Source organism: Anomaloglossus baeobatrachus, chromosome 5 (genome assembly GCF_048569485.1).
Source record: "Anomaloglossus baeobatrachus isolate aAnoBae1 chromosome 5, aAnoBae1.hap1, whole genome shotgun sequence".
In the NCBI taxonomy this organism is placed as follows: Eukaryota; Metazoa; Chordata; class Amphibia; order Anura; family Aromobatidae; genus Anomaloglossus; species Anomaloglossus baeobatrachus.
In genome coordinates, this window is record NC_134357.1 from 237,507,273 (window position 1) to 237,651,451 (window position 144,179).

Consider the following 144,179-nt stretch of genomic DNA (forward strand, 5'->3'; position numbering starts at 1 on the left):
GTAGGTGAATTTGTCAGGATGGAGGGGGAGGTGGGGCGGGAGGTTCCAGACACTGGCAGTGCAGAATCAACCAGTCTCCAACAGTGAAATGTAATCATCAGATCCCTTTAAACTCTGTCCAGTTATGCGAAGTTCTAACAAAGCGGTCTTGACAGTTGTGAATTATAGAAGTGAGGTCTTCGCGCAACATCGTCTCGTTTATCCTGGCGAACCACATTGCCATCGTAGGAGGGTTATCTTTTTTCCACAAGCGAGGTATGCAAGCTCTGGCTGCCGTGATTAAGTGTCGTAGTAAGGAATTCTTGTACTTTTTCCTTGAGATGTCACTGTCATAACCTGATGTGGAATCAGTTTCTACCGACCCGCTGCGTCCGCTCACCCGAGCACCGAACTCTCCCATCCGAGTTCCTGGGGCCAGCCCTGCTCACAGAGGGCCATACCATTTCACTGCACTCACCATCAGCCCCAGCAGCTCTCAAACCGTGCAGCGGCGGCTTCTCCTAACCAGGGCCCAACATCGAGTACCCTACAGCCCCTGGGGTGCCACAATATGTCATCATGTATTAAATCATAAAGTATTATGAAGCATAACTAAATCTCACCATTTCTTCCTCCTTAGTTAGCACAAATGTCGCTACTTGCTGTGTAGCGGTCTTATGTAATTTTACACCGATAACAACAAAGTCTTCCCCATCCTTATTTCTGGCCAATCCTCTCCTTCCACTCAGACACCTAAGGATGAAGACACCGAAAGTTAGACATAAAGATAGTAAAGCAAACCAAAAATAAGGATGGCTGCTGAAAAAAAAAATAGATGAGAGGGACGTACTGTCATGTGCTGTAATACCCCAGGTCGCTGCAAATGCTTCAGCACAAGTAGGGCTTGTAGATAGTACAGAATTTCCAGCTGTGTGCTTTGAAGCAGACATCCATGTTTGGCAGCTTGAACGCACTTTAAAAATGGTTGTTTTGCCACATCCAGGATCTTCCGGCACTCCTGGGGTGTACGTTGCGATGTTGTCAGTGCCAGGTACCTAAAAATAAAATTAAAGGGAACCTGTCATCAGAAATTTTGCTTTAAACCTAAATGTTTCCCCTTCTGCAGCTCCTGGGCTGCATTCTAGCAAGGTTCCTGTTGGTTTTTTGCTCCCTTTTAGACCAAATATAATACTTTATAAAGGTGTACCTTTTGGGATGCAAATTTGCTAAATCGTCCATGGGGGCGGGCTCTCTGGTGTCAGTTATGTCCCTCCTGCCGATTTACGCCGTCCCCCAACACAGCATTTCATACTTCCAGGATGCCGCCCAGTGAGCCCGTGGTCCGCGCATGCGCAGTGCCACTGTAGCGGGACTGTGCACTGCGTGCACAGTGTGACCGCTGGTGACGTTTGCGCAGGCACGAGAATGGGCGGCGCTGTGTTGTCATCGCAAGTGCCCGCGCTTTCCCCTCTGCCTCCAGCGTTCTGCGCAAGCGCTGGCCAGATGACCGCACGTCCCCTCTTTCCCATCTTTCCCTGTAGCAGGAAATAGATGGGAGGATCGGAGCAGGACACCACCGGTTACGGCCAGCGCTTGCGCAGAACGCTGGAGGCAGAGAGGAAAGCGCGTGCACTAGATTATGGGTGGGCACTTGCAATGATAATCACAGCGCCGCCCATAATCTCGTTGGGGGACGTCATAAATCGGCAGGATAGACATAACGGACACCAGAGAGCCCGCCCCCATGGACGATTTAGAAAATTTGCATCCCTAAAGGTACACCTTTATAAAGTATTATATTTGGTCTAAAAGGGAGCAAAAAACCAACAGGAACCTTGCTAGAATGCAGCCCACGAGCTGCAGAGGGGGAAACATTTAGGTTTAAAGCAAAATTTCTGATGACAGGTTCCCTTTAATAATGGAATATTATGGTATAATATGTCGTATAAAATAAATGTAAGGTAATAAAGGGGACCAAAAACAAGGGGTGCTACTCACTATGCAAAAAATGAATTGCAAAAGGCTGCCTAGTATAATAAAGTGCACACAACAAAATAGGAAATCAGATATAGGTTTTCTTACAAATATGCACAAAACCAGAGGTGTATCTAGGCTTTCAGTCACCCGGGGCAAGAATTCTTTTTGGCGTCCTACGTCATACACGCTGGCATTGAGGTCCTGCGCAGACGCACTTTGATCTGCCCTGAGCAGGGCAGATGAAAGTATTGTAGTACGCATGAGCGGGACCTCAATGCCGGCTACTGTGGATGACGTAGGACACGTCGTACACACAGGCGTCAGAAGAAGGAGGACAAAGATGGCCGAAAGAGGAGGCATCGGGTATCAGAGAACAGAGACACCCATCCGACCAGTCTGCACTGCACTGCCCCATAGGTGAGTATTATAAAGTGATTTTTACATTCTACACAGCGGCCTGGGCTCTTATATACAGTATGTTACAATGCTGTATATAAGAGCCCACTCGTTCAATGGGGAGTTGAAAGCCCTTTTGGAGGAGGGATTATACAATGGGGCTGTTACACAGAAATTATTTAATTATATGTATGTGACATGTCCGGTGGTCCCCATTTACCGTTCTCTCCCAAAGATCCATAAAGGTATTTTTCCACCTCCACTGCGACCCATAGTGGCAGGTATTGGATCTTTGGGAGAGAAACTGAGTGAATGGGTGGATCACTATTTACAACCCCTTGTTACAAGGATCCCTACTTACATAAGGGACACTAAAGCATTAGTAGCTATGATGGAGGATTTTACCTGGAATAATCAATACTCATGGTTTATATGCGATGTACAGTAATCGCATTATATACCTCGATACCACATGGGATTGCAATAGATACCTTTATTTACCACCTTGAAGTTTTCAGTGACTATACTACAGAGATAAGAGATTTTTTGATAGATGCCGTGCGTTTTCTCTAACCACAATTATTTTTCTTTTAATGGCAGATACATGAATAATAGCAGAAACGTGTCTTGTCATGTGTTTCCGGCAGGACTAATTTTCATCTCTGCCTGTATATATATGGTAGAAGATGAATGAAGGATGGGTAATTTAATTACCGCGCCAACGACCACTCATGCAGGAGATGAATTTAACGTAACTTTATTCCATGCTTAGGTCTACGCGTTTCAGGAGGCTCTGCTCCCTTCCTCAGGACAATACAAGCACAAGAAACATCAAAATCTACAGACACAGAATGGATCGGACACGTATACCTTCAGGTGTGACGTCATTGATCCGCCCACTTTAGAAAGAAAAAAATCGGCGGGAAATCCATACATTCACTATATGACGTAGTAACATGATTTGAATACAAAACAAAATAATCTTCATTAGAGGTATACCTGTAAAAATAAAGATCCACGATCTAGTGCAATAAAAATAAAAAAATGGGAGACGTATATTTATTACTAGTGGTAAAATATATAGAAAAAACCAAGGATAATCAATATGTGGAAAGGCAAGATGGGTCAGAATCGAACCCACAGAAACATAGAGTCAATCTATAAGGCAAGTGTTTTAGAGGTTGAGACCCTTTAGCCAACAGTGCAGACAGAAGTGAACAAAAGAGAAATTGTTTTATTTCCTCAGAAGAACATCTTCGTATAATGAGGAAAACTCTAGTACTAAATGTGAACACAATGTGAGAAGCCCAGAACAAAGGAACTACAAGTATTGAAAGTGCTAGGGTCACACAGTTCAAAGACCGTGGAAAAAACTACTACTGCGCATGCGGTAAAACAAGATAAGAAGCCGAAGTGATGTGTGGGGTCGAACAAGTTCAAGAGCGTGGGAAAAAATGCTATTGCGCATGCGGTGAAAAGAAAAAGTATCCAGCGTGTGCTTCAAAAAGAATGCCATGAAATATAACAACAAAATATAACAATTTCTTCTGAGGAAATAAAACAATTTCTCTTTTGTTCACTTCTGTCTGCACTGTTGGCTAAAGGGTCTCAACCTCTAAAACACTTGTCTTATAGATTGACTCTATGTTTCTGTGGGTTCGATTCTGACCCATCTTGCCTTTCCACATATTGATTATCCTTGGTTTTTTCTATATATTTTACCACTAGTAATAAATATACGTCTCCCATTTTTTTATTTTTTTATTTTTATTGCACTAGATCGTGGATCTTTATTTTTACAGGTATACCTCTAATGAAGATTATTTTGTTTTGTATTCAAATCATGTTACTACGTCATATAGTGAATGTATGGATTTCCCGCCGATTTTTTTCTTTCTAAAGTGGGCGGATCAATGACGTCATACCTGAAGGTATATGTGTCCGATCCATTCTGTGTCTGTAGATTTTGATGTTTCTTGTGCTTGTATTGTCCTGAGGAAGGGAGCAGAGCCTCCTGAAACGCGTAGACCTAAGCATGGAATAAAGTTACGTTAAATTCATCTCCTGCATGAGTGGTCGTTGGCGCGGTAATTAAATTACCCATCCTTCATTCATCTTCTACTTCAACCGAGGGGTAACCGCTGCCGCTGACCGATTGTCTATGCCTTTATAGTGGTTGTGACTGTCACAACTTCACTTGGTGAGTAGCCCACGTGCTTTTCACCCCAGTTGTTGTTGGGGTAAGACCCTATTGCGCTCTCTTTCCACAGTGTTTTCCGTGTATATATATGGTAACATGCTGTTTCTAAAGATTTTCTATTTTATGGAATAAAACATACCCATATTTTTGCACTGATTTTTGAGCTTGCTGGATTTCTTTCCCTCTTCTATAACCAACTTATGCCTCCTAACGTAATCACATGGTGTAAGATACACTTAGGGTAAGTTCACACAGTGCGTCTTTCACGGCTTTTTCGCGCGTTTTTCGGGTGCGTTTTTGCTCAGAAAACTGCATGACTTTGCTTCCCAAGCAAAGTCTATGAGTTTTCATTTTTTGCTGTCTGCACACAGCGTTTTTTTTAGCTGCGTTTTTGTGCTGCCCACAAAAACGCAGCATGTCAATTATTTTTGCGTTTTTCACTGCGTTTTCCACCCATTGAGTTCAATGAGATGTTCAAAAACGCAATTAAAAACGCAAATTGCAAATATAGCTGCAGTTCGCAGCAGGAGTGCCCAGAAAGCTTGGGCACTCTGAACTGCGGATTCCAATCCACAGCTGCCTAGTTGTACCTGGCTAGACTCAAAAATTGGGCGAAGCCCACGTCATTTTTTTTTAATTATTTCATGAAATTCATGAAATTTAAAAAAAAAAAAAAAAAAAAAAGGGCTTCCCTATATGTTTGGTTCCCAGCCGGGTACAAATAGGCAGCTGGGGGTTGGGAGCAGCCCGTACCTGCCTGCTGTACCTGGATAGCATACAAAAATATGGCGAAGCCCACGTCATTTTTTGGAGGGGCAAAAAACTCCTACATACAGTCCTAGATGGAGGATGCTGAGCCTTGTAGTTCTGCAGCTGCTGTCTGCTCTCCTGCATACACTATTGGATGGAGTATGCTGAGCCTTGTAGTTCTGCTCCCCCTGCCTCTCCCTCCTGCATACAGTCCTGGATGGAGCATGCTGAGCCTTGTAGTTCTGCAGCTGTCTGCTCTCCTGCATACACTAGTGGTGAATGAAGAACATATTGAAGAAGGAAATGACATCAGAACTTTTTTTTATTTTTTCAACAATCTGTAATGGCATTGTTCACTGATAAAAAACGCATAAAATCGCAGTGAGCAAAAACGCAGCAAAAAACGCACCAAATCGCGGTAAAAACATGCGTTTTCACCGCGTTTTTTTGCCGCGGTGCGTTTGTGCATTTTTTGCATCAAAATCCGCACAAAAACGCAGTGTCAAAAAAACGCAGTGTGTGAACCTAGCCATACATTAACCAGCACCAAGAGTCAAGCTAAGCAAATCACAGAGCCACCTATGGTAGCATCAACAAATAAATCATGAGCGTCTAGACACTAATATGCATTCTACCCAATACAGACTTTCAAATGCTAATTTTGACAGGGTCATTCAAGGTGTGAAAGCTTTGCAAAGGCCATTCTTAGGTGTCAGAATGCCACCAAGGGTCATGTCACACACAGCGACAGCGACGACGATGTCGCTGCTAAGTCACCATTTTCTGTCCTGGACCATTTTTTGGACGTTGCTCTCCCGCTGTGAAGCACACATCGCTGTGTGTGACAGCGAGAGAGCGACAAACTGAATGTGCAGGGAACCGGCTTCTGGCAGCCTGCGGTAAGCTGTAACCAAGGTAAACATCGGCTAACCAAGCGAAGTGCTTTGCTTGGTTACCCAATATTTACCTTAGTTACTAGCGTCAGCCGCTCTCAGGCTGCCAGTGCCGGCTCACTCCTCCCTGCACGCGTAGCCAGAGTACACATCGGGTAAAGAAGCAAAGGTTTGCTTATTAACTTGATGCTACGAGTGTAGGGAGCCAGCGCTAAGCAGTGTTCACTGGTAGCCAAGGTAAATATCGGTTAACCAGCGAAACATTTTGCTTGGTTACCCGATATTTACCTTAGTTACTAAGCGCAGCATCGCTTCCACGCGTCGCTGCTGGCTGGGGGCTGGTCACTGGTCGCTGGTGAGCTGTCAAACAGGCAGATCTCACCAGCGACCAGTGACCAGCCGCCAGCCAGCAGCGACGCGTGGAAGCGATGCTGCGCTTGGTAACTAAGGTAAATATCGCTTAACCAAGCGAAATGCTTCGCTGGTTACCCGATATTTTCCTTGGTTACCAGCGAACACCGCTTAGCGCTAGCTCCCTGCACTTGTAGCCAGAGTACACATCGGTTTAATAAGCATGCAATGACGCAGCAGCGATTCTGATAAGGTCAGATCGTCGTCGTGATCGCTGCTGCGTCGCTACGTGTGACCCTAGCTTAAGGTTTACATTGGATAAGTTAAAATAGGGTAATTGCATTACCAGGCTGCAGGTGTTAATATTGCATTTCTTGGGAATTTCCAAGCAAGGCTTTTGGGTGGAGGACATTTCATGGGAGAAAATATATGAAATTCTGGATAATATAAAATCAAAATGTATATATTAGTTCAATATTAATATTCGCACATAGCCCACCTTTTGCCGACAACTTCTCTTGAGATTCCCTTCGACAACCTCTTTTGTATATCCTCCGTCACTTTCATAAAAAACTCACACGACTTAAAAAGTGTGCAGTTTCTTTCAAAGAGGTTGGTGGCTCTCACGCTGTAAGTCATGAACCTGTGCACATGTTTTAGGTAGTTAAATATGGTCTGACTTGCCAGATTCAGGTCCCGCAGCTTTGTAAAGAAAAAGTTGACTTTTTCTAGATCTTTTACAAAGGGACATACTAAAAAGAATGATGAAAAGGAATAAATAAAAAGAATGAAGATAACTTATTAGGTGTATATTATGTAGATGTATAAAAGGTTTCTTGGGCAAGTTAGACATGGAATGAACATTATATATGAGCATTATAGGTGTGGAATGATCATGAAATATCTGAAGATAATAGGAAAATAAACGTATATAGCATATAACCAGGTGTATATTAGGTTACCTGAGCATTATAGGTGTGGAATGATCATGAAATATCTGTAGATAATACGAAAATGAATGCATATGCCATATAACCAGGTGTATATTATGTTACCTGAGCATTTTAGGTGTGGAATGATCATGAAATATCTGTAGATTACAGGAGAATTAACGCATATGGCATATAACCAGGTGTATATTATGTTACCTGAGCATTATAGGTGTGGAATGATCATAAAATATCTGTAGATAATAGGAGAATGAATGCATATGCCATATAACCAGGTGTATATTCTGTTACCTGAGCATTATAGGTGTGGAATGATCATAAAATATATGTAGATAATAAGAGAATGAACACATATCCCATATAACCAGGTGTATATTATGTTACCTGAGCATTATAGGTGTAGAATGATCATAAAATATCTGTAGATAATAGGAGAATGAATGCATATGCCATATATCCAGGTGTATATTATGTTAACTGAGCATTATAGGTGCGGAATGATCATGAAATATCTGTAGATTACAGGAGAATGAACGTATATAGCATATAACCAGGTGTATATTATGTTACCTGAGCATTTTAGGTGTGGAATGATCATGAAATATATGTACATTACAGGAAAATGAACGCATATGCCATATAACCAGGTGTATATTATGTTTCAATATATAAAGTGAAACACATATATTATATAGAGTAATTACACACAGAGGGATCTATTTCATGTACTTATTTCTGTCAATGTTGACGACAATGGCTTACAGCCAATGAAAATCCAATGGTCATTATCTCAGAAAATTAAAGTAGGGAGGATGAAGGGTCTGAGAGATAAAATATGACCTAAATAGGTATCAGAGGCTTCACCTTGCATGGTTGTGAGAGTCACAACTACTATAAAAGCAGATCATGGCTGCTGGAGTCCCCAGTGTGGTGCATATAGAGTAGGGAGGATGAAGGGTTAAACACCGCGCTGCTGTATTCCATGAAACATCAGAGGGTGGATATTGGTTTATTAGTCAACGCGTTTCAGGGCTCCCAGAAACATGGCAATAAGATATTGATCCTGACCAAGGGTCCAGGAACCTCTGAAACGCATTGACTAATAAATCAATATTATGCACACACTTTGATGTTTGACTACAGCAGCGCAATTTTTAACCCTTCATCCTCCCTACTTTAATTTTCTGAGATAATAGGAATTACTACCTACCGGTAATGATGTTTCCAGGATCCATCATGACAGCACCACAGGAGTTGCTTCCTCCGCCCTCTACAGGGACAGGAACACAAGAGGTTAAAAACCCCTCCCCCTCCCAACCTCTCCAGTGGCTTTTCAAGTACCACACCAGGATGGGTATAACACAAAGTTTATTTATGCTTGAGCTACATACAATATAAATGCACACGCAGTAGAAACAAAGGGAGGGAAATAAGGGTGCTGTCATGATGGATCCTGGAAACATCATTACCGGTAGGTAGTAATTCCTATTTTCCAGGACCACATGACAGCACCACAGGAGAATACCAAATTAATTTATCCTTAGGGGGGGGGACTACTGCCTGGAGCACCTTCCTACCGAACGAGGTCTGGTGGGAGGACAGAATATCCAACTTGTAGTGTCTACAAAAAGTGTTGGGACCTGACCAAGTGGCAGTTTTGCAAATCTGGTCTAAAGAAGCTCCCACCCTTTCTGCCCATGTGGTAGATAGTGATCTAGTGGAGTGGGCTCTAAGGTGATCTGGCGGGGTCTTACCCGCCAATTGATAGGTTGAGGATATTGTGGCCCGAACCTATCGAGACAAGACAGCCTTAGATGCCGATTTGTCTCGATATTTTCCCCTAAACTGAAGGAATAAGGTGGAGTCCAATATCCAGTTCCGGGTGGCCTCCAAATAGCTCAGTACTGTCCGCCTGACATCCATGGAATGTAGCCGCTGTTCCTTTTGGTTCGTGTAGTTGTGGCAAAAGGATGGCAAAACAACTTCTTGTTCTAGGGTAGCAGAGGAGACCACCTTGGGGCAAAACGTCGGATCAAGTTTCAGCACAATCCTGTCATCCAGGACCTGAAGATACAGCTCCCTGATAGACAAAGCCTGTAATTCACCAATCCGCTTAGCCGTGGTGATGGCCACTAAAAACACCGTCTTGAACAGACCTGGGCAAGGGGCGGCCCGCGGGCCACATCCGGCCTGCCTACTCTCTGTGACCGGCCCGCCCGTCTTCAGCCGGTGCAGTGGAGCCGGGCTGCAGCGTGCCGAGCAGGGAGAGATCCTGCAGGTCCGCACAGTAAGTGCAGGCAGTGGAACGCAGGAGTCTCTCTGTTCCCTGCCGGCACTAATTGTCAGTGACACGCGCGCGCTCTGACGTTGTCAGTACTGCGCTGCGTGCGTGTGTGATTTCAAAAGTTCCCGCCCGGCAGGAGAAGGAGCAGCACAGCAGACGGAATAAGCCATCCTGCAGGACCTGCGATGACGTCACACCCATGTTACTGTGTGGGAGGAGACACAGGATGCCGGGCAGAAAGCAAAGATACTGAATCCTGAAGGAGATGTGGACACATGATGACTGGTAATGAGAAAAGAGGGGACATGAGGGGGTGGGGGGCTGCAGGGTGAGTGGCATATGAGGGCTGCAGACTGACAGAAGGATGTGAAGGGGTGCAGAGTGTTTGAGAGGGGTAAGTTGGGGTACAGGCAGGGTGAGATATGTGGGCAGGGTGTGTGACATATCGGGGTGTAGTGTGTGTGATCTGGGGGGTGCAGGCTGTATGGGGAGCAGGGTGTGTGAGATATGGGGGTGCAGGTTGTATGGGGAGCAGGGTGTGTGACATATGGGGGTGTAGTGTGTGATATGGGGGTGCAGGCTGTATGGGGAGTAGGGTGTGTGACATATGGGGGTGTAGTGTGTGTGATATAGGGGTGCAGTCTGTATGGGGAGCAGGGTGTGTAACATATGGGGGTGTGTGTGATATGGGGGTGCAGGCTGTATGGGGAGTAGGGTGTGTGACATATGGGGGTGTAGTGTGTGTGATATAGGGGTGCAGGCTGTATGGGGAGCAGGGTGTGTGACATATGGGGGTGTAGTATATTACAGGTGTGCTATATGGAGGTGTAGTATATTACAGGTGTACTATATGGAGGTGTAGTATATTACAGGTGTGCTATATGGAGGTGTAGTATATTACAGGTGTACTATATGGAGGTGTAGTATATTACAGGTGTGCTATATGGAGGTGTAGTATATTACAGGTGTGCTATATGGAGGTGTAGTATATTACAGGTGTGCTATATGGAGGTGTAGTATATTACAGGTGTGCTATATGGAGGTGTAGTATATTACAGGTGTGCTATATGGAGGTGTAGTATATTACAGGTGTGCTATATGGAGGTGTAGTATATTACAGGTGTGCTATATGGAGTTGTAGTATATTACAGGTGTGCTATATGGAGGTGTAGTATATTACAGGTGTGCTATATGGAGGTGTAGTATATTACAGGTGTACTATATGGGGGTGTACTATATTACAGGTGTAGTATATGGGGTGTAGTGATGTAGTATATTACAGGTGTAGTATATAGGGGTGTAGTGATGTAGTATATTACAGGTGTGCTATATGGAGGTGTAGTATATTACAGGTGTGCTATATAGGGGTGTAGTGATGTAGTATATTACAGGTGTACTATATGGAGGTGTAGTATATTACAGGTGTGCTATATGGAGGTGTAGTATATTACAGGTGTACTATATGGGGGTGTACTATATTACAGGTGTAGTATATGGGGTGTAGTGATGTAGTATATTACAGGTGTACTATATAGGGGTGTACTATATTACAGGTGTAGTATATGGGGTGTAGTGATGTAGTATATTACAGGTGTACTATATGGAGGTGTAGTATATGAGGGGTGTAGTGATGTACTATATTACAGGTGTAGTATATGGAGGTTTAGTATATTACAGGTGTGCTATATGGAGGTGTAGTATATTACAGGTGTACTATATGGAGGTGTACTATATTACAGGTGTAGTATATGGGGTGTAGTGATGTAGTATATTACAGGTGTACTATATGGGGGTGTACTATATTACAGGTGTAGTATATGGGGTGTAGTGATGTAGTACATTACAGGTGTACTATATGGAGGTGTAGTATATTACAGGTGTGCTATATGGAGGTGTAGTATATTACAGTTGTACTATATTACAGGTGTAGTATATGGGGTGTAGTGATGTAGTATATTACAGGTGTAGTATATAGGGGTGTAATGATGTAGTATATTGCAGGTGTATTATATAGTGGTGTAGTATAATACAGGTGTATATGGGGGTGTAGTATATTACAGGTATATGGAGGGTATGTAGTATAATACAGGTGTATATGGGGGTGTAGTGGTGTAGTATATTACAGGTGTAGTATATGGAGGGGGTGTAGTGATGTAGTATATTGGGTAGAACTGAGTTAATTATATTAGTCCGGCCCTCTAAACCAATCCCAATTTCTCATGCGGCCCCATGGGAAAATTAATTGCCCACCCCTGGTCTTGAAGGACAAATGTTCCATCGAAATGGTAGATAACGGCTCAAAGGGGGAAATCACAAAGGCCATTGAGCACCAAGGTCAGATCCCAGGGAGGCACTGTGGGCCGAATTGTAGGGCGAAGGCGCTGAATCCCCTTCACGAATCTGGCAATCCAGGGATTGGACGCCAGTGGCATGTCAAAGAAGACACTGAGCACTGATATTTGGACCTTTAAAGTGCTAGGCGTAAGACCCTTGCGGAATCCGAGTTGCAGGAAATCCAAGATTTTCGGAACATTAGGCCAAGAACTGTCAGCAGGTTCTTCACCCAGAAAGGAGCAGAATTTCTTCCAGATTTTCCCGTAGATGGTCCGGGTAATCTGCTTACGACTTGCCTGGAGTGTAGAGATGACATCAAGCGACAAACCTTTCCGTCTCAGAAACCACCCTTCAAGATCCAGGCCGACAGCTGAAGGTGAGCCAGGCCCGGGTGAAGCACTGGACTCTGGCTGAGGAGATCGTCCGTCAGGGGAAGGAGAACCGGATCTGCAACTGACAGGTTTCTGAGCAAAGAGAACCAGCTCTGTTTGGGCCAAAACGGGGCTATGAGAATCACATGGGCGCCGTCCTGTTGAATCTTCCGGAGTACCCTGGGGAGCAACGGCAGGGGTGGAAAGGCGTACACCAGTCCCATGGACCAAGGCTGGGCCATGGCGTCGATCGCAGCCGGAGCATCCCGGGGATTCAGAGAGAAGAAGATTTGTAGTTTGGCATTGGTCCTGGACGCGAACAAATCTACCTGGGGTGTACCCCATCTTTTGACCAGATCCTGAAAGACACTGTCCTTCAGCTCCGATTCCGATGGGTCGATCGTGCGCCTGCTCAGGAAGTCCGCGAGATGGTTGTCCGAGCCCCTGAGATGGATAGCCAAGAGAGAGAACCGTGCGTTCCCCCCACTGAAAGATCCGTGATGCCAGAGCCTGCAGGGGCGGGTGGCGAGAGCCCCCCTGATGACGAAGGAATGCCACCGCCGTAACATTGTCCGAGAGGACCCGAACATGGCGACCGTGGAATAAGGGAGGAGCCGCCTGTAGAGCTTGCCAGACCGCTTGCAGCTCCCTGAAATTGGACTACTGGGATGACACCTCCAGGGGCCACCTGCCTTGAAAGTAAAGGGAGTTCACATGGGCGCCCCAGCCTGTCTGACTGGCATCTCTTGTGAGCGTGACGGAGGGCGAACAGTCCCACAGGACGCCCAATTGAAGATTTTTCCAGCACATCCATCATCTGAGACCTTGAATGACCTGAGGGGTCAGGGAAATCTTGCAATGGAGGGACCAGCGGGACCCCACAGTGTAAGACAGGATCAGCTATTGGAGTGGCCTGGAGTGAAATTGACTCCAGCGAACACATTGGATGCAGGAAGTCATCATGCCCAGGATGCTCATGGCCTCTCTGACGGAGCACTGGTTCTTTTGGCCGAAGGTCCGGATTTTTGACCTGATGTTGACTACTTTTTGAGATGGCAAAAAGGATGTTCGCGCATCAGAGTCCAGAAGAATGCCCAGAAACACCTTTCTCGTCTCCGCCCGGAGATTGGACTTCTGATCTTTTATGATCCAGCCGAGGGACGTCAGCAGAGTCAAGGTGGTGGCGATCGTCCGGGAGAGCTCCTCCGGGGAATCCGCCAACAGCAGAAGGTCGTCCAAGTAAGGGACGATGGACACGTTGGATCTTCGCAGGTGCGTCACAACTTCCGTCATTATCTTCGTGAACACCCTGGGAGCAGAAGAGAGACGGAATGGAAGGCACCGGAACTGGAAATGATACATTACTCCGTCCCTCCCCAACGCAAACCTCAGGTATTTCTGTTAGTGTGGGTAAATGGCTATGTGGTAGTATGCATTTTTCAGATCTACCGTGGCCATGACAGAATGGGTGTTGAGAAGAGGGATGGTGGATTTTATTGATTCCATCCGGAATCTTTTGTACCGGACCCACCGATTGAGGGCCTTTAAATTTATGATAGTCCGGAATTCTCCAGAGGGTTTGGGAACAGAGAATAGGGAAGAATAGTGGCCCTGGAACTGTTCTGAGATCAGAACCGGGAGGACTGCTCCGGTGTGTAGTAAGGTATCCACATCCGACCATAGGCGGTTGGCAAGGGACTGCGACTGCGGTTTCGTCAGGAGGAATCTGGTTGGGGGGGGGTCCCTGAAAATTCTAGCCGTAGACCTTCCCCCACCACTTGAAGGACCCATGGATTGGAAGTTATCTGTTGCCAGGTGCCCAAAAACTGGCTGAGCCTCCCCCTGATAATGGCGTCAGGATCTATCCTGTTTCCTGCGGGGTTCGAAGTGGGGTTGCCTATCTGGACCGCCCTTATGGAAACCCCACCTGCCCGTCTTACCCCTACCCTTATAGTCCTGCCTAGCTGGCCGAAACCTCCGGGAGGGAAGGGAATGTGGGGGTCCAACCTCTGGGAAACCGCCCTTTTTATCGGAAGCCTTTTCTAGAAGTTCATCTAGAGCAGGACCGAACACCCGAGCACCTGAAAAGGGGAGGGAGCACAGCTTATTTTTGGACGCTCCGTCACCAGACCAGGTCTTCAACCATATGGCCCTGCGGGCATAATTAGTAAGGGCCTCATTCCTGGCAGAAAACCGCACAGATTCAGCGGAAGCATCTGCCATGAATCCTGTTGCCAGCTTCAGCATAGGAAGGGATTCCAAGATGGCGTCTCTAGGGACGTTATCCCGAACCTGAGTTTCCTGGTCCGATAACCAACGGGACATAGACCGAGCCACGGAAGTAGCGGCAATGTTGGCCTTAATGGTGGCTGCAGAAGCCTCCCAGGCTTTTTTAAAAAGGCCATCAGCCTTCCTATCCATGGGGTCCCGGAGACCCGAGGAGTCCTCAAACGGAATTGACGTCTTCCGTGCGACTTTTACCACGGGAACATCAATTTTGGGAACATCCTCCCATTCCTTGATGTCGTCGGGTTCAAACGGCAGCCTGGCTTTAAAGTCCCTGGGAACAAGCAATCTTTTCTCCGCCTCCTCCCACTCGGCCAGGATCATTGCACGCACATGGTGATTTACTGGAAAGACCCTGTGGCGCTGAGACCGGAGCCCCCCAAACATTTCATCCTGTATGGTCCGTGGCTGTTCCGTATCCTCCACCATCATAGTCCTCCATACGGCACGGAGTAACTCATCCGTGTCGCCTGCGGAAAACAAGTAACGCCGTTCTTCCTCAGGCAAGGGACCCAGGACCTCATCTTCCCCTGGGGAGTCGGAGTTCCTGGACAGCTCATCTTCCTCTGAGGACTCTAACAGATGGCGTGGACGCTTTTGTGAAGGAGGCGCCGGGGGCTCTGGTGGGGGGACGTGACTTGCAACGACAGCCTGAACCTCCTCCCGTATCATGGACCTCATGTCCGACAGGAGGGTAGTCTGCTCTTCAGAGATCAGTTTTGTAATACAGGTCTCGCAGAGCTTCTTAACACAGGTGTCAGGGAGTTTAACATCACACACTGCACAACGTTTAGCTTTAGCGGTACATTTCTTTTTGGGGATGGTGCCAGAACCCAACAACATCTATATATATATATATATATATATATATGTATATATATATATATATATATATAACAAAAATCATACATTAACTACACAATACGTAAATTCTAGAATACCCGATGCGTAGAATCGGGCCACCTTCTAGTAAAATATAAAGAACTATTGGAAATGCATTATAATACATGGAGGACGGGCGTGGCCTGGCCATGGAGGGATAGAGACGTGTGTTTGAGCAGCTCCTCAGCCGGCGCGGGGAAACATCACATCAGAGACACATCACAGGAGCCCCATAACGCGAATGGGCAACAGGAGAAAGAGGGAAGACTCCCAGCCCGACCAAATACCGCAGCGCAGAGTATACGGCGGTATATGGTACAGACAGCGCCGGCAGGATCCGCTCCTAAGATGGCCGATGCATCCATGGTCACTAGGAGCAGCCGCGCGCTCTGCAGGGAGATGGCGGCTGCACCAGAGACAGGAGAAGTGGTGGAGGCAGCGGAGGTCGCGGTGAGCGTGGAGGCGGCCCAGGGAGCGGTGAGTGCTGACCGATCGGGTGTAAAAGGGACGCCTGGTATATCAGCGCTGGATGCGCAAGATGGCGCTGAGACGCCAAAGCACAGCAACCAGGAAGGCAGCGGGGGAGGGAGCAGAGTAATGCCTGAGGAGAGGCGACTGGAGAGCGCATGTAAAGATGGGGCTGATAAAGAGCTCAGCTCAGAGAAAGAAGGAGGCAGGCAAGCCCAGATAAATACAACAATGCATCCCACAAGGATAATAGATACAACTTTGGTTAATGGAAGAATTCCAAACATGGACAGTTCTCAAATGAATAGCCAGGAGGGGGCGCAGGCTGGCCAAGATATCAGCCAGCTATGGCGGAATATTGGAGAGCTGAGTGCACACATTAAAAATATCCCCACAAAAAATGACATGGAGCAGTATATCTCCAGGCTAGAGAACTCATATAAGGCTGAACTCTCTGGACTCAAAGATGAAGTACAACAGCTAGGAGAAAGAGTCACAACAGCATAATCCTCAGTGCAGTCACTGTCCTCTAAAGTAACAGAACAAGAAGCTGGATACGCATCTCATACTATACAGCTTCAGTATTTAGCAGATATGCTAGATGATGTCGAAAATAGAAACCGGCGAAATAATATCAGAGTACGTGGCCTCTCTGAGTCGGTGGAACATACAGCACTTAACGAGACTTTATGCCATATTTTCAATGATATACTGCAAGTGCCTATTGATTCTCCACTGGAGCTAGACAGGGCACACAGAGCGTTGGGCTCCAAGGCCATGGATCCAGAGCACCCTAGAGACGTTATATGTAAAGTACACAAGTACAAAATTAAAGATAATATAATGGCTCAAGCACAGAAGGCTGGAAATATATTTTATCAGGGACAAAGGATCCTAATTCTATCTGACTTGTCAAGATGGACGCTCGAGAAGAGGAAGGCTCTGAAACCTTTACTGGACATATTACGTCAGCGCAACATACCATATACCTGGGGCTTTCCATTTCGCTTAAGAGTCCGGAGGGCGGGAAGGATGCACGTTCTCAGTCACCCAGGTGGCATACCAGCATTCACCGCAGCCCTTCAAATTCCATCAGTGACGATCCGGGACTGGCCATTCCTACCTCCGGGGGCTCCTGGGGTAGAGCCACATGCCGTAGTTCCCCAGAGGAGGAGAAGAGGAGCTCCTATGGACCTTGGCTGAGTCTGGAGTCTTACCAGTTGGAGAAGGGGTTCTTGAGCTTCTCTGGCGACAGGGGAGGGACCCCGATTGTTGCAGACAAGAAAGACTTAATAGTTGATGTTTGGAGAAATGTCCATTGTTAAAGTTAAGCGATAACAGGGCCGGATTTATAGAGGGGATATTTTCAGGATATTGCTCGCTGTTCAAGCAGAGGGGAGGTATATGGGGTAGTGATATAGTAAGATAAGCTGGGATAGGTCTCAACCCGTTATTTGGTTTAATGCAGTTGGAAGTATATTTGTTTTAGTTAGGTGGTGCAGAACCGCGCCGGTGGGGAGTGACTCTCCCTGGAAAGACCACCTCACTTTGAGGGGCGCTATACCGTGCTGGACAAGGTATAGCTAGACACAGTTTCCCCCAACAATAAAGGTGGACTGAGTTCCTTGGGCATCGTCGTTGGTGCTCTCTCTCTGTACTACGGTACTATATAAATCTTCTTCTCTGTTCTGATCTTTTCTTTTCCTAAATCTTCATCTATACTCTTTTTTGAAGTAACCCTTCTTGATTTCTATTCTTTACCCCCTTGTGTCCTCCCCTTGTATGTCAGGTAGCCAGGAAAACAAAACAAATATGGCGGAATTGAAATTTGGATCCTTAAACACAAAAGGTTTTAACACACCACAAAAACGGGCCCAAATTCTAACTGAAACGCACAAACAGAGAGTCCATATACTGCTTCTTCAGGAAACACATTTTAAGGTGGGACATATCCCAACTTTGAGGGACCGTAACTATGTGACATGGTTCCACAGCGCCAACACCGAATCTCGGTCTAGGGGTGTGTCGCTGGCCATTCATAGAAGCCTGCCACACTCCATCCTTGATATGAAACAGGATGCAGAGGGTAGATATGTCATAATTAAGCTTCGGATATCTGATACAGTATACACGGTTGCAGGATGGTATGCTCCAAATGTGGAGCAGACACAGACTTGTAAGGCCTTTTTGCAGGTTTTATCTGAGTTCGCGGAGGGAATAATGATAGTGGGGGGTGATTTTAATTTGTCTTTGAATCCCTTAGTAGACACATCGGCCGGAAGGAGCAACATCCCCCTGAAGCGACTGGCGTCCCTGAAGCGGGACATATATCAGATGCAACTAAATGACGTGTGGCGTAGCATACACCCTACGGGTAGGGACTATACCTTTTATTCCATTCCACATGACTCATACAGTCGCATAGATTTATTTTTGGTCAGCCATTGTGTGCTGGCCTGGAGACCGGATCCCACGATTGGAAGCTTTGTGTGGTCTGATCATGCCCCCATCTTTTTGGCTTTTTCTCCCCCAGATGGTCGGAGACGGGAGTGGACGTGGAGACTCAATGATAACCTGCTTAAAGATGCAATTTGCATGTCTGATATCAGAGATACGGTTGGGGTCTTCATGTCCACTCACGAATCGGACCCCACTTCGCTGCCTTTGCAGTGGGAGGCATTTAAGTGTATAATTAGAGGGGTGCTGGTAAAGCATGGGCACGTATCAAGAAGATGAGAAATACCCGAATAAAAGAGTTATTGGACAAGATTCAGGAGTTGGAAACAGCACATAAGGGTAGACAGTTGAGGGAGACACTGACGGAACTTACAAAATGTAGGGAGGAACTTCGGACTTCTTTGAATGAAAGATATCTCCGGTATCGCAATCATTATAAACGTTTCCTTTATCAGCACGCCAACAAATGCGGCAGATCTTTATCAAACCTGTTACATCCCCGTAATCTCACAACATTCATTCCTAGAGTGAGGCGGCGAGGGGGAGGGGAGACGAGCAATCCGACAGAGGTCTTGGAGGAATTGAGGGGGTTTTACTCGGATCTGTATAATATCCGAGGGAAGTTCTCTGATATGGAGCCACAGGCATTGACTGAGCGCATTGAGGGATATATGGCGAACACAGCTTTACCGACTCTGAAAACTGAGGAGGTACTAAAATTAGAAAGCAGGTTCTCGGAAGAGGAAGTGGGAGAAGCTATTACAAATACTCCAAATGGGAAGAGTCCAGGCCCAGATGGATTTTCTCCTACATTTTATAAAACATTTTGAGAAATGCTTACTCCATTCCTAACAAAGGTATTTAACGCAATTTCAGGGGAAACCCCCTTTGCAGCTCAGTCACTGGAGGCACATATTACGGTTCTTCCAAAACCTGGTAAAGATCCCACCTTGGTGGCTAATTATAGACCAATATCATTACTTAATGTAGACATAAAACTATACTCCAAGATTCTGGCTAATAGGCTTGCTCCCCTTCTCCCCTCCATCATTGATACGGATCAAGTAGGATTTATACAGGGGAGGGAAGCGCGGGATAATGTTAATAAGACTCTGCTGCTCATAGCTCATGCCAAAAATTCGTCTCAGCCACTGGGTATACTATCGGTGGACGCAGAAAAAGCATTTGACTGTGTACATTGGGACTTCCTGAGGGAGGCTTTAAAGCAAATAGGGCTGGGTACATGCTTCTTAAATAAGGTAATGGCCTTATATACCTGTCCTTCGGCCCGTATAAAAGGCAAATGGTTTCTTATCACAACCTATTATAATTAAAAATGGAACAAGACAGGGGTGTCCTCTTTCCCCGCTGTTGTATGTACGTACAATGGAACACCTCGCTAATGCGATCAGGAAAATTCCCAGTGTACACGGTATGCGAATAGGAGGAGAGACATATAAGGCAGCGCTGTATGCGGACGATTTGTTAATATAGGTTTCCCAGCCACACATTAAGCTGGTGTCACACTAAACGACAGCGACAACGACGTCGCTGTTACGTCACCATTTTCGGTGACGTAACAGCGACCTTGTAAGTCGCTGTTATGATCGCTGCTTAGCTGTCAAACACAGCAGAAGCAGCGATCATAAGGTCGCTGTGCTACATGTTCAGAGAGCAGGGAGCCGCGCTTAGCGCTGGCTCCTTGCTCTCCTGCAGCACACATCGGGTTAATTAACCCGATGTGTGCTGCAGCTACATGTCACAGTGCAGAGAGCAGGGAGCCGCGCGCACTGCTTAGCGCTGGCTCCTTGCTCTCCTTGCTACAGTATACATCGGGTTAATTACCCGATGCGTACTGCAGCCACATGTCACAGTGCAGGAGCCGGCGCTGGCAGCAAGAGCGGAGGCTGGTAACCAGCGTAAACATCGGGTAACCAGGGAAAGGTCTTCCCTTGGTTACCCGATGTTTACGCTGGTTACAGCTTACCGCAGCTGCCAGTGCCGGCTCCTGATCGCTTCATTTCGTCGCTCTCTCGCTGTCACACACAGCGATGTGTGTGTCACAGCGGGAGAGTGACGACCAAAAAATGAAGCTGGACATTCAGCAACGACCGGCGACCTCACAGCAGGGGCCAGGTCGTTGCTGGATGTCACACAGCGACAGCGACGGGACGTCGCTGCAACGTCACAGAAAATGGTGACGTAGCAGCGACGTCGTTGTCGTCATCGTTATGTGTGACACCAGCTTTACTTTCCCTTCTTTGTTGGCAGAGTTCGAGAGATTTGGGGATCTAAGTAATTTCAAGGTCAATTATGTGAAATTGGAGGCCTTAAATGTCACGCTGCAGCCACAGGAAGTGTTATTGGCTAAAAGTAACTTCCCATTTAAGTGGCAATTCCAGGCTATCAAATATTTGGGCATAAGTGTCCCCGCAGATCTGGGATCCTTGTACTCTATGAATTACTTAGCATTACTAACACAAACAGTCAAAGAGCTTCGGACATATCATAGAAAACCCATATCTTGGTTTGGCCGTATCAATACGTTTAAGATGGATATACTACCCCGGTTTCTATATATATATTTCAGGCAGTGCTGATTCTCCCTCCCGCTAGTTTTTTTCGGACCCTCAGGTCTGCTCTAACGCACTTTATATGGGGACACTCTAGAGAGCCAGAATAAAATATCATACACTTACACGGCATATTACTACTGGGGGCGCTGGACTTCCAGACCTGCGCGGATATCATAAGGCAGCCCTGTTAGTTCAACTGTTTGACTGGCATTTTAACGAAAAGGTTAAGAAATGGGTCACACTTGAACAGGAAAGCTCTTCAACTCCCTTAAAATATCTTCCATGGCTTGAGTCCAGAGAGGGGGTGAGATTATCTTCGGCGGATTTTTTGATTAGAGCCACGTTGAGGGTATGGGACCAGGTAAAACAGAGAGGTGGGTTGGTGGGGTGCCCCTTCCTTCTAGCACCTATCATTTCCAACCCAGAATTTCCCCCGGGAGTTGGCCGGACTAACTTTTTAAGATGGAATGTACAACAGGATGGTAGGATTTATCACACCCTCGCAGGGTCCAGCATGAGATCTTTCTCGGATATGCAAAATATGGAACCCCCTCGGATATTGTCCTGGATTGAATACAGACAACTCTATTCGTTTGTCAACTCTAGGTCACGGGGAATAGGAGGTCTGTCAGACACATTGGTTTTGCCCTTTGAAAAATTGTTTATGCAGGATTCAACACCACTATATCTGATGTCCCTCATATATAAGTTGATAGGTCAGGCAGTTCCCTCCGCGGACTCAGATCCCAAATATATGACAAAGTGGGAAGAAGAACTGGAGACGACTTTCACAGACACAGAAAAACAGAGAGCCTATATATTTACACATAAACTGTCAACGGCAGGGTACACAAAAGAGAAAAACTATAAGATTTTGACAAGATGGTATCAGTGTCCGGTACAGCTGCACAGGATCTTCCCTTCTGTCGCTGAGGAGTGTTGGCGCTGTGAGACAGTCCGGGGACGATGACGCATATATGGTGGGACTGCCCCAAAATTAAACCATTTTGGGAGGCAATTTTTCAAACATATACAAAAATAACTGGGACAGTAGTGCCACAGACCCCTCAAATAGCACTGTTGTCAATGCTCCCAGGTTCTATTAAAGCCCAAAAAGGAGATATACTACGGTTCTGTCTGGCAGCGGCTAGGGCAGTGATACCCAGACACTGGAGATCAAAAGAGGTCCCGGCTTTGAGGGAGTGGACGCAGGAATTTGAGTATATTTACCATATGGAAGAATTAATGGCAGAAGCAGAGGGACGCAACGAGAGGTTTGTGAAAATTTGGATGTCTTGGATACTTTTCTTTTTTTTTCCAAACAGTTTTTATTGATTTTACAAATTCTACACAATATCGTATCATACGAAGTATTATCAGGTTACAATGACATAAAATAAGTCAAAATTATTGAATCCAAACATAACTTACATGAAACAAACCCTTAAGTCCCTGTGCCACTCTTTAATATTTCTACTATTGATGCCGTGCCTTGATCATGTCATACCATCTTACCCTTATCCTTCACCTTAGTCCCCGCTAAGTAATCCTCAATTTTCCCAAGCTGCCCTGGATTTCACTCAGAAGGTACCACTCCGTATGCCTAAAAGGTGCCACTAAATGATCTATTTCTTCCTGTTTAAAATAAACTTAAATAAAAGCTTTCCACCTACTAAAAAACTTGGTAGTCCTATTTTCTTTGTCCCTTTCTGCTTCTAGTTTCTCCATCCTCAAAAGATTATGTAATTCCCCGATGACTTCCCCTGTGGATGGAGCCTCCTCCTGTATCCAGTGCTTTAGGATGCACCTTTTAGCTATCATAGCTATGTCATGTATGATTGCAAATGTCTTTTTGTCCCGAGAATTCAGTCCCCCTCTCACTCCGCCCTCAAAGAAGTGAAAAATCCACACCATTAGCTCTGGTTTGCAGGAAATTTTCCATGTTGTCTGGGCTAGTGTTCCGACTTGATTCCAGAACCTCTTTATCACCCTGCATTCCCACAGGCCATGTAACATGTCTGTTTTTTCTTTATGGCACTTAGGACACCGTGCCTCCCTGCCCGGTATGTTGAAACCCAAAACTGCCCTGTGTAATATCCTAAATTGGGTGTCTCTCCAGCTCTCATTGGTGACTTGTTTCCGCATCTGAACCCATCCTTTCAATATGACCTCCACCACTTCTTGCCCTTTCAGTTGTTTTTTCCATGCTAAAAGTGTACGACTATCTTCCCGTGATATTAGCACACCTCTAAATGTTCGGTATATTCGAGAGACATTCAGGTTTGTTACATTGCCTTCCATAAGCTCGTCAATCATACTCTTGTTCAGTTCCCTTCCAATCTCACCCAGCTCTCTCATTATTCCATGTTTCAATTGTTCGTACTGAATAATGTGGAAGCCATTGAGGTTGTATTTATCAAGCACTTCCCGACCTGTCATCCACCTTCTCTCTTCCACATTCATTACATCTATCATTCTCCTAACGCCCTTCTCTTTCCATTTGAGGAATAGTCTATTCTCTCTCCCCTGGGGGAAGTTTGGTGATGCCCAAGGATTTAGGTATTTTGATACCTTCCATGAAAGTCCCAATTTCCGTCTTACCGATCTCCAGGCCAACATGGTGTCTCGGAATATAACGGAGTTTCTTATGTGACCTTCAACCTTGGACAATGGGGAGTGAAGAATAGACGTCAGATCCCATGGCTCAACGTACTTGAGTTCCATACCATAATCCGAGTGCCTACTCGTTCCTCTCAGCCAATCGATCACGTGTCTCATGATGCACACTACGTTATACCCTCTGATGTCCGGAAAATTTATCCCTCCCTCCTCCACAGACTTCATCAGCGTGCGCAGCTTTATTCTGGGTTTCCTTCCCCTCCAAATAAAATCTGCATACGCTGAGTTGAGTCTGTTGACATCCCTTAGTGTTAACAATAATGGAATCGTTTGGAAGGGGTACAGCAGCCTAGGGAAGCTCATCATTTTTATGAGGTGACATCTTGCCAATAATGGCAGGGGTAGTCCCTTCCAGCCCTTCAATTGATTTATGATTTTTCTGATCAGTGGGCCATAGTTCATTTTATAAATTGATTGCACCGTCCTTCCTACATGCACTCCCAGGTATTTGACTGATGTTTGTGCTACCGGAATTCCATTCACATGCCCTTCGCTTAAGATACCCCCAGCTGGCCCTTGATCCCCGCTCAGGAATAGCAGCTCACATTTCTTTTTATTTAATTTAAAACCTGAAAAGGTGCCAAATTTTTCTATCATGCTAAGTGTCCGGGGCAGGTCCGCACCAGGATCCCCCATAAATAGAATCACATCATCAGCAAAAAGCGCTATCTTCATTTCTGTACCCCTTATGTTGATCCCTTTAAAACTATTATGACCCTGCAGCACTCTTGATAAGGGTTCAATTGCCAGGTTAAATAACAATGGGGATAGCGGGCATCCTTGTCTCGTCCCTTTCTTCAGGGGGAACACGTCGGACAAAAAACCCGGGGTGTGGATCCTTGCTCCTGAGTTGGCATATAGGCTGTTAATATAAAGTCTCATCTTACCCAATATCCCCGCGGCCTCCATCACCTTGTCTAACCAGTTCCAGTTAACATTGTCGAACGCTTTCTCGGCGTCGAGTGTGACTAATGCAGGACTTGCCCCCCCCTTCGTGCGCCCCAATCTCACTGCGTCTACCACTAGAATCGTCTTCCTAATGTTGGTCACCGCATTTCTCCCTTTTATGAACCCTACCTGATGTTCTGAAATTAACCTAGGTAAGACCGTGGCCAATCTGTCCGCCATGATTTTAGACATTATTTTTAAGTCCTGGTTGATGAGCGAGATGGGCCGATAACTCGAAGGGTCGTCCAGGTCCTTGGTTCCCTTGGGTATTAATTTAATGTATGCTAGATTGGCATTTTTAGGGATTTCTGTTCCCCCCAGAATTGCGTTAAAGACTGAAGTTAGGTCCGGAGAAATCAGATCCTTGAGGACTTTATAAAATTCGCTGTTGAAACCATCGGGCCCTGGAGCCTTATCAGTACAAAGTTCCCCAATTGTTTTTGAAACCTCCTCCTCTGTGATATCTGCGTTTAAGACTTCCAGTTCCTCCTCCATTAAGCTAGGTAGTTGGGCTTGCCTTAGCCACTCCGCCTCCTCAGTCATGTCGTTATGTCCTGGCCCGTACAACTTTCTGTAATATTCTCCCAGGACCTTATTAGTTTCCTTGGGATCCGATGTCACCCCTCCACCCTTTGTTTTCATTTTAGTGATTACCGTCATCTTTCTGTTGCCCCTTGCTAAATTTGCCAACATCCTCCCCGCCTTATTCCCAAATCTATGAAGATCCGCCTCTTTATATGACCAGAATAGTTGTTCCTTTTTTTTTGCCCACTCGTCAAAGTCTCTCTTGGCCGCCATCCACCTATCTTTTGCCGTGATAGACCTGTCTGTCAGATAATTAGTATACGCTATCCGCACTGCCTCGCTGTGAAAATTGTATTTCACGTTCGTCTTACGTTTAACCATAGCCGCATACCCCACCAAGCGTCCTCTCAAGACCGCTTTCGCCGTTTCCCAGAATAATACTGGCGTCGCCCTATGTTCCTTATTATTTTCTGAGAACTCTTCCCACCATTCCTTTATTATCTTGTGAAAATTGTCCTGTCTTAGGAGAAACGTCGGGAATCTCCATATAATGTCTGATCCCCTCTTGAATTTCTCTCTAAGACCCACTCTCACCGGACTGTGGTCTGAGATCACCATACTCTCAATCATGCAGTTCTGCACACCGTTTGCCAGTTCCAAAGACAACCAAATCTGATCTATACGAGACCAACTGTTATGTGGATGAGAGAAGTGCGTATACTCTGTCATGTGGGTGAGTTAATCTCCAAATGTCTTTTAGTCCTACATCCTCCAAAGAAACCTCACTGTGGGCTGAGCCCTTGTCCCCGTGTCCCACCACACCCCCTCCCTTGCTTCTGTTCTCCGCTGAGTCTGGCACTGCATTAAAGTCCCCCGCCACTATGATGTTAGGTTCCCTATCTGAGAGAATTATGGATTTTATGGTGTCATGGAACTGATTCTGTTTCGAGTTTGGGCCATACACATTATATATACTGAGTGTTCCCACTGGACTGGTAATTGTTAAATGCTGCCAACTTCCTTGATCATCCTCCTCCTGAGCCACCACTTCATGGCTAAGCTGTTTGTTTATCAAAATCATTGTGCCCGCCTTCCTTCCCTGTGCCGCTGCCCCATATACTGAACCCACCCAGTATTTTTTTATGCGGAAAAAATCTTCCCTCCCTAAGTGGGTTTCTTGTAGAAGTGCAATATCAGTTTTTAGTCTTTTCAAGTGTCTTAGTATCATTGCTCGCTTGTTAGGTGATCTAAGGCCCTTAACATTCCACGTTATTAGTTGCACCATGTTTGTCTGAACGGTTTGCTCTTGGTGATACTGCCCTTCAAGACCTCGACTGTAAGAGAGACACGACTGTCAACAATGCACTCACAAGTGGTTCCTACAGAATGGCATTTCTTTTCCCCAACTCGTAAATAAACCCCTATACAACATATGAAAAATATAACTCCTATAACGACCAAACAGGTTTTCCCTTTAAAGGGACTTTCGGCTCTTTTTGCCATGTTAGTGACTTCCCTTCTTCCTGGCCAAAATATGAGTCTCCCTAATCACCCCCCTGATAAACAAATTCTATGTTTTTTCCCCCGAGTAACACACAACAACCTTAAGTATTATGCAAAGATTTAAACAATATGTCGTATATAGTAGAACCTTAGCGAGAGTTCTTCTGCTGGCTTAGTCCTGATTTTGTGGGACCTTCCTTTCAACCCGTTCGGATCCACTGTATTGAGATCTGAGAGAGAAGCAGAGCATAGAAAAGAGAGAGTGGCGAGGAAAAAGAGAGTGGCGAGGAAAAAGAGAGTGGCGAGGAAAAAGAGAGTGGCGAGGAAAAAGAGAGTGGCGAGGAAAAAGAGAGTGGAGAAGAAGAAGAAGAAGAAGAAGAAGAAGAAGAAGAAGAGAAAGAGCAGAAGAAGGGCAAAAGAGGGGAAAGAGCAGAAGAAAAAGAGAGGAGAAAGAGCAGAAGAAAAAGAGAGGAGAAAAGGGAGGAGAGAGAGAAAAGAGGAAGAGGGGAGAAAAAGAAGGAGAAAGAGAAGAAGAAGAAGAAGAGAGAGGAGAAGAAGAAGAGGAGAGAAGAGAAGAAGAAGAAAGAGAGGGGAGAAGAAGCAGAGAAAGGAGAAGAAGAAGAAGAAGAGAGAAGGGAAGAAAAAGAGAGAGAGGAGAAGAAGAGAGAGAAAAAGAGGAAGAGAAAGGGGAGGAAAAAGAGAGACGAGGAGGAAAAAAAGGGGGGGAGGAGAAGAAGTAGAAGGAGAAAGAAAGGCAGAAGGAGAGGAAGAAGGTAAAAGAAGAAGGAAAAGAAAAAGAAGGAGGAGAGGAAGGAGAAGAGAGAGAGGAAGCAGAGAAAGGACCTCTCATCTTCTCCTCTCCCCTGCCACCGAAGGTAGGAAAAACGATTGGTTCCCTCTCCGTCCCCCTCACACCGACCCCCCCCTCTCGGCCCGCTCCCCCTCTTTGGTCAAGGGGATCAGAGAAAAACCAGTAAAAGTCAGTTCAAGAGTCATCACGTGTCTTGGTGGCTCTCAAGAGTGCTGCTCCCTGAAGTCCGGTCTGGGGCTGGGTTGCTGATCTGGACTCCGATTCCCCTCTCCGTTGGTCTCAGGTTGTGTTTGCCTGCTGTGTTGTCCGTCCCCTCTTCCTGAACCTGTAGAGGAGCCTTTTCTGTAATTTCCTCCTTCATTAGATCTCCTCTCCAGAGCCTCTGCCCGACTTCTGTCGTGATCTGACAGAAGGATGTTTTCCGCTTCCTTGTGGTCTTTATAATATGAGAATGTTCCATTGGAGTTCCTGACCTTTAGTATGGCTGGGTAAAGTAGTTGGCATTTTACTCTTTTGTTGTACAGAAATGTGCACAGCTTGCTGAAATCCTTCCTCCGCTTGGATACATCAACCGAATAGTCCCCAAAGATCAGCAGTCTATTTCCTTGGTATTGTAGGGGCCGTTTACGTTCTCTAAAGGCCTTCAATATTTCTTCTTTGTGCGTGTAGTCGAGGTATTTGACTATCACTTGTCTGGCTCTTGGCGGGGATTTACTGCTTGGGCTTTGTCCTTCTCCTTTGTTCATCTCTTGTTGCCTCAATGGTCCCACTCTGTGGGCCCTTTCCACTCTGAATTTCGCTTTTATACCCAACGCCTGTGGTAGTTCCCTTGGATACTTTTCAAAGACACAGAGGGTTACCAAACACTATTTTGAGCCTTAGTGGAACGTCAATAGTTAGTGGACGGATCAGGATAGGCTTCATAAGTGGCTACCTCCCTCCCCCCTCCCAAATCCTTAGATGTTTCTCTTTATCTTCTTAAAGCTTACTTTTCTGGTCTATGTATGTTTATTCTTTTCTCTCGATACTTTTTTCTTTTTTATCTCGGTACAGGTGAAATTGGAAGGAGTTGGTTATTTTTAAGGATCATACTAGATTTTGAGTACAATAAGTTCTCATTAAAAAGAATGAGCCAGGTGGTGGAGGTGATCATAAAGTAAAATAAGTGAGGACTGGCATTTTTTCTTTTTTTATTTTTACTCCTTAAATATGCAAATATCAGTTTTGAGTAGCGATACAGGAAGACAGAATGAAGTGGATAGCTCTAATATTATGCAGGATGTAGTGTATCAGTTGAAAAAAGTTTATAGTACTGTTATTCATATAATAATGATACTTGTGAAGCCATTTCTGTATCCTTGGTTATTTGTATGTTATTTTCTTTCTCTTCTATTCAATAAAGAAAGATTATACATAATACATGGAGGACTATGGAGGTGCATTCTAATATATGAAGGGTTATGTGGTTATGTAAGGCTATGTGGGGGCCATTATAGTATTTGGAGAAATATATACAAAGGGGGACAAAGATACAAGCATGGGAGGGAACGTTTTGTGCTGAGGGAAAAGGCTCTTTCCCTCAGCATCCAGCTTTCCCATGCTCTGCTATATATCTCTCAGCACCCAGCTTTCCCATGCTCTGATATGGGAAAGCTGGGTGCTGAGGGAAAGATGTATGACAGAGCGTGGGAAAGCTGGGTGCCGAGGACAAAATGGATATCAGATCATGGGAAAGCTGGGTGCTGATAGAGGGTTTTTAGCTCATGGGAAACCTGGGTGCTGTGGGTAAAAGCCAAGTGTCAGTGTCATTATCCTGTACCCCGAGTGTCAGCATCATTATCCTGTACCCCAAGTGTCAGTGTCATTATCCCGTACCCTAAGTGTCAGTGTACATGGAGGGGGCCCCGGTCCAAATTTTGCACCATGGCCCATCAAACTCTAGTTACGCCACTGTTTCCAGAGATATGGATCTTTTTATTTAGTGCTATATTTTATGGTCTTTACAGGGAGACATTACTCACAGAGTAATAATGGAAAGCAGCCTAAAGACAGACCCCCAGGGTATCCTGCATGAAATTCCCTCTTGGTAAAGACCATAAAAAGTAGAACTAAAAAAGGCACAAATCTCTGAAACAGTTGGATTTAAAAAAAAAAAACAAAATACAGAATACTAAGAGGAGCAGTGATAATAAAATAAAGCTGTGTGTAAAAACTGGTGATTTTTAACCTGGTGAAAGGTTCCCTTTTTTATGAAGGACACTGAATTGCTTATGTTAGCGCCCCTGAGTCACTCAGGAAACTGCATCCTCACAGGGTTGCAGGACCTACCCCCTGGGACCTGGAACACCAGTGCCAGCAACAGCAACACAACCAAAACCCCAGTTGCCACTCACATCAGGGCTCATTGGTAGTCAGAAACAAAGGGGACTAGAGCACCTGGTGGGAGGGGACGGAGAGACCTGAAGTAGTGAAAGAGAAAGGACGGTGCCAGGAGCTGGGTCCGTGTAAATGATATGGTGGCTGTATACTACATGAAGGTGCCTAATGCTATCTGGGTCTGTGTGGCGCCCTGGACAAGCCAGGTTGTCACAGGTACTGCAACAACACACCCCACACCCCGGTTAGGCACACCAGTCACACACACAAATCCTTGTTGCCTCCCTCCAGGGGCTGATGTCCACACCAGGTGGGGTGGAGCCAGGCAGTTGGCCCCACCCACCGAGGAATTCACAGTCCTGGAGGCGGGAAAGGAAGTTAGTTAAGTGAAGTGAGGGAAAGTGGAAGGAGGGAAGTAGTAGTGGAGGAGAAAGAGCAAACTGACAGTGTCCGGGTACGTGGCACCTAAGAGCAAGGTTGGCAGACGGTGGTGACCGTCTGCAGGAGAGGCCGATTGACGCACAACCGTAAGGACCGGGGTTGGGCGGTGGCCCGCCGGTACCGGACCGGAGAGCGAAGAGAAGCCAGCACCATTCGGCAGGGCCTACGGACCCCGACCAAGCTTGGAGTCGCCGTTTAACCGGTCAAATCCATCAGCGACGGGAACCTCCGGGGTTTCCCAGCAGCAAAGACCCGACTGAAGGCAACCGCTCAACCGTGAAGGGAAATACAGCTACCGCCACAGCTAGAGTTCCCAGGGCCAGAGCCTGTGGGCAAAAGGGGCTCCTCTGGCAAATACACCGCTGGGGAGCGGGTTACCGGTGGGAAGCCATCGGGGCTGAAAACACACCACAGGTGCAGGGAGAGACAGTCACCGCCAACCTACCGGGAGTGACCACCGCAGCCGCCTGTGGGACCCGTCCATCCAGCCGTTTGTTTTACCAGAGACTCCGTCTACATTACTGGCTGAGTGAGTACCACCGTGCCGTCTGGCACCGCGCCGCCCCCGCGACCCTGCACCTCGCCAAGCCCCGCAATCCACCTCCCAGCCGCCATCACTGGGCCCCGGGACCACCAAAATCCCCCTACCCACGGAGGGGAGAGAAACATCTCGGCTGCTCCCTGTCATCGCTCCCGGGATCCCCGTCCAGAGCAGCGGTGGTATTCCCAACCTCACCACACACCGTGGGTGGCATCACGGACCACATCCCCAACTCAAACCACCCCTTTCACTCACGGGCGAAGAGCGCCGCTCGAGTCCCCAGATCCGGCCCACCGCTCGAGGCACCGAGCAGCAGCAGCAGCGCAGGACCCAAGCGTGGTGAGCGCAGCGCCCCCTCCCCACCCGCGACATCTGCACTGTGCTATATACGAGCTGTATACTTCATGAAAAGACATGAATCCAGCGCAGTCCCATATTAGATTAAAAGAATTCTTCTTTATTCATATAGTTTCAATAAAATCCAGGAACATGCAGCAAAACGTATAGTTTTGCCAAGGTCAGAGCAACGCGTTTCAACAAACTGTCTTAATCTAATCTAATATGGGACGGGGCTGGATTAATGTCTTTTCATATATCTAGTAACTTCAAACCATCCGTGCGCCTGACTCTCCACTATGGCATACCTCCCAACATTTAAAGATGAGAAAGAGGGACAAAGTATGCAGCGCGCGTAGTGCGCCGCGGCAATTTTAAGCCACGCCCCTAACCACACCCATTTTGCAATCTGTCACGCCCACATCCAATCCTTTTCAGCACTGCTGATCACATTATTTAAGGCTGCGTGCCAACGATCAGTGTTTGCAGCATTTTGGATGTAGCGTGTTTTTGCTGTGTCTAAAACGCTGCATTGTACTGCACTATTCTAAGTCCTGTTGTGTATAAATACGTGACTCTTCAGATTTTGTGTTATACCATGCCTGATGAAGAGACCTGAGTAGTCTCGAAAGCTTGCAATTATTACCATCTTTTCAGTTAGCCATTAAAAGGTATCAACCACTGAGGACTCTCTGTTCTTTTAAACAATTTTTTTTAAGCACAGTGGAGTGATTTCTAGACTGACCTGCGGAGCGTCTTTCCAGACTGCAGCATATTAATTGTTTGCTGCAGTTACATGCATCCTCCGTAGGGAGAACACAGCAGGAGACCGCAGCGCAATGAACCCTGATCGTGGGCACAGGCAGCTGCGTTCTCCTGCGGAGGAAACGTGCAGCCCCACAAGTCAGGACCCGCTGCCTCCAGGAAACAGTGAGTCCTGATCATGGGCACAGGCAGCTGTGGTCTCCTGCGGAGGAGACGTGCAGCCCCGCAGGTCAGGACTCGCTGCCTCCAGGACACAGTGAGTCCTGATCGTGGGCATAGGCAGCTGTGGTCTCCTGCGGAGGAGACATGCAGCCCCGCAGGTCAGGACCCGCTGCCTCCAGGACACAGCGAGTCCTGATCGTGGGCATAGGCAGCTGTGGTCTCCTGCGGAGGAGACGTGCAGCCCCGCAGGTCAGGACCCGCTGCCTCCAGGACACAGTGAGTCCTGATCGTGGGCACAGGCATACGCACATATACGGTACATATTTGAAGACAAATTCCCTAAAATACATATAAACAGACAAATCTATACACTTTCATCTGCACTGACATACATAGATATATACATCATACATATACACACATTGGAGGTAATAATATGGGGAAGCCGGCAGCAGCCGCACTCACCTACCCCGCTTGTCTCTATCCAGCTCCTCCTCGGCATGTGATCACTTGGCAACACTTTAACAGACCTAGCCACGCACAGTGCACACTGACACCGCTGTGTATGTATCACAAGGGAGAATGGGGGTTTTATATCATAATATATATATATATTATATATACACACACATACAGTATATACACAGCACAGGAGGAGGGGCTGGGGGCATAGACAGTACTTGAGGGGCATCCATATTAGGCCTGTTTCAGATGTCAGTGATTCTGGTATGTATGTGCTAGCTTTTAGGCCCCTTTCACACGTCAGTGATTCTGGTACGTTTGTGCTTTTTTTTTTTTAAACGTACCAGAATCCCTGACATACGCAGACTCATTATAATCAATGGGTCTGCTCACACGTCAGTGATTTTTCACTGCACGTGTCTCCGTGCGGCGTACCCGCGTGTGCGTGATTGCCGCACGGAGACATGTCCATTTTTTTCTGGCATCACTGATGTTCCACGGACCACGCAGTGGTGTGGTCCGTGAAACACGTGCCAGAAAAAAAACGTGCTTTTAAAATAAAAATCATTTTTACTCACCCGGCGTCCAGCGATGTCCTCTGCAGCCCGTGCAGCTTGCTGCTTCGGAGCCGGCTCATTATTGTTGCGCATATTCATGACGCGCGACACAGCCGACCCGGAAGCAGCTGCTGCGGGGGTCACCGCCGGCCGGATGCTGCACCGCGGGAGCGATCAGCACCATGGACAGCGGGAGCACGCACAGGTGAGTTGTTTTCTAAGTGTAATCACGGGCCACGGAGAACGGAGCCCGGATTGCACTTAGACAACCCACGTGTGCCGAGATTCACGGCACACGCAGGGACATGTGCGTGTTTTACACGCCAGTGAAAAACGTCACTGTTTTTCACTGACGTGTGAAACGGGCCTTATACGTAGCAGAATCACTGACCTATGCAGACCCATCATAATCAATGGGTCTGCACACACATCAGTGATTTTTCACTGACCGTGTCTCCGTGCGGCGTACATGCGTATCCGTGATTGCCGCACAGAAACATGTCTGTTTTTTTCTGGCATCACTGATGTCCCACAGACCACACTATGGTGTGATCCATGAAACACGTACCAGAAAAACACGGACATTTAAAATAAAAAGCTTTTTCAACTCACCTTCTCCAGCGATGCTGAGTTCGGCAGCTGCTCTCTGCTTCTTCCTGACCGGCACATTATGGCATGCATATTCATTTATGCAGCCAGAGCCGACCCGGAAGTAGCTGCAGAGGTGAGAGAGCGGTGGCTGAATGCGGGACTCTTCAGCACCATGAAGAGCAGGAGCGGGGGCAGGCGAGTATATGTCCACATGTGCAATCATCACGGAGTACGGATCACGTATCATGGATTGCACATGGACAACCACTGTGTGCTGTGAATCACGGAGTATGAAGGGACATATGCATGTATAACACGTCAGTGAAGAACGTCTGTGTTTTTCACTGAGGGGCATACACGTTACTAAGGGTATACACATTACTGGGGGAAATACACTTTAGGCGGGCTTTGCACACTACGACATCGCAGGTGCGATGTCGGTGGGGTCAAATTGAAAGTGACGCACATCCGGCATCGCATGCGACATCGTAGTGTGTAAAGACTAGATGATACGATTAACGAGCGCAAAATCGTCGTAATCGTATCATCGGTGCAGCGTTGGCGTAATCCATAATTACGCTGACGGGACGGTCCAATGTTGTTCCTCGCTCCTGCGGCAGCACACATCGCTGTGTGTGAAGCCGCAGGAGCGAGGAACATCTTCTACCGGCGTCACTGCGGCTTCCGTAGAATATGCGGAAGGAAGGAGGTGGGCGGGATGTTTACATCCCGCTCATCTCCGCCCCTATTGGCCGCCTGCCGTGTGACGTCGCTATGACGCCGCACGTCCCGCCCCCTTATGAAGGAGGCGGGTCGCTGGCCAGAGCGACGGTCGCAGGGCAGGTGAGTGCATGTGAAGCTGGCGTTGCGATAATTTTCGCTACGCCAGCTATCACAAGATATCGTACCTGCGACGGGGGCGGGGACTATCACGTGCAACATCGCAGCATCGGCTTGCGATGTCGCAACGTGCAAAGCCGCCCTTACTGTGGGGCATACAAAATACTGGTAGCATAGATATTACTAAGGGCCATATAGCTCTGGTGTTGGGGCTTATACAGCTCTGGGGGCACATACAGCTCCGATGGGGGGGGGGCTGGGGGCATACAAATCTGGTGTGGGGGCTGGAGGGCACACAGATCTGGTGAGGGGGGGTGGCTGGAGGCATATAGCTCTGGTGAGGAGAGGGCTGGAGCATACAGATCTGGTGAGGGGGGCTGGGATACATATCTGGTGGGAGGGGGCTGGAGGCATACAGAGCTGGGGGGCATATAGATCTAGTGGGGGGGCATACAAATCTGGTGTGGGGGCTGGGGGTATACAAATCTGGTGTGGGGGTTGGGGGCATGCAAATCTGGTGAGGGGGGGTGGCTGGAGGCATATAGCTCTGGTGAGGAAAGGGCTGAGGCATACAGATCTGGTGAGGAGAGGGCTGGGGGATACAGATCTGGTGGGAGGCGGCTGGAGGCATACAGAGCTGGGGGGTGCTGGGGGGCATACAAATCTGGTGAGGGGGATGGCTGGAGGCATATAGCTCTGGTGAGGAGATGGCTGCTGGGGCATACTGATCTCGTGAGGGGGGCTGGGGTTTACATATCTGGTGGGAGGGGGCTGGAGGCATACAGAGCTGGGGGGGCATATAGATCTGGTGGGGGGGCATACAAATTTGGTGAGGGGGCCATACAGATGTGCTGAGGAGGGTGACTGGAGGCATATAGCTCTGGTAAGGAGGGGGTTGGGGCATACAGCATTCCTTGGTGTTCAGCCCCTCTTCCTGCAGTCTCTATCTGTGGACAGAGCTCAGCATGTTGTTCGGTAGTTCCGCCCACAGATGCACTTCCGTACACAAACAGCCCAGCAATGAGCAGTGAGTGCACGCTGAGCTGCAGGTGCCGATTTAAAGTGCCGACAGCCAGAGTGCTGCTGCCGCCCACCCATAACAGCGGCAGCACATAGCCAGAGCAGTGAAGCAGCGCTCGGCTCTGCTCTGCTCATGTGCATTAGGAGGGGGGAGAAAGTCAGACGGGGAGAGAGGGGATGGGCGGAGCCACAGGACAAAAGCCTCACGATCGGGACACCCGCTGAAATCCGGTACAGTCCCGCTGTATCCGGGACGGTTGGGAGGTATGACTACGGGACTGCAGCAATTGTTGAGCTGATATGCCTATTTTCTTGCTTTATACTACATGAAGGTGCCTAATGCTATTGCCACGGCCGGGGGACGGATCACAATCGGGGGGCCGCTCGAGGCACTCGGATCCGGGCAGTGGCTGTGGCTCGAGTGGCAGCAGGATCCGGGGCTCGCACAGCCGTCCGTTGCCCACGAGTGAAAAGGGGATATTTACAGGGGAGATTGTCTGTGACGCCACCCTTGGGTTGCGGTGATGGATGGTGACACCACTGCTGCCTAGATATGGGGGTGCCCGGGGCTGATGGAGCAGGGCAGCAAGGTGGGATCACCTCCACGAGTAGGGGAGGTGTAGTCCCGGGGCCCAGGGTAATGTGAGAGGTTGCAGGGAGCAGTCTTTAGAAGGCAGAAAGTAGAGCACTTACAGTTGGTTGTCGTGGTGCTGGATGAGGCTGTACTGATGTGGAGGGTCAGTAAAAACAGAGTCCTTTTGTAAACCGAACTGCCGGTGACCGGGAGCCGTAGGCGAGTAGTGTCCGGGTTCCACACACGGTTCAATGAGCATGGGCCCTCTGTGTTGTACTGCACGTCGTCGTCTGCTTAGCTTCTCTGGTTGGAACGGAGAGTCCACTCCCCTGCACTAGTCTGGGTTCCTGTTCACGATGCCGGGAGGCCACTACCCTGCCCGGGTCCCCTCCTAATGCCAGACTTATTCCCACAGTCCAGGGGCTCCAACCCCTGACCGCTCTGCTCCTTTCTCTGCAGACTCCTCCGCCACACAGCTTGCTCTTTATCTTTCTCTCCAGCAGCCCAGGAGACACACTCCTCACTGCTCTGCCTCTCTCCTACAACTGACCTCAACTCCTCCCCTCCTGATCTCTTCACTTCCTACCATGGGGGGGGGAGGGGCGGCGGCTCATATGCACCATGTGGGGGTATGTGTGGAATTACCAAGGAGGATGCACTCTTCTGTGACTACCTGGCTAGGCCAGGGCGTCACACTATCTGGATCTGTACTGTGCTATATATGGGCTGTATACTACATGAAGGTGCCTAATGCTGAGTCTGCACTGTGCTGTATACTACATGAAAATACCTAATGCAACTGGGTCTGCATTGTGCTATATGCGGGCTGTATACTACATGAATGTGCCTAATGCTCTCTGGGTCTGCACTGTGCTCTATACGGGCTGTATACTACATGAAGGTGCCTAATGCTATCCGGGTCTGCACTGTGCTATATTTGGGCTGTATACTACATTAAGGTGCCTAATGCTATTTGGGTATGCATTGTGCTACAGTATATGTGGGCTGTATACTACATGAGGGTGTTTATTGCTATCTGGGTCTGCATTGTGCTATATATGAGCTGTATACTACATGAAGGTGCCTAATGCTATCTGGGTCTGCACTGTGCTGTATACAATTCACTCAAACAACCATCATTATATAAAACAATGGAGACAAGAGATTCATGCAAAAAGATTTTTAATAAAGATATTTGTGAAAAAAAATATACAAATAAACAAACATCAGACACATTCCTATGAGGGACGAAAATGCATACAAATAATGTATTTGATCAGTGCTGCTGTGTTGCACAATTAAAACTAACAGATCAGAATGAATATACCAAAGTGCATAATAAGTAATATACAATGAATGCATAAATTGCATATGTATATATAAACATTTAATTTTGTGTTGGTAATTCATTAATAACCCTCGTTTTAAAAAAGGTATTAATGCTAAATAAATGTGCTTATAAGTGAAATGATCTATTTTAGAAAACTGGCATATACAACTCTAGCACATAATTATCAGAGATCAATAATTCCAGTGCTGATAATCTTCCCTGGCGATGAAGCGACAAGAACCCATTGTCCCAAATTCCTGATCAGTATACTGCCGATGGTCAGCCCATCTGTCGCCGTTGTGGAAAAGCGGGACATTTTCCAAGAGGGTGTCCTATGACTGTTCAAAACCAGGGGGCTGGGACCGGTTCCCTGGTACAGCCATCTCCACCAGCAGCAGACAAGAAAGAGTGAAAGAAAATGTTTTCTTGCATAAGAAAAAGTTAAAGTTAATGTTGATTTTCTATGCTGCACTTTGAAAATGCCTTGATGACTTGCTGACCTGTTTGAAATGTTTATTTGCTGTGGTTCCCATAAAGGGAAGACATAATGTTTTGGTTTAATGCATAACAAAAATGCAGTAATCTTTGTAAAATGTTGCAGCCCGGGAGTGCTGCCATTTGCCACCAGGTAATGTGACACCCTTGGGCTTCAGGCGCCATAGGGTATTGCATCAATTTTATGTGTAAGATCTATCCCGGGTCAGGAGGGGGTTTACCTGCCGGTGCCTTCACAAAACACACACAAACAAAAGCAGGTGCTAACTCACCGGGGGTGGGACTAGGGCAGACAGCCATCATGAAGTATGGGACTTCCCAGTCGCTAGGACAACCACTGGGGGCAGGCACCACATGGGGTAGAAGTAGGAGCCATCAACACACTTTAGACAGAACCTTCCTGGGCACAGCTTAGGATAACACCTAGCACTGACAACTGGAGTTATTGTTCTTCTCTATTCATGGGCCCGTAGCTTGGAGCAGGAGGCTTGGCCCGGGTTCCTCACAGCAACCGAGGGACACGTCACTAACAAACTTTCATGGGCACCGGCGGTGACCGCCGACTATCCAGGATCGGCTGGAGCCCATCGTGGCAAAGAACAGTACCTCGGGCAGCGCTTGAAGGACTTGTGAGCAAAAACACTTGGAATCGCAGCCCCTGTCTCTCCATTAACCTGCGCCGACGTCCAGTGCTGCGGCACCAACGGTGACTACCACCAACCCCCCGCCATCCTCCCGGGGTAATCCCGCTCCACCTGTGGGGAGCGACACCATCCCAGCTGCATTTAACATCTGCCCCAATAAGAGACCCTGCAGCGGCAGCCCCCATCCCTGGCCGCATACCGCAGGTGGCGTCACGATCCTAATAGACTTTATTAAAACCCCCGACTACTACCTCCATCCTACCTGACACTCTCCAATCCTCCTTCCTGTACAACTCGGGGCAACGGAACCAGGCCAGGCCACCCTGTGATGACACAGGAGGATCTGCACCCCGGCCCGACAACGAGTAGGTTAAAACACCTGCCCCATGGGGCGCTACACGAGCACCCTAAAGTATCCCCAGCCTATGGCTCTAAGTCACTATGTATTAGAGGCTCCTTCCTCCTGCTCCATCTGGGGAGCTTCCTCTGGCCATTGTCTCCATGAGGCTCACTACCCTGTCTGCTCTAGTCCAACCCGCCTGTGGCAAAGTACCTGATTGTTGTATGTGTGTGTTTTGTGAAGGCAGTAGTTGACCCCCTCCTAACCCAGGATAGATATTACCCCTTAAAATCGGTGCAATAGCCTGTGGGGCCTATGGCCTGTGCACATCATGCAAGTCTCCCAGCAGTATTATTAGGAAACATGATCGTGCTCCTCACCTTTTAAAAGGGACAGCGCGAGCGCTCTAAAGTGTCCCCAGCCTAGGGCTCTAAGTCAGTATGTATTGAGGCTCCTTCATCATTGCGCAGGTGCCTGTTAAATTAGGTTCCTTGTGTGTCTAGCTTATGCTAGTATACTAGTCTTCTGCTACTTTCCAGTACCATTTTAAACCTTCAGTCTTGCTAGCCTCCAATACCTGCTCCTGCTTGCTGTTATAACTTCCTGCTGTCTCATCTCCCATACCCACGTACCTGACCCTCCGGTCAGCTGCTGCAGTATCAGGGACTGAAGTGGTACCTGGTGTCTACCAGCAGCTCAGTCCAACCTCACCCTCAGAGGCCCTGGTGAAGACCCTGTAAACACTTAGTCATGCCCCTTCAGGGTAAACCCAGTCCATGCACAGTGGGTCCACACTTGCCAGCGTGACATTTTTTAGTGATAGAAAGATTGCGAACACACGGAAATTAGAAAAAAATAAGGTGCTAGCAAAGAGGGTTCTTATTAGGCCGTTAAAATACTAAAGTCCAAAAAAGATTGCAGCACACTTGTATTGCGGATGCAGACAAAAAAGTTCATTTAGGCTGGTTTCAGATGTCCGTGTTTAATCAGGTACAAGTCACACGCATGGTTATGGTCATACATATGTCACACGTGTGACATCTGTGTCTGCATACATGTGACATGTACCGGAGAAAACACGTGTCTGTGAAATAAAAAGATTTTCTATATTCACCTGTATCCAGCGATGCTGTCTTCGGCTCTGCTGCCTTCCGCTCCTGACCCCCGCTCATTATATTCATCGATTATTCACTGCCTGAGGATCTGGAAGCCGGAGCGTCGCGGTGACAGCTCTGGAGACAGCAACACTGAGGACAGCATCGTGGAGACAGGTGAGTATATGTAGCGCCCCACGTCAGGTGTTTTAACCTACTCGTTGCCGGGCCGGGGACACAGATCCTCTGCGATGTCACGGAGTGGCCTGGCCCGTTTCCGTTGCCCAGAGGCGTACAGAAAGGAGGGTGGAGGGTAGTAGGAAGGATGGTGGTGGTAGTTGGGAGTGGAGGATGGGGGTGACGGGGAGGACAGTCGATAGATGATCGTGACACCACCTGTGATATTCGGCCAGGTATGGGTCACCGCTGCGGGTGCTGCTCTCCGGGGCTGATAGTGAAGGTGGCAGCCGGGATGGTGTCGCTCCCCACAGGCGGGCCAGGATTGCCCCGGGAGGATGATGGAGGCTAGAGACGGGGGTGGTGGTTGTTCCTGTTGGCGCCGCAGCGCTAGGTGTTACTCACAGCAAGTTGGGCTGTAGTGTGTACATCGCCCAGGCCAAAAGCTAATGCTCTACCAGGATACAGCTAAACCCCCACTAATGTGGAAGCGTCACAGGTGCAGGAGAAGCAGATCACACACACACCTCCATGGAATGGAGGGGAGGCGAATGCTAGATGATAAAACTGCACACAAGTGGCTTGCATAGAGCGCTGTTCACATGCAGATGGCACAGTCACAAACCCGCAGCCTATTAGGTGACACCCTTCTATTAGATCAGGCGGGCTGCCAAGCCGTACCCCACTGTGTATCATGCACGGACAGACACTCTACAATGCAAGGCCCAACAGAAAGGGGCCTGGCTGTATCCTGTACAAACAAAAAAATATGAGGTTTTTGGTTTGTTGGTAGGCTGCGGGTTTGTGACTGTGCCATCTGCATGTGAACAGCGCTCTATGCAAGCCACTTGTGTGCAGTTTTATCATCTAGCATTCGCCTCCCCTCCATTCCATGGAGGTGTGTGTGTGATCTGCTTCTCCTGCACCTGTGATGCTTCCACATTAGTGGGGGTTTAGCTGTATCCTGGTAGAGCATTAGCTTTTGGCCTGGGCGATGTACACACTACAGCCCAACTTGCTGTGAGTAATACTTAATTTTTGGAGGACATTGTCCTCTTTTTGTTGCTATTTTTATTCGCAGCGCTAGGTGCCAGCAAATGAGAGGCAGGGGCTGCAGTTCCAGATCTTTTACTCACTGTCGGTTCAAGCGCTGCCCCAGAGTACCGGTCTTTGCCATGATGGGCTCCAGACAATCCTGGATAGTAGGCGGTCACCGCCGGTGCCGGTAAAAAAGTCTTTCTAGTGACGTGTCCCCCGGTTGCTATCCAACCCGGGGTAAGCCTCCTGCTCCAAGCCACGAAGGAAGGGAAACACTATCCTCCTAGTGTTCGTGTCAGATGTTGTCCCAAGCTGTGCCGGGGAAAGTCTTCTTACACCAAGTAGTGCCCATCCCCAGTGTTTGTCCTAGCGATCGGAAAGTTCCATGCTTCATGATAGCTCACTACCCTGTTTGCCCTAGTCCAACCCCCTGGGGGAAAGTACCTTATTGTTGTATGTGTGTTTTGTGAAGGCACCAACAGTTAACCCCCTCCTAACCTGAGATAGATATTACCCCCTAAAATAGGTGCAATACCCTGTGGCGCCTGAAACCTCAGGGGTGCCACATATATAGCTAGCAGTGTTTGTGCAGTGTCGTCCAGGAGGTCATTGGATTTCCCAATGAACTCTGATGACATCCTGATGACACCCCCGCGACATCTGCGCTATAGCAAGTGTCAGGACGGTGACTTCATGGGTTCATTAGAGTTCATTGGGAACTTTGATGACTCCCCGATGCTGTCGCCGCCATGATCCAGCTTCCAGGTCCTCACTGCACACACACATCAGCACATATACACACACACATAGCAGACACATGGATACACCGAGCACATACACAGCGCACATGCATGTATACACTGAACACGAACACACACACACACACACACACACTCTCTGTGAGACAGGGAATATAGCTCAGCTGGGATCTTTGCTTTGGTCCAAGTGAGTGGCTATGGATTCACAGATGACAGCGGCAGACTGGCAGGTTCCACACAGATACGGCCACTGCCGTGTTTATTGTGTACACTTATCTCTCAGTGTTACACATTCAAAAACACAAAAATAAATGTCTAAGGCTGTCTGGCCACTTAACTAACAACAGAATGCTAACTACAAAATAAACCTATGTAACAAACAAAACAGTATTCTCTTACGGTGTCAATTCCTCAGCACGGCAAGCGGAGGTATCGAGTCTCAGCACCAGCAGCCATGAGCTTGTACTGCTCTCCTCAGCAGTCTCCTTGTACTGAATGCCTCCTGATTATTTCAGCTGATCCAGTGAGGAATCAAAACCTGGATTGGATGTGGAGAAGGGAGCAACCAGTCCCACTGCCATTCCTACTGATTGCTCCAGGAAAAACCGAGCCCAAAATTACGCTGAAATAAACAGGCTTCAGTGACTAACTTATTGTTGAGCCAGATATAACCTTCCCAGCTTTTCCCAGTCCATTTGCATGGGCTGACTGCTCCACAGTCAGTACATGGAGGCATATGAAATGAACCGAGGGGAAACATACCTGTTCTCTAGTACTTCTCCCCTCGGCATCTCACAACACACACACACACCTGTCCCCAGTGATGCGGTCCCCGACACTGAAGTCTCCAGCGCTGCTCCTGCTTCCAGCTCCTCAGTGCAGTGAATATTCAATGAATATAATGAACGGGGGTCAGGAGCAGGTAACAGCAGAGCCGAAGACAGCACACCGCTGCATACAGGTAAATATAGAACATCTTTTTATTTAAAAGACCTGTGCGATCTGTGTGACACCTGTGCTGCCAGAAAAAACGGACATGTCTGCGTGCGGGGCCACGAGGGGTCACACGGACCATGAGAAAATACGGCCGTGTGAGTACAGCATAGAATAACATGGCTACGTGCGGCATCTGTGTTAAAAACGGATGTCACACCTGATACACAGACATCTGAAACCAGCCTTACAGTGATTGGCAACACAGATGTGGAAAAAACAGTGTGTGTGTGTCATGGGCGACAATTTCTGACATTTCGACCTACAGTAGTTGGTCTTAATCAAATGGCCGCACTATAGGTAGACAATATGACGTAAGCGCATCTAGATACAACTCACTATGGACAAGAATTTCAGGCCAAGGTTGAAGGCAGTCACAAAATGACAAGCTGTGTCTGCTGTAAGGTGCATATAAGGCAAGATGTAGCCATCCAGGTGGGTAGCGAAGATCAAAAAATATCAAACAGCACCTGTGTATGTTGACACATGGTGTGTCAAAGCACACAATATACCTTTAAGAAAAGTTTTTGATGGGGTTGAAAGATATTGTAGTATGCACAATAATCCACTGAGGAGCAGCAGGGGATTGTAAATCCCAATGGGCTATCTGGTGACTTGTGCTTTATACTCTGCAGAGGGTTTGGAGCTCTGTATCAGGGCATAACTAGGGTCTATGAATAACCCTACAATCCAGTGACTGGTCCCTTATACTCTGCAGAGGGTTTGGAGCTCTGTATCAGGACATAACTAGGGTCTATGATTAACCCTACAATCCAGTGACTGGTCCCTTATACTCTGCAGAGGGTTTGGAGCTCTGTATCAGGACATTACTAGGGTCTATGATTAACCCTACAATCTGGTGACTGGTCCCTTATACTCTGCAGAGGGTTTGGAGCTCTGTATCAGGACATTACTAGGGTCTATGATTAACCCTACAATCTGGTGACTGGTCCCTTATACTCTGCAGAGGGTTTGGAGCTCTGTATCAGGGCATAACTAGGGTCTATGAATAACCTTACAATCTGGTGACTGGTCCTTTATACTCTGAAGAGGGTTTGGAGCTCTGTATCAGGACATTATTAGGTTATAAGAATAACCCTACAATCCGGTGACTGGTCGTTATACTCTGCAGAGGGTTTGGAACTCTGTATCAGGGCATAACTAGGGTCTATGAATAACCCTACAATCTGGTGACTGGTCCCTTATACTCTGCAGAGGGTTTGGAGCTCTGTATCAGGGCATAACTAGGGTCTATGAATAACCTTACAATCTGGTGACTGGTCCTTATACTCTGCAGAGGGTTTGGAGCTCTGTATCAGGGCATAACTAGGGTCTATGAATAACCTTACAATCTGGTGACTGGTCCTTTATACTCAGAAGAGGGTTTGGAGCTCTGTATCAGGGCATAACTAGGGTCTATGATTAACCTTACAATCTAGTGACTGGTCCATTAAACTCTGCAGAGGGTTTGGAGCTCTGTATCAGGACATTACTAGGATCTATCAATAACTTTACAATCTGGTGACTGGTCCTTTATCATCTACAGAGGGTTTGGATCTCTGTATCAGGACATAACTAGGATCTATGAATAACCCTACAATCCAGTGACTGGTCCCTTATACTCTGCAGAGGGTTTGGAGCTCTGTATCAGGGCATAACTAGGGTCTATGAATAACCCTACAATCTGGTGACTGGTCCTTTATACTCTGCAGAGGGTTTGGAGCTCTGTATCAGGACATAACTAGGATGTATGAATAACCTTACAATCTGGTAGTCCTTATACTCTGCAGAAGGTTTGGAGCTCTGTATCAGGGCATAACTAGGGTCTATGAATAACCTTACAATCTGGTGACTGGTCCCTTATACTCTGAAGAGGGTTTGGAGCTCTGTATCAGGACATAACTAGGGTCTATGATTAACCCTACAATCTAGTGACTGGTCCATTAAACTCTGCAGAGGGTTTGGAGCTCTGTATCAGGACATTACTAGGATCTATCAATAACTTTACAATCTGGTGACTGATCCTTTATCATCTACAGAGGGTTTGGATCTCTGTATCAGGACATAACTAGGATCTATGAATAACCCTACAATCCAGTGACTGGTCCCTTATACTCTGCAGAGGGTTTGGAGCTCTGTATCAGGACATTACTAGGGTCTATGATTAACCCTACAATCTGGTGACTGGTCCCTTATACTCTGCAGAGGGTTTGGAGCTCTGTATCAGGGCATAACTAGGGTCTATGAATAACCTTACAATCTGGTGACTGGTCCTTTATACTCTGAAGAGGGTTTGGAGCTCTGTATCAGGACATTATTAGGTTATAAGAATAACCCTACAATCCGGTGACTGGTCGTTATACTCTGCAGAGGGTTTGGAACTCTGTATCAGGGCATAACTAGGGTCTATGAATAACCCTACAATCTGGTGACTGGTCCCTTATACTCTGCAGAGGGTTTGGAGCTCTGTATCAGGGCATAACTAGGGTCTATGAATAACCTTACAATCTGGTGACTGGTCCTTATACTCTGCAGAGGGTTTGGAGCTCTGTATCAGGGCATAACTAGGGTCTATGAATAACCTTACAATCTGGTGACTGGTCCTTTATACTCAGAAGAGGGTTTGGAGCTCTGTATCAGGGCATAACTAGGGTCTATGATTAACCTTACAATCTAGTGACTGGTCCATTAAACTCTGCAGAGGGTTTGGAGCTCTGTATCAGGACATTACTAGGATCTATCAATAACTTTACAATCTGGTGACTGGTCCTTTATCATCTACAGAGGGTTTGGATCTCTGTATCAGGACATAACTAGGATCTATGAATAACCCTACAATCCAGTGACTGGTCCCTTATACTCTGCAGAGGGTTTGGAGCTCTGTATCAGGACATAACTAGGGTCTATGAATAACCCTACAATCTGGTGACTGGTCCTTTATACTCTGCAGAGGGTTTGGAGCTCTGTATCAGGACATAACTAGGATGTATGAATAACCTTACAATCTGGTAGTCCTTATACTCTGCAGAAGGTTTGGAGCTCTGTATCAGGGCATAACTAGGGTCTATGAATAACCTTACAATCTGGTGACTGGTCCCTTATACTCTGAAGAGGGTTTGGAGCTCTGTATCAGGACATAACTAGGGTCTATGATTAACCTTACAATCTGGTGACTGGTCCTTTATACTCTGCAGAGGGTTTGGAGCTCTGTATCAGGACATTACTAGGATATAAGAATAACCCTACAATTTGGTGACTGGTCCCTTATACTCTGAAGAGGGTTTGGAGCTCTGTATCAGGACATAACTAGGGTCTATGAATAACCTTACAATCTGGTGACTGGTCCTTTATACTCTGAAGAGGGTTTGGAGCTCTATATCAGGGCATAACTAGGGTCTATGAATAACCTTACAATCTGGTGACTGGTCCTTATACTTTGCAGAGGGTTTGGAGCTCTGTATCAGGGCATAACTAGGGTCTAAGAATAACCTTACAATCTGGTGACTGGTCCTTATACTCTGCAGAGGGTTTGGAGCTTTGTATCAGGGCATAACTAGGGTCTATGAATAACCTTACAATCTGGTGACTGGTCCTTATACTCTGCAGAGGGTTTGGAGCTCTGTATCAGGGCATAACTAGGGTCTATGAATAACCCTACAATCTGGTGAGTGGTCGTTTATACTCTGCAGAGGGTTTGGAGCTCTGTATCAGGACATAACTAGGATGTATGAATAACCTTACAATCTGGTAGTCCTTATACTCTGCAGAAGGTTTGGAGCTCTGTATCAGGGCATAACTAGGGTCTATGAATAACCCTACAATCCGGTGACTGGTCCTTTATACTGTGCAGAGGGTTTGGAGCTCTGTATCAGGGCATAACTAGGGTCTATGAATAACCTTACAATCTGGTGACTGGTCCTTATACTCTGCAGAAGATTTGGAGCTCTGCATCAGGACAATACTAGGATCTTTGAATAACCCTACAATCCGGTGACTGGTCCTTATACTCTGCAGAGGGTTTGGAGCTCTGTATCAGGGCATAACTAGGGTCTATGAATAACCCTACAATCTGGTGAGTGGTCGTTTATACTCTGCAGAGGGTTTGGAGCTCTGTATCAGGACATAACTAGGATGTATGAATAACCTTACAATCTGGTAGTCCTTATACTCTGCAGAAGGTTTGGAGCTCTGTATCAGGGCATAACTAGGGTCTATGAATAACCCTACAATCCGGTGACTGGTCCTTTATACTGTGCAGAGGGTTTGGAGCTCTGTATCAGGGCATAACTAGGGTCTATGAATAACCTTACAATCTGGTGACTGGTCCTTATACTCTGCAGAAGATTTGGAGCTCTGCATCAGGACAATACTAGGATCTTTGAATAACCCTACAATCCGGTGACTGGTCCTTATACTCTGCAGAGGGTTTGGAGCTCTGTTTTAGGACGTAACTAGGGTCTATGAATAACCCTACAATCTAGTGACTGGTCCTTATACTCTGCAGAGGGTTTGGAGCTCTGTATCAGGACATAACGAGGATCTATGAATAACCTTCCAGTCTGGTGACTGGTCCTTTATACTCTGTAGAAGGTTTGGAGTTCTGTATTAGGACATAACTAGGGTCTATGAATAACCCTACAATCTGCTGACTGGTCCCTTATACTCTGCAGGGGGTTTGGAGCTCTGTATCAGGACATAACTAGGGTCTATGAATAACCTTACAATCTGGCGACTGGTCCCTTAAACTCTGGAGAGGGTTTGGAGCTCTGTATAAGGACATAACTAGGATGTATGAATAACCTTACAATCTGGTGACTGGTGCTTATACTCTGCAGAGGGTTTGGAGCTCTGTATTAGGACATAACTAGGATCTATGAATAACCTTACAATCTGGTGACTGGTCCTTTATACTCTGCAGAGGGTTTGGAGCTCTGTATCAGGACATAACTAGGATCTTTGAATAACCTTACAATAAGGTGACTAGTCCTTTATACTCTACAGAGGGTTTGGAGCTCTGTATCAGGACATAACTAGGATCTATGAATAACCCTACAATCCGGTGACTGGTCCTTATACTCTGCAGAGGGTTTGGAGCTCTGTTTTAGGACATAACTAGGGTCTATGAATAACCCTACAATCTAGTGACTGGTCCTTATACTCTGCAGAGGGTTTGGAGCTCTGTATCAGGACATAACGAGGATCTATGAATAACCTTCCAGTCTGGTGACTAGTCCTTTATACTCTGTAGAAGGTTTGGCGTTCTGTATTAGGACATAACTAGGGTCTATGAATAACCCTACAATCTGCTGACTGGTCCCTTATACTCTGCAGGGGGTTTGGAGCTCTGTATCAGGACATAACTAGGGTCTATGAATAACCTTACAATCTGGCGACTTGTCCTTACACTCTATAAATAACCCATCACTAAATTTGGGCTTGATGACAGTTGTGCGCTGTTATTAACCCCCTCATTACTCCGATTGCCAGTGAAATCGGGAAGAGCCAGCTAAAGCGCCTAGCTTGCCTCATCTAATGGATGGGACAATCTCGAGGGAATGCAGGTTGCTATTTTTAGGCTGGGGGGGTGGCCTAATAACCATAGGTCTCCCTCCCAATGACAGCCAGGACACACCAGTGGGCGGGACCAGGCGGATGGGAACGCCCACCTAGGGGTCTTGAGGTGACAAGGGGAGGGAAGTAAGAGTTGAAGTTAGTGAGTCGAAGTTAGTCTGAGAAGAGTAGTCGGTGAGAGGAGCTGAAGTGCCGTGTGGTCAGGGTTGGAGCCGTTGGACCATGGGAGGACCGACTAGGTGGCAGATGGCATTGTAGGGCCACAGGCGATGGAGATCCGGTCGCGGGAGATCTGAAGTGGACCGGGGCAGGGTTGTAGCCAGGGTACTTCGACCCTAGGACGAGGCAAGCTTCAAGCCCCTTGTTAATTGACCAGCGGGAGCCAACCAAGCCTTGTTCCCGAAGAGAGAAGCCCAGATAGAGCAGACCGGCAGCCCAACGCAGGGGATAGGGTGTCCGCCAAGAATCCATTAAGATCCCATGGGTCAGAGTCTGCGGGCAACTGCTCCCTCTGCGTATAAAGCTGCAGGGGAGCGGATTTCTCCCATTCCAAGCGGGTTTAATCAACACACAGCAAGACACAAGTGCAGGAGGAAGGGTCCCTACCTTGCCAACCAGTGTGCGGGACCAGCACACCCCTCCAGAGGCAACCGGCATCCGGCTTTGGTTTACAATACAGACTCTGTATAAATCATTCCAAATTGTGAGTACACCGGTGTCATCCGGTCCAACTTGTCGACGGCACCTCAGCACTTCTCCCTACCTACACCTGGGCCCCACCTTGCTGCCCCCACACCATTGGTCCCGGACGCCAGCCCCGATAGGCAGCGGTGGTGCCACCATCCCATCACGGCAACCCATGGGTGGCGTCACAAACAATCTCCCCTGTAAATACCTCCCTTTTCACTGTTGCAAGGACGGGCGGTTGCACAATCCCCGGGTCCGGTCACCACTCGAGCCCCAGACACAATCCCGGATCCGAGCGCCACTCGAGCAGCTCCGTTGCCACAGCGGAGGCGGCACCCATCCGCGACAATTGCACCTGGCAAGAGAGCAAAACCATGTAAGTTTAATATATCACCTTCATTTACCTTGCATTCATTAAGACTAATCCTCTTTATTAAATATATAGCTGACTGGACAACCATGGATTACTTTTAAACTCCAACTTCCAGAAGTATAAAGATCCAAATTGTAAAAAAAGAATTTACCCAATAGTGTTTTCTTCATGGCTGCAATAGCCATATAACGTCTTCCTGATCCATATATAACGCCGGACTCCCTATTCCTGATTATGCCACCTTTCCGATGACCTTACTTTCTTCATTCCCCCCTATCCTGCAGGGACACTGACACAGTTATCTCCTTGCCGTCCGCTTGTCCTTGTGGCCGTGCTTGTGCCGCAGGGTCTTCTTGGTTTGGTCCCTGGCTCTCCTGCATTGCTGCCCATGTGTAGTGCGGTCCCTGGCTCTACTCTGGGGATGCCAATGTCGCGGGCGGCGGGGCGCTGCGCTCACCACGCTCGGGTCCGGCGCTGCTGCTGCTCGGTGGCTAGAGCAGTGGGCCGGATCCGGGGACTCGAGTGGCGCTCCTCGCCCGTGAGTGAAAGGGGTGGTTTGTTGGTGTTTGGGATGTCGGTTTGTGATGCCACCCACGGTGTGTGGTGAGGTTGGGACACCACCACTGCTCTGTACGGGGATCCCGGGAGCGATGACAGGGAGCAGCTGAGATGTTTCTCTCCCCTCCGTGGGTAGGGGGGATTTTGGTGGTCCCGGGGCCCGGAGTTGTTGTCCGGTTGGTGGACTGCGGGGCTTGGCCAGGTGCAGGGTCGCGGGGCAGCGCAGTGCCTGACAGCACGGTGGTACTTACTCAGCCAGTAACGCACACGGAGTCTCTGGTAAAACAAACGGCTGGATGGACGAGTCCCACAGACGGCTGCGACGGTCACTCCCGGTAGGTTGGCGGTAACTGTCTCTCCCTGCACCGGTGTTATGTTCTCGGCCCCGATGGCTTCCCACTGGTAACCCGCTCCCCAGTGGTATGTTGGCTAAGGGAGCCCTTTTGTTGCCCACAGGCTCTGGCCCTGGGAGCTCTAGCTCTGGCGGTAGCTCTATCTCCCTCACGGTTTGGACGGTTGCCTTCAGTCGGGTCTTTATTGCTGGGAAACCCCGGAGGTTCCCGTCGCTGACAGATTTGACCGGTTTAACGGCGACTCCTAGCCTGGTCGGAGTTCGTAGGCCCTGCTGGATGGTGCTGGCTTCTCTTCACTCCCCGATCCGGTACCGGCGGGCCACCGCCCGTCCCCGGTTCTTACGGTCTGCGTCAATCTGCCTCTCCTGCAGACGGTCACCACCGTCTGCCAACCTTGCTGTAGGTGCCCGGGCCACGTACCCGGACACGGTCAGTATGCTTCTCCAAACTCTCTCTCTCCTCTCGTCACTATCTCACTTGTTTCCCGCCTCCAGGACTGTGAACTCCATGGTGGGAGGAGCCAACCGCCTGGCTCCGCCCTACCTGGTGTGGACATCAGCCCCTGGAGGGAGGCAACAAGGATTTGTGTGTGCGGCTGATGTGCCTAACCGGGGTGTGGGGTGTGTTGTTGCAGTACCTGTGACGTCCTGGCTTGTCCAGGGCGCCAAACCAACATGTGTTTCAAGCCCTGGCTCCTGTTGTGGTCCCTAGGTCCCTGGGCCTGGGCAGGCATGTTTGCCTGAGCACTAGCCTAGTTTGTGCTCTCCCCGTCTCTTTAAGGTGCAGCACGCACCTTGAAAAGGTATCCCCAGCCTATCGTTGGGAGGCAACTGGTATTTAAGGCTCCCTCCCCAGTTGGGAGGCGCCTGAGTAACTCATTAGGTTTATAGCCTAGTCCTGTCATTTTAGTCTAGGCTGTTGCTTCAGTGTGTCTGTATCCAGCACCAGTCCTGCCTTTATTCAGTCCTGTGCCTGCTCAGTTCCTGAACCTGTTCTTCTGTGTTCCTGTACCTGACCTGTCCGTGGTCCTGCAATCAATAATCCTGTGCTCCTGTAGCTGACCTGCCTGTGTTCCTGAACCCGTCCATCCAGTGTTCTTGTACTTAACCTGTCCATGTTCCTGTACCCATACAGCCTGTGTTCCTGTACCTGACCGGTCTGTGTTCCTGTACCCATCCAAACTGTGTTCCTGTACCTGACCGGTCCGTGTTCCTGTACCCATCCAGCCTGTGTTCCTGTACCTGACCACTCCGTGTCCCTGTACCCATCCAGCCTGTATTCCCGTACCTGACCAGTCCATGTCCCTGTACCCATCCAGCCTGTGTTCCTATACCTGACCGGTCCGTGTTCTTGTACCCATCCAGCCTGTGTTCCTGTACCTGACCGGTCTGTGTTCCTGTACCTGTGACGCCCTGGACTAGCCAAGTAGTCACAGACACAACACCACACACACCCCTTCCCCGGACAGGTGACAACAGTCAAACAAGAATCCTTGTTGCCACTCTCCAGGGTCTGATGTCCACACCAGGTGGGGCGGAGCCAGGCGGTTGACTCCACTCACCGAGGAGTTCACAGGCCTCGAGGTGGGAAAACAAAGACAGTTCAGTCAAACAGTTCAGTCATCACCAGCCTGTCCAGGGAGAACACCGCAGCCGGCTGTGGGCCCCGTCCAATCTACCATTTGGTTTACCAGAGACTCCGTTATCTTGTGTCAGAGTGAGTACACCAGTACCGTCAGGCACCACACCGCGCTGCACCGCAACACTGCGCCCTGCACCCCGGCCCTCACCTTCCCGCGGGCCCCCGGGACCATCGCCTCTGCCCACGGAGGGGTTAACACCAAGCTACATAACACCGTCCCCGGGAGGCCTAGTCAACGGCAGCGGTGGTGTCCACCACACAATCACCACAACCCGTGGGTGGCGTCACGAACTTTACCAAACAACCACCCCCAAAACCCCTGCGTGCACCGCCACTACATCCTTCCAGAGCAACGTGACCTCCGGGTCCAGAGGCGCTCGAGCCACCGACACACGAGCCCGGATCCGAGCGGCTCGGCGGCCGCAGCCAAGGCCGCGGGGTGGTACATACCCATTCAGACTGTCTTCTTGTACCCATCCAGCTTGTGTTCCTGTACCTGACCGGTCTGTGTTCCTGGACTTGTCTAGCCTGTGTTCCTAACCTGTGTACCTAACCTGTTTGGTTCTCTGGTCCCATTCAGGCTTTGTGCCAGAGTCCAATATCCTGCCTAAGGCCCTGTGCGCAATAGAAAATGGAATTTCTTAAGAAAATTCCGCACCCTCTTAAAGATTACCGCACCTGCGGTAAAAAAACGCAGCAAAACATAGCCGAAAACCGCATGTGCTTTTATCACGGTTTGGCCGAGGTATTGCCGCAAATTTTCAGCAGATTGTTCCCTGCGTTTTTTTACCATTATCTATAGCAAAAAATGCAGGTCCCTGTGGAAAAGAAATGACATGCAAATTCTTTTTGCTGCAGAAATTCTGCAGCAAAACCTGAAGGGGAAAAAAATGCAGTGTGCGCACAGCATTTTATTTTTAACATAGGTTTTGCTAGGGAAGGACTGCAGAAAGGTTATGAACATTTTCTGCAGGAATTCATGCAGCAAAACTGCGGCAAAAACCGCAGCGTGCGCACAGGGCCTTAGTCTGATGTCCTGTCTGAGTCCAGCATGTTCTGCCTCTGGCATATCCAGAGTATCCAGGGTCCGATGCCTCCCTTGTCCTGCCTGTGTACCTGTACCAGTCCTGCTTGTGCTCCTGAAGTCTGTTATTATGTCCCGCCAGAACAGGTCCAATATCCTGGTTGATTCCAGTATCCTGCCTAAAGGCCGCTTTACACGCTGCGATATCGGTACCGAAATCGATAGTGTGCGTTCCCGCCCCCATCTGTTGTGCGACACGGGCAAATCGCACAACATCGCCCGGACCCGTCACACTACTTACCTGCCTAGCGACGTCACTGTGACCGGCGAACCGCCTCCTTTCTGAGGGGGCAGTCCGTGCAGCGTCACAGCGATGTCGCTAAGCGGCCGCCCAATAGAAGCAGAGGGGCGGAGATGAGCGGGACGTAACATCCCGCTGACCTCCTTCCTTTTGCATTGCGGCCGGCGGCGGGTAAGGAGAGGTTCCTCGTTCCTGCGGCGTCACACGTAGCGATGTGTGCTGCCGCAGGACTGACGAACTACTTCGTACCTGAAGCTCCAACGATATTCGAGAATGGACCCCCATGTCACAATGAGCGATTTTGCATGTTTTTGCGACGATGCAAAATCGCTCATAGGTGTCACACGCAACGGCATCGCTAATGCGACTGGATGTGCGTCACAAATTCCGTGACCCCAACGACTTCGCATTAGCGATGTCGCAGCATGTAAAGCCTGCTTTAGTCTGGCGTGTCCTTTGTACGGCATATCAGAAGACCAGTGTATCCAGTGTCCGGTACAAAATATAAGAAGGAAACTGCACTCGTCCGCTGTGCTGGATGTCAGTTTTATTCAATCATGTGCAGGTTAAAAGACAGGAGACCAGAATGCAAGCTCCTAGCAGGGGACGACGGCCGTTTCGCCTGGAAATCAGGCTTCCACGGGTCCACATGTGGTAACGACACACCACCCCTTTTGTAGGAGTGCATTCAGGATACATCACTGACCACATAAAACAATATTACATTCGAGGAATGCTTATAAAAACTGTGTCATATATTTTCTTTTTTTTTTAAAAAAACACAATTGCATGTGAAAAATTCCACAACAACAAATATACATATAAATATACAAAAAAAAGGGGGGAGAACACGAGGACCGAGCAAAAAATGAATCAAATCACAAAAATACGGTTAGATCAAGACGGTCATTAAGACCTAAGTTTCCTTGCATTCCATAATTAATTATTAATTTTGCTTCCTCCTGCAATAGCAATTTATGCAAGTCACCTCCTTTGGAAGGGAGAGTGACTTTTTTCAATCCTGCAAAGCGCAACACGCCAGGGACACCCCCATGCTGCTCGCGGATATGGGCGATCAGCCTTGGGGAACCCCTGCCGGATGAAATAGAACTGAAATGTTCTCTAAATCTTATATAAACACATCTTATGGTCTTGCCTATGTAAAATCTCCCGCACGGGCAGAAGATCGCATAGACCACGAACTTCGTCTTACAAGAGATGAATTGCTGCACCCTGTGTAGATGTGAACCTATCTGAAAAGAGTTGCCCGTGAGGTGTAAATTACAAAATTTACAATTGCCGCAACGGAAATTCCAGGAGGGGCAACATTTGTCCAACCATGTTACGGGACTTGAAATTCTATTTTTCACGAGCAAATCCCTCAGATTATTACATCTTCTGAACGTGACTAATGGATTGTTTTTTGTCATCTCTGCTAAATCCATATCTCTCTCAAGGATATGCCAATTTTTACATAAGGTTTTTCTAATAACGTCCTCCAAAGGTCCAAATTTAAAACTGAAAATAAATCTCTTCGGTGTGTCTTTATTTCTTTTTTTGCGCACTGTCTAAACAATCTGCGAATCCCCAGAAATAACTTTTAACCAAACTAGCCGGATACCCCCTTTCCTGTAATCTCATTTTTAAATCTGATGCCTGTTGGAAAAACGTGTCATCATTATTATTGATTCTCCGTAATCTCAAAAATTGGCTGTACGGTAAAGCTGATTTTGTATAATTAGGGTGGGCGCTTTGGAAATGTAGGAGTGCATTAGAAGCTGTGGGTTTTCTGAATACTTTGGTGTGGATAGCACCATAACAATTGACACCTCCACGTCTAAAAAACTGATGTTATCGCCACCAAAAGAGGAAGTGAAGGACATGTTCATTGTATTAATGGTGTTAAGGTGGGCCACAAAACTGGAAAACAATTCCTCTGTGCCATCCCATACAATGAACACATCATCCACGTACCTCAAATAATGGCGAATATGCCTCAAGAACGGATTGTTATCAGAAAAAATGTATTTGCATTAAAAAAAAACCAGAAAAATGTTGGCCATAGCACATGATACGGGGGTACCCATCGCGGTACCCCCGCATTGTAAATACCAACGATCTACAAACATAAAGGCATTCCTTGATAACACAAATTCCAGAGCCTCTCCCACAAAATCGCAGAAAAGACTGCTTTTTCCACTGTGTGCGACTATTTCTCTAAAAGCCTGTACCCCCAGCTTTTGAGGAATACGGGAATAAAGATTTTCGACATCGATTGACACCAACTGAAAGCCCTCCTGCCAAGTAATCCCCTTTAATAATGCCAGAAAAATCGCCACTATCCTTTACGTACGAAGGGATATGGCACAGGATAGGTCTTAAAAGCCAGTCCAAATAATGGGACAGGGGTTCAGTAAGTGAACTTATCCCTGCCACAATTGGATGTCCGGGTGGTTTTTCCCTATTCTTGTGTATTTTGGGGATACAGTACCAGTATGGCTTAGTTGGATAAGGGGGAATCAATTTTTCAGCCTGTCCCTGAGAGAGGAATTCTAAGTTCACGTACTTGTTCAGAAACCGCACTAACTGTTTCTTATATTCATACAAAGGGTTGGAAGGTAAGGGGGTATATGTTGTTCGATCCTCCAGTTGTTTTAAACACTCATGTATATAATCATCACGAGTGAGGAAAACAACATTACCCCCCCTTATCTGCCTGACGGAATACTGTGTCCTTCCAGCTGCGCATGGTATGAACAACAGCTAATTCGTCCTGACTGAGATTCTGGGTAGGACTAGTATATATTAACGACTCAATGTCCTTTAGGACTGCATCTTAAAATAGATCTATCAAATTGCCTTGGGCAGTGGGGGGAAAAAAATTAGAACTGACTCCCTTAGTGAACCTGGTCGGTTCATCGCGGGTCACATATGCGTCACTAGTATGGATAAAATCAGGTTTATTTAAACTCAGCAGTAATCTGGCATCCTGCGCCACTGCTGAGTCAAATGCCCCCGTCACATCATACATCCCTTCTTCCACTGTACAAGGCACATGTCCTTCGGGAACCGTACTGGCTACGCCGGTACCAGACCGAAAATGCTTAAACAGGTGAATCTTCCTGGTCGCCTTAAACAAGTCCACCCTAAAGTCAGCAAAATTGAATTCTTCAGGGATGCAGAACTTCAAACCCTTTGATAATACTGAGATCATTTCAGGTGATAACTCATGAGAGGATAAATTGATAACGGTATTGTCTGGACATTGAGAGTCAGGCAACACGCCTAACTCCTCCATGAAACAGATTTCCTTTTTCGGCCCTTTCCTCCTGCGCCTTTTCCCACCCCCCCTCCGTATGCGTTTTCTAAAGGGGCCGTAGTTTTTAATATGGTGGACGAAATACCAGAGGGTCCAGGAACCGCGTCCTCAGAGCCACTAGACTCGGAGTCCGTGGTCCAGTACCCTCTGTTATTTCCACCTGTATTTTTCTTTTTTATATAGGATTTCTGTTTATAATTTTTCAACTTATCCTTAGACCAACAAAAAATCTGTTTTGAATCATAGTCCCTCTTATCCCTCATGAATTTCTCTCTTTTTTTGTTCTTAATGTCTGTTTGGACCACAATTAATTTTTTATCCAGTTTTTGAATAAAAGAGGACCAATAATCAGCAGACACCCGTGCCCGGGTTTCCTCTTTGAGAGTGTCCAGTTCAGTCACCAGAGCGGCATAATCATCTTCATTCTTTTTCAAAACCAACTTTAACAATTTCATTGAACATTCCAGTTGTATATGTACAGACCTGGAGTCCTGGGGTTAATTTCACTGCTAGTTTAGACACGTGCAGTACTTGTAAGCAAATGAAGACAGTTGCCCAGCGCGCTGGGGAGCGGACGGCTGGTGCGTGGACAATGGCATGAAAGCCACTAATATTGCAGTGGGGTGGGAGACCCTCAAATTTCCCCAATCTGCATGCAGTAGGGTCTGATATATAGTCAGTATGCCCTACTGTCTGAAGAGATGCACAATGTCAGGAAAGGAAGCCTTCAGCATATTGGCTGTAAAAATCAGTAAATGGTGAAATTAGGCCTCGGGCCTAGCAGGAGTCTTGTGGTGAAGAGATTCTCCACATAATGTCTTCCCTCAGAGGAGACTCAGCCAGAACCAGCTCATTCCAGTTCTTTCCAGACGGAGGCTGGAGAATTGCTCCACCTATTGAGCCATGTGACCAAGAACTAGCCAATAGGATAACACCCAATGAACACTTCAGATTCTTACAGTTTTCACCAGTAGATTGTGCTAGAACACAACAAATGAAAAATGCTTTACTTATAACATATAGCATAATATTACATATAAGTAAATGTACTTAAAGAAACAGACACAATCTGGACCGGGACACTACATACTCCCCCTCTGAAGGTGAGCCGTCCTCGGCGATTGTGCGAGTGGAGGACTGCTAAGAAAGGAAGGAAATATATATTTAAGGCACAGTAACAATAAGGCAATGAACAAATGCAAAACATGAATGTGGTAGTGCCAATATGAGATAGTCTCTTTCCGCAATATACTATCGTCCATATGAAAGGCTCTGGAAAGGCACTTTAGTGGTCCAGTCCATAAGTCCATGGCTGTATACAGAAAATTGTGCAAATAATAAACAAGGTGCTTGGTATTACCCAGGTGCGGAGGCTTAAACATTACTAAACTGACCATCCAGCTAAATAAATAAACACGAGATTATATACTCATGGAAAAGGATATGACCTTTTAGTCTCTGTAGCGGGCTGGAAGTGTTCCTTTTGTGCTTCGCTCTGAACGCCTCAACACTTGATCTTCCTCTTGAGCAGGAAAGATATTGTTTGCTGGCTCAGGTGAAGTTGGCAGAGGAGCAGCAACTGGAGCAGGAACCGAGACGGGGACATATTGATAGCATGGAAGGATAAATTGAGTGTTGTAGAGGGACTCTTCCACAGTAGGTTGTCTGGCTGGTGTTTCCATTTTAGGAATTAGTGTGTAGACCGGCAAGACTTGTGGAGGAGGTGATGACATCACCAGTAGATCCTCTTTGGTGCATAGCTTCATGCGGTTCCTGTGCACTGTCTGTGGGGCCATTCCAGGTTTATTCACTTCACAGACATCTGACTCAGGATATGGGATAGCTGTAACTGTGTATGGCTCTGTTTCCCAGATCGAGTCGAGTTTTCCTGTACGGTGGTACTTCTTCAGCCAGACCTTGTCTCCAACTTGAAGTGGGGAAGCATTAGCTCTTTGATTGTAGCTCTCTTCTTGTTAATGGTGAGCTTCACCCATGCGGTAATCAACAATCTGTTGGGCTTCGTGTATTCTTCGCTGATGCTCTGAGACCCAATCAGTTTTTGGCAGGGGATTGATCACATCAGGGACTTGGATTCTAAGAGAACGATCTTTTGGGAGCTGACCTTGTCTTCCAAACATCAGATAATATGGCGAGTAGCCTGTAGAACAGTGGACAGTATTGAGTAGATTTCCACTAACTCGTCAAGCAATTGAGGCCATTCAGCTTGTTTGGTAACAGATGCTGTTCGCAGCATATTGATGAAGGTCTGGTAGACTTTCTCACAGAGGCCATTCCCTTGGGGATGAGAGGCGGTTGTTCTCAGCTTTTTGCACTCATGGAATTGGCAGAGTTTTTGAAATAATTGTGACTCAAATGCAGATCCACGATCTGTGAGGACTGCTTCAGGGCAACCGTAATGTCTCACATATTCACGGTAGAAGGTGATAGCTGTAGTCCGAGCTGTAAGGTCTTTTACTGGCACAACAGCAACCCACTTAGTATAGTGATCCACCATGGTTAAGGCATACGTGTAGCCTATACGAGTTGGTGCTAGCTTCACATGATCAAGAGCGACTAGCTCGTTTGGTTTCTGAGAATGAATTGGATGAAGAGGAGCTCTGGCATCTTTCTTACCGACTTTGGTGAGGTTGCAAGCTGGACATTCACTACACCAATTTTCTATGTCTGACCGCATCCCAATCCAATAGAAGCGTTGGCGTATGGTGGCTTCAGTTTTGTGCACACCAAAGTGCCCAGACTGGTCGTGGTAGGCATCAAGAACAATTCTGGCATCTCGCCGTGGGATTAGAATCTGATGTAGCCTTTCACCTGAAACAGGGTCTAAGGTATTGCGCAGGATCAAGCCCCTTTGAATGAAGAGTCTTTTGCGCTATCTCCAGAGACGATTAAGCTCAACATCAGGACATCTTCTGTGTCGTCTGAAAGGTATTCTCCCAGTAGTCAGGTAATCATAGATCTCACCTAGGACACGAGACTCATTTTGAAGAGTTTTCCATCTTGATGGATCTTGGAATAGGTCAGGCTTCTGTGGAGAAACATCATCAGTATGTGTAGCAGCAACAGCATTTTGTGTAGCAAACCTTTGATAGAAGGGAGGCATCTCAACATCTTCCCACAGATCTTCCTCAGGAGGCTCTTCTCCTTCGGGCAAACGGGATAACATATCAGCATTGATGTTGATCTTGCCACTGCGATACTTAATATCAAAGCAGAAATTCGCTAATCTTGAAGCCCATCTCTGTTCAAGAGCACCTAGCCGTGCAGTATTGAGATGAGCGAGAGGATTATTGATGTGTAAACTGTGAAGGGTGTAGCAGCGAGGTAATCTTTGAACTTCTCTGTGACTGCCCACACAAGAGCTAGCAGCTCTAACTTGAACGAACTGTAATTGCTATCGTTTTTCTCTGCACCTCTCAAGCTTCGGCTGGCATATGCAATGACTCTCTCTTTGTCACCCTGGACTTGTGATAGTACCGCTCCGAGGCCTTGGTGGCTAGCATCCGTGTAGACACGGAAAGGATGATGGTAGTCAGGGTACGCCAGAATTGGAGGTGAAGTTAATAGACTTTTCAACATCTGAAAGGCAGTTTCTTGTCGCTCAGACCAATTAATTGGAAGTCTTCTGTCGTAGTTTTCTCTAGGGCAACCTCGTAGGAGCTCTGTAAGGGGTTCTGCTATTTGCGCAAAATGAGGTATGAAGCGGCGGTAGTAGCCCGCAAAACCTAGGAAACTTCTGATTTCTTTGACGGTTCTTGGGGTGTTCCAGTTGTTCACAGCTGAGATCTTTTCAGGGTCAGGCTGGATACCTTCGGCACTTACAACATGACCCAGGTAGTTGACTTTCGGCTTGAGCAGATGACACTTTGACGGTTTTAGTTTCAGGCCATGTTCAAAAAGTACCTGGAATACTTCTGCAAGGTGGCATAGGTGGTCTTCATAAGTGCGAGAGTATACGACAACATCATCAAGATATAACAGAACGCTCTGGAAGTTGAGGTGACCAAGACATCTTTCCATGAGTCGCTGAAATGTAGCAGGGGCATTGCATAACCCAAACGGCATACCATTAAACTCAAAGAGTCCCATTGGGGTGATGAAAGCTGTCTTCTCCCTATCCTCAGGAGCCATGGGTACTTGCCAGTACCCGCTGGTTAAATCAAGAGTGGAGAAGTATGCAGCTGAGCCAAGAGCAGTGATGGATTCTTCAATCCGTGGAAGAGGATAGGCATCTTTGTGTGTAACATTATTCAACTTTCGGTAGTCGACACAAAATCTGATGTTACCATCCTTTTTCTTCACCAGGACGATGGGTGCAGCCCATGGGCTTTGACTTTCTCGGATGACTTCAGAATCTTTCATCTCTTTTAACAGCTTCTTTACTTGTTGATAGTTAGCAGGAGGTACTAGACGGTGTCTTTCTTTGATAGGAGGATGATCACCTGTGTTGATCTTGTGCTGGATCAGAGTAGTCTTGCCGAAGTCAAGGGGGTGTTTGCTGAAAGCTTGGCTGTGTCGCTTAGCAAGTTTAGTTACACCATTGATGTATTCGGTAGGAGTGTTAGCATCTCCAACATTAAGTTCATTCCACCAGAAGGTAGTGGGTGTATTAGAGCCTTTGGGAGTGGCTTTTAATGACTTTTGATGAGCAAGTGTCTCTTCATCTATGATGTCTTCTGGATCAAGACTATACAGTTGAGCAACTGAATTAAACTTGTATAGCTCGATAGGAATATCACTTAGGTTGACTAGCCGTACTGGTACTCTACCGTTTGAGATGGTGACAATACGTCTGGCAGCTTTTACCAGGGGCTGTCCTTCAATCTGGATGGAGTCAAGAAGAGCTACATAGTCCTCATTGTCAATTCCTGGTCGAGCTCGACACCAGACTAGAGTCTCGCTGTTGGCTGAGAGGGTAACTGGTCGTGCGTCAGTGATTCGAACACGGCAGATCTCACCTTTACTGTTGGCAAACTTCTGTTGGGCACAGAGCACTTTGATAGTCCGCTGAACAGCTTGCCTGTAAGGGGAAGAAGCAGAAGGGAGAGAAGCATGCAAGGCAGCGAGCAATTCAGTAAACACATGGCGAATGACATTCATGCCTAACACTACTGCTGTTGTATCTCCCTCAGCCTCAGTAACAATTACACCTTGACCTGGTAACTTGCGATCACCAATTTGGATTGTGGGTTCCCAGTTGCCTAGCTGGGAAATAGGTTGACCATTACTTGCAATTAAGTCTAACTTTGCTTTACCCACTAGATTCAGGAGATCAAAGTCCCAATTCTTTTCAAAGGCTCGTCGCTTAATTGTGGTGACTTGTGAACCAGTGTCCACTAAAGCTTCTAGAGGTACACCATCGATCCATATGGTTATATACGGGCATTTGGAGATGAACCGGGAAATCCATTGTGATTGTCCCTTTGGGCCCTTGTATTCACCTCCCGAGGGATGGCCCTTGGCCTCGGGGGTGTTCCGTTTAACTTATAACATTGATACTTGTAGTGTCCAAGACGCTCACAATAAGTACAGTACACACAATCACCAGATGGAGGCCTTCCAGGAGGGGGCCTATCAGGACTTGACCTACTAGAATGTGGTTCTTGGGACAAAGTCCGATTTACAGATGATTCACATGATGCAGGGGGTTGGCCTTTTAGCTCCTTTAAGGCTTGGCATACAGATTCAAGGACTTGGACAAGTGCATCTGTGGTAGGAGGTGCATGATTGAGAGTAGGGGCTTGCACAGACTGTGTGGCCTGCATAGGGGAAACAGGTGAAAGAGGAGATACAGTAGAAGTTCCAGCAGCAAGTTTGAGGAACGAGGCGCAAGAGCATAGCTGGTACAAGGTGAGTCAGTACCCACTACTCGCAGGGCTAGAGCTTTAAAGTCTAAGAAAGTCATGTTTGGATTTTGTGCTGCTAGCATGTGGAGTTGACTTTGTACTAGCCTGGAGTCCACACCTTCTATGAATCTGTCGGTGATTATGTTTTCTGCAGCAGCAGGATCTATAGTGTCTATTTGCTGTAAGGCCCTGTATGCAGACTGAAGGGCTAGTGCGTAGTCCCTAAGAGTCTCACCTGGTCCCTGACGTCTGTTGTAAAATTTGAGACGAACCTCGGTGGGTGATTCGCGTTCAAATTCTTTTCTCAGGCGGGTAAGGATCTGTTCTACATTGGTTTTCTCAGTAGATGGCCAGGAACGGACTTCCTCAGCAGCTGGTCCATCAAGCTGTCCCAGGAGAAGTTGTACCTGCTGATGGGGAGAAAGTGAGAAAAGCTCAAGAGTATGCATCATCTTTTCTTTGAACCCAGCAAGTGTATGAGGATCTCCTCTGTAGTTTGGGAGACTAGAGGTTCCAATGAAATATGGCATGCCGGTAGCCATGACAGGGGCTGAAACTGGGTTGGCGGCATTAGCCCATTCCACTGGAGCACTAGCTGATGAGGATCATGATACAGAGTTAACAGACTCGGCCTGGCCATTATGGAGAGGTTCAGACATTTTGGTGATGATGCAAGTACTGTCTCTTTAAGCATAATGATGACCCTGTAGCTTTAAGGGATGCACTGTTATGCACCAACACAGTCTCTGAGATGGAAGGCTCCCCCTCTTGAAAATAGCACTGCGGTGAATGAGGATTTGCACTTATTTGAGTAACTTGAATGGCAGCAGAGTAGAAGAGCTGGTGCAGGTGCTGTTAACCCCAGCATGAAACAGGTAACAGTCTTTGGCAGTATTCACTGGCAAGATAGAGGTTAATAAGCAATGCTGAGACTTGTAGTGCAGTAAGAGAAGATAGACACAGAGGAATGATCCTGTTCGTGACGCCAAATTCGACCTTTGTAAGGGCCCAGATGTTCCCTGCTATCCACCCCCACACAGTATCCACAGCTGATGGACAGTCCACAGACACGGTCTTGGGGATAACAGTTGCTTTAATATAGCAGGAACAAAGCAAATCAATACGGAATATATGTTTCACAGTCTCTCGTGGGTAGGCCACGGCAAATACAGCTTGGAGTTGAATGCTGAAGTGCAATTAGGGTACTGGAGCTTTAAGTACACGATTTGTTTCAGAATTAATACTGGTATGCTTTAGGTTCAGAGTCTCTTGAGTTTAGAGGGTAGATATGATAAGATTGTACAGACCTGGAGTCCTGGGGTTAATTTCACTGCTAGTTTAGACACGTGCAGTACTTGTAAGCAAATGAAGACAGTTGCCCAGCGCGCTACGGGGAGCGGACGGCTGGTGCGTGGACAATGGCATGAAAGCCACTAATATTGCAGTGGGGCGGGAGACCCTCAAATTTCCCCAATCTGCATGCAGTAGGGTCTTGTATATAGTCAGTATGCCCTACTGTCTGAAGAGATGCACAATGTCAAGATAGGAAGCCTTTAGCATATTGGCTGTAAAAATCAGTAAATGGTGAAATTCTAGGCCTCGGGCCTAGCAGGAGTCTTGTGGTGAAGAGATTCTCCACATAATGTCTTCCCTCAGAGGAGACTCAGCCAGAACCAGAACATTCCAGTTCTTTCCAGACAGAAGCTGGAGAATAGCTCCACCTATTGAGCCATGTGACCAAGAACTAGCCAATAGGATAACACCCAATGAACACTTCAGATTCTTACAGTGTTCACCAGTAGATGGTGCTAGAACACAACAAATGAAAAATGCTTTACTTCTAACATATAGCATAATATTACATATAAGTAAATGTACTTAAAGAAACAGACACAATCTGGACCGGGCCACTATATATATCCTCCCATTGCTGGTTAAACAAGCTGTCATCTTGAAAGTGAGAAAGAGTCTTTATAATGTGGAGTCCTCTAGGGACTCGATTACATTCTACGTAAAGGCCCAGTCACACTAAACAACTTACCAGCGATCCCAACAACGATCCAACCTGATAGGGATCGCTGGTAAGTTGCTAGGAGGTTGCTGGTGAGATGTCACACTGCGACGCTCCAGCGATCCCACCAGCAACCTGACTTGGCAGGGATCGCTGGAGCGTGGCTACACGAGTTGCTGGTGAGCTCACCAGCAACCAGTGACCAGCCCCCAGCCAGCAGCGCCGCGTGGAAGATGCTGCGCTTGGTAACTAAGGTAAATATCGGGTAACCAACCCGATATTTACCTTGGTTACCAGCGCACGCAGCTACACGTGCAGAGAGCAGGGAGCAGCGCACACCGCTTAGCGCTGGCTCCCTGCTCTCTTAGCTACAGTACACATCGGGTTAATTACCCGATGTGTGCTGCAGCAACATGTGCACAGAGCAGGGAGCCGCGCACACTGCTTAGTGCTGTCTCCCTGCTCTCCTAGTTACAGCACACATCGGGTTAATTACCCGATGTGTACTGCAGCTACATGTGCACAGAGCAGGGAGCAGCGCACACCGCTTAGCGCTGGCTCCCTGCTCTCCTAGTTACAGCACACATTGGGTTAATTACCCGATGTGTGCTGTAGCTACATGTGCAGAGAGCAGGGAGCCGCGCACACTGCTTAGTGCTGGCTCCCTGCTCTCCTAGCTACAGTACACGTGCAAGGAGCAGGAGCCGGCACTGACAGTGAGAGCGGCGGAGGCTGGTAACGAAGGTAAATATCGGGTAACCAAGGACAGGGCTTCTTGGTTACCCGATGTTTACCGTGGTTATCAGTGTCCGCAGAAGCCGGCTCCTGCTGCCTGCACATTTAGTTGTTGCTGTCTCGCTGTCACACACAGCAATGTGTGCTTCACAGCGGGACAGCAACAACTAAAAAATGGCCCAGGACATTCAGCAAAAACCAACGACCTCACAGCAGGGGCCAGGTTGTTGCTGGATGTCACACACAGCAACATCACTAGCAACATCGCTGCTACGTCACAAAAGTTGTTCGCTAGCAGCGATGTTGCTAGCGATGTTGCTTAGTGTGACGGGGCCTTAAGACTGTAGTGACTGAATAGTCCAAAATAACCTTATCTCCTTTTCCGACAGCGTGTGTATATTGTATTCAAGTGATTTGACTAAAAGGACCTCCGTTTCCTTCTTGAGATTGCATTCCTCAAAAAAGGATCCTGCATTGGCCCGTCCTGCCTGCACACCTGAAGCATTAGGTGGTGGATCATTTGAGCTATCCGTAACCTCCATACCGCCGTATCAAAGCGTGGTTATTACCAACAAAAACAGACCACACATAAGTAACAGACTAAATAGTGTGCAAAAAAGACCAACGAAGATCCAGTTCAGCATATAACGTGTAGGAAATTGTCCTGCACCACTATGTGTTACCTGCGGTATCGCATGTGCGGTTGGAGTCTTTAGCCCAAAGTAGTAGAAAACATCCTGAGCGGGGTGCTCGTTGACAGAAAGTCCATATGGTACAAAATATAAGAAAGAAACTGCACTCGTCCGCTGTGCTGGATGTCAGTTTCATTCGATCATGTGCAGGTTAAAAGGCAGGAGACCAGAATGCAAGCTCCTAGCAGGGGACGACGGCCGTTTCGCCTGGCAATCAGGCTTCCACGGGTCCACATGTGGTAACGACACACCACCCCTTTTGTAGGAGTGCATTCAGGATACGTCACTGACCACATAAAACAATATTACATTCAAGGAATGCTTATAAAAACTGGAAAGGATCACATAGTTTCTTGGTCCATTTCCACCGTAAAGTCCCTTTAATGAATAGTTTATTTACCCTATAATTTTACATGAACTAGATACCCAGGGAAACAAGTGAGCAGTTATTTTCTTTGTATAGCTCGGTGGAAACTATGTGATCCTTTCCACTGTGGAGCCTTTGATGTGCGTCCCCCCCCTCCCGTCCCCTTCTCTGATGGGTTGCCTCAGCCGTGGATGGGAGATGAGGCGGTATAGATTCTCAACTCTTTTGATATACCAGGTCCCTGTGGAATTGGAGGGAAGGCAGAATGGGGCCTCCCATGTTTTGAATGAGGATCGTGCCGACCTCTTGATGTGACAGTCCCCTGGCTTCTGCGGGGATATCCCGCCGAAACCGGAAGTAAACAGTGCCCATGTAGTATACGGTGATTGGTCGGGAGCATGGGGGAGTGAGCTGACATTGCGCTTCCCCGAGAGATATGGCCGCTGGGAACGGAAATGACGTATCGCAACTGAGCGCCAGTGAGACCGGAAGTGACTAAGTATCTACGTGGCATATTATGACTGGTTGAGAGGAGCATAGCATCTCCCCTATGATGCGGGCCGAAGAGGCTTGTGGGACCGGAAATGACGCATCTATCTGGAAAGCATATCGGCTCACTATAGAAACCGAATGTGAGCTGAGATGACGCGTCGGTGAGGATATATGTAAGCTGATAATCTAAGGGAGGAGGGAGGGTCAATCTGAGATCTCTCTGTCAGAGAAACCGGAAATGAGGTAAGATGACGTACTAGAACGGGGGCCTTTTTAAACCCCCTGGGATTCCATGTGGAATAGGCGTCACCATCCACCGCACTGTCAGCAGATGCCCTGCGTATACACACATAATGGAATATTCTGAGTGAGTACTAGTTCTTTAAGGTGTCTATCCGTGCCCAGGGAAAAAGATAAAGGAGACTTTTATATATATATATATATATTTGTTGCAGTTTTTGGAAAGTGCCTTATTGGAGGTCAGAATTAAATATTGATGATATGAACACCATGTGAGTAATGATTTATGGAGATGGTGATATACAACATGCAACTAGGTGGGAATGTTGACCAGTTCACTAATAGAGACTTATTGTTGTTTCAGCCTGTTTGCCATATGATCTACCTTATTGGAGGTTGGAATGAAATATTGATATGAACATCCTGTTGTCCGTATGATTTAACTTTGGACAGCCCCTGATGAACCTCCGATCTAATAAAGTTCCAGGAGGAGAAACGCGTCGGGAAGAAAGCCATAATATTTGGCGGATTTTTGGGACAGAGAGCCACAGCATAGGGCAGAGTGTTGGCTATTAAATCGCTTCACATGTTAATTTTTTTGAATGGGCAGAGAGCCAAAGAATATGGCGGAGTAGTGGCTATGAGGCCACCTTACCTATTTGAGTATTCTGAAGTCTACTGCATAGTAAAAATAGACTGTACCCTGTAAAAAATTCATCAGTGGATAAATACAATATTATACCTGAACTCACGAGATAATGGAGGAGATACATATCATATTTTGAGGGATAATAATTTCTATTTGTGATACCCTCCTGACAGTACTCTGATATGCATGTGAATCACGGTGTATTCTTTAAGGCCCTACATGAGATGAGCAGCACTGAGAAGTGATCAGTATAGGGTCTGTAAGCGCCAGTCTACGGTTGAGTGGGGGCGCCACGACGCAAATTGAATAGGGTGCCAACCCCCACAGTCAGGAAGGGGGAGATTAGGGAATCTACCCAGAGTCCCCTCTGTGAATATAAATCTATGCATGTGTTTTAATGTGCACTTTTTGTATGGTTAATGAAATAAAGTTTTTGAATTTTAAGGGTTTGTTTCTTTATGATTTAATTGGCTGATATATACCCTTATAACAATTTTTTGGAGGTTTTGAATTGAATTGGTTATGCTGGATTCCTGTCTGGACCCATCCGTGATAGCATTTGGCTAGATGATGCCAAGGAAGCCTTTTCTGAACTGCTTATTGAGGAAGTCCCCGCACAAACTCAATATTTGAAATCAATTTTTTCAGAATTATTAATAGGATATAAAGAAAACATCAAATCCTGGTGGGAGGTACAGTCCCTCGACAACTACATCAAGAGTCGTATAGTCCCTAGCCTAGAGGCTTGAGAATATCTATCTCACCCGCCCAAAGATCCAGGTCAGCTGATCTCCTAATAAAGTGGGAGGAAGAATCAATCTCCTCCTCTATAAGATTTATGGGGATTTTGCTTGAGGAGGAGAAAAAGACGTTACAAAAAACAACTGTGAGATTACAGGAGTTGATAGATATAGCCCTCAAACATAAAAGAGAGGCTGACTTTGCCAACAGGAAAGCGGCTTTAAAAACATCTGTCGAGCGGTACAGGCTCAGCATTAAGGATAGAAAACATAAGAGATTCTCTAGGGACCTTAAAGATTTTAGAGAAAAACAGGCATATAATTTTGTGGATAACAGTAGGAAAGTCCCTCCTAGTGACATTTCATCAACTGAGGTAGAGTCCTCAGACTCAGAAGTCAGGAGCAACAGGAATCCTTGGATCCCAAGAGGACCAACAAAGAAAAAATGGAAGGGAGGGATGGGAAGAGGGGGAAGGGGAGGACGATATACTCAAGGCACCCATCAGGGGGGTGCGAATGGCTTTGGTACATCTGCATCTGTGCAGCCTTCCAACTCTTCTGCCCCATCGCTCCTCCCAGTTGCTCCGACTTCCTCTTTTTTAGAGAGGAAAGATATGAGACCTTACGATCTGAGAGACCGGGTACCTGCAGGAATAAACAAAACCTAGGAGGGGCTGGAGTTATGACGGGGACCAAATCACAGGTTATCAATCTATCGGACTATAGGTTATCAGACAGTGAAATATCAGTCTTGAGAGCGGGTTTGGGATTTGTACCCACGGTGAGGTACGATGCCTATACATGGGTCAAAGACCTGCACCTGTTCATTCGCAAACTTAAATGGAAGACGTTTTTTGCGACGAATAGTCGAGCAAGGAGTCAAAAACTTGATATTCCGATGGATATGATGAATGATTTGGACAATCTTTTGGCCTTAGAGGAAGAGGGCAGTAGGAGATTGGGTGAAGGCCCTTTCTCCTCACTGAAGAATAAAAGTACGAAGATGCCCCCTCAGGGTGATCATGATAGCACAGAGATATTCTGTAAATTAATCACAAAAGAATTAATAAAACTTGACCTGAAACATAACCCAGCCCCAGTTAACCTCAATAAACAAGAAAGAGAGGCCTTGAAAGATCTGGAGAAAAACCTGGAAATTATCATAAAGCCGTCTGACAAAGGAGGAAATACAGTACTCATGAACAGAGGCAAATATGTGCATATGTGTCTGACACTGTTAAATGATAAGGATACCTACGAGGTTTTGAGACAGGACCCAACTGACACTTAAGGTCCAGTCACATTAAGCAACTTACTAGCGATCCCAACAACGATAGGGATCGCTGGTAAGTTGCTAGGAGGTTGCTGGTGAGATGTCACACTGCGACGCTCCAGCGATCCCACCAGCAACCTGACCTGGCAGGGATCGCTGGAGCGTCGCTACACGAGTTGCTGGTGAGCTCACCAACAACCAGTGACCAGCCCCCAGCGCCGCGTGGAAGATGCTGCGCTTGGTAACTAAGGTAAATATCGGGTAACCAACCCGATATTTACCTTGGTTACCAGCGCACGGAGCTACACGTGCAGAGAGCAGGGAGCAGCGCACACTGAGCGCTGGCTCCCTGCTCTCCTAGTTACAGCACACATCTGGTTAATTACCCGATGTGTGCTGCAGCTACATGTGCACAGAGCAGGGAGCAGCGCACACTGCTTAGCGCTGGCTCCCTGCTCTCCTAGCTACAGCACACATCGGGTTAATTAACCCGATGTGTCCTGCAGCTACATGTGCACAGAGCAGGAGCCGGCACTGACAGTGAGAGCGGCGGAGGCTGGTAACAAAGGTAAATATCGGGTAACCAAGGACAGGGTTTCTTGGTTACCCGATGTTTACTGTGGTTACCAGCCTCCGCAGAAGCCGGCTCCTGCTGCCTGCACATTTTAGTTGTTGCTGTCTTGCTGTCACATACAGCGATCTGTGCTTCACAGCGGGACAGCAACAACTAAAAAATGGCCCAGGACATTCAGCAACAACCAACAACCTCACAGCAGGGGCCAGGTTGTTGCTGGATGTCACACACAGCAACATCGCTAGCAACGTCACAAAAGTTGTTCGTTAGCAGCGATGTTGCTAGCGATGTTGCTTAGTGTGATGGGGCCTTTACAGTAAAGAACTAAAGTCACTACTGATAACAGCATGGGACAACAAACTTATCTCAAAGGAGGAGTTTGAATTTCTCCTACCTAAACACCCTAAGGTGCACAAGGGACTCGACCCCCTGAAGGGAAGACCGATCGTCTCAGGAATCGATGCCCTATGTCAGAACAGCAGTACATATGTGGACCACATCCTACGACCTTTCGTCTCAGCCCTTCCGTCGCACATCAAGGACACTATGGATCTGCTGAGACGCTTGGAGGGAATGACAGTGGAGAAAGAGGCCATCCTAGTGTCAATTGATGTTGAATCACTATATAGTCGAATACCCCATATTTGCGGTCTCAGAGCCATTGAGTATTTCTTATCATCCCAAGGGATACAGTACAGTCCCCACAATGATTTTGTACGAAAACTTATGGAACTACTTCACCAGGAACTAACTTAACCAGGAACTACTTAACCAGGAACTACTTCATATTTGATTCAAAATTTTTCCACCAGCTCAGGGGCACAGCGATGGGGAGCCCGTGTGCCCCCACATATGCAAATCTGTTCCTAGGCTGGTGGGAGGATACGGTAGTTTTTGGCGAGGAAGACACAATATGGAGCCCCCAGATAGCTTTTTGGGGGCGATATATTGATGACATTATTATTGTGTGGACTGGAACTAATGAAACCTTTATTTCGTTTGTAGAACATCTGAATGTCAATAATTTTGGCCTAAAACTAACATACGAAATTGGGGGAGACAGCATCCCATTTCTGGATATTTTCTTTCAAAAGGATGAAAACGGCCGTTTGAGGACAGATATTTATAGAAAGCCCAACAGTACCAACAGTTTATTGCACTGGAGGAGCTTTCATCCGGCCCCCCTAAAAAGAGGCATCCCCAAGGGGCAGTTCCTGAGATTACGCAGGAACTGCTCCTTGGTTGGAGATTTTGATAGACAGTCGAAACATCTGAAAAATCGATTCCTCCAGAGAGGATATCCAATCGACACTATCAATGCGGCGTATGATCACGCGTGGCTCAGTGAAAGGGATAGACTACTGGTCCCAAAGAATAGGGATGAGAGCGACTTGAAAACATGCCTAATAGGCACATTTGATGACCAAAATGGAAAAGTAATGGGGATTTTGAGAAGATATTGGGGGATCTTGTTAAGTGACCCTGATATTAGAGATTCAATCACTAGTGGACCATCAGTTACATATAGGAGAGGCCAGACGATCAAAGATTATGTGGTACATAGTCTATATTCTCCCCCACCAAAAGCGGGAACATGGTTGGAGCAGAGAGAGGTGGGCACCTTTTAGATGCGGAAGGTGCTCGTTTTGCAAATTTATTACTTCCTCCAAGGAATTTTCAAGTGTCAGTACATCACAGAGAGTAAAGGAGAGAGGTGTTCACTTGCTGCGCCAAAGAGATCACTCCAGCGGATGTTCAGATTAATGCCACTTTATTAATCATATAGGTCAACGCGTTTCCGGAGCATCTGCCCCCTTCATCAGGACCATCAAGAACAAGAAACATCAAATCTTTCCCAGTCGGACAGAGACATACATTATATAGTATATATGACGTCATCAAAGCAAAAAAACAGGCGGGAAGCACAGCCACGCTGTCAAAACGTGACGTACTTCAGCTAGCCTACTCAATTAAAAAAAGAAATAACATGTGTCGCCCATCAGAAGGCAGTACCAATGTGATAACACCACCACCATCTGAACCAATTGAAATTGAGAAAAATATATAGATAGGTGAAAACTTAAGCAAAATATAATAGTGAACACACCATTCACTAAGTGTGCAATTTGAGATTTAGTGTGCAAAAGCCGTATATATCACAATTTTAACATATCCAAACTCGAAGTGGAGAGGTACACGAACTCTGGAAGCACTCAGTCTGCAGATCCCATTAGGACAGGGATATACGACTGAGCTCATGCTGCCACCCGAGCGTGTGTATTCCTCCCATTGAAAAAATGTATCTCACGTAACAAGTAAAGTGTATTTGTGAATGGATATGCAGGAGCATGAAACCTGCTACAGATCAGCAAACCAAGCAGGGTTCACGGAAGGACAGAAGCGTGGGAAAAAATCAAAGGACGCATGCGTCAGTGATATGGAGCCAGATCTAGGGTTCACTGGAGGACAAGAGCGTGGGAAAAAACTAGGTGCGCATGCGTTAGAGTGAAAATGAAGAGAACCTTTTCACCCATCATGAGAAACTAAGCAACCCATTGAACCAGTGTAAAAGGGTATCCGAAAATCCTTAGAGGGAGTGTATATATCTCAATCTGAGCCAATAAAGTGCAAAGGGAAAAAATGTGGACCCCCGGGGATACCACAAACTCCTGTGCAGTAATGATTTATAGTGAAATCAAGGAATAGAGCAAACAGACAATCACCAATAAAGATATAGAAATATAAAAATATAAGGGAGCCCATGAATCTTTAGAACATCCTCACTACTAAAACAGAATGTCCCGACAATCAGAACGATATATCTGAGTAAAATCCACATGCAGAAAAATATATATATATACATATACACATAGAAATATAATTACATATTACCTCCAACACAAACATATTAAAAACACATGATATGTCCATGATAAAACCAGGTCCATGTGACGGTATGATCTCATAATATAAAACGCATAAGTATGATTTAAAATCATCATAGGAGTGACATCATATCATATCAATAAAAAATTAAAAAATTAATAAATTTAATAATATTATAAAAAATGTATATATAATAATAAAACTGACAATTAAAATGACTAAAATAAATTACTGATCAACCTAGTAAGAATTAATGAAATAAGTCAGTAACCTCATTCAGGCCCTGAGGCTTTAAAGTATTCAACTTATATATCCAATATGTTTCTTTTTTGTTTAGGGTATCCATCCTATTAGGAACAAATGGGGGTATTTGTTCGATTGGGGTCACTTTTAGTTTAATCTTCTTCTCATGACATACAGTGGTGTGCCGAGACAATCCATGCAGTAAGAATCCCACCTTAATATTGTGTCTATGGGAATTAATTCTTTTATGTAGGGCTTGAATAGTCCTCCCTATGTATCGTTTGCTGCAGTCACACTCAATTAAATAAATTACATAGTCAGATTGACACGTAAGGTGTCCCTGTATTAAAAATTCCCCACTGTCAGGGAGAGAGCCAAAACTGACTCTTCCATGTTGAATGGACCTGCAACAGAGACAATTCTTAGTCAGACACTTGTATGATCCCATGGGTTTGTCCGTCCCCATAATACAAGGTGGATTCCTAAGTCTACTCGGGGCCAAATGGTTTTTCAGGTTGGCTGCTCTACGGAAAGTGACACCAGGAAGATCAGGTAACACCCCTTTAAGATAGGGGTCATTTTGTAATATGGACCAATGCTTCCTTAAAACCCCTTTGATGGCCTCACCATCACAACTAAAAGTCGTCAGGAAGTTGGAGGAGAAACTCTCTTTGAGTATACCTTTCTGTAGCCCCCTGTCACTTGTATCTAGTGCATCATATTGCGTCTGATGCCTATTATCATGATATGCTCTCTTGATGACCATCAGGGGATAGTTTTTATCTATGAACCTTTCTTTCAGGATTTTAGCCTGATCTTTGAAGTCCTCATCTCGCGTACAGTTTCTCCTGATTCTATGATACTGGTTCTTAGGGACATTAAGTAACCATTTATCATAATGGCCACTATTGAAATTGATGTAACTGTTACTGTCTACTTTCTTAAAGAAAGTTTTCGTAATAATGGAATTATTGTCATGCGAGATAGTGAGGTCAAGGAAGTTGATAGATGTCTGATCAATAGTAGGCGAGAATTTCAATCCCCACGTATTGTTCTCAATACCTTCCAAGAACAATGAACAATTATTTTCGGTGTTATCCCAGATGATGAACAGGTCATCAATATACCTTTTATAGACCACTACGTGTCTAAACAATTCGGACGAGTAAATATATTGTAGCTCAAACAGTCCCATCACTAAATTAGCAAAGGTGGGTGCTGCCCTAGAGCCCATGGCAACGCCACAGCACTGATGATACACCGTATCCTGGAAACTAAAGAAGTTATTTTCAGATATAAATCTCATACTGTCAAGGAGGAATCCCTTTTGTGCAACCGGTAAGCGATCATCAACCTCCAAGAATTGCTTAAAACACTCGAGACCCAGATCGTGTGCAATATTGGTATATAAAGACGCAATATCCAGAGTCAGAAATAGAAACGACTCCTTCCAAGTAATATCCTTTAAAATCCCAATGAGGTGGGGTGAGTCCCTAAGAAAACTTTTTAAATTACTAACATGTGCCCTCATTATGCAGTCCACATAGGCTGCCAGGTTCTCGGTGAGTGACCCGATCCCAGATATAATTGGTCTCCCAGGGGGATTGCTCAGACATTTATGGATTTTCGGGAGATGATAATAGAATGGCAATACTGGATTCTTAATATCTAAAAATTTGTACTCATCTTGGTTCAAAATCCCCAAGTCCGAGGCCTTTTTTATCAGTGCCCGATATTCAAAAATCGACTCCTGATATGTAGATAACCCCACTGTCTCGTAGTGAGTATTATTGGACAGCATCCTCAATGCTTCCTGGATATAACTGCTTTTATCCTGCAGGACAATACCCCCTCCTTTGTCCGCATTACGGATTACTAGATTGGTGTTGTTTTTCAAGGATATCAGTGCCATTTTTTCTTCCCTAGATAGATTGGACCTCTGGGGCTGTTTATTTTTCTGTATTCTCTTAAAATCTTCCAAGACCAGGTCCTTGAAAGTTTTGATGTGGTGCCCTATACTGTGCAAGGGATAAAAGTTCGATTTGACCCTATAGTCAGTGTGAAGGAAAACATCAACGCTATCACCTTTACTATTGGAAATTGGTCTATTCATTTGAAAGTGCCTGGTGAGTGTGAGCTTTCTGATGAATTTCTGAAAATCCACAAAAAGCTCGAAATCATTAGAAGGCTTAGTAGGGCAGAAAGAAAGACCTTTTTTAAGGACATTAATCTCACTTTTAGACAGGGTATGGCTAGAAAGGTTGAATATACCAAAATTATCAGTTTTACTCAGGTGAATTTTTTCTCTTTTTTGCTTGAGCCTAAGTCCTGCTCTAGTCCCTCTGTAGTGTTTTTTCTTTTTGCTCCTCTGGGAGTCAGGAAATTTGTGATAGGCGTCTGTGAGCACCTGGCAAGGGGTAAAAAAGGCACGCAAACATCATTCTTGCGGGTATTATCAATGGTGATCAAACCATCGGTAGAGGTACCTGGCTCAGATAGAGGTGTCTCAAAACCGGGATCACAATCAGTCAATTCAGATGAAGTAGGTAGAGGTAAAAAATCATCATGCACTGATATATCCAGTAAGTCGATAAAATCATTATCTGGGAGATCCCCTTTCGGTAAAGGGGTTACAATTGTATCCAAACAAGAAAGAGAGTCCCTGTTTTTCCGGATTCTCTCAATCTGCAGTCTTAAGGACTCAACTTGCTGCCTTGTATCCTCAAAGTCAATGGGTCCTCTGGAGGGAGGGGGAAACACAGAGGCAACTGCAGTATGATCTCCCTTGAAGGAAGCACCATCTACAGCAGACTCTGTAAAAACCTCCTCCGTGTCTCCAACCGATGAAAGTACAGGAGGAGGATTGCCCAAAATCCATAAATGTCTGAGCAATCCCCCTGGGAGACCAATTATATCTGGGATCGGGTCACTCACCGAGAACCTGGCAGCCTATGTGGACTGCATAATGAGGGCACATGTTAGTAATTTAAAAAGTTTTCTTAGGGACTCACCCCACCTCATTGGGATTTTAAAGGATATTACTTGGAAGGAGTCGTTTCTATTTCTGACTCTGGATATTGCGTCTTTATATACCAATATTGCACACGATCTGGGTCTCGAGTGTTTTAAGCAATTCTTGGAGGTTGATGATCGCTTACCGGTTGCACAAAAGGGATTCCTCCTTGACAGTATGAGATTTATATCTGAAAATAACTTCTTTAGTTTCCAGGATACGGTGTATCATCAGTGCTGTGGCGTTGCCATGGGCTCTAGGGCAGCACCCACCTTTGCTAATTTAGTGATGGGACTGTTTGAGCTACAATATATTTACTCGTCCGAATTGTTTAGACACGTAGTGGTCTATAAAAGGTATATTGATGACCTGTTCATCATCTGGGATAACACCGAAAATAATTGTTCATTGTTCTTGGAAGGTATTGAGAACAATACGTGGGGATTGAAATTCTCGCCTACTATTGATCAGACATCTATCAACTTCCTTGACCTCACTATCGCGCATGACAATAATTCCATTATTACGAAAACTTTCTTTAAGAAAGTAGACAGTAACAGTTACATCAATTTCAATAGTGGCCATTATGATAAATGGTTACTTAATGTCCCTAAGAACCAGTATCATAGAATCAGGAGAAACTGTACGCGAGATGAGGACTTCAAAGATCAGGCTAAAATCCTGAAAGAAAGGTTCATAGATAAAAACTATCCCCTGACGGTCATCAAGAGAGCATATCATGATAATAGGCATCAGACGCAATATGATGCACTAGATACAAGTGACAGGGGGCTACAGAAAGGTATACTCAAAGAGAGTTTCTCCTCCAATTTCCTGACGACTTTTAGTTGTGATGGTGAGGCCATCAAAGGGGTTTTAAGGAAGCATTGGTCCATATTACAAAATGACCCCTATCTTAAAGGGGTGTTACCTGATCTTCCTGGTGTCACTTTCCGTAGAGCAGCCAACCTGAAAAACCATTTGGCCCCGAGTAGACTTAGGAATCCACCTTGTATTATGGGGACGGACAAACCCATGGGATCATACAAGTGTCTGACTAAGAATTGTCTCTGTTGCAGGTCCATTCAACATGGAAGAGTCAGTTTTGGCTCTCTCTCTGACAGTGGGGAATTTTTAATACAGGGACACCTTACGTGTCAATCTGACTATGTAATTTATTTAATTGAGTGTGACTGCAGCAAACGATACATAGGGAGGACTATTCAAGCCCTACATAAAAGAATTAATTCCCATAGACACAATATTAAGGTGGGATTCTTACTGCATGGATTGTCTCGGCACACCACTGTATGTCATGAGAAGAAGATTAAACTAAAAGTGACCCCAATCGAACAAATACCCCCATTTGTTCCTAATAGGATGGATACCCTAAACAAAAAAGAAACATATTGGATATATAAGTTGAATACTTTAAAGCCTCAGGGCCTGAATGAGGTTACTGACTTATTTCATTAATTCTTACTAGGTTGATCAGTAATTTATTTTAGTCATTTTAATTGTCAGTTTTATTATTATATATACATTTTTTATAATATTATTAAATTTATTAATTTTTTAATTTTTTATTGATATGATATGATGTCACTCCTATGATGATTTTAAATCATACTTATGCGTTTTATATTATGAGATCATACCGTCACATGGACCTGGTTTTATCATGGACATATCATGTGTTTTTAATATGTTTGTGTTGGAGGTAATATGTAATTATATTTCTATGTGTATATGTATATATATATATTTTTCTGCATGTGGATTTTACTCCGATATATCGTTCTGATTGTCGGGACATTCTGTTTTAGTAGTGAGGATGTTCTAAAGATTCATGGGCTCCCTTATATTTTTATATTTCTATATCTTTATTGGTGATTGTCTGTTTGCTCTATTCCTTGATTTCACTATAAATCATTACTGCACAGGAGTTTGTGGTATCCCCGGGGGTCCACATTTTTTCCCTTTGCACTTTATTGGCTCAGATTGAGATATATACACTCCCTCTAAGGATTTTCGGATACCCTTTTACACTGGTTCAATGGGTTGCTTAGTTTCTCATGATGGGTGAAAAGGTTCTCTTCATTTTCACTCTAACGCATGCGCACCTAGTTTTTTCCCACGCTCTTGTCCTCCAGTGAACCCTAGATCTGGCTCCATATCACTGACGCATGCGTCCTTTGATTTTTTCCCACGCTTCTGTCCTTCCGTGAACCCTGCTTGGTTTGCTGATCTGTAGCGGGTTTCATGCTCCTGCATATCCATTCACAAATACACTTTACTTGTTACGTGAGATACATTTTTTCAATGGGAGGAATACACACGCTCGGGTGGCAGCATGAGCTCAGTCGTATATCCCTGTCCTAATGGGATCTGCAGACTGAGTGCTTCCAGAGTTCGTGTACCTCTCCACTTCGAGTTTGGATATGTTAAAATTGTGATATATACGGCTTTTGCACACTAAATCTCAAATTGCACACTTAGTGAATGGTGTGTTCACTATTATATTTTGCTTACGTTTTCACCTATCTATATATTTTTCTCAATTTCAATTGGTTCAGATGGTGGTGGTGTTATCACATTGGTACTGCCTTCTGATGGGCGACACATGTTATTTCTTTTTTTAATTGAGTAGGCTAGCTGAAGTACGTCACGTTTTGACAGCGTGGCTGTGCTTCCCGCCTGTTTTTTTGCTTTGATGACGTCATATATACTATATAATGTATGTCTCTGTCCGACTGGGAAAGATTTGATGTTTCTTGTTCTTGATGGTCCTGATGAAGGGGGCAGATGCTCCGGAAACGCGTTGACCTATATGATTAATAAAGTGGCATTAATCTGAACATCCGCTGGAGTGATCTCTTTGGCGCAGCAAGTGAACACCTCTCTCCTTTACTCTCTGTGATCTGCTGTCTGCTGGTGGCTGCTGCCTGGGATCCACATCACATGCGTTCATAGTAGTTGTGACTCTCACAACTACATTCGGTGAGTATTCTTACTCCCCCCTCCTTACCCCGTACATATTGGGGTAAAACCCTATTTGCGCTTGGTTTTTCCACAGTCCTCTCTACCAAGTGTCAGTACAGGAAGAGTTTATAAAAATAGAAATTTTGCAAATTGTAGAACGGAAGGAGTCGTCTACTTATGTACGTGCAAATGCCCACTAAACTATGTGGGCAAAACTAAAAGGCAACTTAGAACCAGAATTAGTGAGCATCTGGGAGATGTGAGGAATAAGAGGGACACCCCCATTGCCCGCCATATAAACAACAGTCATGGCGGGGGATGTAGGTGCTCTATCCTTTAGTGCCATTGAAACAATAACTATGCCTGTGAGATGAGGGGACTGGGATAAAAACATCATCCAAAGAGAGACAAGATGGATCTTTTGGTTGCAATCTATCCACCCGGAGGGGCTCAATGAGCAGCTTAGTTTTGCGTGCTTTATTTAGAGTAGCTGCACAGTGGGTAGGGGGTCCAGTGGACACAGAATATCCCTTCCAAGGGAAGGTGAGTGGCATGATTTGGGCCATTTAAATAAATGGCCATAATAGACAATATATTATCTTTATGACCTAGTAGAAATGGTGCAGGTTGGACATAGATATGAATTATAGGTTTTAGGTCATACTTGGTCCATTTCCACCGTAAAGTCCCTTTAATGAATGTTAATTAATGTTTATTTACCCTATAATTATACATGAACTAGATACCCAGAGAAACAAGTGAGCAGTTATATTCTTTGGATAGCTCGGTGGAAACTATGTGATCCTTTCCACTGTGGAGCCTTTGATGTGCGTCCCCCCCCCTCCTGTCCCCTTCTCTGTTGGGTTGCCTCAGCCGTGGATAGGAGATGAGGCGGTATAGATTCTCAACTTTTTTGATATACCAGGTCCCTGTGGAATTGGAGGGAAGGCAGAATGGGGCCTCCCATGTTTTGAATGAGGATCGTGCCCACCTCTTGATGTGACAGTCCCCTGGCTTCTGCGGGGATATCCCGCCGAAACCGGAAGTAAACAGTGCCCATGTAGTATACGGTGATTGGTCGGGAGCATGGGGGAGTGAGCTGACGTTGCGCTTCCCCGAGAGATATGGCCGCTGGGAACGGAAATGACGTATCGCAACTGAGCGCCAGTGAGACCGGAAGTGACTAAGTATCTACGTGGCATGCTATGACTGGTTGAGAGGGGCATAGCATCTCCCCTATGATGCGGGCCGAAGAGGCTTGTGGGACCGGAAATGACGCGTCTATCTGGAAAGCATATCGGCTCACTATAGAAACCGAATGTGACCTGAGATGACGCGTCGGTGAGGATATATGTAAGCTGATAGGCTAAGGGAGGAGGGAGGGTCAATCTGAGCTCTCTCTGTCAGAGAAACCGGAAATGAGGTAAGATGACGTACCAGAACGGGGGCCTTTTTAAACCCCCTGGGATTCCATGTGGAATAGGCGTCACCATCCACCGCACTGTCAGCAGATGCCCTGCGTATACACACATAATGGAATATTCTGAGTGAGTACTAGTTCTTTAAGGTAGCAAATAGAAAAGAGTCTGTACAACGGCTTTAAAGTTGCAAAGAGGTATATAAACTTTATTAAATAGAAAATACATAAGACAAGAAAAACATTAAAAGGTGCAGAGACAGGTGATGAATACCGCCAGATGGCGCCCTCACAACGCACTGGTACATGACAGATACTACAAAGCAGTCAGTGAATGAAACAACCAGGTATCATATAAAGGTCAATAGACATAGTGCTAAGACATGCTGACTGTCAGACATTGCCTGTGCTGAGGTTATAATCCCCCGGAAGAAGGATCACAACACCGAAACCTATAGGTCGGGGCCTTGGACTCTCACCTCACGCTTTAGGTACGGCAGACTTTGTTTGATTGGACATCTTGTGATATTAATTATATCTGCATTGCCAAAATCATAGTTGGTACTATATTATAACCTCAGCACAGGCAATGTCTGACAGTCAGCATGTCTTAGCATTATGTCTATTGACCTTTATATGATACCTGGTTGTTTCATTCACTGACTGCTTTGTACTATCTGTCATGTACCAGTGCGTTGTGAGGGCGCCATCTGGCGGTATTCATCACCTGTCTCTGCACCTTTTAATGTTTTTCTTGTCTTATGTATTTTCTATTTAATAAAATTTATATACCTCTTTGCAACTTTAAGGCCGTTGTACAGACTCTTTTCTATTTGCTACATTGAATTTCTGTATATGGCTTTTCCCATATTCTAATTATGGCACGAGATTTTTCGTGCTTTTTGGTATTGTCTATTTATAGTTCTTTAAGGTGTCTATCGGTGCCCAGGGAAAAAGATAAAGGAGACTTATATATATATATATATATATATATATATATATATATATATTTGTTGCAGTTTTTGGAAAGTGCCTTATTGGAGGTCAGAATTAAATATTGATGATATGAACACCATGTGAGTAATGATTTATGGAGATGGTGATATACAACATGCAACTAGGTGGGAATGTTGACCAGTTCACTAATAGAGACTTATTGTTGTTTCAGCCTGTTTGCCATATGATCTACCTTATTGGAGGTTGGAATGAAATATTGATATGAACATTCTGTTGTCCGTATGATTTAACTTTGGAGAGCCCCTGATGAACCTCCGATCTAATAAAATTCCAGGAGGAGAAACGCGTCGGGCAGAGAGCCATAATATTTAGCGGATTTTTGGGACAGAGAGCCACAGCATACGGCAGAGTGTTGGCTATTAGGCTGCTTCACATGTTCATTTTTTTGAATGGGCAGAGAGCCAAAGAATATGGCGGAGTAGTGGCTATGAGGCCACCTTACCTATTTGAGTATTCTGAAGTCTACTGCATAGTAAAAATAGACTGTACCCTGGAAAAATTCATCAGTGGATAAATACAATATTATACCTGAACTCACGAGATAATGGAGGAGATACATATCATATTTTGAGGGATAATAATTTCTATTTGTGATACCCTCCTGACAGTACTCTGATATGCATGTGAATCACGGTGTATTCTTTAAGGCCCTACATGAGATGAGCAGCACTGAGAAGTGATCAGTATAGGGTCTGTAAGCGCCAGTCTACGGTTGAGTGGGGGCGCCACGACGCAAATTGAATAGGGTGCCAACCCCCACAGTCAGGAAGGGGGAGATTAGGGAATCTACCCAGAGTCCCCTCTGTGAATATAAATCTATGCATGTGTTTTAATGTGCACTTTTTCTATGGTTAATGAAATAAAGTTTTTGAATTTTAAGGGTTTGTTTCTTTATGATTTAATTGGCTGATATATACCCTTATAACAATTTTTTGGAGGTTTTGAATTGAATTGGTTATGGCTGGATTCCTGTCTGGACCCATCCGTGATAGCATTTGGCTAGATGATGCCAAGGAAGCCTTTTCTGAACTGCTTATTGAGGAAGTCCCCACACAAACTCAATCTTTGAGATCAATTTTTTCAGAATTATTAATAGGATATAAAGAAAACATCAAATCCTGGTGGGAGGTACAGTCCCTCGACAACTACATCAAGTGTCGTATAGTCCCTAGCCTAGAGGCTTGAGAATATCTATCTCACCCGCCCCAAGATCCAGGTCAGCTGATCTCCTAATAAAGTGGGAGGAAGAATCAATCTCCTCCTCTATAAGATTTATGGGGATTTTGCTTGAGGAGGAGAAAAAGACGTTACAAAACACAACTGTGAGATTACAGGAGTTGATAGATATAGCCCTCAAACATAAAACAGAGGCTGACTTTGCCAACAGGAAAGCGGCTTTAAGTCCAGCAGGACTTTCATATATATAAAGTAAAGCCAGTGCTATACTGGTCTGGTGCTAGGATGCTGTATGTGCATAGCTTTTGTTCAGAGATGGATGTTTTATTTCAGGAATATGTGCAAATAAAGTTACAGTAATGCACTGCTATTTGATAACTGGGGTGGGAATTTGTGGGTCGGGTTTTGCTATCTGTTCCCACTCTGTCTACCTGCCTGGCCTTGGTAGGTGCTAGACCAGGGGTGGGCAATGAAATTTCTCATGGGGCCGCATGAGAACTTGGGATCCCTTTAGAGGGCCGGACTGATATACTTAACTCAATTCTACCCAATACTGTATGTATATATTATATATATACATATATATATATATACACACACATATATGTATATATAAATATATATACACATATGTGTATGTGTGTGTGTGTGTGTATATATATATATACATACATATATACACACACACACTACATCACTATATACTGCACCTGTAATACATTACAGCACTATATACTACACCTGTAATACATTACAGCACTATATACTGCCCCTGTAATACATTACAGCACTATATACTGCACCTGTAATACATTACAGCACTATATACTGCCCCTGTAATACATTACAACACTATATACTGCCCCTGTAATACATTACAGCACTATATACTGCCCCTGTAATACATTACAGCACTATATACTGCCCCTGTAATACATTACAGCACTATATACTGCCCCTGTAATACATTACAGCACTATATACTGCCCCTGTAATACATTACAGCACTATATACTGCCCCTGTAATACATTACAGCACTATATACTGCCCCTGTAATACACTACAGCACTATATACTGCACCTGTAATACACTACAGCACTATATACTGCACCTGTAATACATTACATCACTATATACTGCACCTGTAATACATTACATCACTATATACTGCACCTGTAATACATTACAGCACTATATACTGCACCTGTAATACATTACAGCACTATATACTACACCTGTAATATATTACATCACTATATACTTGTTAGGGCCAGATGGACGGGCAGACCCGGGAGGTGGATCCACTGGGCCGAACTCCCCGATGAGGAAAGGAGTCCGGTAGCCGGAGCACTTTAGGTAGCAGGACAGTCCGTGCACTGGAACACAATGGAGAAGTCCCTGGGACCACGAGGTCACTGATGGTGGTCCGGGTGACGGAGCTCAGGTTCGGAAGCCGTGATGATGTCTGGCGGGGTCCGGAACCGTTGGAGCGAGATGACGGGTCACCGCAGGGAACCGAGATGGTACGGACTGTCAGGATGGCAGATGGGCAGCGTTCGGGGTTCGAGATACAGCAGGACCGGATGGCGATGCAGGATCGGCTCTAGAAGACAGAGAGGTAAGAATCTCACAGAACACAAGGAGACCTGACTCCTAGCTTGGGAAAACACGAAGAACAGGCCCCGCTCCCTTGGACATTAACCCCCTTTATACCCTGTACCTGTATGCATCATTTCCTGTCAGTGGACACTGGCCCTTTAAGAAAGAGTCAGTGACCGCGCGCGCGCCCTAATGCGCATGCGCGCGGCCCGGGTGCCAGAAGCCAGGGCAGGAAGCTGAGAGGAGGACGCAGCAGAGCCGACCAGGGACTGGGAAGCCGACGGGCGCCGGGAGCGGGGACCAGGAGGCTTGGGAAGCGCGGGCACTGGAGGCTGGATAGCGGGGAGCGTGGCAGGTGAGCCGGGGAGCGGAGCAGAGGACCCGGGGAGCGGAGCAGAGGACCCGGGGAGCGGAGCAGAGGACCCGGGGAGCGTGACCGTACCCCCCCCCCCACGCCCCCCTCCCCGCAACCGGGACAGGAAGGCACGGATCAGAGGAGTGCCCACGTTCTCCCTGGGCTCCCAGGACCTATCCTCAGGACCATACCCTTCCCAGTCCACCAGGAAGAACTGTCGACCTCGTACGGTCTTCATGGCCACGATATCCCTTACCGCATAGATGTCGTCCTCAGCAATAGGAGGAGGAGCCGGACTGGCGGCAGCGGAGAAGGGACCAAGGACAACCGGCTTGAGCAGAGACACGTGGAAGGAGTTGGGTATCCTCATCGTGGCCGGGAGCTGTAGTTTGTAGGAGACCTCATTGATCTTGCCGAGGATTTTAAACGGTCCGATGTAGCGAGGTCCCAGCTTGTAGGATGGTATCTTCAGTCGGATGTATTTGGAAGCAAGCCAGACGAGAGCTCCCGGAGAGAAACACGGAGGATCCAGACGTCTCTTGTCCGCGTGTCTCTTCATCCGCAGGGATGCACGTGCAAGGGAGGCCTTAACTGAGTCCCAAATGGTTGTAAAGTCACGGAGTACTGCATCAGCAGCAGGGATGTCCGAGGAAGAGGATACAGGCAATGGGACAGATGGCTGAAGTCCGTAGACGACATGGAAGGGAGAACTGGAGGAGGACTCACTGACGTGGTGATTATGGGAGAATTCAGCCCAAGGAAGAAGCGTGGACCAATCGTCATGATGGGCGTTGACGTAGTGACGTAAGAAAGAGGTCAATATCTGATTGACCCGTTCCACTTGGCCGTTCGACTGAGGATGGTAGGCCGAAGAAAAGTCCAGAGTCACTCCCAGATGTTTACAGAGAGCCCTCCAGAAGCGGGAGGTGAACTGAGTTCCTCTGTCAGACACTATGTGTGATGGAAAGCCATGCAAGCGGAAGATGTGATGTATATAGGCGTCCGCGAGTTCCTGGGCAGAGGGCAGTCCAGCCATAGGAAAGAAATGGGCCATTTTAGAGAACCGATCCACCACGACCCATATGACTGTGTGTCCGGAGGACAATGGCAAGTCCGTAATAAAGTCCATCGCTATGTGTTGCCAGGGAACTGAGGGTATGGGCAGAGGCAGAAGACGGCCATATGGCAGGTGTTTGGGAGTCTTGTTCCTGGCACAGGAGGAGCAGGCAGAGACAAAAGAGGCGACGTCCGTGCGAAGAGATGGCCACCAGTAATGACGTGCAATCGCACTCCATGTTCTCTTCTGACCTGCATGACCGGCTGTTTTCGAGGCATGGCCCCAGTGTAACACTTTTTGCCTGTCAGTCTCAGAGACATAGGTCTTCCCAGGCGGTATCTGGGCCAGAGTGACAGGAGCCACCGGAATGATCTTACTAGGGCAGATGATGGGTTGGGATGTCTCTTCCTCCTGCTCCATGGGCATGAAAGACCTAGACAAGGCATCAGCGCGTACATTCTTGTTCGCGGGTCGGAAATGGAGCTGGAAGTCGAACCGGGCAAAGAACAAGGACCACCTGGCTTGCCGTGGGTTCAGTCGCTGAGCCGTCCGCAGGTATTCCAGGTTTTTGTGGTCCGTGTAAATAATGACGGGGTACACTGCTCCTTCCAGAAGATAGCGCCATTCCTCCAGAGCCAGTTTGACTGCCAACAGCTCTCGGTCACCGATGGTGTAGTTGCGTTCAGGCGCTGAGAAGCTCTTGGAGAAAAAAACGCAAGTCACCATCTTCCCGGAGGAGGACTTCTGCATGAGTACTGCTCCGGCTCCCGAGGAGGAGGCATCCACCTCCAAGGTGAACTGGCAGTTTAACTCTGGACGATGGAGTACAGGAGAGGAGGCAAAGGCTCGCTTTAAAGAGCCAAACGCGGCGTCGGCCGCAGATGACCAGTCCTTTGGATTAGCCCCCTTCTTGGTCAAGGCGGAAAGAGGAGCAGTCAGAGCCGAGAAGTGAGGAATAAACTGGCGGTAATAGTTGGCGAATCCCAGAAAGCGTTGGATTGCCTTCAGTCCAGAAGGAGGAGGCCAGTTGAGAACGGAAGAGACCTTCTTTGGATCCATCTGCAGTCCGGTATCGGTGATGAGGTAACCCAGGAAGGGGAGAGAAGACTGTTCGAAGACGCACTTCTCGTACTTGGCGTACAGACGATTCTCTCTCAGTCTTTGTAGAACCAGTTGCACGTTCTCTCGGTGGGTCTGGAGGTCCGGAGAGAAGACAAGGATGTCATCCAGATATACCACCACACAAACGTAGAGAAGGTCCCGGAACACATCGTTCACTAATTCTTGGAAGACTGCTGGTGCGTTACACAGGCCGAAGGGCATCACGCAGTATTCATAGTGCCCATCGCGAGTGTTGAACGCGGTCTTCCATTCATCCCCTGAGCGGATACGGACCAGGTTGTAGGCACCCCGAAGATCCAACTTGGTGAACACACGAGCTCCTCTGAGCCGATCAAACAATTCGGGGATGAGCGGCAGGGGGTACTTGTTTTTTACGGTGATTAGGTTCAATCCCCGGTAGTCTATACATGGGCGTAGGTCGCCCTCTTTCTTCTTTACGAAGAAGAAGCCTGCTCCAGCAGGAGAGGAGGATCTCCGAATGAATCCCTTAGCCAGGCTCTCTGTGATGTACGTAGACATGGCCCTTGTTTCGGCTGGAGACAGTGGATATATCCGTCCTCGAGGTGGTGTAGTTCCCGGGAGCAGGTCAATGGCACAATCGTAAGGACGATGTGGCGGAAGTACTTCGGACTCCTTCTTATCAAAGACGTCCACGAAGGACCAATAGGCTGAGGGCAGTCCCGGTAGGGACTCGGGAACCGGAGGTCGCCGGATAGGTTGTATGGTCTTCAGACAGTTCTCATGGCAAGAAGACCCCCATCGAGTGATATCGCCAGTGCCCCAGCTGACTGAAGGCTCGTGTGTCCGCAACCAAGGAAGGCCCAGCAGGATTTGATGTGACATATGTGGGAGGACGTAGAGAGCAATGTTCTCGGTGTGCAGAGCACCGATACGCAGTTCAAGCGGCTTGGTGATCCAGGAGATGGTGTCAGAGAGGGGTCTCCCATCCACAGAGGCAATCACAAGAGGTTTGGCGAGTGGAGTAACAGGCACCTGGTATTTGTCCACCGTGGCCTGCTGGATGAAATTGCCTGCTGCCCCAGAATCGAGGTACGCCTCAGCCGTAAACCGCGTCTCTCCCGTTGTCACTTGCACAGTCCATGTACCTGGGTCTGAGAGAGTCCCAGCACCTAGGGTGGCCTCTCCTACCAACCCTAGGCTTTGGAGTTTCCCGGCCTCTCTGGAGAGGAGCGTAGCAGGTGTGTGCCCTCTCCGCAGTAGAAGCAGAGACCCTTGGCGAGCCGCTCTGCTCGGCGTTGTTCTGACTGTCGCACACGGTCGATCTGCATGGGCTCATGGATGGAGACACCAGAGGCCGTTGACTGGAGTACGGCGGGCTTCTGTGGAGGAGAGGAATGCCTTACCGGACGTCTCTCACGGGACACCTCTTTGGACCGCTCCTGAAAGCGTATGTCCACTCGAGTCGCTAGGGTAATCAGGGCGTCCAGGGTGGACGGTACGTCACGTCCAGCCAGCTCATCTTTGATTCGACCCGAGAGTCCTTCCCAGAAGGCGGCGGTTAGGGCCTCGTTATTCCACCCGAGTTCTGAAGCCAAGGTGCGGAAACGGATGGCGTATTGACCCACCGTCAGAGTCCCCTGACGTAACCGGAGAAGAGATGAAGCAGACGCGGAGGCGCGTCCGGGTTCGTCAAAGGTGCTGCGAAAGGCCTGCAGGAACTCCTGGAGGTTCTTGGTCATAGAGTCCTCCTTCTCCCACAAAGGGTTCATCCACGCCAGTGCCTCGCCCTCTAGGTGAGACATGATGAAGGCGACCTTGGCTTGGTCGGAGGCAAACAAATGTGGCAGCTGCGTGAAATGGAGGAAGCATTGGTTTATAAACCCCCTGCAGGTCTTGGGATCTCCGGCGTACCGGGGTGGTGAGGCCAAACGCAGTCTGGAAGCATCCGAGGAGGCTGCCACAGGAGCGGGGGCCGTGGATTGACTAGTGGAGACCCGGGGCGCTGAAGATGTGACCGAGGCTTGTAGTGTGTTCAAGCGGGCGTCCACGGAGGTCATAAAGTTCAGCATGCGGGTCTGGACTTCACGCTGGCGTTGGAGTTCCTCTTGCAAGGCCGCTAGTGCTTCGGCGGGATCCATGGCCTGTTCTTACTGTTAGGGCCAGATGGACGGGCAGACCCGGGAGGTGGATCCACTGGGCCGAACTCCCCGATGAGGAAAGGAGTCCGGTAGCCGGAGCACTTTAGGTAGCAGGACAGTCCGTGCACTGGAACACAATGGAGAAGTCCCTGGGACCACGAGGTCACTGATGGTGGTCCGGGTGACGGAGCTCAGGTTCGGAAGCCGTGATGATGTCTGGCGGGGTCCGGAACCGTTGGAGCGAGATGACGGGTCACCGCAGGGAACCGAGATGGTACGGACTGTCAGGATGGCAGATGGGCAGCGTTCGGGGTTCGAGATACAGCAGGACCGGATGGCGATGCAGGATCGGCTCTAGAAGACAGAGAGGTAAGTATCTCACAGAACACAAGGAGACCTGACTCCTAGCTTGGGAAAACACGAAGAACAGGCCCCGCTCCCTTGGACATTAACCCCCTTTATACCCTGTACCTGTATGCATCATTTCCTGTCAGTGGACACTGGCCCTTTTAAGAAAGGGTCAGTGACCGCGCGCGCGCCCTAATGCGCATGCGCGCGGCCCGGGTGCCAGAAGCCAGGGCAGGAAGCTGAGAGGAGGACGCAGCAGAGCCGACCAGGGACTGGGAAGCCGACGGGCGCCGGGAGCGGGGACCAGGAGGCTTGGGAAGCGCGGGCACTGGAGGCTGGAGAGCGGGGAGCGTGGCAGGTGAGCCGGGGAGCGGAGCAGAGGACCCGGGGAGCGGAGCAGAGGACCCGGGGAGCGGAGCAGAGGACCCGGGGAGCGTGACAATACTGCCCCTGTAATATATTACATCACTATATACTGCACCTGTAATACATTACAGCACTATATACTACACCTGTAATACATTACAGCACTATATACTACACCTGTAATATATTACATCACTATATACTGCCCCTGTAATATATTACATCACTATATACTGCCCCTGTAATATATTACATCACTATATACTGCACCTGTAATACATTACATCACTATATACTGCACCTGTAATACATTACATCACTATATACTGCACCTGTAATACATTACAGCACTATATACTGCCCCTGTAATACATTACAGCACTATATACTGCCCCTGTAATACATTACAGCACTATATACTGCCCCTGTAATACATTACAGCACTATATACTGCCCCTGTAATGCATTACATCACTATATACTGCCCCTGTAATACATTACAGCACTATATACTGCACCTGTAATACATTACATCACTATATACTGCACCTGTAATACATTACATCACTATATACTGCCCCTGTAATACATTACATCACTATATACTGCCCCTGTAATAGATTACAGCACTATAAACTGCCCCGTAATACATTACAGCACTATATACTGCCCCTGTAATACATTACAGCACTATATACTGCCCCTGTAATACATTACAGCACTATATACTGCACCTGTAATACATTACATCACTATATACTGCACCTGTAATACATTACATCACTATATACTGCACCTGTAATACACTACAGCACTATATACTGCACCTGTAATACATTACAGCACTATATACTGCACCTGTAATGCATTACAGCACTATATACTGCACCTGTAATGCATTACAGCACTATATACTGCACCAGTAATATACTACATCACTACACCCAAATATTACACCAGTTACCCCCCCTCCCCCTTTTCCTTCCCCTCCTCCTCAGGTTATTAGTGACCACCCACCTCTCCCTCCTCAGGCACCTCCTGGTCCTCCGCTGAGCTGCTTCTTCCCTGGTATGGGCCCTGGCTGCGCCGCTGTTGTTCTTGTACGGCCCCTGCCCCCGCCGCTGCGTCTCTCTGTCCAGGCACTGGCTGGTGCCGCTTCTCCTGCCGGGCGGGAACTTTTCAAATGACACACACGCGCTGTACTGCCGACATCAGGGCGCGCGTGTGTCACAGAGAAAGCTGCCGCAGGGAACAGAGGACCGATCCTGAAGCTCCGCACAGTGTAGCAACGGAACGCAGGAATCTGTCCTCTGTTCCCTGTCCGGCAGCGTTTTCTGTGACACACGCGCGCCTTGATATCGTCACTACAGCGCACGTGTGTCATTTGAAAAGTTCCTGCCCGGCAGGAAAAGCAGCACCATGTCTCCAACTCTGATCTAATGGGCGGGCCAGTCACAGACAGTAGGCGGGCCGGATGTGGCCCGCGGGCCGCCCCTTGCCCAGGTCTGTGCTAGACTGTAGTCACACTGAATTCTTTGGAGCTTAAAACAAAATAATGTAGAGCTATAAAAGTTAGTGATTCTGAAAGGTCTCCTTAAGCCCTACTTAAAGATAACATTAGTATTGTACTACAAAATCAACTGACAGATTTCCTTTAAGCTCAAAGTAAAAAGGTTAAATAGTCCCACATAACCCATTTTAATGCAAAGACTATACACTATATCTCAGAACTGTCACCAGGTTTTTATACCTCAAACTAATGCCATCCACATAAATGCACTGTAATGCTGATTACATGTATACCTTTATTTTAGAAATCTAAATTTACATTTTGGAGAAATTTATTGTTGAATTTTATGCAAATAAGCCTTAAGTTTAGTAGTTGGGGACTTCACTTATTGCTACCTCTCTTCCCTATTCTCCTACCTGCTGCCTCTAGCTGATTGACAGGTCACGGTTCTTTCAGTCCATTCCTTTCGCACCGGAGATCTAGTGCAAGTGCTGTCCTTTCCTGGGGCACTCAAGGTCTTGATGAAGAAGACGATCAGTGTTTGGTGCAATCTGCATAGTTTGTAGATTGCATCAGACATCGACCATCTCTTTCACTTGTTTCTCATTTCTGTATCAGTTGTCCTAGTGAAGAACCGGTCAGTGTCTGGTGTGATCAGATTACACCGAATACTGATGGTCTTCTTCATTAACACCTTACTGTGGATGCTCCTGCCCATGGAATGAACACACTTGCACTAGATGTTAGATTTCCAGAGCTCTTGTTTTATTCCCACTGTTCCCCTGACTGATATATATATTTTTTATTTTTCCATTGTCTGGTTCCAGAGAAATGTTATCTTTTAATTTAGTCATGATTTTTATGGCCTTTGCCAGTGGGCTTTGTTCTCAGCATTCTCTGGGGGTTGTCTTTAGGCTGCTTTGCAATATTATCCTGTAGGCAACGTCCCCTTGGTAAGGAATATAACATTAGTAAATAAAAAGACCCAAATATTCTGAACCATATAATGGTTTTGTCCTTTATAGTGATATGGCACCCTCTTTCCTCATCTAGCCTTTTTTCCTTCCCCCCCCTCCCTTTTTCTCCTTCCCATCTTTTCCCGCCCATCCCGTCCCCTCTCCGCTCATTACCAGCCCACCTATTTGAATTACTGGGGTCACAACCATAATGGATGAAGCCTGATTTTCTATATGAAGACATCTCTCTATCCAAGGACTGGAGCCCAGTGTAATGAATTCACAGAAGACCTGCGGCGACTATATACTTATTGGTTATACAATGTTATACATCAATTCAACTATATTTATAACTATAAAATATGTGTTTTGCTTGATAAAAAACCGCACTGTTTTTTCCTTCTAATTGCTGCATGTGTCTTTGAATTCTGGGCAGTCCTTGCTGTCACACTGATCGTCCCCTTTTCTCATTATGAGGAACTCTCAGCATTGGGTCTTCTCCAGGTCTGTGCGCGGAATCGGCGACGTTGTGCCATTCATGGAGGGGAATGAGGATTTCCCCCTGTGGGGAACTCACTCTTCACTATGGACGGCGGGCCGGGAGTGATTTCCTTACCTGGGCGGGGTTTTGGTGACGCGTCACGGGGAGGACCCGTTGCCGGGATATGGCCGTGGTGGCGTCCTTAACAGCAGGACCGGAAAACATTGGTGACGTCAGAGGAAGTTCTTTCTTCCATCCGGTCTCTGCTGTGGACGCCGATCCTCGGCACTTTCTCCTGCCTCCGGGTATTCCCGTGACGCGCATGGGGTGGGCAGCTTTTTGACTCCGGGTGCCTTTATAAGGTCTGTACATGTGCACTTCTCTTATCTGTCCCCCGACGAAGCACACCAACGCGAAACACGTGTTGGGACGCCGGTCCCCACGTGTTTTATCCCGGTTTCACTGTGATCCCTTCTGGTGAGAAACGCTGCTTCTATTATATTACACACGGTAGTTTAATTACTACATGTGAGGCTTAAATCATTCATGCAGCTGCCTCTCACCATCGGCACTTGCCGTTAATCCTCTATGATCACTTCTAGATTTGGGGAACTAACTCCCTTTCTAGTTTCTGCGACACGTGGGGTTCTCTTTCCCTCCAGCACAGCTCCCTTCTGGTTATTCTATTATTTATATGTATTCAATCATTGTTATACCCTTCAGCACTTTAATATATATTTAATATATTCTAATTTTGCTTGTGTGGGTATCCTTTTATTGCAAATGTAAAGACTCTTAGTGCTTTTGTTTTCAATACGATGTATGAGTTGTTGCTCCTGTGATCATGCGATTTCCAATCGATCCTCTTGTGTGTTTAATTGTAACTATACTGTGGTTTATCACAGCCTTCTTTCAGGGTCCAATGGATCATAAAGCCCGCGAGAAAACGTGGGAAACGCAACTGGATCGGGTCTTTGAAGCTGGAGGGGAGGAGATATATACAATGAGTTCCAGGACTGCCCTAGATCGCATGAATAGTCTCAAAACAATGCTTAATAGAAAAACACGCCTTTGGTGGAATGTGGCATTTATGAAAAGATATATGGAAAGGGGGTTGGTCCCGAGGGGATTGAGGGTTAAAGTATTTCCCTCATTTGTGGTATCAGAGGAATCCCTTAAAAAGAGGTGGGAGGAAGCTGCTACAGGCTGTTCTAATACCTTTATGCAGCTTCTTATTGAGATGAATGAAAAGTCCATTCTTGAGTTGGAAACAGAGATATCTGATGCCCAAGCCCAGCTATCCTCGGAGTTAACCCCCGATGAGTTGACAAAATTTAATGATACACTTGAGAAAGAATTTTCCAAATGGGAGAGGGAGATTCTAAGCACCAAGACTAAGAAGTATCAACGAGATGTAATGGACTATAGAAATGGTCAGGTCTTTCGCTGGCATGGAACTTCCCTAGGCAAAAAGAAACATCACGCCTCATCAGTGTCAGTTTCGGCATCATCTGTCTCCTCACTGGATGAAGAACAAATTGGAGATAGAGCTAAAAATATTAGACCTAATACCAGAGCTGCCACAACCCGGAATAAAAATTCAACAGCCCCGGGTGGGGGGCGCGGGACTCCTCTTCCAATACAGAGAAAGGGCGGTGATACCAACCTTGAGGTAATTAATCTGTCTAAGCACCGGCTGACTTCAACACAGCTGGAGGTCCTTAAACTACGACTGACTTTTGTTCCTCAGTCTAATTTTAATGTTTTTTCAGTAACTAAGGACCTCCATTTGTTCCTGCGGAAGTTGGTGCTGCATAAATTACACTCTAAGAAATCCTCAGGAGAACAGTGCCTGTCAACTAAGGAACAAGAGGCCCTGGCGGCACTTGAGGAGTTGGAGGAGGAGTCCACGAACCACCCACCAGGTAAATTACCCCGACATACCATGCCAAGATCAACCACGTTCCCCCCTTTGTCACTCTGCCCTCCGATTCAAATCTTTGGAGACTTGGTCACCAGGGATATTCAAGAACTCTCCTGGAGAGGCGGTATTAATAACCTCTCAAAACAGCAAGAACGAGCGCTGAGAGAGATACAGGCCCTAGAGGGCGTGGTTATCAAACCTGCAGACAAAGGGGGCAACGTGGTGATCTGGCCGGTAGAATTATATGAACGTGAGGCATGGAGGCAGCTTAAAGACCGTGATTCATATGAACCTCTCCATTATAATCCAGTGAGGAATTATGTACATGATTTAGAGCTGATACTGCTGAGGGCCTTTGAGGCAGGTACTATCCCTAAGAAAGTCTATGAGGGTCTCCTTGTCAAATCACCAGTTGTTCCCACTTTTTACCTCCTCCCAAAGATCCATAAAAACCCCAGTGTACCCCCAGGACGTCCTATAGTCTCTGGCATGGGAGGGCTTTGCGACGTCACATGCAAATTTATTGAACATTATTTGCACCCACTCGTGGAGACGTTGCCCTCTTATGTCAGAGATACATCGGACGTCCTGCAGCGGCTGGAAGGTTTGGTTCTGGAGGAGGATATATCACTGGCTACAATGGATGGGGAGGCCCTCTATTCCAGTATTGGCCATCAAGATGGGCTAAAGGCTGTGAGATTTTTTCTTGATGCCAGCATTATTGATGGGTCATTATCCAACCTTATTATGGAGTTGTTGGAGTTTGTGCTGACGCACAATTTCTTCGTTTTTCGGGACCGGTTCTTCCTCCAGCGGCGGGGGACTGCGATGGGGTGGCCTGCGCGCCATCCTATGCAAACCTCTTTCTCGGTTTTTAGGAGAGGGAGGTTTTCGGGGATGGCGTGCTGGCGAGCTCCCATGCGCAGTCATGGCTCCGCTATATAGATGACATTCTTGTCATCTGGGGGGGAACCGGTTCTGAATTCGAAGACTTTGTGCGTCGTCTCAATGCCAACAACCGTAATATTTTTTTGACCTATCATATTGGCCCAAGAACTATTGATTTCCTGGATATCAGGATCTCAATCGAACATGACGGCATGGTGTCCACGAATATCTTTCGAAAAACAACTGCGGTGAATTCTCTCCTTCATGCTACCTCTGCACATCCACAGTCTACGGTCAATGCAATTCCGACAGGGCAGTTTCTGCGTTTACGCAGACTCTACTCTACGGATCGCACCTTTGAGAGTGAATCTAGAGACATGAGGGAGAGGTTCACCAGCAGAGGCTATAGTCGTAGATCCATTAAGCATGGATACCAGAGAGCTAAATACTCCCAACGTGACCAACTGTTGGTTGAGAATAGTCCCAATGACATTGCATCTAGACCAGTTGCTAGATTTATCTCCACCTATTGCCGTCAATGGGACCAAATATCAGGGGTGCTGAATAAACATTGGGGTATCCTTCGAACTGAACCCTCACTTGAGGGATACCTCCCAGTACGTCCTCTCATGACGGCCAGGAGGGGTAGGAGCCTTAAAGATATGCTGGTACATAGCCACTATGTGGCGAAGGCACCTCCCCTCTTTGGCTGTGGTCCTCCACGTGTTGGATGTTATCCCTGTGGTAGCTGCCGGGGATGTCAAAATATCGTTCGGGCTACCCATTTCTCTTCGGCAGATGGGAAAAGGGATTTCTCTATCCGAGAATATATCTCATGCAGCACATCCGGCGTAATTTACTACGCCGTATGTGGCTGTGGCAAGATATATATCGGATTGACCTCCCGGGAACTCCGTATACGTACAAGAGAACATGTGCGTGACATCCTCGCAGCTAAGGAAATCACCAACCTAGAGTCCTTGAAAACAATACCCCGGCACTTCAGAGAGGTTCACAATTGTGACCCCAGATATCTGAAGATCCGTGGTATTGACAAGGTACATCTTGGTATACGGGGTGGAGATATCAAAAAGCGACTTGCACAGGTGGAATGTCGCTGGATCTTTACCTTGGGTACCATGTCGCCTTATGGCCTTAATGAGCGTCTCACTTTTGCACCTTTTTTGTAGTCTGTCTCTATGAGTTGTATCAAGATTCAGGAGACCTTTTTCTTGGTGCTAGATAACCTCCTCTGCTTCTCATTGGCCTTTTTGTCCACCTGTGGGGCCATTTTTTTCCTCCGACTGGGTATGATGCAGTGGTGCCACCGTGCAGATATATGCGAGTTTTTACGTGTGTGTCTGCACGGTTGTCTTACAATAATTTTTACTCCAAAATTTTATAATGCCTGGATTTGGATTGCTCATGCGATTCGATAATGTGACAGTTATTATGGTTCTCTTTTTTAACAGTGTGTCTTTTATTTTGTCCTTTATAGTGATATGGCACCCTCTTTCCTCATCTAGCCTTTTTTCCTTTCCCCCCCCTCCCTTTTTCTCCTTCCCATCTTTTCCCGCCCATCCCGTCCCCTCTCCGCTCATCCCGTCCCCTCTCCGCTCATTACCAGCCCAACTATTTGAATTACTGGGGTTACAACCATAATGGATGAAGCCTGATTTTCTATATGAAGACATCTCTCTATCCAAGGACTGGAGCCCAGTGTAATGAATTCACAGAAGACCTGCGGCGACTATATACTTATTGGTTATACAATGTTATACATCAATTCAACTATATTTTTAACTATAAAATATGTGTTTTGCTTGATAAAATACCGCACTGTTTTTTCCTTCTAATTGCTGCATGTGTCTTTGAATTCTGGGCACTCCTTGCTGTCACACTGATCGTCCCCTTTTCTCATTATGAGGAACTCTCAGCATTGGGTCTTCTCCAGGTCTGTGCGCGGAATCGGCGACGTTGTGCCATTCATGGAGGGGAATGAGGATTTCCCCCTGTGGGGAACTCACTCTTCACTATGGACGGCGGGCCGGGAGTGATTTCCTTACCTGGGCGGGGTTTTGGTGACGCATCACGGGGAGGACCCGTTGCCAGGACATGGCCGTGGTGGCGTCCTTAACAGCAGGACCGGAAAACATTGGTGACGTCAGAGGAAGTTCTTTCTTCCATCCGGTCTCTGCTGTGGACGCCGATCCTCGGCACTTTCTCCTGCCTCCGGGTATTCCCGTGACGCGCATGGGGTGGGCGGCTTTTTGACTCCGGGTGCCTTTATAAGGTCTGTACATGTGCACTTCTCTTATCTGTCCCCCGACGAAGCACACCAACGCGAAACACGTGTTGGGACGCCGGTCCCCACGTGTTTTATCCCGGTTTCACTGTGATCCCTTCTGGTGAGTAACGCTGCTTCTATTATATTACACACGGTAGTTTAATTACTACATGTGAGGCTTAAATCATTCATGCAGCTGCCTCTCACCATCGGCACTTGCCGTTAATCCTCTATGATCACTTCTAGATTTGGGGAACTAACTCCCTTTCTAGTTTCTGGGACACGTGGGGTTCTCTTTCCCTCCAGCACAGCTCCCTTCTGGTTATTCTATTATTTATATGTATTCAATCATTGTTATACCCTTCAGCACTTTAAAAAATATTTAATATATTCTAATTTTGCTTGTGTGGGTATCCTTTTATTGCAAATGTAAAGACTCTTAGTGCTTTTGTTTTCAATGGATTTGAAAAAACAAACAAATAACTGATTACTTAGAGGAATAGTGGAAAAGAGATAAGAGCAAAGATTGGCCACTTTAATGCATATGTTTTCTGCTTGTTGCCTGCACCGCATGCAGTTTATATATTGAACTCAATTATATGCAATAAGCACCTAAGCTTCCCCTAGTGGCTGCTTTGGGCAGTCACACATCAGTTAACTTTGTTTATAGAGTTTGGAAACTTTGTATCAGCTCTGCACAATATTACAGCACATCTGTCAGCAGGTTTTTTTCACCATAATGTAGGTGCAGAAACCCTGATTACAGTGATCATGTGCCACTTACTGGGCTATGTTGTGCTGTTTCAATATAATCAGTGTTACACAGATCAGCATAGAATGTTGAGCCTAAAAATGTAAGTGGAATATGGTCATATAATCTTCATGTAAACTGATGTGATATTAAATGCACAAAAAACAAAAATCCCAATACTGACTTTTTCTATAATTGTATATTTTTATAGGTATTTGGAAGTAGCGCTCCTCCTTCCCCAGCCCCCAATAGTACATCATCTGCCCACCGGCCATCCAGACACAAAAAGAAGCCTGGAGTTCATCGATCTGTAGAGTCATCCCGGACAGGCCATGCTGCGAAGTCTCAGTCTGTATCCGAGCTTCAAGGGGCAGCGCTTGTCACTAAGCGCCTACAGGAGGCCGAGCACCTCACCCGCAAAGCCAGGATCACTCGGCAGAGTAATGTGGGGGAGACACCAGAAGAACTTTAAATAACCCACTTCTTTGCCTTTGAACCTGAAGATGTGGACAGTGTATAACTATGGAGATTATTTTTATACAATGATTATTTTTATGCTCTACCTAATTTTTCTTACTTCAAAGTGTTATCGCAATGGATAAAACTGTAGCTTTAAAATGAGACAGACTCAAGGACAGCATCACTATATGAGCTGTTGTCAGCATTGAAGACCACATACTTATTCATATCAATACAAGTTAATATCTCTTCGACTGCTTGTACAGTGCTGGACCTTGCTACCGGATTTGGCTATGGAGAACCCTTTATGCCACAAGGTTGCTTTGAATGCTCTATAGACTTTATGAGATAACATATTCTAAACAAATACATAAGTCATAAATGCAACTTCTCTCATGGATACACACAGATAGCTTTATATGTACAGTACCAGTCGGAATTTTGGGCGCACCTGTTTATGCAATGGATTACCTTGTTGTTATTGGAATGTCCATATCGTAAGTTTAAGGCGGCAAAACTGTGAAGGCAAATGTATGGACAAAAAGGTTAAAAAACAAAAAAACAAACGTGTAAAACAAACCAAGCTATGAGTTAAGCGGGCTTTACACGCTATGATATATCTAACGAGATGTCAGCGGGGTCACATTGTTGGTGACGCACATCCGGCATCGTTAGTGATATCGTAGCGTGTGACACCTACGTGCGACCCTGATTGTGCGTTAAAACGTTGATTGCATACACGTCGTTCATTTTCTAAAAATTGAACGTCGAGTTGTTCATCGTACCCAGGGCAGCACACGTCGCTCCGTGTGACACCCAGGGAACGATGAACACATATTACCTGCGTCCCACCTGCAATGCGGAAGGAAGGAGGTGGGCAGGATGTTTATGTCCCGCTCATCTCCGCCCCTCCGCTTCTATTGGGCGGCCGCTGTGTGACGTCGGTGTGATGCCGAACGTACCTCCCCCTTCAGGAAGTGGATATTCGCCGCCCAGAGCGAGGTCATTTGGAAGGTAAGTATGTGTGACGGAAGTTTACTCGTTTGTATGACACGGGCAACAAATTGCCCGAGCCGCACAAACGATGGAGGCGTGTGCGATTGCATACGAGATCGTATATGAAATTGTAACGTGTAAAGCAACCTATAAACTATAGCTCTCTGATACTCTGATTACACATTTACACTCCCTGGGCATTCTGTCAAGCAGATTCATAAGTTAGTCAGTTAGTCACCTGTTTTCATATATTTTTATTAAGATAAAGTTAACAGAATAACATATCAAATACACACAATCAAGATATTATTATGCATCACAACCATTATTTGAATACAAGTGGGGATCTATTGTATGAATAAAACTTTTTTATCTGGGGGGGATAGGTATAGGAAAAGAGAAAGGAGAGGGGAGGGAAGGTAAAGTAATTACTTTATTGGGGATAAAAAAGGGGAGAAGGGTGGAGGCAAGGAAAAACAAGGTGAAGAGGGAGTGGGTAAAAGGAAGAGCAATGAACATATACAAATCTTAACCATGTTCACAGGCTTCCATTCCAGGAATATAAGCATATTGTCAAGAAAGCATGACTGAAGGTTTCAATAAAAGGATTCATGCTATAAAAAGGTTTTTAAGTAGTTATAAATATTTATTTATGTAATACCTTGTATAAAAATATTCCAGTGATCCCATCTTCGGTAATAGGAGGCAAAGACATTGTTAATGGTAGAAAAGTACTTCTTGAAGTTGTTGTGAAGAGAAGTACTTCAGTTAGTCACCTGGAATAGCTTCCAACAGTCTTGAATGTTTCCAGATGTGCTGAGCACTTGTTGGCTGCTTTGACTTTGTGGTCCATTTTCTCCAAAAACATCTCAGTTGAGTTGAGGTAGGATAATTGTGGAGGCCATGTCATCTGATACCACACTCTATCCCCCTCCTTCTTAGTCACTAAAGGTACCGTCACACTAAGCAACGCTCGAGCGATCCCACCAGCAACCTGACCTGGCAGGGATCGCTGGAGCGTCGATACCCGGGTTGCTGGTGAGCTGTCAGACAGGCAGATCTCACCAGCAACCAGTGACCAGCCTCCAGCCAGCAGCGACGTGTGGATGCTATGCTACACTTGGTAACTAAGGTAAATATCGGGTAAGCAACCCGATATTTACCTTGGTTACCAGCGCACACCGCTTAGCGCTGGCTCCCTGCACTCCTAGCCAGAGTACACATCGGGTTAATTACCCGATGTGTAGTCTGGCTATGTGTGCAAGGAGCAGGGAGTCGGCACTGACAGCGTGGGAGCGGCGGACGCTGGTAACGAAGGTAAATATCGGGTAACCAAGGAAAGGGTTTCTTGGTTACCTGATATTTACATTGGTTACCAGCGTCCGCAGAAGCCGTCTCCCTGCTCACTGCACATTCAGTTGTTGCTCTCTCGCTGTCACACACAGTGATGTGTGCTTCACAGCGGGAGAGCAACAACTAAAAAATGGTCCAGGACATTCAGCAACAACCAGCGACCTCACAGCAGGGGCCAGGTTGTTGCTGGATGTCACAAACAGCAACATCGCTAGCAAGTCGTGCCTCAGCAGCGATGTTGCTAGCGATGTTGCTTAGTGAGATGTGGCCTTTAGTCTTTACATAACCTGAAGTTGTTTTGGGCCATAGTCCTGTTGCAACACAAATGATTGTCCCATTAATTACAATTGAAATGGGATGGTATGTTGTTACAGAATGCCGTGGTAGTCATGCTGGGTAGGTATGCCATAAATTTGGAAAAATTACCAACACAAACAAAGCATCAACACACCATCCTTCCTCCACCTTCGGTACCACACGTGTAGAAACCATCCGCATCTCCCACAGACATGGCATTTGCTACCCGAAATCTCAAATTTCAACTCATCAGATCACAGTATAGATCTTACTGATCCAAAGTCCAGTCCTTGTGATGCTTGGCGTAAACTAGGTCCTCAATAATGGCTTCTTTGCAGCCAATTGATCACATAGGTCAGCTTATCGCAGTCTCCTCTGGACACATGATGTTGAGTTGTATCTGAAGCCCTCTCAGTTTGTGTTTTCTGAGGCTGTCTGACTAACGTATCCTCTGCAGCAGAAGTAATTATTTGTCTAGCTTTCCTGGGGCAGTCCTCATGAGAGTCAGTTTCAATATGGTGATTGATGGTTTATATGACTGCACTTGAGGATACCTTCAAGATTCTAGTATTTTTCCAGACTGACCTTTATGTCTTAAGGGAATGCTGTAGCTTCTTTTTCTGTATCTCTTAGCTGTGTGGTTCTTTCCATATTCTGGCTTAGACCAGTTGTGGAATAGGGCTCGACTCTGCATGGAGCTGTGTACCAAAACTGTCTCTGCAAAACATACGTTCCTTTATGATTCTGCTCCTTTCAGTTTGAATCTAAAATGTGGACATCCCACCGCTGCCACCAATTTGTCATGAACAGCCGGGGAAGTCACTCAGAAAATCCCGCAGCTGTTCGTTGATTTGTTACACACGACTACTCTCTAGCGCCCCCTTGTCTGCCGGCCACTTTTGGTACTGCAGGACAATGCATAAAATGAGGCTGCTGAGCTGATAATGCCAAATAGTGGAGGTCTCACAGCAAGGGTAAATGTTTATATCACCGATCCCCGCTAATGGAATATATAAATATACACCTCGGTACCCTTAATAATAGCACACCAAAATTCTATGCAATAACAAATTACGCTGCCACCACCCAGCTTTTCCGGGATAGCTGGGGACCCGTTTCAGATAGCATAAGGCCGTTCGGGTTTATTCGATTCGTATATAAAGCATGAGGAAAGAAACTATTAAATTTTTATATATTTAATCCGAAAATAGGCAGTGTTTAAAACAATATACAAGAATTTACAAAAGGGAACAATACAAATACAGTATAGACAGTTACATAAAATAAAAGGTATAAACGTGAAACTTACTAAGCTTGTGCCATAGAAGTGGCGTCTACTTAGGGAGGGAAGGACTCCAAGATGGTAGAACGGCCAGCATCACCCTTTCTGATGCCCTCCAAGTACTGACTGACTCCCCTCTTGGAGCGAGTCTCTCTTATGCCTTAGTGACCCCCCTTTCTCTGTGACATCATTTTACTGTCTCTTGTGGGCTGGGCTTGAGATTGTTCACAAAGTTCCATAATTCTAGCTTTTTACATATCTTGGCCCCTGGGTCACACAGGTGAAAGATATTAGCATCATATTTTATATCTCGATTTTACAGTTACATTGATACCAAACACAACGCCTCTAGTACGATTTTACTGGCCCAGTAAAATAAGGAAAACCATTACATGAGCAGGTATGCCCAAACTGTTGACTGGTACTGTGTATGTGTGTGTATGTAAACCTGCCAATATACTTAGTAAAACCACAATTTGCACCTTGATTACAGTATGAACTTTTAATCTTTTTTCCTGTATACAATGTATATTTATTTTCCTGCTGCCGCCACTAAAACATGCACTTTTTTGAAGGAAAAAAGAACAAAAAAACAAAAACTTAATGTTTATAGTCACTCTTCTGTGATTCTGTGTTCAAGTGGGTGTCATTAGGCAAGCAGTACAGGAAACCCCTGCAGCTGCCCTGCCAGTGCCACCAGCAGCAGAATATAGGTGCCATTACCATTACATTGCCTAAAGGGAATTGATGGGCTACTGCAGTGTTCTTATGGAAATTGTGACAGTTCCTAATTTTCTTTACAGACATGGACATATCTCAAGAACGCAAACTTACTCAGTGGTTGTCAAGTATTATCTGCTCAGAAAGGGATCCGTTCTGGTCATCAATGTATATTACAGAACTGCTTTATGCTGTGGAGCTTTGCTTGAAGGAAGAGCCTAGAATTATTTGCTGATACTAGGGATGGGTCTATGACTACTTTTCTTATTTTAGTCTTTTTTTTAATCGCATTTATACAATTAAATAGGCTAATGGGCGAACAATAAATGAAAAGCTGAATAATAAAATGTTAGAAAACCATAATAAAGTGATAGGAAGTTGTTGATCTTGGGAGGAGTCACCATAAAAAACAAAATCGGTATGCTCTAAAAACACGATGGCCTTTATTTATACGCAGCAAGGAAGCACTCCTCTACCTCACTGGTGAACTGTATGGAAAACTCTGTATTACTTTATGCTTTTATTAAATGTACAATACCAAAATCTGCCATCTCCTCCATCCCATCCTTTATTCTCATGCAACATTCTTTTCCATTTTTAGTATTGTTCCATCAAACTGAAATAAGTTTTTATTCTTCAAAACGCATTGCTTGCATTGCTGGTAACAAGATTGGGTTAATTTTAGTTTCAACAATTATTTTATTGAGAGATTCAAAGAATAAACAAACATATTACAACATTGTAAAATGTACAGGGGATAATGCCCTTAAGGTTCACAGCTTATTATACAGCAGCTATTTTTTATAAAAGCAGGCACGAAAGTCATATATTGCTCTATAGTATCCTGAGTATAACCTAATCCTCCAAACCACTCAATTTCCAACATTAAAGCCTGCTTTACACGTTGCAATCTTGCATACGATAACGTATGCGATCGTAACCGCCCCCATCGTATGTGCGGCACGTTCAATTTGTTGAACGTGACGCACATACGATTAACCCCCATCACACGTACTTACCTTCCATACGACCTCGCTGTGGGCAGCGAACGTCCTCTTCCTGGAGTGGGAGGGACGTTCGGCATCACATCGACGTCACGCGCCAGCCGGCCAATCAAAACGGAGGGGCGGAGCTGAGCGGGAAGTAAACATCCCGCCCACCTCCTCCTTCCGCATAGCTGGTCGGGAGCCGCAGGACGCAGGTAAGATCTGTTCATCGTTCCCGGGGTGTCACACGCTGCGATGTGTGCTACCCCGGGTACGATGAACAATCTGACGTTCAATTCTAGAGAAATGAACGATGTGCATGCGATGAACGTTTTAACGTTCAATCGCAATCGCACGTACCTGTCACACAGTACAATGTACCTTACGATGCCGGATGTGCGTCACTTACGATGTGACCCCGCCGACACATCGTAAGATATATTGTACTATGTAAAGGGGGCTTAAGAGAACTGTTGGAGATATCCAATCTCCTGAGAACATAAAATAAAAGGAAATAGAAATCAGATTATAAATAACATACGGAAAACCGATGTCACTTCCATCTAATCTATACACTTCGATTTATCGGGTAAAAAGTTATATAGAGTAAGCGTAATGATTATACTACAATACACCGCACATGACATAGATATCGAAATGGTGCTGGTCATAGAGAGCGGTAATTGAGACTGTACCCATGGATCCCAGACCTTATGGAATAATTCAGTAGTGTCAGACCTGATTGCCTCAATTTTTTTCGTCTAAAAGGTGCTTTACATGCAGCGATATCGTTAGCGATATCGCTGGTGGAAGCACTCGCCCCCGTCGTTTGTGCGTCACGGGCAAATCGCTGCCTGTGGTGCACAAAATCGTTAGGAACCGTCACACATACTTACCTGCCCAGCAACGTCGCTGTGGACGGCGAACCGCCTCCGTTCTAAGGGGGCGGTTTGTGCAGCGTCACAGCAGCGTCACTAAGCAGCCGCCCAATAGAAGTGGAGGGGCGGAGATGAGCGGCCGTAACATCCCGCCCACCTCCTTCCTTCCTCATTGCCGGCGGCCGCAGGTAAGCTGTAGTTAGTCATTCCTGAGGTGTCACACGTAGCGATGTGTGCGGCCTCGGGAACGACGAACAACCTGCGTCCTCAACAATCAACAATTTTTTAAAAATGAACGACGTGTCAACGATCAACAATAAGGTAAGTATTTTTGATCGTTAACGGCCGTTCGTTGGTGTCATATGCAACGACGTCGCTAACGATGCCGGATGTGCGTCACGGAATCCGTGACCCCAGCGATATATTGTTAGATACGTCGTTGCGTTTAACGGGGCCTTTACATAATGTTATGGACCTTTTGTATGACTGCTGCTCTAGAGAGGGTGGGGGATTTCCATTGACTGGCAATATATATCTTGGTGGCTAATGTGAGGAAACTTATCAGTCTATGACAGTGATTAGTTACCCTAGTTGGTCTGTTGTTGAATAACAGGACCTCCGGGATTTTATGTTTTGACTGTCACAGAAATTATGAATGATAGATCCCACTTCCCACCAGAGGTCCGAAACTATTGGGCAGGTCCACCAGATATGTGCTAAGTCCCCTTTCCATCCGCAACCCCAAAAACAGCGGTCTGTGGTCCCAGGGTATATGGAGCTAAGAATAGATGGGACGTAGTAGGACCTACCTATGGAAGAGTTTTATGGACGTCTCAGAGAGGGAGACTTGGTTACTTCCCTTGGTGAGGTCTTCATAACATTTATTCCATTGTTCTAGGGACACGGAGAAACACAGATCTTCCTCCCACTGATCCATTACCTTCAGTTTAAGGTCAAAAGCAGGTCTATTCATTGTGCTATATATCATAGATATGCTGCCTCTTCCTCCCGGGTCGAAAATGCACCCTTTTTCAAAAGCAATCGGGGTCAAAGACCTACGCTCTCCCAGCAGAGAACTGACAAAATGAAATACCTGTTCAATTCTAAAGTTTTCACCCACTGGAGGCTCAAACCGTTCAATGAATTCCACCTTAGAGTAAAGAGAGTATAGGTAAGTCAGATGTCTTAGGCTATGTGCGCACGTTGCGTTCTGCCCTGCAGAAATTTCTGCAGCGATTTGAACAGCACACGTGCGCTTCAAATCGCTGCAGAAAGTGTCTATAATGAAAAAAAAAAGCCGATTCCATGCGCTCTGAGTGCAGCCCCTCCCATAGACAGAACAGGAGCTGCAGGCAGAGCACAGGAAAGAAGTGACATGTCACTTCTTAGAACGCGCGCTTCAGGCAGCAGCCGAAGCGCTGCGCTCTAATACGCCACGTGTGCATGACTCCTGCATAATCTTCATAGATTATGCTGGGGACGCAGGACGTATGTAGTTACGCTGCGGTGCAGATCGCAGCGTAACTGCAGGCAAATACGCAACGTGCGCACATAGCCTTAACCCCCTCTTTGTTTCCACCAATAAAAGTCTGTAGAATCTACCTCTGGGATAAACATTGGATTATTAAAGAGGTTTAACACTAGAAGTCCCAGAGAGGGGTCATTTAACATTTCTACCATTGGAACAATATGGAGCTCGAAATTCCTGGGACTTCTAGTGTTAAGAGAGAAGATGGGTTCGACTGTAGCTTGAATTGAAACCTGTTGGATCTCCAAAGTGTAATCATTGTTTATGCAAATGGTGCTAATTCTGCAGCCCCCGAGGAAGACCACGAAACACGTAGGGGCGCGTTTGTTATCTGTTTGATGCAGCTAATATGGGTAAGCACTAGCTATTATATTGTTTCACATGATGTGTAGTGCCGGAGATACATCCATTGCTGCAACTGTTGCACTTTGCACCTTATATTGGTATATTAGGGAATCTTTGTCCTAAACTTCCCTAGTTTGTATGATTTAATTTTACACTTAGAGTTGCGTTGTGTGATATCTCTGGCACACACCTCTGCCATATCCTATACTGGACTGTGTGAATACCCGATGTTGGCGCCCAAGCAGATAATTTAATCTGGATTTTTCACTCCTCACCTATGATGATATGATTATTCATGTATTTCCTGTATTTTTGGTGTAATTTTTAAAGTTTTTTGTAGAATAAAGATTTTTTGATAACTTACCAAAAATGGATTGTTTGGAGTCGTGTTCGGTTCAAACATTATATATTGGTCTTGATTCTCTCTATTTTTCTCGGGATTAAAACAATTAGTGAAATCTTGTATCATTTGCTGAATAAGAGGAGATAAATTCCATTTGAATAGTGTAGATTTATGGTTAGTTAATTTAATCTCCAGGTGTGAGATGTAGTGTGTTTGTTTTTGGAACTTAAAGTTTGAAAGGATATTGTTTTGAGTGGTATTTGGGGTATTTATAAAAAGTGCCTCTGTTTTCTCTACATTTACCTTGAGGCCAGAGAGAGAGTCTCGAAGCGATGTAGGAGTGACAATAGATTGGGAAGCGAAGTATGTTTGGATGTGATTGTTAATAAGAGATCATCCGCAAACAGGCTTAGCTTGTAGGATTCTGACCCAATGTTATAGCCCATATATATGGATGCTCTCTAATGGCTTGTGCCAATGGTTCCATTGCTAACACAAATAGTGCCGACGACAGTGGGCATCCTTGCCTAGTTCCCCTCTTGATACAAATCGGTTGTGGGTTAGTTGTGGGTAATTTCAAATAAGCCTTGGGGTTGTCATACAAAATTTGAATAGTACGTATAAAGTTATGCGTAAAACCCATTTTGTTCAGGACCCTATATAGGTATGGCCAAGTAAGTGAATCGAAGGCCTTTTCTATGTCCAAGGCTAACAGGAGTAATGGGAATTTGGAATTATTGGCATGTTGTATGATATTGAGGTTTTTTTCGGATATTGTCTGGCATTTGTCGTGTCGGAATAAATCCAACCTTGTCGGGGTGAACAAGAGCCTGAAGTCCTCCATTGATTCTGTTAGTTAAAATGGAAGTAAATATCTTCAAATCTACATTTAAAAGTGAAATGGGTCGATATCTTTACCTGTAGGGAGTCTTTTTTTTTTTTTGGTTTAGGTATGACAGTGATATGGGCCAATACAAATTCTGTAGGCACTGCTGTACCATCTATGATGGCGTTACATAGATTCAAATAGTGGGGTTTTAATATATGGGATAATTTTTTATAATATGCTGCCGATAGTCCATCAGGGCCTGGCACCTTATGAGGTTTTAATTTAACCACCGCATCCACTTCATCCTTCGTAGCCTTTGCTTGGAGGGTGGCAGAAAAGTTTGTCGTAAAGGATGGGAGAGATAGTTTAAAAAAAATCGTCCATTGCACCTATGGTAGGGGACGATAGTTGTGTGTAAAGAGTTTGAGAGTAATTATGTAATATTTGATATACTCTATTTGGGTGTGTTGTTTGACTCCTAACTTATTGTATAAACTGAATTTATTCTTTCTCTTGCTCTAAGTTTCCTGGCCAAAAGCTTATCCATTTTGTTGGACAATTTATAGTAGGTCGCTTGTGTCCATTTTGCGGCCCGTACAGTAGTGGTTGTTAATAGGGTCTGTAGCTGAGTTTTTGTGTCTGCTATATGTTTCATAAGGTGCAAAGTTGGGTATGATTGATTCGCTGTTTCCAATTTCAGTAAAGTGCTTTCTAGTTTCCTCTGCTCATTTGACCTGTCTCTTTTTTCTCTTTTTTTATTCTATTCTAATGAGTGTGCCTGTGATAAATTTTTATGTGCCATCCAAAGGTTGCCTTCAGAGGTTTCAGGCGCTAGATTCGTAGACAAATAGGACTCTAGATCTCTCTCAACCTGCTCCCTCACTTCCTGATTGGCCAGTAGAGACTCATTAAGTCGCCATATATACACTCTAGCCGATTCAAAACCAAGCCCAAAGGCCGCTAAAACACAATCATGGTCTAACCATGCTGAAGGTATGTGTCTGGAGTAGAGCAAGGCTGGCATATTTTCAGAATTTGTAAATAAGTAATCAATTCTAGAGTATGAGTGATGGATATTCGAGACGTATGTATAGCCGCAACTGGTACTGTTCGGTTCTCTCCATGTATCAGCTAAGGTGTGTTTTTTCAATATCGCATTGAGAGACTGCCTGTCTGTTTTAGAAATATCCATTCTCTTTGTCGAAGAACTATCTAGGGTCAAATTCAATACTAGATTCATGTCGCTGCCCCAAATTAGAGAGTCATAAACCAGACTGGAAAGGTATCTAGAAATAGCCCTAAGGCCTTGTAACTGAGCCGCAGATGGCGCATAGCTGATTAGCAGACATACCGTTTTGGAGTGTAGAATTCCTCTCATCTCCACGAATCATCCCTCCCCATCCGCATATGAGTCTAAAACCCGGAACAGAAATGAGTTATGTAGACATATCAAGGACCCTCTTTTTTTTTGTGTTGGCCGAGACATAGAATTTGGTATTTTGTGGGTTAAGGTATTTAGGCTGTGAGGAGGCGGAAAAGTGAGTCTCCTGTAAAAATAAAATGTCAGGTTTGTGGCGCGCATAATCTATAAAAGCCTTTCTTCTTTTTTGAGGGCTATTAAAGCCTCTTACATTATGTGGAAGTACCCTAAACGCCATATGTAATTTCTGCGTATGCTAATGCCGCTACTATTCCAGATATGAAGTGTATTATTTCCCCGACCTTCAGAAGTGTATCTAATGAGTCCGAATGTGGATTGTGATCTGATAAAAACTGAAAAGTAAGAGTAAAGTTATAATCATAGTAAAACATAAAATATAAAACCTTAAAGACGGCGGTTATGAAGTAGATTATCGTAACTGATTTTACTTAAGTAATCCACCAAGCGTGGGCAGCACGCTGCATTCCCATCCATTAAGTCCACCTGCAAAGCCTATTAGAAAGCCTACAAAAGTGTTAATCTGAAGGAACATTAATACTTGCTCTCCCTAAGGCCTAAAACACACTTCCGCAAAAAAAACGTCCGTATGACACGGTCCGTTTTTCGGGTCCGTGTTCCGTATTTTGGGGGCGTTTCTCCGGTATGTATGGCATCTGTGTGATGGCTTATGCGAGCCGTATGAACGTGTGGAATGTCCGTAGTGTCATGAAATACGTACGTGTGCAGTCCGTGTGCCGTCCGTTTTTTTAGATACGTATTTTCACACAAAACACCTTGTTAGACCTTCATAATGTGCTCCTGGTGGGTTAAATTGGTCAATTAACTACCCAATTTGGTTAGTTTGCTGAAATAACCTTAAAAAACATGGCTTCAAAGCTCTTTCTCACATTAGACACACTCCAAAATGTCTCTCTCCAATGAAGCAACCATGTATTTGCTCTGGTTGATATCTAGGAAATTTGGGGTTAGGCGACATATGATTGAAGAAGAGCCACCACTGGAGAAAAGGATGTGGATTCACCCCCTTGTGAAGCTCAGGAAAACACATGGCCATTTTAATATTTTATATGGGGAAATGCGGAAATTTCCACCTAAATTCCAAGCCTACTGCCATCTCACCATTAATTCATTTGACAACATCCTTGGCCTTGTGTACCAACGTTTGAAGCATCAGGAAACCTCTATGCGCCTCAGCATCTCCCCTAAGGAACGACTGTTGGTGACTTTACGGTAGGTGTTGTCATGTATACTCATGCTTTATCTGTCATTTTGAAATACATGTCAAGTTGCAAAAGCATAATTTTGTAGAAATTATTAAATGTAAAAATATGGTCTTTGTAGAAAACTTATATTGATCACTTAACCACATTGCAACATCAAATTAAAAACTGAGAAGTCACTTCTTCCATTCTATTTTTACCAAAATTAAAGAAACAAGAGGCTTAATTCAAACAAACTTGTTTATTAAACACAAAATTAGATATTTTTCCAATATGGAAAGTAAATATCACATATGCTTTTCCCAACCAAAGAAATTATAACAAAACATACACAGTATCTTGCCAGTCATTGGATGTTACAAATATTTGTTGTGAAATATAAATTACATGACTAGTCAAAGTCATGTCATGTTTGTATTCTTTTTAAGCTACCTAGCAACAGGCCAATCCATCAGCAGTCTGCATTTCGAATTCTTATTGGGAAGGTCCACAATTGGCACGATTATCCTGCATACCTGTACTGTGCATTGGGAGACCCTTACGCATCATGTCATGCAGCTACCTTCAACACAGGAATGGATGCACATTGCAGAAGAATTTTTGGAGAAAACAGCTTTCCCTAATTGTATTGGCGCCATTGACGGAAAGCACATTAGAGTGAAGAAACCACCTAACTCTGCATCAAGATATTTTAATTATCATATGTTTTTTTCTGTAGTTATTTTGGCCATGGTAGATACAAACTACTGCTTTTTATTTGCAGATATTGGGGCCTATGGCAGTGCCTAAGATGCACGCATTTTCAGAAGTTCACGTTTAGCAAGACGATTAATGTCTGATAGTTTAAGTTTGCCTGCACCAAGACCATTGCCTGGTACTAATGGCTCTATTGTCCCTTTTGTAATGGTTGCAGATCAGGGGTTTGCATTGTCTAGGCATTTGATGCATCCATATCCCAGAAGGGGGCTGGACAGCTCAAAAGCCCTATTTAATAGCAAATTGGCAAGAGCACGTTGCTATGTAGAACGTTCCTTTGGCATTTTGGCCTCAAGATGGCGCATTTATCAAACCACCATACAACTCCAACCAACCACCGTCAAGGCTGTCATTAAATCGACAGTAGTGTTACATAATTACTGTAGATAACATGAAATCAATGACGAAGATATTGAGGAGTTGCCTGCTTTAAATGCACCATTTGTAGAGAATGGTAGTGTCAGAACCACTGTGTCCACTTCTGGTCTACAAGTGAGGAATCAGTTTAAAGATTTTTTTAGTTTAAATAGCCATAGTCATGTATAATTTTGACATTAATAAAGTTTGTTAACACTTGGTTACATAAGCACAAACACATATGTAATACAAAAGAGAAAATGACCATACATAGGTATAATTTCTGGTTTTTTGGTTGGTTGGTTGTGTTTGTGGTCCCCATAAGCTATTGTGATATAACTATATTGTTATGACATCAGGATTTTTTGTTATTCTAAAAACAGTACTACTGAATGTACATGACTAATAAAATTATGGCAAATTTGTTTAGAAAAAGTTAGTCCAGAATTATTATTTTACCTATGTATGTATGTTCTCTTTTGCAAAACACCCTGTATTTTTTTTTATATACAATTTTGTCAGGGACTTTAGCCCTTACAAAACACCATCCTTTATTATGCAATAATGTCATGCAAACATAATTTGTTTGACACTATTGGAATACAAGTATGGGACCAGACAATATGCAGATACTGCATGTGGCTGGATTTTTAATAATAAAGGTGTCTGAATGTTAGTGTAGTAGTTTATGTGCGTGCATCTAATCCCTAAACCCAGTTTATTCTAATGGATGGTCCAAACAACATGTCCAGAGCAAGGCATCATTCTAACAGGCAGGTATTGTTTTTGAAGTGATAGAGTAATTGCTACTGTTTTTTTGTAAATGAAAACAAACATATGACCACATGCATATAGAGTAAGTAATGTGTTACATTTTGAAATGTTTTCCCACAAGCAATACCCTAGAAAACATACCAAAATGTAAAATAAAACATACAATATCACATTATGATTCAACTAAATCCTCTAGGCTAGTGATGCTTTCCTGTGTAGTCTCCATTGCATTGGCACCTACAGAATATGTTTGCTGCACAACAGTAGATGTTGTAGTGAGTGTCTGATCAGTGTTTCCACTAGTAACAGTTGTTGTACTTGGAACAAATAAGGAGGCAGTTGTTTGAGCAGATGGGAGACCAAGTGTAGGTGGTACATATTGATGTGTTGAAAGAGGCTGAGTATGTGTGTATGTGAAGTTAGTTGGGTAAGTCTGTTGTTGAAAGTACTGTTGTTGTGGATTATTTGGAACATGGTAGGCTGTTGGTTGTTGAAACATTTGAGGTAGTCTATGAACATTACTAACAATACTAGGATAGTTAAAAGAGGTTTGCATTGGTGTCTGTTGGGGTACTTGTGGGACAAATGTTGGCTGTTGAGATGGCCTTTGTGTCATTAATGTACTTGTTTGTTGTGGGACAAATGTTGGCCTAATTTGTACATCAGTTACGATAGAAGAAGATGGACACTGTATATGTGTTTGTTGCACTACAGGATTTAGTTGAAAATTAGAGTAATGTTCATCAGTTTGGGTTTCCACAGTTTGTTGGGTTGTGTTTGTGTGTGGGCCACGTGGATTGGCTCTCCATTGTTCTATCACTTCAAAACAATAAATGGGTTCTGGCTCACGTTGGGTAGCAGATATTAGTGTTATTAAGGACGCCCTCAATCTGTCCTGCCTATCACGTGCAACCAATGCAAGAGAGGGAGAAAGGGAGCGGCAAAATCTCTCTCCATCACTCTCTGGTATCAGTGAATTCATCATGTGTATAATTCTGGTATCAATGATATCTGGCAGGGAACGTAAATCTTCATAACACCTATGTCTGCGACCACGGATAGATTGGGCTACTGTGCGCATGGTATTAGTTGATATTCTTGGCTGTGTGCCTGCATGTTGCTGTGGACTACTCTCTGCAAGAACTGGTGAAGGGCCACTTTGTTGCCCTGTAGACTGGCCTGCAATTACATTAGTGGATTGACTTGTTCCCAAACCCAAATCAGAGGACATTTTGTTCTGCGTCTGGCTGGCTGGTGTTGGGGATTGGTGGTGGTTAATATGAGGTTGGCTCCATCTCAGAAGCAGAGGTCGCTGTTAATACTGCTGACTGGGCTTCCTCACTATCTTCCAGGTTATCCTCTGTACTTTGATGAAAAAAAAAAAAAAATTACTATGTGCCTTTTAAATTAAACCACCATGTGATGTAATGGTAGAAACTTACTTTAGTACTTCCATACCATAATGGGCATAAGGACGCTCAGTTTTTCATAATGGACACATTTTTTCTTCTTTGCAGCGGCAGCTGTGGTGGCCACAGGGTTATACTCTCTGCGGAACTGGTCACGGGCTGAGCGCCATCGCCATTTGACAAGATCCACTGTTAAAAAACATTAAAAAATGTAAAATAAGGTCACTAATTCAAACAATTGTAGATGTTAAAAAATTAGACATTAGTCTTGGATTGCATCAATTGTGTGAAATAGGAACATACATCCATGTGTATGACAACAACAACCCATTACACTGATCTAGTGACATAATAACACAATAAGCATGGGAGAAAAAACAAGTTCAGCAGTAAACATCTGCAACCACTTATTAATCATTCATCTCCTTATAATTGGAAAAAAAAATAACCTACAGAAAGCCATGAAATAAAATATCTACAAACCCATGAAGTGCCATATGTTCCACATATATTTTCCATTACACACTACACATTACTGTTACCATTCCAGACATGGTGACACCAAGGAACTTGCATAATAAACCAAACATAGAAATACAAATCCAAAAATATAGACAAAGCACAGAACATTTGCAATAGAAAATGCACAGAAATGCAAACCAAAAAAACCCCCAAACATGTTTAATAGTGGCTCCCCACCATGAAATGCCATTTGTACATGCATAAAATGCTTTGCAGCCATATATACACATGCTGACATTACTAGTAAACTGCAATGAATACTTCAAAAGGGCAGAAAACTACACTCTCCTGTTTGTGAGTCTCCAGTGTATCTCAAAATGAGTCAGGCCCATTAATACAGACCCAACAAACTATACAAATATGTTTATACTCTGCCTGCAGAATGAGCACATGTAGGTAAAGACAGAAGCAATGCAAATATCTGTACTCACCATATCTATTTTTCTTTCCAGGGGTACATTGAGACCATCCATTCCTAGGGTAGACTATCTCTGCCACAGCCATCCATGCTCGTTCCACCATTAACCTGTCATGATAGCCATCAACACGTGTGTCCCACAGCTCTGGATGCCTCTCCACGTCTCCAATCAGCCTCTCTGTATCGATCCTGGGTGCCATTATCAGTACCTGTGGTGTTCTCTGAGCTCAAAGTTCCCCTGCAGTGAGAGGACAGGTGCCCAGCTGCTGTCTGGCGTGCAAATGAGACAGGAAATGTATGTTTGGCGCCAGAATTAATGGCCTACAATTGACCTGATAGATTGGTAACAAGTGTTTCAGATTTTGTGATGAAATACGGACACGGACGATACGTGCTGAACACGAACAAACTCCGTGTGCGGTCCGTGCAGGCACGGACCCATAGACTAAAGCGGGTCCATGCCTGCTTGTTGCCGGCAAAAAACGGACATGTCGTCCGTGTTGAAAAGCGCACACATGTACTTACGACACGGACACATGCTCCTTGTGATTTTACGTACGTGTGCCATCTTCCATTGAATAACATGGGTCTCCGTGTGTACGTGTCACGCTCCCCGGGTCCTCACCCCCGTTCCCCGGCTCACCTGCCACGCTCTCCGCTCCCCAGTCACCGGATTCCGTCCGTCCCAGGGCTCCGGGCCCCCGATCCCGGCGCCCGACAGCTTCCCTGGACCTGGCCGGCTCCCCTGCGTCCTCCTCGCAGCCTCCTTCCCTGGCTTCTGGCACCCGGGCGGCGCGCATGCGCATTAGGGCGCGCGCGCGGTCACTGACCCTTTCTTAAAGGGCCAGCGTCCATTAACAGGAAATGAGGTTGCACAGGTACAGGGTATATAGGGGGTCATTGTCCAAGGGGGCGGGGCCTGATCTTCGTGTTCCCTGAGCTAGGAGTCAGGTCTCTTGGTGTTTATGTGCCTGTACTCACCTATCTGTCTTTGTAGAGCCGTACCTGCCTCGCCATCCAGTCTGCCGTGTCCTGATCCCCGCACGCTGTCCGTCTGCCATCTGACAGTCCGTACCATCCCGGATCCCTGCGGTGACCCGTCATCTTGCTCCAGAGGTTCCGGACCCCGCCTGATATCACCTCGGCCTCCGAACCTGAGCTACGTCACCAAGACCACCTTCTGTGACTCCGTGGTCCCTGGGACTCCTCCGCTGCCTTCTCTTGCACGGACTGTTCTACTGCCCATCAGTGCTTCAGCTGCCGGACTCCCTACCACCATCTCAGAGAGTTCGGTCCAGTGGATCCACCTCCTGGGTCTGCCCGACCGCCCGGCCGTGACAGTAAGATCAGGCCATGGATCCCGCTGCAGCACTAATGGCTCTGCAAGAGGAACTCCAACGCCAGCGTGAAGTCCAGACCCGCATGCTGCAATTCATGACCTCCGTGGACACCCGCCTGTACACATTACAAGCATCAATGACGCCTGCGGCACCCAGGTCCCCCGCCAGGCAAGCCATGGCCCCCGCACCAGTGGCAACCTCGTCAGATGCTTCCCGACTCCGTTTGGCGTCACCTCCTCGTTATGCTGGAGATCCCAAGACCTGCAGGGGCTTCATAAATCAATGTTCCCTTCATTTCACGCAGCTGCCACATCTGTTCGCCTCCGACCAAGCCAAGGTCGCCTTTATAATGTCCCACCTAGAGGGCGAGGCGCTGGCGTGGATGAACCCCTTGTGGGAGAAGGAGGACCCCATGACCAAGGATCTTCAACAGTTCCTGCAAGCATTCCGCAGCACCTTTGACGAGCCGGGACGCGCTTCTGCCTCTGCTTCATCACTCCTCCGCCTACGTCAAGGAACACTGACGGTGGGCCAATACGCCATCCGTTTTCGCACTTTGGCTTCAGAACTCGGGTGGAATAATGAGGCCCTAACAGCCGCCTTCTGGGAGGGACTCTCGAGTCGCATCAAGGATGAGTTGGCGGGTCGGGACGTGCCCTCCACCCTAGATGCCCTGATTGCCCTAGCAACTCGTGTGGACATACGTTTTCAGGAGCGCTCCAAAGAGCTATCTCGTGAGAGACGCCCGTTACGGCATTCATCTCCTCCTCAGAAGCCCTCCGTACCTCAGTCATCAACAGCTGGGAGTCCCGTCCACGAGCCCATGCAGATTGACCGAGTGCGTCAGTCTGCACAACGTAGAGCAGAGCGGCTTGCCCAGGGTCTCTGCTTTTACTGCGGTGAGGGCACACACCTCCTCCGTTCCTGTCCGGAAAGGCCGGGAAACTCCAAAGCCTAGGGTTGGTAGGAGAGGCCACCCTAGGTGCTGGGACTCTCTCCGATCCGGTCACATGGACCGTGCAAGTGACAACGGGAGAGACGCGGTTCACGGCTGAGGCCTATCTTGATTCCGGGGCAGCAGGCAATTTCATCCAGCAAGCCACCGTGGACAAATACCAGGTGCCTGTTATCCCACTCAACAAGCCCCTGGTGATTGCCTCTGTGGATGGGAGACCCCTTTCTGACACCATCTCCTGGACCACCAGGCCGGTTGAACTGCGCATCGGTGCTCTTCACACCGAGAACATCGCCTTCTACGTCCTACCGCACATGTCCCATCAGATCCTGCTGGGCCTTCCATGGTTACGGACTCACGAACCATCAGTCAGCTGGGGCACTGGCGAAATCACCCGCTGGGGTGCTTCGTGTCATGAGAGATGCCTAAAATCCACACAACCCATCCGACGACCTCCGGTTCCTGAGAACCTACCGGGGCTGCCCTCGGCTTATTGGTCCTTTGCTGATGTCTTTGATAAAAAAGAATCCGAGGTACTGCCGCCACATCGCCCCTACGATTGTGCCATCGACCTGCTCCCTGGAACAACGCCACCACGAGGACGGATATATCCTTTATCTCCAGCCGAAACAAGGGCTATGTCGACTTACATCTCAGAGAGCCTGGCTAGGGGATTCATTCGGAGATCCTCCTCTCCTGCTGGAGCAGGTTTCTTCTTTGTCAAGAAAAAAGAGGGCGATTTACGTCCCTGCATCGACTACCGGGGTCTGAATCAGATCACTGTTAAGAACAAGTACCCTCTGCCGCTCATCCCCGAATTGTTTGACCGGCTTAGAGGAGCTCGTCTGTTCACCAAGCTGGATCTTCGGGGTGCTTACAATCTGGTGCGCATCCGCTCTGGTGACGAATGGAAGACCGCGTTTAATACGCGTGATGGACATTATGAGTACTGCGTGATGCCCTTCGGCCTGTGTAACGCCCCTGCCGTCTTCCAAGAACTGGTGAACGACGTGTTCCGAGACCTCCTCTACACCTGTGTGGTAGTATATCTAGATGACATCCTTGTCTTCTCTCCGGACCTCCCAACCCACAGAGAGCACGTACAGCTGGTTCTACGACGACTAAGAGAGAACCGTCTGTACGCAAAGTATGAGAAGTGTGTCTTTGAGCAGTCTTCTCTCCCCTTTCTGGGGTACATCATCTCTGAGACTGGACTGCAGATGGATCCCAAGAAGGTCTCCGCCATTCTCAACTGGCCTCCCCCTTCTGGACTGAAGGCAATCCAACGCTTCCTGGGATTCGCCAACTACTACCGCCAATTCGTCCCTCACTTCTCTGCTCTGACTGCTCCACTTTCCGCTTTGACTAAGAAAGAGGCAAATCCAAAGGACTGGTCGCCTGCGGCCGACGCCGCGTTTGGCTCTTTGAAGCGGGCTTTTGCTTCCTCGCCTGTACTTCACCGTCCGGAGTTGAACCGCCAGTTCACCTTGGAGGTGGATGCCTCCTCCTCAGGAGCCGGAGCAGTGCTCATGCAGAAGTCCTCCTCCGGGAAGATGGTGACTTGCGGATTCTTCTCCAAGGGCTTCTCAGCGCCTGAACGCAACTATACCATCGGGGACCGAGAGCTCTTGGCAGTCAAACTGGCACTGGAGGAATGGCGCTACCTCCTGGAAGGTGCAGTGTATCCCGTGATCATCTACACGGACCACAAGAACCTAGAATACCTGCGGTCCGCTCAGCGACTGAACCCACGGCAAGCCAGGTGGTCCTTATTCTTTGCCAGGTTCGACTTTCAGCTTCACTTCCGACCCGCGGACAAGAATGTACGCGCTGATGCCTTGTCCAGGTCTTTCATGCCCATGGAGCAGGAGGAAGAGACTACCCAACCCATCATCTGTCCTAGCAACATCATTCCGGTGGCCCCTGTTACCCTAGCCCAGATACCGCCCGGGAAGACCTATGTCTCCGATACCGACAGGCAAAAAGTGTTACACTGGGGTCATGCCTCAAAAACAGCCGGGCATGCTGGTCAGAAGAGAACATGGGGTGCGATTGTACGCCATTACTGGTGGCCATCCCTTCGCACGGACGTCGCTGCTTTTGTCTCTGCCTGCTCCTCCTGTGCCAGGAACAAGACGCCCAAACACTTGCCCCATGGCCGTCTTCTGCCTTTACCGATACCCTCAGTCCCGTGGCAACACATAGCAATGGACTTTATTACGGACTTGCCATTATCCTCCGGGCACACAGTCATATGGGTCGTGGTTGATCGATTCTCCAAAATGGCCCACTTCGTTCCTATGGCCGGACTGCCCTCTGCTCAGGAACTCGCGGAAGCCTATATACATCACATCTTCCGCTTGCATGGCTTTCCATCCCACATAGTGTCCGACAGAGGAACTCAGTTCACCTCCCGCTTCTGGAGGGCTCTATGCAAACATCTGGGAGTGACTCTGGACTTTTCTTCTTCTTACCATCCTCAGTCTAACGGCCAAGTGGAGAGGGTCAATCAAATCGTGACCTCATACCTACGTCACTATGTCAACGCCCATCACGACGACTGGTCCTCGCTTCTGCCTTGGGCTGAATTCTCCCATAACCACCACGTCAGTGAGTCATCCTCCGAATCTCCCTTCCATGTTGTTTATGGACTCCAGCCCGCCGTCCCATTGCCTATATCCCCTTCATCGGATGTTCCGGCTGCTGATACTGCAGTTCGTGACTTTGCTACCATTTGGGACTCTGTCAAAGCGTCCCTTGGGCGCGCTTCCCAGCGGATGAAGAAACACGCTGACAAGAGACGTCTGGATCCTCCGTGTTTCTCTCCTGGTGACCTGGTCTGGCTTGCTTCCCAGTACATCCGATTGAAGATACCTTCCTACAAGCTGGGTCCTCGCTACATCGGGCCGTTTAAGGTCCTCAGCAAGATCAATGAGGTATCCTACAAGCTACAGCTCCCGGCCACGATGAGGATACCCAACTCCTTCCACGTCTCTCTGCTCAAGCCGGTTGTCCTTGGTCCCTTCTCCGCTGCTGCCAGTCCGGCCCCTCCTCCTATTGCCGATGATGACATCTATGCGGTAAGGGATATCGTGGCCATGAAGACCGTACGAGGTCGACAGTTCTTCCTGGTGGACTGGGAAGGGTATGGTCCTGAGGATAGGTCTTGGGAGCCCAGGGAGAACGTGGGCACTCCTCTTATCCGTGCCTTCATGTCCCGGTTGCGGGGAGGGGGGCGTGGGGGGGGGGGTACTGTCACGCTCCCCGGGTCCTCACCCCCGTTCCCCGGCTCACCTGCCACGCTCTCCGCTCCCCAGTCACCGGATTCCGTCCGTCCCAGGGCTCCGGGCCCCCGATCCCGGCGCCCGACAGCTTCCCTGGACCTGGCCGGCTCCCCTGCGTCCTCCTCGCAGCCTCCTTCCCTGGCTTCTGGCACCCGGGCGGCGCGCATGCGCATTAGGGCGCGCGCGCGGTCACTGACCCTTTCTTAAAGGGCCAGCGTCCATTAACAGGAAATGAGGTTGCACAGGTACAGGGTATATAGGGGGTCATTGTCCAAGGGGGCGGGGCCTGATCTTCGTGTTCCCTGAGCTAGGAGTCAGGTCTCTTGGTGTTTATGTGCCTGTACTCACCTATCTGTCTTTGTAGAGCCGTACCTGCCTCGCCATCCAGTCTGCCGTGTCCTGATCCCCGCACGCTGTCCGTCTGCCATCTGACAGTCCGTACCATCCCGGATCCCTGCGGTGACCCGTCATCTTGCTCCAGAGGTTCCGGACCCCGCCTGATATCACCTCGGCCTCCGAACCTGAGCTACGTCACCAAGACCACCTTCTGTGACTCCGTGGTCCCTGGGACTCCTCCGCTGCCTTCTCTTGCACGGACTGTTCTACTGCCCATCAGTGCTTCAGCTGCCGGACTCCCTACCACCATCTCAGAGAGTTCGGTCCAGTGGATCCACCTCCTGGGTCTGCCCGACCGCCCGGCCGTGACAGTACGTGTCTCCGGTACGTGCAAATACATACCGCACACGTACAAATTACACGGATGTGCGTTGCGGGTCTAAGACTCTATGAGGGGGCCTCGACCACCCGCCCCGCTGTGCGCATTTTCTGCTAATTTGTTGCCACTCTCGTGCAGGTCTTCTTCTTTGCGGTAACAGAGCATCCGGGATCTCAGCAATGTCTGCTTTTTTCAATGCATCCAGGCCCGGCTCCAGGGAGCGTACCACATAATGGGAACCTTTATAATTGAATAATAATGCTAATGGGAAGCCCCACTTGTATTTCACATTAGCTTTAGTTAGGGCCATGGTGACCCACCCCCTCAGCTCCCTCTTCCGCATCAAAGTAGCCTGGCTAATGTCTGCAAACAAGGATACAGAGCTTGGTACTTCTGGCAGCATCTGGTCATGTCTTGCTGCTGAGAGGATAAGATCCCTTGAATCCTCATGCTTGAGTTTACGGATAATGTCCCAGGGGGTAGCTTCTTGTGGCGGGCTGTTCAGGGCTCTGTGGATCCTAATTGTATCAAGCTGTGAGGGATCCATTTGTGGCAGAAGAGCACTGAACAGACCCAGGGCCATTTCTTTAAGATTAGTGCAAGATTCTGGCATTCCTCTTATCCTGATGTTCTGTGAAGCCCCACAGGTGTTGTGTCGGTGCATTACCTTCAGGGACTCCACTCAGCTGGATCTTGTCACAGGTAGGGAATCTTCTATTTGTCGTGACGCCACTCTCAGTATTGCGGTCAGTGGGGACCGCCACTGCAGGTTGAGGGACGCCTGGGGCTGATGATATGTGCAGTTAGTTGGAATAGCCTCCTGAGAGTGAGGCAAGCCCCAGGGCCCTGTGTAGGTGCGTAGTACCACAAGGCGCAGAATAACTCCACACACGCAGAATGTCTTTCAGGGGTTTTACTCACTTCAGGTGGCAGGGTGAGTAACCCGGGCGTAGCTGGGATGAACCAGGCGGGAACCAGGTATCCTTCAGGCTGACTTCTGATGGTGACTACCAACTCGCCTTCCTTAGCCCTTGGTGGTTTGGGGTAACCCCGACTTTTAGTCCCTATGGGGGTCACCCAGGGAAGTTGCTGAAGCCTCTCTCCCCTTCGTTTGCCGTTTGCTTGTTGCCTGGGCCAGATCACTCCAGCTGCTTGCCTCCTGTGAACTATGGGCCCTAACTGTGGCTACGTGGCTGCGGCTTTTAGGTGTTGTGGTGTGGGCTTTGAGGGCCCCACACCGGCAGGTTTAGCAGGGAAAGGTGGATCTATCCCCGCTCCGGGATCTGCCGCCCGTTTGGGCCTGGTTCTCCCTAGCAGTCTCCTTACTTCCCACTCTGTGCTCTCTCTCTAGCTGGAGATGGGTTTCGGGTAGCCCTCCTAGGTGACCGTTCTCCCCCGTCGGTAGCCACTGCGCGGACGCTGTCAGACTACAGCAGCCCACGGGATCTGCTCCTCTCTCGAGCTCCCTGGACTCTGCACTGAACCGGCTCACATCTGGGACCTTCACTGCTGCTCCTGTCAGAGCTTCACTTTCCTGCTCCTCACTCCTCCACACTCTGCTGCAGACTCCTGCAGACTCTTTACTCCTCCTTCTCTTTTCCCTTTTGTGCCTGCCTACGCCACCTAGCAACCAGATTCTCTTACCACACCCCTTGAGAGGAGATGGAGGCTTTTGGCCCCCTCCACTATTCCAGTGGAGGTGAAGGCTTTTCCCCCTCCTGGGATCCCCAGGGGTCCTCTCATCGGTACATGTGTGAGACCTGATCACTATGCGCCTGTGTAGTCACACCTCGGTCAACCTTCTGGATTACCTGTATTGTACTGTCCCCAGCATGGGTGCAGTACTCAGTGGTGCCTGACCAGGTCAGGGGCGCCACATTCCCTCTTCTCAGTCGATTTTCAAGATCCTCACATTTTAGTTCTAGCATTTCCAATCTGTTATTGTACCGCCCCGGGGCTCGGCTGGCTGCCGAGCCGCTCGGATCCGTTCTCGTCGGTGTGTGGCTCGAGTTCCTCACGGACCCGAGGGTCACGTCGCTCTGAAAGGGGGTTAACGCTACACGTAGGGACTTCGGTGGGGAGGTCCACGGCAGGAGCCGCGGTTGTTTGTAGGGGATTTGAGTTCGTGACGCCACCCACGGGTTGTGGTGAATGGATGGACACCACCGCTGCCACTGACTAGGCTCCCGGGGATGGTGTTGCGCATCTTGGTGTTGATCCCTCCGTGGGTAGGGGGATGATGGTCCCAGGGGCCCGAGGGAGGTGTGCGGCCCGAAAGCACTGATGTACTCACTATTACAAACACGCTGGAGTCTCTTGTAAACCAAACAAGATGGTGAACGATGCCCGCAGCCGGCTGTAGTTTTCCCCCTTAACAGGTTAGTGGTTTCCGTCTTTCTCCTGCACCTCGCTTATGTAGAAACTGTCGACTCCTATGCCTGAGCAATGGTAGTCCGCTCTCCAGCTTGGTATGTGCCGGGAGAGCCCTTTTTGCCCGCAGACGCTGGCCCGTTGGGTCTCTATGCCTGGGCGGTGGCGTTACCCTAATGGTTGGGCTGTTGTCTTCCGTCGGGTCTTAGGTGGGAAAGATCCTAAAGTCCAGTCCTCAATTAGTTGATTTGACTCAGCCCGGTTGTTTCTGGGCCTCGTACTGGGTCTGAGTACCCCTCCTGGTGCTCCGGTTTCCAATCGGTTCATCGGTTCGGTACCGGCGGGCCACCGGTTGTCCCCGGTCCCTACGGTTCCACCGGCTGTAATCCCAGCTCCTGCAGGCGGCCACCACCATCTGCCTCCTTGCCAGAGGTGACTGGGCTCTAACCCAGACACCTGGTGTAGACTATGGCAGGCCTGGACACAGGTCTGCCCTTGAACTTCACTCCACTCCACTGTCAAGACTAATCTCATCTACTGTTTTTCCCGCCTCCGGGCCTGTGAACTCCTCGGTGGGCGGAACCAACCACCTGGCTCCACCCCCTGGTGTGAACATCAAACCCGGAGGGAGGTGACAAGGGTTTTGTAGTTTGGCTGCTGTCACCTTATCAGGGGGGGGTTGTGTGTGTGAGGGACCACCTGTGACAACCTGGCTAGTCCAGGGCGTCACATTATCATGTTCCAGTATGCAGGATCTATCCTCCTCCATGGCCTCTGCTACCTCATCAGCTGTCTGCTCGATGGCATCAGCCCTGTGAGCTATCTCTTGCAGCTGTGTGGTAAAGGTTGTCAGCGCTGCTGCCAGCTCAGTTTTAAACATAGATTTAATGGCCTGCAGCAGTTCATCTGAGGCTTGGAGACGTGCTGTGGGGGCCACCACGCTAGCCGATGAGGAAGTGACCGGCGCCATCTTGGCTGGGTCTGGACTGACCTGCGCTCCCAGGAGCTGTGGAATCGTGTGCGAAGGCTGTGGGTTTGAGTTCCCCCTCCTTGCCCGGGGCATCTCTGGGAGTCGGCTTCTTGGCGCTCCGGTTTGATTCCCGGTGCGGTGCTGAGAGTGGACGTTGCAGTGGCTGGGGTGCGGAGCTCACTGAGACACCTCTGCCTCGATCAAGCGCTGCGCATGCGTCCAATATTGTGTTAATTTTAAGGAGTTTTTAACACATTCATTCTTATCTTCTAAGTGCCCTATTTAATAAAGTGACTGGCAATGGCAAGGAAGGCATGGAAACTCTGTATAGGTGTGATAAATGTTTAAATAAAGATGCTAGAAGATCAAATTTATTTCTTGCATTTACACATGGTAAAGCCTCTCCAGTCAATTAAAGGGAATCTGGCAGCAGATTTTTGCTCCCCCACCTGAGAGCAGCATAATGTAGAGACAGAGACCCTGATTCCATCAATGTGTCACTTACTGAGCTGTTGTCTGTCATTTTGATAAAAATCAATGTTTTCTCTACTGCAGATCTAGCAGTTATACAGAGCTCATGAATATGCTGGCCTACCCGGCAGCAGGACATGTAGTTCTCTAATGATAAAATCACTGTGTAATCAGCAATAAAATAGGATGGTCCAGCTCAAATTCACAATTTCTCCTTTATTCCTTGGAAAACTTTTGTACATGGTGTGGAGACACGGGGTCAGTGGGTGCTCTCGTCTGCTGGCCCGGCCACCTTTAGAAAGACAGCGTGGCCCAGGGCTCATCCCAACTGAACGCACAACTTCCTTAACCATGGGTGGAACACTACTCAGACAACACAGGGTGAGGGAATCACAATATTAAGACTTTATTGGATCCCCAAACAATTAACGGCACATAACACATAACCAGCAAAACACACAAATGTAACAGGCAACAGAGTCTCACCCTTCCGCTGGCTCACCAGGGATTAGAATGTCCGTGCCTCAGAGCTTCCAGGGCTACTTACTCCAATCCAGCAGCACCCCGCTTTCGGCGGGAACCCACCGAGAATGGAATAACGCCAGATTTAGGAAGCTGGCTGAGGTCCGCAAAGTCTGTAGTCAGATTACTGGGTTGTCCCAAGCTGGATTCCTTCCTTATGTAGTCCTTGGTATCATAGCTGAATCTTTGCATTCGATGCTGAAGTCCATATAGTGTTATAACAAGGTTTAGCTTGCCAATCGGATCCGCAGATCCTAGATTGGTAGCATGTAGCAAGAGTCTCCTTCTTATACCCCTGAGCTCTCCATTCAGACCATTGGGGTCTTCACGATTGGTTGTACAAGGTTGCTTCTCTTATTGGAAGAATTTCAAGCTGTATTTAAATATCCAGAGACAAGGGTGGGACAGGTATGTTACATCACATCCAGCAATTCAGTTAGTAATACAATGGGAAGTTTGAATAATTGAGTTATCTGGGTGTCTGGTCTTCAGTGGCCAAAACAATTACATGAGTCAACAAAAACTTCAATACTAAACTCCCAAGAGTCTTGTAGAACAATGAGGGATTATCCCCCATCTATAAACAAACTGTCTTCATGTCTGGCTGAATGTTAAGAAACTTTAACCCATGAGAGTCCATGTCGTCACACATGGGACATCAAATATTTACAAGGAAACCGCTATAGTAGCGTGATGCATACGCTACTGTAGTGGTTTCCTTGTAAATATTTGATGTCCTGTGTACAAGAATTTTCCAAACAATAAAGGAGAAATTTTTCATTTGAGCTGGACCATCCTGCTTTCCTCATTTAATAATTGGGCCATGGCGGAGCCTTTGTCTTTGCTCTGGTGGAAGACTATAATGGAGAGCTGGATTTGCTGCAACTACTATATATGATTAATCAGCAGTAGTTTATCAAAACTACACTAAGCAGCCAAGCAAGTAACACACCGCTGGAATCAAGATCTTCGCCCGCGTTCTGCTGCTCTCAGATTAGGGGTTAAAAACCTGGTGACAGATTCTCTTTAAGCAAATCATAGAGAAACTTTTGGTTTTAACAGGTTCTTTACAATTGGATGTGGCTGAATAAATATAGACGAACAAAACATTTTCCAGCCGTCTTTACAAGTTCTGATTGTGGATCAGGTTCTGAGCCTCTCACACTTTTAGGGTACTGTCACAAACCACCGGGGGGGTCACTCAGAAATCCCCCGCGCTGGCTACCAGTACGTCACAATCGGGGGGTAACAAGTGGGGGTCACCCCTCCTTTATACCTCCCGACCGACAGACAGAGCACGTGACGCGCTCTCTAGCGCCCCTCTTATAGTCAGGCCAATTATGGAATTGCCCGACAATAAGCAAGGAGGCCGCTATACTACTTATGCCGATTATTGAAGGGTCCCCAGTGAGAGTAGGGTATATATTCCCCCGACCTCCGCGGGCGGAATATATAAAACCTCCCCGGATCTCACTGGCCTCTCCACAATAATCCTTGGCACAACTCGCTGCCACCAACCGCTTCACGGTAACTATTAGCCGAACACACAGACGTGGGATTCAAGATCGAGATAACAGAACAGCCCAAGATTAATTATATAATTTAATCAGCCTAAAGCACACTAGAAACTACAATATATACAATAGGGAATCTACAGAATATACATATGTCAGAGTACAGTTACAGATAAAGCATGGTTTACAAACAGGTATGCAATTCAATCAGTTACCTTGTGCGTCTGGCCACAGGGGGGCGCTGTAGACCAGGTTTCTAGGAACTCCCACAGATGTTTCCTGCACGTGACCCCCAGCGAAAGAACCCTGGAAAATGGCCGAAGTAGGGTTATCAACCTGGGCAAATCCAGGTCCCCTCCTACCTTAGTGACCTCAGAGGGAGCACTGCTCCACCCCTGGCTGGAGTTATGGACAATCCACAACATGGAATATGGGCCATAACTTTGCCTGGGAGCGTCGTAGGCGGACGCCGACGCTCTCATTGTGACAGCTATGAATTTAGCTACAGAACGAGAGGTTTCATGACTTGTCTACTAGTTCCCCATTGGCTGATATCACGCCTGGGGTATTTCCCAAGCTCCCGCTCCCATAAAAAGGGTGTGCCAGCATCGTCCGCATGCGGAGACACCATTTTTATGGTTGCCATATTTATCGGAAATATGGCTTGCGAGATATGAACCATTTTTTACTGGAGTCGTTCTGTCTGGATACTTCCAAGCTTGCTAATTAGATAGCAGCTCCTACCACAGGGTCACGGCAGGGAGTCATCCTGTGTCCATTGTTCCCACATCACCTAATTTCCATATCATAGGAGATGGCCATGGGATGTGACACCTTCCCAGATGCTGGACATTGAGGACAAGAAGGGAGGGGGGCACTGCCAGGGAGTGATGAGCGATTATGACTGGAAGTCATAATTCATCTTCATATCCCGGGATTTGCCTCACACCTCCCCCCTTTTGAGGGCGCTAGGGGGCAGCACACTCCGGTGTTCCCCCGTGCGCCCGTCCGCGACCTCTCCTTGTCGGGACAGCCCGTCTGCGTTACCGTGGTCACGGCCCCTTTTGTGGCGAATGGTGAAGTTGTATTGCTGGAGCGCAAGGCTCCATCGCAACAATCGCCCATTCGTCCCAGAGACGGTGTGCAACCAGCTGAGGGGATTGTGGTCCGTCTCCACGATGAAGTGGCGCCCGTATAGATAGGGTTGCAGACGCTGCAGGGCCCACACTATGGCCAGGCACTCCTTCTCCATCGTGGAATAGGCCACTTCCCTTGGTAACAGCTTCCTGCTCAGGTACAAGACTGGGTGCTCTTGGCTCGCAGAGTCCACCTGGCTGAGCACCGCACCGAGGCCGAAGTCACTGGCGTCGGTCTGTACTACAAACGGCCGCGTGAAGTCGGCTGCCTGTAGCACGGGCGGGCTGGACAGGGCGTCCTTTAGGGCCTGGAAGGCTGTCTCGCAGTCCATTGTCCAATCGACTGCAGAGGGCAGCTTCTTCTTGGTGAGGTCCGTCAAGGGCTTTGCCAGGCTACTATAGCGTGGAACAAACCTCCTATAGTACCCGGCGGTCCCTAAGAAGGACATCACCTGCTTCTTGGTCCTGGGGGTGGGCCAGGATGCGATGGCCTCCACTTTCTCAGGCTCGGGCTTCAGTGTTCTCCCGCCTACCCGGTGACCGAGGTACTGGACCTCGCTCATGGCCAGCTGACACTTTCCCGGCTTGATGGTCAAACCTGCCCGGTGGATCCGCCTGAGCACCTGTGCTAGATGCTCTAGGTGGTCCTCCCAGGTGGGACTGAAGACGGCAATGTCATCCAGGTACGCGGCCGCGTACCCTTCAAGTCCCTTGAGCAGGGTGTTGACCATCCGCTGGACAGTGGCAGGGGCATTCCTCATCCCGAATGGCATCACCGTGGACTCGTATAGTCCAAATGGGGTAATAAAGGCAGAGCGTTCCCTGGCCTTGCGAGTCAGGGGGATCTGCCAATATCCCCGGCTCAGGTCCATGATGGTCAGGTACTGAGCCCCGGCCAACTGATCGAGCAGGTCATCGATGCGTGGCATTGGGTACGCATCGGCGACCGTGACAGCATTGAGCCCCCTGTAGTCCACGCAGAACCGAGTGGTTCGGTCCTTCTTAGGGACGAGGACTACAGGCGAGGCCCAAGCGCTGTTGGATGCCTGGATCACCCCCAGCTTCAGCATCTCGTCAATCTCCTGGCGCATGTGTTGCTGCACCTCCAGGGAGACCCGATATGCTGAACGCCGGATCGGGGGATGATCCCCAGTGTCCACGTGATGGACAGCCAAGTCAGTCCTTCCGGGCTGGTTGGTAAACAACCCCCGGAAGGGGAGGAGGGTGGCCCACAGCTGGGACCGTTGGTCCTCCAAGAGCTGGTGGCCAACCTCCACATCCTCAATGGATCCGCCGGCCCTAACCTGGGCTAGCATATCCAAGAGGGTTTCCGCTTCTCCCTCCTCGGGCAGGTTGCACCCGGGGAGCGCACACGCCTCCCGCTCATGATGTGCCTTCATCATGTTCACATGGAAGGGCTTCCGCCTTCCACGGGCAGGGTCCAGGGTGACCAGGTACGTCACAGGGTTGAGCTGCTGGTACACGAGGTATGGGCCTTCCCAGGCTGCCTGAAGCTTGTCCTGTGGTACGGGGACCAGTACCCACACCTTTTGACCCACTTGGTAGGTCCTCTCACAAGCGTTCTGGTCGTACCAACGCTTCTGATCGGCCTGGGCTTGAGCCATATTGTTGTGTACCAGTTGCGTCAAGGCCTGCATTTTGTCCCGGAAGCGCATGACATACTCGATAACCGACACTCCAGGGGTGGCCAAATCCCCTTCCCAAGCCTCTTTCACCAGAGCCAGGGGGCCCCGCACACGTCGCCCGTACAGGAGCTCAAACGGTGAGAATCCTGTTGAGGCCTGTGGAACCTCCCGGTAAGCAAATAACAGGTGTGGGAGATACCGCTCCCAGTCACGCCCATGGGAGTCGACCAACATCTTAAGCATCTGCTTTAAGGTGCCATTGAACCGCTCGCACAGGCCATTAGTCTGTGGATGGTACGGGCTGGCCACCAGATGTCGCACCTGGACTTGCTTACAGAGGGCCTCCATCAGCTGGGACATGAATTGGGTCCCCCGGTCAGTGAGCATTTCCTGGGGAAAACCCACTCGGGAGAAAATCTCCAGCAATGCGGTGGCCACCTTGTCAGCCCGAATGGACGACAAGGCCACTGCTTCTGGGTACTGGGTGGCATAGTCCACTACCGTCAGTATGAAGCGTTTCCCGGAGCTGCTGGGGATGGCCAGCGGGCCGACCAGATCCACAGCCACCCTCCTGAAAGGCTCATCGATGATGGGCAGAGATACCAGTGGGGCTTTGGGGCGTGGCCCCGCCTTCCCCACTCTCTGACAGGTTTCACACGAACGGCAGTAGGCAGCCACATCGGCCCCCATTTTTGGCCAGTAGAAATGCTGGTTTAACCTGGCCTTGGTCTTAGCGATCCCTAGGTGTCCGGCCATCGGAATCTCATGTGCGATCCGCAACAACTCCGTCCGGAACGGATAGGGTACCACCAACTGTCGGTCCCTGGGCCACGCCTCCGGTGAACCCTGCTGGACCGTGGCCCGGTACAGCCGTCCTTGGTCCCAGACCACTCGCTCCGGGTCCGAGTCCGAGGGAGGCTGTGCCGCCTGCTCCTTAAGAGCTTTCAGGCTGTCGTCAGCTTCTAACGCTGCCTGAAACCCCTGACTAGATGTGGCCAGAATCGACGAGACTGTCACATCTTCGGTCAGTACCCCGGGACCTGTGTCCTGGCCTCCACCTGACTCGGCTGCCACTTGGTCAGAAGGGGAAGAGCTATCGGACCTCCGGGAGGCCCCTTGGCTTCCAGCACTCCCACTGCGGGTGACAGCGGCCACAGCCGCTGCGACCGTGGGTCGTGCCTGCTCCTCCTCCGTTCCTGACCAAGTCGCCGGTTCAGGCAGACCGACCTGGCTTCCTGACACCCCGGTTGTGGGGGAACCATGCACCGAGATCTTACCTGGGAGCACTTCCGCTCCTGGACCGGCCCCAATCTCACCTGCCTGTTCCCCTCCTGCAGCAACAGAACCCCGCTGTGAAATCTCTGGGGACCCCACATTTGCTGTGGTAGCCCCCACCCCACACACTGGTCCTCCCCCTGCAGCACCCTGCTCTCTGCTTATCCCTGCAGAGGGCAGCAGATCCCAGCTCACAGGCTGATTACTTGTAGAGGCATTGTCACACCTTTCTCTGACCCCCTCCCCTGTCACAGCTGCAGCTGTGTGTGTGTCTATGGTGTCTGTGCAAGCAGAAATATCAGAGTTCACTCCCCCCTCTCTCACATCATTCATAGATAACACATTAACATTGTCAGGAGTCATGTCCGTACTGGCTGAAGGTTCAGCCCTTGGTGGGGGCCCAAACTGGGAGGTTATCTGCCCCAAATCTGTCCCAAGTAGCACGTTTGCGGGGATCCGATCAGTTACCCCCACCTCCCTCACCCCTCGCCCTGCGCCCCAGTCCACATAAATGTCAGCAACAGGCAGCGCCGGGTCAATGCCTCCAATCCCGGAGACAGCGAGGGTTTTTCCAGGGATCAAGTCTTGGGGGGACACCATCTCAGGCCGCACCAGAGTCACCTCCGAGGCGCTGTCTCGCAGTCCTATGGTCACAGACCGGCCGACGGTGACAGGTTGGAAGCTGTCCAGGGACCTACCACCACCCCCACCCACACAATACACCTTGGGCGGCCCTTGGGACGGGGACGGAGCCGGGGCCTTGGGACGCTGAGGGCACATGGCCTTGAAGTGTCCAGGTAGGTTGCACTGGTGGCACCGTCTTGGCTCTGCCACGGGCCTGGAGAGGGGAGTTGAGGGGGACACCCCCTGCAGTCTAGGGGCAGGTGGGGCAGTCGCAGAATTCATCTTACCCCCTCTCCAGGTGCTGCTGGTGGCTGCTCTCCTGGCCTCAGGAGCCCGATTGTTGGTGTAGTCATCGGCCAGGGCAGCTGTAGCCGTGGACCCCTTTGGCTTCTGGTCTCGGATGAACTGGCGGAGATCCTCAGGGCAGTTCCACAAGAGTTGCTCCGTGATGAACAAGTCCAGGATCTCCGGTCCGGTGGAAAGCTGCAAGCCTTGGGTTCAGTGGTCGGCAGCTCGGGCAAGTGCCCGCCTGTGGTCAGCCCAGGAGTCCTTTGGTCCCTTCTGTAGGCTCCGGAACTTCTTGCGGTAGGACTCTGGAGTGAGGTTGTACTGTTGGATCAGGGCCCGCTTGATGGTGTCGTAGCCCTGATCTGCCTCAGCAGGCAAGTCCCCAAGGATTTCCAGGGCCTTACCCCTTAAACGGGGGGTCAGGTATTTGGCCCACTGGTCCTTGTCCAGATGGTGCTGCAAGCAAGTCCGTTCAAAAGCAGTCAAGAAAGAGTCCAAGTCTCCATCCTTCTCCAGCACTGGGAAGTCCTCAACACGGACCTTTGGAAGTTTGGTGTCTTGAAGGTCACGTGTGGCTGATGAGGGCCGGAGCTGAGCTAGCTGCAGCTGGTGGTCCCGGTCTGCCTGTTGCCGTCGCTCCGCAGCCTCACGCTCTGCCTGGCGCTCTTCACGCGCTGCCTGCCGCTCTGCCTGCCGCTCCGCAGCCTCACACGCTGCCCTGCGCTCTGCCATGAGTTCCCTGTAGCCCTCCCGGTCTCCAGCCTGGAGAAGGGCCATAGCCATTTGAAGAAGGCTATCCGAGCCTCCCAGGCTCGGTGGAATGGCACGTGGTGATCTGCGGCCCGCTGCGGAGCCTGGTGATTCACTGTCCATTGCAGAGCGGAGGGCTGGCATCTGGCTCGTTGAGGACCCTTGGGTGAGCTGCTCCTCATCTTGTCCAGCAGTGCCAGGTTGTGCAATGTCCTCTGCAGAGCTGTTTTCTGGCGTCGAGCTCCTGGAGGACTCGTGGGCAACCTCCTCATTACTGTCCACAGCACCGTCCTCCCTCTCTTCGGCTCCTGCTTTAGCATTGGCCAGTTGCCTAGCTCTGCTCCTGGTGCCATCAGCCATTCTTGCAGACTTTTGGTCACTGACACAGAACTGACACCTGATGCCTCCACACACCTTACAGTATCTGCACTCTGACACTCTAGTGTTGAGCTAGTCTGAAGACCCCAGCAGCCACAGCTGCTGCAGGCAGTCTTTAGTGTCTGGGAGTATGGGTCTCACACTCACACACACTATTATCTCGATCCCACCGCTATGCCACCAATATGTCACAAACCACCGGGGGGGTCACTCAGAAATCCCCCGCGCTGGCTACCAGTACGTCACAATTGGGGGGTAACAAGTGGGGGTCACCCCTCCTTTATACCTCCCGACCGACAGACAGAGCACGTGACGCGCTCTCTAGCGCCCCTCTTATAGTCAGGCCAATTATGGAATTGCCCGACAATAAGCAAGGAGGCCGCTATACTACTTATGCCGATTATTGAAGGGTCCCCAGTGAGAGTAGGGTATATATTCCCCCGACCTCCGCGGGCGGAATATATAAAACCTCCCCGGATCTCACTGGCCTCTCCACAATAATCCTTGGCACAACTCGCTGCCACCAACCGCTTCACGGTAACTATTAGCCGAACACACAGACGTGGGATTCAAGATCGAGATAACAGAACAGCCCAAGATTAATTATATAATTTAATCAGCCTAAAGCACACTAGAAACTACAATATATACAATAGGGAATCTACAGAATATACATATGTCAGAGTACAGTTACAGATAAAGCATGGTTTACAAACAGGTATGCAATTCAATCAGTTACCTTGTGCGTCTGGCCACAGGGGGGCGCTGTAGACCAGGTTTCTAGGAACTCCCACAGATGTTTCCTGCACGTGACCCCCAGCGAAAGAACCCTGGAAAATGGCCGAAGTAGGGTTATCAACCTGGGCAAATCCAGGTCCCCTCCTACCTTAGTGACCTCAGAGGGAGCACTGCTCCACCCCTGGCTGGAGTTATGGACAATCCACAACATGGAATATGGGCCATAACTTTGCCTGGGAGCGTCGTAGGCGGACGCCGACGCTCTCATTGTGACAGCTATGAATTTAGCTACAGAACGAGAGGTTTCATGACTTGTCTACTAGTTCCCCATTGGCTGATATCACGCCTGGGGTATTTCCCAAGCTCCCGCTCCCATAAAAAGGGTGTGCCAGCATCGTCCGCATGCGGAGACACCATTTTTATGGTTGCCATATTTATCGGAAATATGGCTTGCGAGATATGAACCATTTTTTACTGGAGTCGTTCTGTCTGGATACTTCCAAGCTTGCTAATTAGATAGCAGCTCCTACCACAGGGTCACGGCAGGGAGTCATCCTGTGTCCATTGTTCCCACATCACCTAATTTCCATATCATAGGAGATGGCCATGGGATGTGACACCTTCCCAGATGCTGGACATTGAGGACAAGAAGGGAGGGGGGCACTGCCAGGGAGTGATGAGCGATTATGACTGGAAGTCATAATTCATCTTCATATCCCGGGATTTGCCTCACAGGTACCTTCACACTTAGCGATGCAGCAGCGATCCGACCAGCGATCTGACCTGGTCAGGATCGCTGCTGCATCGCTACATGGTCGCTGGTGAGCTGTCAAACAGGCAGATCTCACCAGCGACCAGTGAACAGCCCCCAGCCAGCAGCGACGTGCAAGCGACGCTGCGCTTGCACAGAGCTGCCGTCTGGAAGCTGCGGAGACTGGTAACTAAGGTAAACATCGGGTATGGTTACCCGATGTTTACATTAGTTACCAGCGCACAGCTGTGTGTGCAGGGAGCAGGGAGCCGCGCACACTGAGCGCTGGCTCCTTGCTCTCCTACCATAGCTACAGTACACATCGGGTTAATTAACCCGATGTGTAATGCAGCTACATGTGCAGAGAGCAGGGAGCCGCGCACACTGCTTAGCGCTGGCTCCTTGCTCTCCTAGCTGCTGTACACATCGGGTTAATTAACCCGATGTGTACAGCAGCTACATGTGCAGAGAGCCGGAGCCGGCAGCACAGGCAGCGTGAGAGCTGCAGAGGCTGGTAACTAAGGTAAATATCGGGTAACCACCTTGGTTACCCGATGTTTATCTTGGATACAGCTTACCTCAGCTGTCAGACGCCGGCTCCTGCTCCCTGCTCGCTTCATTTGTCGCTCTCTTGCTGTCACACACAGCGATCTGTGTGTCACAGCAGGAGAGCGGCTTTGAAGAAAACGAACCAGGGCTGTGTGTAACGAGCAGCGATCTCGCAGCAGGGGCCAGATCGCTGCTCAGTGTCACACACAGCGAGATCGCTAATGAGGTCACTGCTGCGTCACAAAAAGCGTGACTCAGCAGCGATCTCGGCAGCGAGCTCGCTGTGTGTGAAGCACCCCTTATGTTGGTAAATCTGCCACAACTTTAAGAGAATAGTGTATTTGTATATGCTTGGAGAAGCTTAACATCATTTACAATTACAGTAGGTTTCTAAAGTTTAAAGCTGGCTCTACACCTAATGAAGGTAATCCAAACCCCCCTATTGTATATGTCCAACGATTTTTTTTGTCCCGAGGGACTAAAGCCATTACTAAAGGGCACGTTACACGGTACGATATATCTAACGGTATGTCGTCGGGGTCACGTCGTTAGTGACGCATATCCGGCATTGTTTGACATATCGTAGCATGTAACAGCTACGAGCATCTGTGATCGAGCAAAAATACTCACCTTATCGTTGCTCGTTTTCTAAAAATCGAACGTCCTTCTGCGCGCCGGTTGTTCATTGTTCCCGACGCAGCACACGTCGCTCCATGTGACACCATGGGAACTATGTACTGCTGCTTACCTGCATCCCGCCGGCAATGCGGAAGGAAGGAGGTGGGCCGGCCGCTGTGTGACATCGCTGTGACGCCAAACGAACCGCCCCCTTCAGAAAGATCTTTTTTTCCCCTGAGGAAGCCACCCCTGCAGTGGCGATACGCGTGGAGTACCATGCCAAATCCCGCCACCCTTCCCCTCCTTCTTCTAAATAATTCATATGCTCGGCATTCCTGATGTGTACGTAGGAGTAGTGAGTATGGGTCTGACTAGCTCTATCTCTTACCATCTTTACTGCACTAGCCTGGTTGTAATTACCCTGCTTTGCATAGTTATACGAGATTAAGTTGTGCAGTTACAATAGTTAGGAAGTGATACAGTGTGTGAAACTGTAATCATGAGACACATACTCTAACACAGATTATCCCATTCACTCCCACTCTTCACTAAAGGCCCCTTTACACACTGAGACTTTCTAGCGATCCCACCAGCGATCCCAACCTGGCCGGGATCGCTACAAAGTCTCTGGTGAGCTGTCAAACAGGCAGACCTGGCCAATGACGCAACAGCGATCCGGACCTGCAGAACAACCTCGCTAGTCATTGGGGACGTTGTAAAGCAGCTTTTTGAAAGGGAGTCGCTAACGAAGTCGCTGTAAATTTCCCTTTACACACTGAGACTTTCTAGCGATCATGCTGCACAGCGGGAAACAAAGGACCAAAGAATGGTCCTGAACGATTTGTAGCGATCAGCAACTTCACAGCAGGGGCCAGGTCGCTGATGTGTTTCACACACTGCAATGTCGCTGGGGAGGTCGCTATTACGTCACAAAACCGGTGACGTTACAGCGATGTCGTTTGCGATGTTGCAGTGTGTAAAGCCACCTTAAGGGTATAACAATGCGTGCATTTATATTATACATGCTCTGTCAGGAAAATATATACAAGGAAGCAGAGGCTTCCTGATGATCTTGATATCCTGACCTCTGTGTTAAGCAAAACTCTCGCTCTCTCTGCACTGTATTAGAGTACTTAGGACCTCATTTGTTGGATGTATATTGGAGATCTATCATTGCTCTATACCTCTGAAGTGTCCTAATATACCTTGAGAACCAAGCATTGTTTAACCAGCAATATTATTTGTTCCAGACATTTAGCATAATTAATGTAGTAGGGGCTACATGTAATGATTTTTTGGTACTGTATATCTATACGGCTATTTATTGTATTGGGTTTGGTGTGTCAGGAAACGATGCCTCTGGCTTTTTAAGTGTTTTTAATCTTTGTACTTGTGTGCCATTTACTCCCACTATATAGACATGTGTTTTTTCACTTTACAATAAAGGTCTCGTTTGAATTTCAAATATTTGAGTGGTGGTGATCCCTGTATGGTATACTCTTTCCTTCCCCTTTAGGCCTCCGCCACACATCTGTGAAAACCACGTCCGTGTAAAACGGGCCGTTTTTCGGGTCCGTTTTCCGTTTTTTTAGGTCCGTTTTTATGGTATGTGTGGCCTGCGTGTGTATCCCGTATGCTAGCCGTATGTGCGTGTGGAATGTCCGTGTGTGCGTGAGTGAAATAACTGACATGTGTATGTGTTGTCCGTGTGAAATGTACGTGTGTGATGCAAAATGTCGTTACTACATGTCGGAAGACAGAGTAGCGGGATGAGAATGAACTCGGGTGAACTTCACCCGACTTCATTCTCATGCCGCGGCTCTGTCTTTGTGCCGTGTACTGATTAGCGGTCACCTGTGAAGGATTCACCGGTGACCACTAATCCCCAGAGTGACTGAAGTGTCCCCCCCTCTCTCATACTCACCGTTCCCCGATCACCGGCGCTGCACGGCGTTCACACTGTTCCGGCGGCTTTTTCTAATTTGAAAAAGCCGGCCGCCCATTAATCAATCTCGTATTCCCTGCTTTACCCGCCCACCGGCGGCTGTGATTGGTTGCAGTGAGACACGCCCACCACGCTGAGTGACAGCTGTCTCACTGCACCCAATCACAGCAGCCGGTGGGCGTGTCTATACTGTGCAGTAAAATAAATGCGTGCGGTCCCCCCCCATTTTAATACCAGCCAGATAAAGCCATACGGCTGAAGGCTGGTATTCTCAGGATGGGGAGCTCCACGTTATGGGGGGCCCCCCACCCTAACAATATCAGTCAGCAGCCGCCCAGAATTGCCGCATACATTATATGCGACAGTTCTGGGGCTGTACCCGGCTCTTCCCGATTTACCCTGGTGCGTTGGCAAATCGGGGTAATAAGGAGTTATTGGCAGCCCATAGCATAAGTCCTAGATTAATCATGTCAGGCGTCACCCCGAGATACCTTCCATGAGTAATCTGTAAATTACAGTAAATAAACACACACACCCGAACAATCCTTTATTAGAAATAAAAAACACAAACAAATTCCCTCATTACCAATTTATTAACCCCGACAAACCCTCGGAGGTCCGTGGAGTACGCCGGACATGGAGGGTTTGTCGGGGTTAATAAATTGGTAATGAGGGAATTTGTTTGTGTTTTTTATTTCTAATAAAGGATTTTTTCAGGTGTGTGTGTTTTTTTACTGTAACTTACAGATTAATCATGGAAGGTGTCTCATAGACGCCTGACATGATTAATCTAGGACTTATTGGCAGCTATGGGCTGCCAATAACTCCTTATTACCCCGATTTGCCAACGCACCAGGGCAAATCGGGAAGAGCCGGGTACAGTCCCAGAACTGTCTCATATAATGTATGCGGCAATTCTGGGCGGCTGCTGACTGATATTGTTAGGGTGGGGGGCCCCCCATAACGTGGAGCTCCCCATCCTGAGAATACCAGCCTGCAGCCGTATGGCTTTATCTGGCTGGTATTAAAATGGGGGGGGACCGCACGCCGGTTTTTTTAATTATTTATTTATTTATTTTACTGCACAGTATAGACACGCCCACCGGCTGCTGTGATTGGGTGCAGTGAGACAGCTGTCACTCAGCGTGGTGGGCGTGTCTCACTGCAACCAATCACAGCCGCCGGTGGGCGGGTAAAGCAGGGAATACGAGATTGATTAATGGGTGGCCGGCTTTTTCAAAAGAGGAAAAGCCGCCGGAGTTTTTATAACAGCCGTGCAGCGCCGCGCCGGGGATCGGGGAATGGTAAGTATGAGAGAGGGGGGAACTGACCGACAGACAGCTAGAGGGACAGACAGACATAGAGACCGACCGACGGACTGAGGGAGAGAACGAAACATAAAAAGAAAAAAGACTGACATCACATGAAAAAAGCACAAAACATACAGGGAACAAACAGAGATGTGTCCGTGTCACTCGGACGTGCGCACAGACCCATTGACTTTCATTGGGTCCGTGCTGCGTGTTGCGTGAATAAAACGGACATGCTGGCGTGAGACACGGACCAAAAAATGCATCACGGAGACGGACTCACGGACATAACCAAAAACGCAATTGTAACCGCAGAGATATAGTAACATTGGTGCACGTTTGGCCGTGTCTCCAGTATACACGGAAACGGACCAAACACGCACGTGTTTCACGGATGTGTGTTTCAGGCCTTAAATTGTGTTTAATCGTATACCAGGAGATCCCACAGGGTGGTGCCCTTTCCCCTTTACATGTGATGGTTGCTGGTGAGCTGTCAATCAGGCATATCTCACCAGCAACCAGTGACCAGCCCCCAGCGACGCGTGGAAACGATGCTGCGCTTGGTAACTATGGTAAATATCGGGTAACTAAGCAAAATGCTTTGCTTGGTTACCCGATATTTACCTTGGTTACCGGCGCACACCGCTTAGCGCTGGCTCTCTGCACTCGTAGCAAGGGTACACATCGGGTTAATAAGCACAGCGCTTATTTACCCGATGTGTATTCTGGCTACGTGTGCAGGGAGTAGGGAGCCAGCGCTGGCAGCCTGAGAGCGGCGGACGCTAGTAACCAAGGTAAATATCGGGTAACCAAGCTAAGCGCTTCGCTTGGTTACCCGATATTTATCTTCGTTACCAGCGTCCGCAGCTTCCAGACGCCGGCTCCTTGCACATTCAGATCGTTGCTCTCTCACTGTCAAACACAGCGATGTGTGCTACACAGCGGGACAGCAACGTCCAAAAAATGAACCAGCACTGTGTGTAACGAGCAGCGATTTCACAGCAGGGGCCAGATCACTGCTCAGTGTCCCACCCAGCGAGATCGCTAATGAGGTCACCGTGACTCAGCAGCAATCTCGCTGTGTGAGAAGTATCCCTTACTGTCACTTGAAACACTCTCAAGACATGCCTTTCCTCCCACCTTCATTGACATGCAGTGTACCAGTGCCACAATATTCAGTGTCACATCAGTGCATAGCTCTCGTAGAACGGCCACCTTTTTATAGATGACGCCTTCAATGTGGCATATACAGTCAGGGTATGGTGGAATGCAACAGTCCAAAAGCTCATAAAAACACCTTAGTCTAGCAGTACATAACCATATCATAAAACATAACCCAGTAGTATAATAAAAACAAAAGTAAAGGCACATAGTAATAATAATTTATAAACCATCCAGCATGGGTTAACTGCAGTTTTTATGCTCAAAACATACAAAGCTGCCCTTCACTTCTCCAAGCAAGCTTACTGCAACACCCTCATCACCTCTCCAGCTAAGGCCTGCAACACACATCCGTGCCGCCGGCACGTGTTTGTCATTTTTTACACGTACTGGCGGCACGGAGACACGTTCAGCAATGCTACCCTATTGTAGCAGGCACACACACGTAAAACCACACGGAACGTGTGTCCGTGTGCGTTTGTACGTGTGTGCGTTTTTCAAAGCGCTGACATGTCAGTGTTTTCTCCCGCAGCACGGGTGTCACACGGCCCGCACCCGTACCACACGGGTGTAGTGTGGATGCGGTCCCGTGTGACACCCGCCGGAGAAAGTATGTTAATTACCGGTTCTACGTGTGCTATCGCGGATAGCACACGTAGAACACACGTGTCCCGCACGTACCAGAGACACGTTCTTACCTGCACGCAACACGCAGGGGAAATACGTGTCTCTCGGCACGTGCGTGAATTACACGTGAGTGTGGCAGAGGCCTAAGGCTGTGTGCGCACGTTGCGTTTTTTCATGCGTTTATGCAGCGTTTTCAACAGCAGCGTTTTAATGCAAAAATGCATGCGTTTTGACTTCTAAGCAAAGTCTATGGGATATAGGGCTTTCTTGTGCGCACAATGCTTTTATAAACGCAGCGTTTTAGTTGCAGAAAATGTGTCAAAATCTCTGCATTTGAAGAAGCAACATGTCAATTGTTTTTGCAATTTTGGCAGTGTTTTGCTAACATGAAAGTCAATGAGAACTTTCAAAACGCATCCTAAATCAAAATACTAGCGTTTTACATGCTTTTTTGACTAAATAAACGCATGCATTTTTGACAATATAGTGAGGTCATGATGTGTCCCTTTTCACACACATGTAGTCCGACTAGAAAATAATTGAAAAACAATAATTTAACGTTATTTTATACATAAATATTAGATCACATTAATCTTTTTACTAAAATTAGCTATTTTGTTTTAAAACATGATATTTGTTATCATTTTTTTTCCTTTTTTTCAGTGTTTGAATGTTTAAACTTTATTTAATAGTGTATTTGTATTGAAAATGCATCTGACTTTCAGCAATGAAAAAGCATGAAAAACACGGTAAAAACGCAGGAAAAACGCATGCGTATTTTTAGCGTTTTTGTGGTCAAAACCAAATTTGGCAATGACAAATTCTGCCAGAGGATGCGTTCATTTCTGCAAGGTACTGGACGCAATGTGCGCACACAGCCTAACAATTCTAAATGACTCTTTGATACTTTCCACTCCCTCCTCGGACCAAGAGTTCTGGCCCCAAGCACCAACCTCAGCGCAGACGATCTGGCCAATTATTTTAAAGAAAAAATTGACCATACTTGCCAGAAAATTTCCTCACAGCCTCATAACACCACACATGGTCCGCCCTCCTACACTTCATCTAGCTCACTTTCATTGTTTGATCTGGTCACAGAAGAAGTCACCAGGCTCCTCAAATCTTTTCGCCCTACTATCTGCACCAGTGACGCTATTCCCTCATATCTCCTTAAATCTATTGTAACGCCCTGGAAAACCAGGTAGATGTACACTGAAGCCCCCGCATAACACCAGTTCCACAAAGGGTTAAATCAGCCGACCTGAAACCCTAGTCACCCCCCTCAGGGCAGGACAGACACACCAGTGAGTTGGACCAGGCAGCTAGGAAACGCCCACCTAGGGGTCTAGAGAGCCCAGGGCAGGAAAACAGTTAGATAAGTCAAGGAGTTGAGTGGAGTGGAGGTGGAAACTGACAGGTGCCCGGGCTCGGAGCCCGGACACCTTGGCTAGGTGGCAGACGGTAGCCAGAGTCTGCAGGAGACGGGAAGACGGCTGCCGGGGATCCGAGGTGGACCGGGACAGGGTTGTAGCCCGCCGGTACTGACACCGGAGAACCGACCCGGAAACCGTGTGCACAGAGGGGGTACTTGGACCCTGAAGCCAGGACTGGCACCGACGGCCTAGCTAATTAACCTATTGAGGGCAGGATTTAAGTCCTGTCCCAACCTAAGTCCCGAAAAGTAGACAATCACTCACCGAGAGGGATAGGGCAACCGCCAGGGCCCGTAGATCCCAAGGGTCAGCGTCAGACGAGCACGGCTCCCAATCAAAGGACCGGGAGCGGACTCCTGTGTCTCAAACCGGGAAGTCCTACCTACAACACAACAAGTGCAGAGGAGAGAGACTTTGACTACCTACACGGGTGTGGGAGCAGATACACCCATCTGTGGCAGCCGGCCACCATCACCTTGGTTTACCACAGGACTTGTGTGCTTTATTTGACCGTGAGTAACATCCCAGGCCTGGCCGGGTGCGCCGGCCCCTGCAATCACCATCCTCAACATAGAGACACTGGGCCCCGAGACATCCATCCCTACCCACGGAGGGGTTAACATCTGGCTGCCAGACCAACGTCCCTGGGAGCCCCCGCAGCGGCAGCGGTGGTGCTACATCTCACCACACACCGTGGGTGGCGTCACAGACATTTTACAACCAACCCCGTATAAATACTTCCCCTTTTATTCGGAGTGTCCGTGCGACCCTCGGGTCCGGAGAACCCCTCGAGCCGCAC